At 46.0% G+C, this 144,179-nt stretch overlaps 1 protein-coding gene and 1 pseudogene across 1 annotated transcript; one reads left to right on the top strand and one right to left on the bottom strand.

Moving 5' to 3' along the window:
• Positions 1-29,897: 29,897 nt before the first annotated feature.
• VSX2 (visual system homeobox 2) lies at positions 29,898-131,450 on the bottom strand. Its single transcript, XM_078659875.1, has 5 exons — positions 131,066-131,450; positions 111,926-112,010; positions 80,969-81,092; positions 50,814-50,994; positions 29,898-32,713 (listed from the first exon to the last, which is right to left on the bottom strand). Exons 1-5 carry the CDS (start codon positions 131,427-131,429, stop codon positions 32,397-32,399), a joined length of 1,071 nt encoding a protein of 356 aa, XP_078516001.1. The 5' UTR covers positions 131,430-131,450; the 3' UTR covers positions 29,898-32,396.
• On the top strand, positions 77,395-78,722 carry LOC144782544 (serine/threonine-protein phosphatase 4 catalytic subunit B pseudogene; annotated as a pseudogene).
• Positions 131,451-144,179: the final 12,729 nt, after the last annotated feature.

Raw genomic sequence — 144,179 nt, 5'->3', positions numbered from 1 at the left:
GATATGATTACATTAACACTAAGTGTTATCATTGTGTTCTCTATTTTTCCTTTGTTCAGTACCTATTTATAACTTCTTCCTCAAGAAAAGAGGACTGTTCGTAGCAGAGATAGGTATTATAGGGGATACTGGACTATGATTGGTTATCATACCATACTACTATTTGCTTCCCATTGGCTTATTGTTGCATAGCCTCATGTAAACAAGTAGTTTTTAGGTTGAGCCTGCGTTGGCTGCTCACGGGATTTAATGTTTTTGAGTAGCTTACACTAGCGGGCTTTAAGCCCCGCCCCTCTTTCCCATTGGCCGGGCGTCACCATTTATGCTAAACGTGGCCAGCCATTGGGAGAAAGCACTTGGTGACCGAAAGTTTTCTCTCTTTGAGCCGTCCAGCTTGGACAGGCTCACTTGACTCACTACCGTCGCAAAAGGATTCTTATCTTTATGGGGCCATGTGCTTCAAACACATGGCCCCATAAAGATAACAAACCTTTTATGACGGAGGAAAGCGGACTGTGCGTGCTTGATTTTAGTAGTTTTTAGAGAACTTGGAAATAAAAGTCTCTTTCCATTTCGTGCCATGTTAAAGACCATCCCCTATCCAATTCACTCCCCACCCTCCCTCCTCCTCGCAAGCCGACCGTTTCCAAGCTGCAGCGGCATCACAGCTGAATGTAGACACAAGTGAGGGTCAGGGGGGTTGGCTGTGCGTGTTTGTTTTTACCAGAGAGCTGCGTGTCTGCGCATTCCGGACGCTTGTCAGCATTACACAGCAGAGGAAGTTAACTGGAAACGAGGGGAGGGAAGGGGTGCGGGGAAAAAAAACACTTTCTAAAAAGAAAAGTGGTCCGTACTCGAGGCTGCCACCATAACCACCTTGGACCAGCCAATCACAGAGAAGCGGCGCGAACATGTACCAAATTAGGAAAGTAAACATGGAGGGGATGTAACAGAGAAGCGGCGTGGAGCCCGAGCCTTGTGAAAACATTTTCCTGCCAAGCGAGCAGCGGCGGTTGGAAGGGAGGTGGGCACCAGCAGCTCCATGCCTGCTCCTTTCAGCCACACCCCGAGCCATGCCCTGCAAGCCAGATGCAATGTTTACTAGTAACACTGCAGCAGCCAAAGTCCATGAAGCTATACATACACAACACATGCGCCACGTGATTACATCGCTGCATTTCCACGCCGGTTTCCTGTGTGGTAAACAATGCCAGCCACCCAACCTGGGCTGTAAGTTGTGGGGTCCAAGTTACACAATGTGTCAGTGTTCGCCAGGCGTTTGGGAGTTTCTCCGTTGTAGCGCATTTCAAGGATGGGGTGGATATATACACAGGTAAGTCAGGACAGGCGTCCAGCGTAATGTTTATAGCTAGAGCTCCTAATATTCAAACTAAGGATCTGAAAGAAATCAATGGTAACAGGTACACTAGACCGAGGCTCAAGCGGCACCAAAATTATGCGGCAGTAGAGGGCTGACTGGAAAAGCCAGCAAAAAAAAAGACAAATAATGGGCATAATCCGGCACTTTCTGGGAAAGCATTATTTCGCGATTTTGTCTTGTTTTAATTGGTATAGTATTTAAATTTTACATAATAAAGCAACATTGACATTCTGGGGTAGGCACCCGCAAATAGCTCACTTTGCTCCACAGTATCACATCCTGTTAGCTGTCATGTGTGAGACGAGAACTCTGGGCCAGGTGTAAGGGAGTCAAATACCACTAAAGGATGGCACACTGCCATAAGTTGTGAGGGCTGTAAGCCCTGATGTCAAGGATTCCAGGAACGTCTAAGTGGGCCACACTGCTGAGTTGACGAGATGGGCACACAGCTTGTACGTGTGTGTGTTAATGGGGGCAGGGAGCCAGCGATGTCAGAAAACGAAAGAAGGGCAAACTGACTGAATGAATGCGAGTGTGTGTTAGTGTGTGGGTGGGTGGAGCATCAAGGTTTCTAGAAGGTGCGCACTGCTGAAACACTGGAGAATGTGGAGAGGCACAACTGGTGCTTGTGTGGTGGTGTGGGCAGGAGATCAGGGCGGTCAGGGTTGGGAAGGGGGCGGTGAGGATTACGCTGAACGGCAAAAAGAGTTCCATGGTGATGACATTGTCTAAATGTAGCGCGCGCCTTACCAATCTAAACCAGTGCAGTCAATCCTTGGTGCTTCTCACACGTGTGGGAGCTGGTTGCTGACCACATCGTAGGTAGTTTAGGCTGCCTTTAGAAACAGGTGTGGGTGGGGAGGTGGAGGGTGAAAGGAGGATGCAGCTGAAATGCGGAGCAGGTGGAGGAGGGGAGGGGTGCTGTACTCAGAGAGAGAGCGCAAGAGACTGGAGAGTGAAACAGGAGAGGACACGGAGCGAGACGCAGCAAAGGAAAACTCCCAGTGATGGATGCGCGGGAGAGGAAATGTTGACGCCGGGTGAGCAGTAACGTGTGGCCGAGTGAGCAGTAATGTGTGGCCTGCGACCACTCTACTCCCTACTACACACTCTACTCCCTACTACACACTCTACACTCTACTCCCTACTACACACTCTACTCCCTACTACACACTGTACACCCTAGTACTCCCTACTACACTCTATTCCCTACTACACACTCTACTCCCTACTAAAAACTCTACTCCCTACTACACACTGTACTCCCTACTACACACTCTACACTCTACTCCCTACTACACACTCTATTTCCTACTACACACTCTACACTCTACTCCCTACTACTCTCTATTCCCTACAACACACTCTACTCCCTACTACACACTCTACACTCTACAACACACTCTAATCCCTACTACACACTCTACTCCCTACTACACACTCTACACTCTACTCCCTACTACACACTCTACTCCCTACACTCTACTCCCTACTACACACTCCACTCCCTACACTCTACACTCCCTACACTCTACTCCCAACTACACACTCTAGTCCCTACTACACACTCTACTACTCCCTACTACACACTCTACACTCTACTCCCTACTACACACTCTACACTCTACTCCCTACTACACACGCTACACCCTACACTCTACTCCCTACTAAACACTCTACACCCTACAATCTACTCCCTACTATACACCCTACTCTACCTCACTACCTCTACCTCTACCTCTCTCTACGCGCACACATATGCACATATATATATATATATATATATATATGCATAAGCATTTATATATACATACATATACATATATATATATATATACATCTGCATATCTATATAAGTACAAATATAAATGCATGCATACATATATTTATAAATATATGCATACATATGCATGTTATGTATATGAAAGTTTGAAAAACACTAATGAAAGCAAAGCTAAAAAGCCACCTAATTACAAACAGAATTGCTTTAACTTAAATGAGGGAGAGACCTATTGCATTTTCAATGCTTTTTTTTATTGTTTATGGACTGGTGCTGTTTAATAAATGCAAAGTAAGAGAAGCTTAATGCTCGCCTCCGTGCCTTTAATAAAATTAAGACTTTCCTTAATAAATTACTAGCAAAAATCCACATTACTGACTTCACTGTGACACCACCAGTGGTTTGGGACAAGAAATCCCAGACATGCTATGGAATGTAATGTCAGGCCCAAATAACAGACACCACAAGAAAGAGAATTTTTGAATTCCCTCTTTTTGATCTAACCCTGCTAACCCGAGTGTGCCTCGAGCCCTGTCAACCTCAGAGTGTGATTCTTGCCCTGTTAACCAATGTGTGTCTCGAGCCCTGTTACCCCAACTGTGCCTTGAGCCCTATTAACCTCAGAGTGTGCCTCTGGCCCTGTTAACCTCAGAGTGTGCCTCTGGCCCTGTTAACCTCAGAGTGTGCCTCTGGCCCTGTTAACCTAAGAGTGTGCCTCTGGCCCTGTTAACCTCAGAGTGTGCCTCAGACCCTGTTAAGACCCTCTTGTCCCAAACCACTGGTGGTGTCACAGTGAAGTCAGTAATGTGGATTTTTGCTAGTAATTTATTAAGGAAAGTCTTAATTTTATTAAAGGCACGGAGGCGAGCATTAAGCTTCTCTTACTTTGCATTTATTAAACAGCAGCAGTCCATAACCTAAGAGTGTGCCTCGGGCCCTGTTAACCTAAGATTGTGCCACGGGCACTGTTAACCTCATTGTGTGCCTTGGGCCCTGCTAACCTAAGAGTGTGCTTCGGCCCTGTTAACCTAAGAGCGTGCCTCGGGCCCTGTTAACCTAAGAGTGTGCCTCGGGCCCTGTTAACCTAAGAGTGTGCCACGGGCACTGTTAACCTCATTGTGTGCCTCGGGCCCTGTTAACCTAAGATTTTACCATGGGCATTGTTAACCTCATTGTGTGCCTCGGGCCCTGTTAACCTAAGAGTGTGCCACGGGCACTGTTAACCTCATTGTGTGCCTCGGGCCCTGTTAACCTAAGATTGTGCCACGGGCACTGTTATCCTCATTGTGTGCCTCGGGCCCTGTTAACCTAAGACTGTGCCTCCGGCCCTGTTAACCTAAGAGCGTGCCTCGGGCCCTGTTAACCTAAGAGTGTGCTTCGGCCCTGTTAACCTAAGAGCGTGCCTCGGGCCCTGTTAACCTAAGAGTGTGTCTCCGGCCCTGTTAACCTAAGAGTGTGCCTCGGGCCCTGTTAACCTAAGAGTGTGCCACGGGCACTGCTAGTCTCAGAGTGTGCCACGGGCACTGCTAATCTCAGAGTGTGCCTCGGGCCCTGTTAATCTCAGAGTGTGCCTCGAGCCCTGTTAACCGAAGAGTGTGCCTCTGGCCCTGTTAACCTCAGAGTGTGGTTCGGCCCTGTTAACCTAAGACTGTGCCTCCGGCCCTGTTAACCTAACAGTGTGCCTCGGGCCCTGTTAACCTATGAGTGTGCCACGGGCACTGTTAACCTCATTGTGTGCCTCGGACCCTGTTAACCTAAGATTGTGCCACGGGCACTGTTAACCTCATTGTGTGCCTCAGGCCTTGTTAACCTAAGAGTGTGCTTCGGCCCTGTTAACCTAAGAGTGTGCCGAGAGCCCTGCTAACCTCAGTGTGCCTTCGGGCCCTGTTAACCTCAGAGTGTGCTTCGAGCTCTGTTAACCTCATTGTGTGCCTCGGGCCCTGTTATGCCACGGGCACTGTTAACCTCATTGTGTGCCTCGGGCCCTGCTAACCTAAGAGTGTGCTTCGGCCCTGTTAACCTAAGAGTGTGCCGAGAGCCCTGCTAACCTCAGTGTGCCTTGAGCCCTGTTAAACTCAGAGTGTGCCTTGAGCCCTGTTAACCTCAGAATGTGCCTCTAGCCTGCTTAATCTCAGAGTGTGCTTCTACCCTGTGTAACTTCAGAGAATGCCTTGAGCCCTGTTAACCTCAGAGTGTGCCTCGAGCCCTGCTAACTCGAGTGTGCCTCTGGCCCTATTGACCTGTGTGCCTCGAGCCCTGCTAACTCGAGTGTGCCTCTAGCCCTGTTAACCTCAGAGTGTGCCTTAAGAACAATAGTTACTTACCTGTAAACAGGTGGTTCTCCAGTATTGGTGTCTTTCATAGATTCACATGCCTGAATCATTCCCCGTCGTCGGAGTGGGAGTCCCACGGTATATATAAAAGCAATAAATGCCATAAAACTTATAGCAAATATCAGAGATACTAAACCAGGAAGTAAAGTAGCACCAGCTACAGTAGAAAAAACTTCCACATTAGTGACTATCCTAGTCGTTATGTATTAGTCCAAACTGCGGCCAATCAGGCGACAGCACCCACCAGAACGTCCTCCCCAGAGGCTCAGGCTCTCAGATTTTCTCGCACGGGAGTGAAACCCCAAAAATGCCTGAGTGAGTCTCTGGGGGGAGGCGGGCAGGTTGCATGTGAATCTATGAAAGACACCAATACTGGAGAACCACCTGTTTACAGGTAAGTAACTATTGTTCTTCTCCAGTATTAGGGGTGTCTTTCATAGATTCACATGCCTGAATCAGAATAGTAAGCAGTACTCCTAACATAAGGCTCGTAGACGTCAGAGTATCAAATGCATATATATACATATATATATAACAGAATACCAGTTATACAAGAAGCATCGAATCTGAAAGAACGTCTAAAGAGCATATAGAAGGAGGAGGAAACAGAGGCTCACCTTATTTGAAAAGATTACGCAGCACTGCTCTTCCAACCGAAGCATCTGCGTCGTCTGCTGAATCTAGACAGTAGTGTCTAGTAAAGGTGTGTCTGCTAGACCATGTAGCAGCTCTGCAGATCTGTCGAAGAGGCACACCAGCAAAAAGGGCAGTGGAAGAGCTAACCGCCCTTGTAGAATGTGCTCTTGGTAGGGCCTGTAAGGGTCTACCGGCCTGCTGATGACAAAGTCCAATCGTAGAGGAGACCCATCTAGCAATGGTCTGTTTTGAAACTGCACAGCCCCGGCGTTGCCGCCCATAAGCCACGAACAGTTGGTCTGTCTTGCGGATGGCAGAAGTTCTGGAGAGATAAAATTTAAGACATCTTCTAATGTCTAATGAATGTAGTGCTCTTTCAGCCGTAGACTGTGGGGCTGGAAAGAATGTCTTGAGGACAATCGGCTCATTCAAATGGAAATCCAGAGGCACTTTAGGCATGTACGTTGGATTAGTACGCAGTACCACTGAGTCCGAGGTGAATTGGATGAAAGGTGCTTTAGATGTAAATGCTTGAATATCGCTTACCCTTCTAGCAGATGTTAAGGCTAGTAACAACGACACTTTCCATGTCAGAAATTTCAGGTCCACCTTATGGATCGGCTCAAAAGGGTGACGCATGAGCTGAGTTAGTACTACGTTCAGATGCCATGCCGGAGGAGGTTTCCGGACAGGCGGAAACATATGAAATAATCCCTTGAAAAATTGTTGTATAATCCTTACGGAGAACAAAGAGTTTGATCCATCTTGACGAAATCTAGAAATGGCAGCTAGGAAGACTTTAAGGGTAGAATGCGCCAAACCCAATCTGGCCAAATGCAAAAAGAAAGGAAGGATTTTCTCCGGTTTCGCATGAATGGGATGTAGATCATTAGATTGGCACCATGCACAGAAACGTTTCCACTTAAGTTTGTAGGTTTTGATCGTGGATGGAGCTCTGGCTTTCGCCAGCACCTCCTGGCAATCTTGTGGAATGTTCAGGTGTGCAAATTCCATGTGCTGAGGAGCCAAGCTGACAATTTCAGCGAGTTCGGGTCCGGATGGTATACGCTGCCCTGCTGGCTGGAGAGAAGATTCGGAATGCGTGGAAGTTGGATAGGGTTGCATTCCGAGAGAAGGAGTAGCTCGGTGAACCAGTATTGCCTGGGCCATCGTGGAGCGATCAGTATCAATTGGCATGGCTGCTTCTTCATCTTCCTGATGACTTTCGGGATCAGAGGTATCGGTGGAAAAGCGTATGCGAATATTTGATTCCAATTCAGCGAAAGGGCATCCCCGCATGAGTCCTTGTGGGGAACCCAGCTTGCAAAGTACGGGCATTTCCGGTTCTGGTATGTCGCAAACAAGTCCAAATCCGGATGCCCCCATATCTGAAAGATGCGACGTAGAGATGGTAGAAGTAGTTCCCACTCGTGAGTGCAGCCCCCGGACCTGCTGAGAGAGTCCGCCAACACATTTGCGATTCCCGGAACATGGACCGCTGACAGATGGATATTGTGATTCAGGGCCCAACTCCAGATCTCTTGTGCTTGTTGCGACAACCGGGCTGATTTTGTGCCGCCCTGCTTGTTCAGATAATGCATGCAGGTGGTGTTGTCTGTCCGTATTAAAACTGTGGCACCTTGTAGAGTCGCTTGAAAGGACTTCAGTGCTAAAAATATGGCGTGCAACTCTAGCCTGTTTATGTGCCATCTCATTTGGATCTGGTTCCATTTCCCGCTGACCGCCATGCCTTGGAGGTGTGCACCCCAGCCTGTCATTGATGCGTCGGTCGTTACTATGAACCTGGGCACTTCCGTGAGGAAGGAGCATCCCACTTGTATGTTGGATCGGTGGGTCCACCATTTTATCGCTTGTCACATTCGCGGTGTAATTCGGATGATATCCTCGAAGGAGCCTGATACCTGGATCCACTGGCGACTGAGCTCTTCTTGCAAGGGCCTCATCCGAAGACGACAGTTGGGGGTGAGAAGAATGCAGGAAGAAAGCATCCCGATGAAGGACTTGAACATGCGCACTGAAACGCACTTTTTTAATAACAGTGCCGCAGCGAATCGTTGAATCTTGTCCTGTCTTTCCTTTGAGATGAATACTTGGGCGAGCTTGGTGTCCAGTGTCGCTCCCAAGAAAGTCTTTCTTGTTGCTGGCGTGAGGCGTGACTTTTTGAAGTTTACTGAGAAACCCAGGTTTTGCAACAGTGACAGAGTTTTTTGAACGTGATCTTGTGCCATGTCGAAAGAACTGGCCTTGATAAGGCAATCGTCCAGATAAGGATATATTTGTATCGATTGCAACCGAAGATGGGCAGCCAATGGGGCCAGTATCTTCGTAAACACTCTGGGAGCTGAACACAGTCCAAATGGAAGAACTTTGAACTGGAAGTCCCTGCCAGCCACTCTGAACCTCAGAAACGTCCGATGCCGTGGAAAAATCGGTACGTGGAAGTATGCATCCTGAAGGTCGAGTGTTGCCATAAACTCTCCCGCCGAAAGAAATTGGAGGATTTCTTGAAGTGTTAGCATCCTGAATGTTAGTTTCTTCAGGAACTTGTTTAGGGCACGCAGGTCGAGGATGGGACGCCATTCTCCCGACTTCTTGCGAATAAGGAAAAACCTTGAGTAGAAGCCTTTTCCTTTCTGATGATGAGGTACTCTTTCGATTGCACCCTTCCGGATCATGGTGTTGATCTGGATGAACAGCTCCTTGAGGTGCGCTGGAGGGGGTCCTTTTGGGGGGCAATTTGGGGGAGTTTTTACGAATTCCAAAATGTGACCTCTGGCTACCACATCCAGGACCCATTTGTCTGTGGTAATCTTGGACCAATTTAAGTAATTTTGGGATATTTTTCCTCCAATTTGGTTCGGGTTGGCAAAAAGTGGTGGCAGGATGCGTACCTCATTTCTTATTGTCTCTTCCTTGATAATTAGATTTTCCTCGAGGTTGAGAGAAATTTCCTCTCCTCTGCCCATATGTTTGCTGCCGATATGGCTGGAATCTTTGGTTTCCCTGGGCGGAAGAATAGGGGCGCTGTTGGTTGTAACCTCCTCTATTAGAGAAATTCCCTCTTCCTTTTGCTCCACGAAAGGAAGACTTCCGGTATTGCAGAGTACCCAGCGAACGTGCTGTTTCCGTATCTTTTTTGATGGCCTCCAGAGACTCATCAACATGTTTTCCAAATAAGAATTCTCCATCAAATGCCATGTCTATAATTCTGGTTTGGACCTCCTGCTGGAAGGATGTTGCCTTCAACCATCCTTGCCTCCTGAGAACAGCTGCACCCGCTAGTTGCCGAAATCCAGTAGCAGCAACGTCCACTGCAGCGTCAATCATTTCCGAGGAGACACACTCTCCTTCTTGAAGGATTTTCTTCGCTTCAGTTCGATCTGGCTTGGGCAGCTTGTCCATGTACGGCGAGATGTCCGACCACATCTGCCTATCGTATCTTCCTAAAATGGCTAGGGAGTTTGCTTCTCTGATGGTCGTAGCTGCAATAGTAGAAACCTTCTTCCCGATAGAATCTAGGCGCCTCCCATCCTTGTCTGGTGGAACAGAGACTTGAGACGTTGGATTAGAAGATCTCTTCTGCGCTGCCTGCGCTACCACAGAGTCTGCTTTAGCTTGTCCGATGAGGCATGCTGGAGAAGAATTTGGCGCCCTATACTTCTTATCTACTCTTGGGAGCACTGCTGGTAAAGAATTTGGCTTGGACATGATCTTTAGTCCTTCCTTCCAGATGAAATCTATAATCGGAATGGTCCAACTCTGTTTCTGTGGTGTAGTTTTGAAATCATACAAGAAGCAATCTTCTTGCTTTGACTCCATGGTTATCATAAACCTCCTCGTTGCTCTATCCATGATCTTGTGGAATGAGGCAATGTCCACAGGTGGTGACTCAGATGTAGTATGTTCTGCCGGAGAGGGCGTGTTTGCATTATAATCCTCATACTCCGACGATTCTGACACATTATCCAGTTCTCCTTTCTCTTGTTCTTCATGTTCTGAGAACTCTTCCTCCCTTGGTTGAGGAGCTGAAACTTCCGACGCAGCTAACGTTGGACGTCCTTCCTCCAACGTCCCAGTAGTCACTGGTTGTGTCCGTTTAGAAAGCGGAGTCGCTGTCGTAGGTCTTGGTGTAGATACTATAGATTCACCAGACTCTGAAGGTGGGAAACGTCTGTAATAGTCACTGAGCATGTACTGCAGATTGCGAAACAAATCGTCAGGCAACTGCATATCAGGAGCAGGCCTGTCAGCATGTGAAGTAGGCTCAGTGTCCTCCATCTCTTCCTCTACATCCTCTTGAACCTTAATCCGGAGGTCAGATGGACTTCTAGCTGCCCCAAAATTTTCATCCTCGTCGGAATCCAAGAGTTTGTCTGGCACTACAAGCGTTGAAGAAATCGTCTCCGTAGTAGCTCTCTTCTTTAGCAGCGTAGCCGTAGTTGCAGGAGATGGCAATGGAATCCCTGCTGTGTGCGCTGACCAAACTTGCAAAGTAGTGCAGCTTGATAGAGGCGGCGTCGATGGTACATCCGTTTGCTGTTGAAACTGTTGTCCCGTCGACGGTATCGTCGTCGACGGGGTCGTCGACGACGGTAGCTTTGCCGACGTGGTTTTCGTCGTCGACGAGGATCTCTTCGTCGACGAGGCCGTCGACGGTAGCATCGTCGACGGGGACGCCGTCGAGGTCGTCGACGGTGGCTTCGTCGACGTGGACTTCGCCGTCGACGAGGATTTTATCGTCGACGGAAAGGCCGTCGACGTCGAAGGCTTCGTCGACGGCACCAACTTCATCGTCGACGGGGATCCAACCGTCGACATCATAGACTTAGACGAGAGACTCGTCGACGGTACCTTGGCCGTCGTCGACGGGACAATTGTCGATGACGAGATAGGCCTGATTTGGACATGAACCAGTGTAGGCGATGAAGCTGCAGACATGACAAGAGTAGGCTTTGGTGAGGAGAAAGTTATAGTGCAGGTGGTAGACGTGGCCACATGAGAGGAAACACAGTCCTTTTTTGACGTTGAAATTGTCAATGGTGGCAACTGAGGAGGCGCAGATTTTGAAGATTTCTTGGAAACTGTATTTTTCCCAGACTTCTTAGAGGGCGTACTATCTCCTTTAGTAGGTGGGAGAGATTTACTCGAAGTACTAGGCCCAGGAGCATCCTGAGAGGATTTAGCCTTCTTAGCCACCTTCGCCCTTAGAGATGAAACTTCTGTTTCAGCCTTCCTCTTAGTAGAAAGAAATGAAGAACCAGAGGCAAAGCTTCCTACCTCAGACAAAGGGTCATCCTTGTCCTTGAGTCTGTTGAGCCACAATAGCAGTCGTCCTTCTCTATCCCTGATGGTCTTAAGGGGGAAGGTCCGGCAGATCTTGCACTCTTTTGCCTTATGGTCTGGATAAAGGCAATATAAACATTTCTTGTGGGGATCTTCCTTGAAAAGTCTTGGCTTCCCACAAGAATCACAGGCCCTGAACAGGGATTTTGAAGAAGACATCTGTGAAACTTGAAGAAACTAATAATGTAGAAGAAAAAACTGAGCAGAGCTCAGGGAGACTCCCTTCACACGACGTGCGGTAGAAAATCTGAGAGCCCGAGCCTCTGGGGAGGACATTCTGGTGGGTGCTGTCGCCTGATTGGCCGCAGTTTGGACTAATACATAACGACTAGGATAGTCACTAATGTGGAAGTTTTTTCTACTGTAGCTGGTGCTACTTTACTTCCTGGTTTAGTATCTCTGATATTTGCTATAAGTTTTATGGCATTTATTGCTTTTATATATACCGTGGGACTCCCACTCCGACGACGGGGAATGATTCAGGCATGTGAATCTATGAAAGACACCCCTAATACTGGAGAAGCCCTGTTAACCTCCGAGTGTGCCTCTAATCGTATTAACCTCACTACCCTCTAGGCCTGCTAACCCGTGTGTGCCTTAAACCCTGTTAACCTCAGAGTGTGCCTCTAATCGTATTAACCTCACTACCCTCAAGGCCTGCTAACCAGTGTGTGCCTTAAGCCCTGTTAACCTCAGAGTGTGCCTCAAGCCCTGTTAACCTCCGAGTGTGCCTCTAATCGTATTAACCTCACTACCCTCTAGGCCTGCTAACCCGTGTGTGCCTTAAACCCCGTTAACCTCAGAGTGTGCCTCTAATCGTATTAACCTCACTACCCTCAAGGCCTGCTAACCAGTGTGTGCCTTAAGCCCTGTTAACCTCAGAGTGTGCCTCAAGCCCTGTTAACCTCCGAGTGTGCCTCTAATCCTATTAACCTCACTACCCTCTAAGCCTGCTAACCAGTGTGTGCCTTAGGCCCTGTTAACCTAAGAGTGTGCCTCAAGCCCTGTTAACCTCAGAGTGTGCCTCAAGCCCTGTTAACCTAAGAGTGTATCCCTAGTCATGTTAACTTCAGTACTCTTTAGCCCTGATAACCCGAGTGTGCCTCTAGCCCTGTTAACCTCAATGTGCCTCGAGCCCTGTGAACCTCAGTGGGCCTCTATCCTGCTTAACCTCAGAGTATGCCTTGAGCCCTATTAACCTCAGAGTGTGTCTCGATGCCCAGCTAACCTCAGAGTGTGCCTCGAGCCTAGTTATCCTCCGAGTGTGTTTCAAGCTCTGTTAACCTCAGAGTGTGCCTCGAGTCCTGTTAATCTAAGTGTGCTTCTAACCCTGTTAACCTGAGTATACCTGTAGCTCTGTTAACCCCAGAGTGTGCCTCTAGCCCCATAACCTGAGCATACCTAAAGGCCTGCCAACCTCAGGGTGCGATTCTAGGCTTACTTATACCCAGAGTGTGTCTCTATACCCCCTGCAGAGTTTAGCCCTATGCGAATAAACCCAGAATGTGCATCCAGTCTTGTCCACTCCTGGATGTGCCTTGAACCCTACTGGTCCCAGAGTATCATTAAACATGATGACTTCAGAGTGTGCGCCCATCACGTCTAGCCTCATCCAATGTGCATCTAGTGTTGCTCAGTCATGAAGGACCTGATCACCAATCAAAAGCACATTATATTTTAGAAGCAAACTCCAGATTGGGCCCAAATTGGGTTATGCTGGGTGCGGAAATCGCAGTTCATTGCTACTACGAATTGCCGCAGGTAAAACCTTGTGTAAATTGCAGGAGCTAACCACTATTATGAGATGTTTGCATAAGCTGGAATGGGGAATGACAATGTGTGTGCTCTTCTTAATTTTCTGTGTAACTGGGTGCAAATTGCACACCAGCTAAGCAACCTTCGGTAGTTGGAAATTTGCAGAGGTCTCCAATTTGCACTGGGTTTTTGGCTGGTGGTCGTGAACGGGTCCAAAGTATTCTTTCAGACCTGTTGACCCCACAAAGTGGGCCTTGAGCCCCGCGAGCCCCAGAATGGCCCTCTTTGGCAGTGTCTTCCTCTTTCGGTGCACTCGCCCGGCCCTAGCTCATACTCAGGCCCGTGTTTTGCATGGGCGAGCTGGGCACAGGACGCACTTATACAAGGGGCGCATGGAGCTCTGTGCATTCAGGTTATGCCAACAACAGTGCCCGTCTCATCATGCGCCAGCCTTTGTCCTTGTCCCTGCCTGTTCGTTTCTGTCTGATTCACCAGGTTGTTTTTAGTCCTTCATTTTTATCTGTGGGCAATGTTTTTAACACCTATTTAGCCCACTTCCATGCCCTCCCTTCACCCTCTGACCCCTGCTGGCACACATCAACAAAACCATAATTTGCTTGAGGCAGCTGAAGTATCGGTGATTTAGGTGCGTTGGGGTAGGTCAGGGGATGTTTTTGTTCAGGTGCCAGTCCCTGCTCATCTAGGTACTGACGGTGAACCAAAAGAGTCCCCCTGCTGCCTTATTTAATCCCCTACCATCAGCAAGGGCGTCAGATTTCTCTCCACCCACGCTCAGGTGGCTATCTTAGCAAGGCCGGCTCTGCTTATACTGCCACTACTTCTGGAGCTTGGCTGGTGATATATATTATTGGTCTGTGCAGCCACAGTTTTCTGCTCGTACTGAGATATTTCACATCGTATAAAGACTTCAACATTTATTTTTACAGCATGATCCAAATGGGTATATTTATAGCTCTTGGCAGAAACACCATGAAAATAGACCGACCATCTTCAGAGAAGCTATGTAAATGCTGACCTCTGGTGGATATCCATGGTACTGCGGCAGATCACTATAAGCACTTTCTACATAGTGGCAGCCGAGGTCTGCACTTGAGTGGTAATGTTTCAATTGCTTACTGATAATTCAATTACTCTTAGACCTTTCTTCCTCGATCCAGTCATTACTACCTACTTAGACATGTACCCTCTCTAATCCCATTTCTATTCCTGAAAACAAACTCTTCCTCCACGTAGAAGACATCCTGACCACCCTAAGTCCCCCCAGTGAGCTCGGCTTAGCTAGCCAACCTTTCCTAATTACTGGAGTGTGGGAGGAAGGATTTGGAGTAATGGAATTACAAGTGAGAAATAAAACCACTTCCTTGCGCCAGCCATCAACACTATGATGGATACCAAAGCCAATGGCTAACACAAGATGACAAGCAGCATATTTTCTGCTGCAAATTAAAGCAACTTGATTACAAAATATTATACCACCCACGTGGAAAACTATAAATCAAACCATACTAGTATTGGGAGAGGATGTGGCCTGGGTTCGGGTCCCGGCAACGACGCTCAACATCCTGTGATTCTGGGCAAATCACTTAATCTCCCCGTGCTTAACAAATGAATGTGTCCATCTGTAGGAAACTAGTGCCCATGCAAAGCACTCTGATACCTGATATCTTCAGGTTGAGTTCGCGCTATATAAAACTCTATAAAGAAAAAAATAGTATCCTCCAGCAAACATATCACAGCCGAGAGTACACCAATGAAAAAAATCTCTGAGCCTTTCAGTTCAGAGAAGAGGTAAAAATGTATAAAAAGAGAGGGAGCTGCCCTTGAAGTAGACTAACACCTATAGAAGAATGCAGGCTCCACAACTATCACCCAGGCTGGCAGCAATTTTGGACGAGGCGTAGCGGAAACCAGTGCTTAGTTTTAGCCGGTGCTTTGCCGTGTTCAGCACCGGCACATAATGGGTTTCCGGTGCTTGGCACCAGTACCCATTTGTCAACACCATACTTAGAACAGCCTACCATATGGTGGCGCTGCTCATCTAATTTAGAGATGAGCAGACCATCGGTTGTTTAGGAATACAATATACATTTAAATTGCTAATACCTGCCTCCCCAGCCATTCCTTTAGCTTTGTGGACCTGGAATAATCTGAACTGTTGCATTTACTTGCAATAGAGATGGTTAGTAGTTGTTTTGGCAGCGATGACAAGGGAAATGGGTGTTGCAAGCTGCAGTGGCCCCCTGGTCAGAGCCCTGGCACTTAATACTTTACAAATTAAGCACTGGAGGAAGCCTGTGGCTGGAGAACGTCTATCCTGCAAGCTTCCTCTTTACTAGAAACAAAACAGAGGAGTCATATAATCTCCTTGATTTAAAAGAAAATATATAAACTTGGAGTTCATAATTTCCCACCAAGATATCTGAACACCTTCTGGATGGGACCCTAGATCTGGGAATGTGGATCAACCGGCCACGCTGATCTGCCATCACCTTATGTATATTACGAGGAGCTCTTAGAGAAACCAGATGTTGCTCGGCCCATGGGAAGGTCTTGGCTGCAAGCTCGAGCTAAAAGCTGATGGTTGGAGAGTCATTGCCATGACTTCAGATGGACTGCATGGCATGTTGGTTTTCGCTGGAAGAACTGGAAGGTGGAAGAAATCAACATTTTGGGAATTCTCTTTTCTGAGGTAAAGCTTCTGAAGTTCATATTTAGAGGATGGTAAAAATATTTTTTTATTTTTGAAGACGTTAGTTTTCAGTCACTTAAAAAATGTTCTCAGAAAACACATCATAGAAGTGAGCATTCCAGAGAAAAAAAATCCCTGAACCTGTCATTCCATTGAAGAGGCAAAATGGATCAAGAATGTGCTGCCCATGATGTAGACCTACCCCTATCTAAGTAAAAAGTAACTGACGCTAACCTATGCTCCTGAATAGGACCACCCTGCACCACTTTTAAATTAGGAGCTTGCTCAGCACAGAATAACTGCTGAAAATGGCAGAAGGAACCCCTCGGCCTTAAAACTGATTATTTTTTTAACAAAAAATAATAGTGCCCCCCCCCTGCAGAATGTGAAAATGCGCCCCAAGTCGCCAATATTTAGCAAATATTGATGTTTGATGTTTGATGTTTATTGGTTTTTGTATAGCGCACATACACTCCATGGAGCATCTTAGCGCTTCTGATTTCACTGCAAAGATGAAATATCTGGGGGTAGTAGCTGAGCTTTGGATGTCCTTAGACTAGAGTCTTACATTTTGCATCAGATAATCCGTAAATCCATGTTTTTAGGAGTTTTTTATAGATTTTTTCAGACGGTGATGCTCTAAGATTAGCTGGCAGTGCATTCCAGGCCTTGGCGCCTAGGACTGCTAGGGATTTGCCACCCTTGGTGGTCAGTCGAAATTTGGGTATGGTCATTAGGTTAGCAGTAGCTGATCTAAGTTCCCTATTTGGGAAATATCTGTGAAATTTGGTTGACAGATATTTGGGTCCGCACTTGTGAAAGCCTCTATATGTGATCAGAAGGACTTTGAATAGTATCCGTTTCTGGATGGGAAGCCAGTGCAACGCATTCAGAGCAGCTGATGCGGAAGATCTCCTAGGCCATCTTAACACAAGCCGGGCCGCCGCATTTTGAATCATTTGCAGTTTGTGCAGGGTAGATTTAGCAGCTCCTGCGTACAAACTGTTGCAGTAATCGATTCTCGATGTTATGAGAGCGATTGCAACTGTACGGCGGGCGGCCAGTGGGAGGTAAGGCTGTGGGTTGAATAGAGCCCCCTGAAGAGTTGGTGGCCCGCTGAGGGGCTGGGTCAGGGTTGGATTGGGATTGAAAATCGTCCCGGACACGCATAAAAAAAATCGGCCCACATTTGCATAATCACTCCTCAGTCAAATCACTGCTTTGGGTAATCTTATAAAAACAACTTTAGGGGGGGCGAGGGGGGTTAGAAAAATGCACGCGTTAGTTTACAATGGTGAAACAAGTGAGGCCACTCCTACTCGGCCCCCTGCCCCCTGCCCCCGCTCAGTATGTGCACACATTAAAGGGCCGGCCAGCGAGACAAAGGCTATTGCAAAACGGAGGTAACAAGCGCCCATCTGCCTCTAGAAAGGCCACTCAGACACCCATTGGGCAGCTGGCTGTGTGCGAACAATAGAGACAGCGCCCAAAATGCCCCCCAGACTGCTCAAAAAAGCAGCCCACAGCAGAACTTGGACACCGACCCCCCGGGCATTGCCCGAATGCCGGCGTTACCAATCCGACGCTGGGCTGGGTCACCTGCTCCCAAAAAGCTGCAGGGGCCTGTGTTACACCTCTGGAAAGGATTCAAGCCTTTCCCAGTAGGGCCAAAAATCCGTCTGCGGCTCCGCGTCTGTCGTGGGCGCCGGAATGACGTCGCCGGAGTACTTAGACGCCGCTCTCGCACGCTGACTTCAGTTCTTATACACAGCTTTTCCGCGCCAGAAACGCAGAGCCATGATAAAAACCAACACTGGTGCCATGAAACTAGGACCCTGAAAGGGGATGACCTTAACCCTAGATATCGGTTCGCAGAACGGGGAGGATGGGTAGGTCGGTAAGGAATCTAATACTAACTACTGTTTCTTACAGATATATCGTTACCGAAGGTAAGTAACTTGTGCATCTGAAAGAAACAGGTTAGTATTAGATTCCTTACCTTAGAATAGATACCCCAGCAATACCAACCCCGGTGGCGGGTCTGCGAACCAATAATCACACCAGAAAGTCCTGGAGGACGGAACGGCCAAAGAAGCCATCTCTCCGGACTTGGCTGTCCAGGCAGTAGTGTCTTGCAAACGTGTGCAGCGAGGCCCACGTAGCTGCCTGACATATGTCCTGCAAGGGGACTCCCCGGCCCAGGGCAGTAGTAGCCGCCGTGGCCCGAGTGGAATGGGCCCTCAGCCCAACAGGGGGCTCCTTTTTAGCCAAGGAGTAGCATACTTTGATGCACAAGACGACTCACCGAGAGATGGTCCACTTGTGCACCGCCCGACCTTTCTTAGCGCCCACGTAACCAACAAAGAGTTGGTCATCCACTCGGAACTGGCGAGTGCGATCTAGATAGAAGGAGAGCGCACGTTTTGGGTCCAGACGGTAGAGCCGCTCTTTCTCTTTCGTGGGATGCGGAGGCAGAAAGAAGGTGGGCAAAGTGATGGACTGCCCGATGTGGAAGGCTGTGACTACCTTGGGCAGGAAAGAGGGTCTTGTCCGCAACACAACTTTGTCCGGATGGACAGAAAGGAAAGGAGGTTTAGAGGAAAGAGTCTGGAGCTCACTCGCCCTCCTGGCAGAGGTGATGGCAACCAGGAAAGCAGTCTTCAGAGTAAGAAGGCGGAGAGGACAGTTATGAAGCGGCTCAAAAGGAGCGCACATCAAAAAAGTAAGTACAAGGTTCAAGTCCCACTGAGGCATCACGAATGGAACAGTAGGGAACATGTGTGTGATGCCCTTCAAAAACCTATTGACAATGGGGGACTTGAACAAAGATGGCTGTTCAGGTAGCCTCAAGAAGGCTGAAAGGGCAGAAAGGTAGCCCTTGAAAGTGCCCAGAGCAGAGCCCTGCTGGGCAAGAGAAAGGAAGAGGAGAACCTCAGAAAGGGGTGCAGAGAGAGGATCCACAGCCTTTGCTGTGCACCATGCCGCAAATTTGTTCCACCTGCAGGCGTATACCGACTTTGTGGAGGGACGCCTGGCTGCCAGAATCACAGTACAAACTTCAGGGGGCAAGTCAAATGGCCTCAACTGTCACCGCTCAATCTCCAAGCATGGAGGTGGAGACTGGACAGGTTCGGGTGGAGGACCGTCCCCTGCTGCTGCGACAGAAGGTCCTCCCGAAGAGGCAGACGAATCGGGCGATCGACAGACATACAGAGTAGCTCGGGATACCAGTATCTTCGTGCCCAGTCCGGAGCCACAAGGATAACTTGGGCCCGGTCGCGCCTGATCTTCTTCAGCACTCTGGGCAGAAGTGGTATAGGCGGAAAGGCGTACAACAGAACGCAGCTCCACTCCCGACGAAAAGCGTCTGCGAGTGAGTGCCGCCTTGGAAATTCCAACGCGCAGAACAGATCACATTGCGCGTTCTCTTCGGGGGCGAATAGATCTAACCAAGGCTCTCCCCACTGCTGAAAGAGGCCTTGCCCCACGTCTGAGCTCAGACGCCATTCATGATCCATCATGCACGGATGGCTGAGTTCGTCCGCCCTGGCGTTCAGAGAACCTGCCAGGTGTTGAACCACCAGGGTCACGCCCTGATGTTCCAGCCACTGCCAGAGGCACAGAGCCTCCTGGCATAGGGTCCACGACCCCACCCCGCCCTGTTTGTTGCAGTACCACATGGCGGTGGTGTTGTCCGTGAACACCTGCACTACACTCCCCCGGACAGAGGGGAGGAATGCCTGCAGTGCAAGCCGGATCACCCGCAGCTCCAGAAGGTTGATGTGGAGCTGGGACTCCGCTGGAGACCAGGGGCCTCTGATCTCCGCCTCTCCCATGTGGCCCCCCCAGCCCTGGAGGGACGTGTCCATCACAACTACATGCTCCGGTTGGGGTAGGGAGAGGGATCTGCCACTGACCCAATCGCGGTCCGTGAGCCACCACTGCAACTGTTTTGCAGTGCCCTCCGAGATCAAGACATGGTCGGACAAGTTGCCCTGATGCTGGGCCCACTGAAACTTCAGATCCCACTGCAGAGCCCGCATCCGCCACCTGGCGTGATGCACCAGAAGGATGCAGGAGGCCATCAGCCCCAGAAGCCACAGTGTCAACCTGACCGAGACTCGGGATAACGGCTGAAAGATCGGAATCATAGCCTGAATATCCCGAACCCGCTGTTCGGGAGGATAAACCCGAAACTGCGCTGAGTCTAGAACTGCTCCGATGAAGAGGAGCTTCTGAGAGGGACACAGGTGTGACTTTGGCACATTGATGGAGAACCCCAGCAGGTGCAGGAGGTCGGCCGTAGTCTGGAGGTGGCGGACGACTGTCTGGGGTGAGCCCGCCTTCAACAACCAGTCGTCGAGATAGGGGAAGACTGAAACCCCTAACCTGCGCAGATGAGCTGCGACCACCGCCATCACTTTCGTGAACACCCGTGGGGCGCTGGTAAGGCCGAAGGGGAGCACGGTAAACTGAAAGTGCTCGTGGCCTACCATGAACCGCAGGTAACACCGGTGAGCCGGCAGGACAGGGATATGAAAATAAGCATCCTGCAAGTCCACCGCTACCATCCAGTCTCCCGGGTCCAGGGCAGCTAGGACCTGAACTAGTGTCAGCGTCTTGAAATTCTCCTGCCCGAGGAAGCCGTTGACATTCCACAGGTCCAAGATAGGGCGTAGGCCCCCTTTGGCCTTCTTGGGTACCAGAAAGTAGTGGGAGTAACAACCACACCCTACTTCTGGCCCAGGATCGCGCTCGATGGCCCCCTTGGCCAAGAGGGCCATAACTTCCTCTCTGAGAAGTGTCAAGTGATCCCCCGACACACGCTGGCACTGCGGTGGCATGGCTGGAGGGGTCGCCTCGAAGGGGAGGGAGTAGCCCCTTCGGACAATTTGCAGCATCCACCTGTCCGATGTAACTGTGCACCAGTGGAGGTGGTGATGGTGAACCCTGCCTCCCACTGGCGTCACATGGGCCTGAAAACTCGGACTAGGAAGGTTTTGAGGCGGATGCTGCAGGGGCAGGTGTGGACTGGCCACGCCGTTGTCCCCGACCGCCGCCACGGCGGATTCCACGGCCGCCACCGCGCTGCATGTTAGACTGCGGTGCATGGCTGGCAGCACGTGTGGGGCGCCCCTTCCTTGGCCACGAAAGGAGCGAAAGGCATCCGCTTGCTGGCGTGGGCCGAGAGGCCCAAGGACTTGGCCGTAGCCCTGGAGTCCTTAAAGCACTCAAGCGCATGGTCTGCCTTGTCGCCAAAGAGACGACGGCCATCAAACGGCATGTCCATAAGAGTGTTCTGGACATCAGCCGAGAAGTTGGCGGACCTCAACCAGGCGTGGCGACGAATCACCACCGTCGTTGCCATCGCTCTGCCCAGTGAGTCCGTGGTATCCAGCCCACACCGGATGGAGTACCGTGCCGCATCTCGACCCTCCGCAAGGGCTTGGGTGAGTTTAGTCCGGACCTCCTCTGGACATTGTGACACCACGTCCGCAACCGTGTCCCACAGAGAGTGGGTGTAGCGGCCCAAGAGGCATGCGGTGTTGACTGACTGCAATCCCAAACTTAAGGATGAGAATACCTTCTTTCCGTACTGCTCATACCTCTTGGATTCCCGATCGGGGGGAACCGTCGGGAACGCGGTCTGGGAGTTAGAGGCCTGGATGACCAGGCTCTCGGGGTGGGGTGGGTGGACAGGAAAGCAGGTTCGCCCGGAGCCGGGCGGTGGCGTCTGGCCATGTTCCTATCTACAGGCTGACCTGTAGCGGGCCTGGACCAGGTGCCCAAAAGAACATCAGACAAGGCCTCATTAAACGGCAGCAGAGGCTCGGCCGAGCTTGCCTGCGGTTTAAGGACCTCAGTGAGGAGGTTAGTCCTCACGGCCGCGACGGGGAGCTCAAGATGTAAGGCCTTGGCCGCCCGCGTCAACACCACACTGTAAACAGCCCCCTCCTCCGTAGCCACGGTGGGAGGGGAGACAAAACCAGGGTCACGACCAGGCTTCCTCAGGATCAGGATGATGCATAAAAGGGGTCCACCTCCAGATTGCCCTACACTCTGACTGTATAACAACACAGAGCATAAAGGAAATCAGGCGAGGGAAAAGGTAAGGAAGGGACTGAAACGGGAAAGGGAGGCTGAAACGAGAAGAAAAAGAAAACTCACTGATGAGTACATAACATATCTAACTACTCTCAGTAATTTCTCGCTAAAACACCACCTACCAAGTCAACTAGCTGTAGGCTGTTCTTCTCCCTTCTTGGTAGGTATCAGATAAGTGCCTCTATACCCTATTAGTTATTCTGCAATACATAAACAAGAATAAACAATCATACAAGCGGTTCAGCACACCAAACACCATTGATCAGGTCACTCCATATTCCATGCATACCTTCCAGCCTTCCCAATCGGAAACAAAAAATAAACCCTCTCCGAAGTCACTAATATTAGGACAAAAATGAACAAAAAATAATGTAGAGGGATTCAAAAGATCAACCCAGTCTTGCACAAACTAAATCCAAGAAAACTGAGGACTGACAAGTCTCTATGATCCAAGGACTAAACAAAGTCACGACCTTTTAGTTCCACGAGCAGTAAATGCTAAATCCTTTATATCCATTCAAAGGGGGGGGGGGGGGGAAGAACCGACGCGCGTCTCAGCCGAGAACGCGACTACTCACAAATATCCAGAACACTCCTAATAGGCCGCAGCCTAGGAAAGGTAAAGGGATTCCGGAATAGAACTGCACTTTTAGCTTCCCATCCGAGAATGCCAACGTTCACTGATGAAGTGCAGGAAATGGTGTCTCATCCGAGAACACGAAGTCCATAAATCTCACTGACTCCTTTTCTCCCTGACAACAAAGCTGGTCCCAGGAAGGTGCTCGGCAGCCGCCACGCACGAAGACAAACAGCTGAGAGAAAAACAGCCTTGCTAGCGTTTCAGCCGTGACACTAGCAATCTCTGTTTAGCGGGCGCCTCTTCTTTCAGAAGCGAGATACTCCCAGAAACTGCGTTCGGCAGGCGCCGAACACGATAATCCACAAGCAGTACAAAACCGCTGAGCAAACAAACTCAGCCAGGATCGGGTTCGAAAGGTTCCAAAAACTCGGGTCCAGATTCGAGCAGCAAATCACATACGACCCACAATGCACTGTAGCAACCTATATAGTTTTACCCGCTCCTCCCAGTCGCTAGGCATTGTGGGACTTGTAGTTCTGTAGGCGCATTTGGCTGATCATGACAACCAGTGTCTAGCGAGGTATCCAGACCACTGGCTTCCCCTAGCTCTCCTGACCAGTCCTGGTAAGACTGACACTCCCATGCCAGAGGGTCTTCAGACCCCTCCCAATCCCCCTCACCACCCATCTCCTGATACTCAGGACCAAAGGATGGGGCCAGGTCATAGAAGTAGAAATCTCCCATCGGCGTCGGATACGGCGCCGGACCCGAATCGAGGGTGGGATCGGGGACGGTGCCGTCCGAAGGCGGCGCCAGGGGCTACACCCTAGGGGCCGGCGCCGGCGAGGTCGTGAGGTCAACCGGCAGCGACCCGGATCCGGAACCGAATCCTGCGGCGCCGGGACCGAAGTCACCGGCGGCGTCGGGACCGAAGCAGCCGCTGGCATCGGGGCCGAAGTACTTGACCCGCTGGGACTCCCAGTCGGGGCCGCAGAGCCCGAAGCCACCGCGGAACCCGACGGAGGAGTGAGCGACTTTATGGTCGAGAGGAAGGCCTCAATTTCCTCCAGCGTCACGTGCTGCCCAGGGACCGTCGGGTATGGAGCAGGCTGCGACGCCCGCGGAGCCGCGTGGGCGGTGTCGCTCGAACCCCCGGCCGAGTCGCGCGAGCGTCGGGCGGAGTCGGAAGAGCAATGACGTCTCTTCGACTTCTTGTACTTACCTGAGGAGCCTGAAGACCGTCGACGACTCCCGGAGCCATGGTGGCTCCCACCCCCTGACCGGTCCCTCAACCTCCTCACGGACCAGGACCTCGAGCGGCGCGGGGCCGACTGCCGGAGCTCGAGCCGCTTGCGGGACCGCTCCCGCCTAGCCTTAGACGTCAGGGCTTGACAGTCGGAACAGGCCTTGTCGTCATGGTCGAGACCTAGGCAATGAAGACACCGGAGATGGGGGTCGGTAACCGACATCAGTCGGTCGCAGTCGGCGCAGGGTTTGAACCTGGGCATTCCTACCGGCACCGTCGGAGTCGTATAGACTTCGAAGTAGATCAAAAATGATTGAAAAAGTTTAGTCAAAAATTGACTAAGGGTACCACTTTTTCCGGATCGGCGCTTGCAGGCGCGGAAAACAGAAGAACTGACATCAGCGCGCGAGGGCGGCATCTAAGTACTCCGGCGACGTCATTCCAGCGCCCACAACGCCGACGACGGACGCGGAGCCGCAGACGACGCCTAACGACGTGCAAGGGTACTGCTACGCAAAAAATTCCGGATCCAGTCTGACGCCTGGGGATATTCTAAGGTAAGGAATCTAATACTAACCTGTTTCTTTCAGAGGTTTGAACTTTTAGTAATGAAATAAAAGTTGGTTTTATAAAGCGCTTTATTGCCCATGGGTGTCTTGGTATTAGTCTGACAACATAGAGAATATAAGATGGAAGACAGGCCTAAAAAGGAACTTTACGTTAAAAAAACCAGGTTTTAAGGTTCCTTCTGAAAGAAGACAAGTTGGACTATTCTTTAAATAGAGAGGTAAAGCGCATTCCAATGTTTAGGTGTTCCATGAATAAAACTTCTTCCTCCCCAGCGGACTCGTTTAAATTTGGGAACCGTGAGATTGAAGTCTGATGTAAATATGCCCAGGATGTCTTTAGGTGAAGCACACTTGTATCCCTCTATGAGAGACTGCATGATGTGTTTGCTTTTAGAAGTACAAGCAGGGCCAGAGAGGGTGACTGTCAGGCGAAGAGGTTCTGCCACTTGGCATGTAATCAAGCACTGGAGCAGGGATGTAGACAAATAGGCAATTGCCCTTGTTATATAGCAGCAATTAGCTGGATAAGCATTGACAATGCAGTGGTTTAGATATTGTTTTAGTAGTCAAATTATTTTTGAACCGTACTTCACAGGCTTCGCAGGCACAGCAGACAAGCTACAAAGAACAGGTACAAGGCATGTGCCAGCAGTGCAAGGTTCCCTCACGCATATGCAACAGATACAGCATGTGCAGCAGGAAAGTAAGCAACATACATGGAACAGGCAACAGCAAAGCATGCTTCCTTCTGGTCTTTTTCTCTCACACAGAAAATAATGTAGCAGTGTAAACTATTACTACATACACAGAACAGTAGCAGCACAGGCAGAAGCAATGTATACTTCCTCTCTTTATATTTTTCTCTCTCTGTCTCTGAGACACACACACAGAGAACCGGGGCGGCCTTGCAGCAAACGTGCAAGCTACCTTCGCATACACACACCAGGTGCAGCATGGGGGCGCGTGACATAATAGACCACTAATATCACAGGCAAGAACACTGCATACTGATACAAACAGAACAGGGGCGGCATTTGCAGTAGCAGTGCAAGCTACCCTCAAATACCCACAACAGTAGAAACACAAGCAAATGTAATGTATGGTGTCACACACACACACACACAATACAGCCTGGGGCATCTCACATACGTAGACCACTAATGCTACAGGCAATAATAATGTAAGCTTATTCATACACACAGGCATACAAATACACACACTGAGGGGGGCTGCATTTGCAGCGGCAGTCCACTTTTAACCACAAGCAAAGCAGAAATAGTCCCCAGAGTAGAGAGAGTGATGCCAGGCCACTTTGTCTACAGAAGGCTTCTCTTGCACAGCAGTTTTGCAGCTTCCTCCTCTGATTCAGCGGGTGGTGGTACAGCTCCCAGGCCCAGCCAGCTTCAACCACTTTGTCTACAGAAGCTCATCTTGGCCCAGCAGCTTCCTCCTCCTCTGATTCAGCTGATGGCGGTACAGCTCCCAGGCCCAGCCAGCTTCAACCACTTTGTCTACAGAAGCTCATCTTGGCCCAGCAGCTTCCTCCTTCTCTGATTCAGTTGGTGAAGGTACAGCTCCCAGGCCCAGTCAGCTTCAACCAGCACCCTACCCTGAGATCAGATATATTACCTGTGTTCATTGACTGTCAAGAAGGTGACATTCAGGCACTACAAAGGACATTGGTCAGAGGACCAGAGGACGAAGGTGCAGGGCTGGTGGCTCATGGGAGGTGGAGCACGAAACAGAAGCTGCTCTACGGCCCAGTCGCAGTCTAGAAAGATGGAGCATCCCTACCGATGAGTTTACTGACCCATCTAGCACTCATACCATACACTGGAGCCACTATTGTCTCCAGTTGGCCTGCCAGCATAATAATGGCGGGACTATCTTGCGACAGGAGGATGGGTTTCACAGGCGACATGAAGTGGATGAGGAAGGATACAGTGATTCAGCTTGTTTCTGTTCCAAAAGCCCATCCTAACCTCGCTGCAACTTCTTGCACTATCTAGCAGCATAAAAACATGCTTTTCCTGTTTGTGAAAAAATATTGGCGCTCTCGTGGCCAAATGAAGTGAGCGCTCGCATCCTTCAGATTACAGGGGTTCTAACAATTCTGTCACTTCTAGTCAATAAAAAGTGAGGAGGAACTTGTGTATCAGGAGGGCCATAACTTTAGCACATGGAGTTCTTGACATCACCACAAATAAACCTTAATCTATAAATAGCTTTCAGACCGCATAACACTAAACACAAATCATTGGGCAATAGCTAACTATAATAATGTATTTTAAATGCCATGCTCAAGAAACCCTCAGCACATCTAAACCACACACTTGGAAAAACTCCACAGTACTTCCCCTTCTCTAGAAACCCTCAGCAGGTCTGAAGGTGCTAGCCAACTAATGGCCTACCTCCCTGCTACCCTATCTGGAAAAAGTCATGGACAAGATGATAAACAAGCACCTAGCCACCCACCCCAACAACAAGCACCTCCTCAACACCACTCAATCTGGATTTAGGCCCAACCACAGTACAGAGATTGCCCTTATCGTTGCCACAGACGACATCTGGATGATCATGGACTGAGGTGACGTTGTGCCCTCATCCCACTGGACCTTTCCACAGGCTTCAACCCCGTTTCTCACCTCATCCATATCCAACACCTGCCTGAAGACTGCATCAAAGTACCTACACTTTGCTGGATTTGTTCCTTCTTGACAAGCCTCACCCAGTTGGTCAGTCTGGCCCCCTTCACCTCGGATGCTGTCAACCTCACGTGCGTAGTACCGCAGTGCCCTCAACATAGCTGTCCACATTGCTCTCTGCACTATGTTTTGAGCACTCCTCTGGCTGTCACATCACACACATAAATCACCTCCCAAACCCACACTAACCAGTTACTAGTGTTCACAGCACTAAATCAGACTCCCTTCCACACATATATCACAGCATTACCTTCACAAGCACCTGCCGTGCTGTTTGGCAATATTCCCTATGCAGTTCAACTGGAACACCTCTGAAGTCACTAACAATATGCTCCTTCCGCATAGAAGGCCACACCAAGCAGCACCCTTCTCATTAACACATTCATGCTCTTTCTTGCCCCCGAGGAAGAGACAAGTGCTTTGGGGACACAATTGTGGCAGCAAGGTGCAATTAAGTGACAATGACGTTCCTTTACATCAACCTCAATGCTTCAGCTAAATCCTGTTGAGCTTTTTCAGGACCAGAAAAAGCTCCAGAATAGGAGCCAGGAACCCAAAGCCATCGATGGGTTGTAGTAGGTTATAAGCATCATTTCCAATGTTTCAGACCCAGAAGTACTCCTAAACTTGCAAAGAAGTAAACATGACCCCGAGTCCTTCACACCTTCTTTAGCCCCATTAGTGATCTCACAGACCAGATGACTGCTCTCTCTGGTATTTTGATCTCAGACTTGAAATACAGGAGGCAGGATGAGCACTCTCCATGCAACTAACAACATCCATTTCTGTAATGAATGTCATTTAGTCAGATAAAGGTGCTTCTTGGACTGCTTTGGGGCTACTAAGGTGCTGTCTCGCCTGGCTGTTAACGCTCGGAGAAGTCCCTTTGGGCACACCTTCAAACTAGCAATCTGCTCTTAACAGGCCTGTGGGACAGGTGTGGTTGCATCATCGTGTACAGAGATGATTTGCTTTCCCTGGTCTACGCAGGTCTAAGAAAGTTCATGCCCTCTGGTATCATTCGAACTCTAGTCATTGGAGCCTGGAACTATCTAAGACAGCTCCACAGACAGCAGAGAGTCAAGGAGGAGCCTGGGACGTTCAAGCCTCACCTTAACTGAGCATGGACAGGAAATTGCTTCCTATTGAAGCTTGGACTATATACATGCCTGCTTGTATCACCTATAGAGCCATTGCCACCTCCACCCCTCACTACCTAGCAAACAAACTCAAGATTTCAGGTGGGTCTAGATCTTCATGAAATGCTGAAAATGTACTGCTCGAGCCTCCATCTTTCAGAAGGGAAAGACTTATGGTGCAATCTTTCTCAGCTAATTCGACTAGAATTTGGAACTTGCCACCTCCAAACTTTTGCCCAACCACTTCTTTCCGGATCTTCAAAACGGACCTTAAAACTCTTCTCTTCCAAAGACATTTTACTCAATAACACTCCTTGCCAAGCTCTCCACCACGCATACACCTTCACATTTATTGGCGTGACCCTGACTGCTACATGCCTATCTTGAGAGTTATAACGAACTTTCCACATTAACTCTGTAAACATGTAATATGTATTTGTGTCAGCGGCATTCAATACCATCTCACACTCCAGCTTGATTTAACGACTCTATGAGATAGGTATCCAGGTAATAGCCCTAAACTGGTAACAAAGACATTCTGAACAACAGGACCCAAATGGTCTCGTTTGGCACCTTTCAGTCAAAGATCCCTCCTCTTGGCAGGGATCCCCCAAGGATCTTCTTTGAGCCCCACTCTTTTTAACATCTATGTGGCACCCCTTGCTCGATAGTCAAGTCCTGCTGTTTTCAAATACTTTCCTATGCAGACGATACCCAACTCTTCATCTCTATTAGGCATGACTTAGAAAATGTCAAATATAGATTATTTGTCTGCATGAGAAAAATTGCCACATGAATGACCTATAATGGTCTTCAGCTAAATGGAGACAAAACAGAGATCCTGCTGTTTGGTAAAGCTCAGACATATTGGTCAGATGATTGGTGGGCCTCTGAGCTAAAGTCCTGTGTCATCTCCCAGCATGAAGGCTAGAAATATAGGTGTCCTTCTTGATTAAAACCGGTCTATGAAGGATCAGGTTATGTCCACATGTGGTACCTGCTTTGGCACCATGCTCCTACTCAGGAAAGTATTTAAGTGTCTCACATTAAGATCTAGGAGAACTCTTACTCAAGCTTTAAAATGAGTTGCCTTGACTATGGAAATACCTTACTAATAGCGGCCAATGAGTCCTTTCCTTCTAAAATACAGGTTGTTCAAAATATTGCTAGAACATTAGATTTACTAGATTGTGTAGAGGCTTGTGAAGTGTAACCCAATCTGCAATGTGCTCATGGGCCTTTATAAACAGTAGTAAAAAGGTGCTACATTTTGTGCAGTATGCAAGTTCTGGCACAAATCTTTAGTAAATTCACCCCTTTGCCTTCACGAAGAACAGCACAATTAGGTGAGCTTACATTGAATTCTACAAAAAGTGCAGTCTGTAGTTTCTTCCTTTGCGTCTTCGCTCTGCTTTCCCTGTGGGTTCTATCCAGTTTCTTGGCAAATAAGTGCAGGAAGAGCTGGGAGCCGGATAGAGAGGTCGGGAAGAGAGGCAGGAAGAAAGCATGCAGGAGAGTGGAGGGTCCTAAAAAGAGTGTGCAGGAGAAGGAAAGGGGTGCACTATGGTAACACCACGTGTAGGGCAAACAGACACCTCTTCTTTGTCTTTATTTAGCATTGTTGAGATATTTGTACAGATAGTGCACAGAAAACACAGGTCACAACAAGTCATGACAGATACAGGCTTTACCAATGTCTTTCCTGACGTCATTTATTTACAATGTGTACAAAAATTACCCTTTTTAAACAGTCCACAAAGATAACAACACAAGAGACCTCCACAGCCTTACAAAAAGTACAGGGAGAGTGCATCCAGCGAAATGTTGCAAACGAAGAGCGGTGCAAACCATGGCTCTTCAGTAAAATAGCCCCAGCGTGGTCAGGCCGAGCTAGGAGATGGCTGGAGTAAGTGAGAACTGCAAATGTAGACAATGAGGAGACGGGTCCACAGACAGCATGAACAGGCATGGGTGGTCATCCCATTATTCAGACTGGGAAATACAAACTGAAGGAGCCATCTTTTTAAGGGGAGGGAATATCTGGGCATACAAACAGATATTTGTGTGTCACCGGAGCCGTATGAAGAGTTGTGTGTGTGTGGGAATGTTTAACACATTGTGGGGATCGGACCTGTCCTCAAAATGACAATAAACCCTGACACAATCAATCAATCAATCAGATGTCTTGTAAAGTGCGACAACTCACCTGAAATGGTCTCAAGTTTCACATCCCACAAACAATATTGCTGTGCGGATCATCATGCTTCATGGACTGTGTGTTTAGGTACTTTCAAGTGCATCAAACATCTAAAAGTGCAGTTATGTTATGTGTGTATGATGTGTGTGTGTGCGCGTGTGTGTGTGTGCACACATACGTGGCTTCAGTATTTGTTTGAATGAGGCATCTGTATTGTTGAGGAACCATCTTAGTATGGGAGGGAACAACTGTATGCTTGAACAGACATTTGTGTGTCGTGTGTGTATATGCATGTAGGTCACATGTAGGTCAATCTGTAAATCTGTGAGTAGGAGGAGTGAGTGTGTGTGTCCATTTGTTGGAGTGATACATTTATATTTTGGAGGATATATCTGGGTATGGAAGGGGACATATGAGTCGTGGGCAGCGGTATTTAGGATGAGGTGTTGACAATCTGTGGTAGTCCATCACTGTGTCTAATGGCCCATAAGCGTGTAGACGGAGCCGTCTGTGTTTGTGAAGGGCAGTGATTAGAAGATGTGTATGTATCTAAAAGGCCCAATAGTTGTTTTCTATGTTGTGATGTAATTAATGCCCCTAAAGCATAAAGTATGTTGTGTGGCTTTGGTTTTCCATAAGCACACTGGCTGTAAGGCTGACTATTTACAGGCTGGTGCAACAATATTCGTTCATGCCTTTTTGTACAAACTGTGAAGACACGTCATATTTACGTAGCCTGTAGAAAATGTAAAGCCATTGTTAATAAGTGCTATTTATGAGGATATATCAGTTAACGTTAGTGTGTGATTCTTCACAAACGGTTAAAAGTTCGCTTTGATAGTCGCAACCTTTCATATTGTAGAGATGCATAGTCTGTCGTCATGTGTTGACATGTGACTGTACGCTGATTACAGAGGCATGGATGGATAAAAGCATGGACTAAATGCCTAATAAAAGGTATTTAGAAACATCATGTCAATGCACAGTTGGCACTCAGTATATACAGATATCCATGAATGGCTACAGCTTTTCCAGATATGGCCATTGGAAATGGAAGCCATGAAAGGGAAGATATTGGCATGGACAAGCACTGTGGGCCTTGGAACTCTGCGTGTGGTGTACATAAGTGTAAAGAAGTGTTTCTCTTGCCCCAGGTCACAGCTGATGTACATGCCTACGATATTCCAAAGAGCTTACCACAGCCATACTGCCACAAAAACACCTGACCCTACTTTTCTGCAATTCCTGAACGGGCAAGGCTGGTGTTGCATCACCTGTTATTTAACAGAAATGAAATCTCTTCCAACCTTGTGGAGAGCCAGGCTTGGAAACATCATACAGATTATAAACGCTTGGAGTGCTTTGGGCTGTCTAATGTCAGCTACCGGATGTTGCCCTGGTGCTCACTGTCCTCATGAACACGACCTGATAAGGAAGTTTGGGAGTGTCTGAAATCTCAGCCATGGAAAGTGACTGACTGGAAGCTGCTATCTGCCCTGTAATGCGGATGAGGCCTGTCTGGCTGCCTTTTGGAGAAGTGCTTTGCCAAGTAGTGCTGCAGGCTGTCTCTGTTAATACTTGTCTCTGCCCTGAAGGTCTTTGTAGATGAAAAGTAAGAGAACCCTTTCAAAGGGGACAGGAGGGGAGAGGCACTCTCGACCTTGGAGAGCTGCACAGAAGTTCTGTCTCCCACTGTAGTCTCAGCCTGGGTGGGGCACACATGTGGAGAGTGGTCTCTCACTGTAGTGGTGTGGTAGATGCAGCGTACTCTCCTCTGAGAGGGGTTGGAGTCCCCTGAGTTACTCATGTCCTATCACCCTACAGGAGGTAGCGCCTCAGACAGTTTCAGGGAAGGCGCTTCCCCTCGACTATGACCATGAGTCTGGGTTCTTCCTTCTACATCATCGCTTCCTCCTCCATTGATGAGTGCGAGCTCTCAGGCAGCCTCTCTGCCTTCTCCTCTTCGTCCTTTTCCGCCATCCTGCTGGGTAGGTCACTGGGCACCGTCCCCAGCACTTTGGCGCTGTGCTCCTGGGCCTTGGCCCGCAGGGCGGCAATGCTGTGCTCCCTCATCTCCTCCTTGGAGATGGGAGCTGTGGTGTTGGGCGTCCTCTCCTCCTGCTCGTCTTTGTTGGGTTTGGTGAGGGAGGGGTGCTCTGTCTCGGGTTTTCTTCCAGTCTCCACCGCCGCCTCCAGAGACTTTTTGTGCATCCCTGAAAAGAATTGTTGGTATTCTGGTTTAGAAAAGCGCCTGGTCATTGGAAAGCCATCCTGAACTGAAAATAGCAAAGATAAAGAGAGGCCGGCATTAAGGGAGAGCAGAAACACTCACACAGCTGTCAGAGCGAGAGGAGAGCTGGATAGCAAGGATTCAGCGAAGGAGCAAAACAGAGAAAGGACACAGAGAAGAGGCAGTTCAAGCCTAGGCTAAACTTTGCACACAACATGGAGTCAGGGAAGGAGCAAAACAGAGAAAGGACACAGAGAAGAGGCAGTTCAAGCCTAGGCTGAACTTTACATACAACATGGAGTCAGGGAAGTAGCAAAACAGAGAAAGGACACAGAGAAGAGACAGTTCAAGCCTAGGCTGAACTTTACATACAACATGGAGTCAGGGAAGTAGCAAAACAGAGAAAGGACACAGAGAAGAAGCAGTTCAAGCCTAGGCTGAACTTTACACACAACATGGAGTCAGGGAAGGAGCAAAACAGAGAAAGGACACAGAGAAGAGGCAGTTCAAGCCTAGGCTGAACTTTACATACAACACGGAGTCAGAGAAGGAGCGAAACATAGATAGGACACTAAAAGAGAGGAGAAAGTTTAAAGCTAGGCTGAACTTTACGCACAGGATGAGTCAGAGAAGGCACGAAAGAGAGAAAGGACACTGAGAGATGAGGCAGTTCAAGACTGAGTTAAACTTTGCACACAGCATGGAGTTAGAGAAGGCGCGAAAGAGAGAAAGGACACTGAGAGAAAAAGCAGTTGAAACCTAGGCTAAACTTTACACACCCCTTGGAGTTCAAGAAGGTGCGAAACACAGAAAGGGCAATGAGAAAATAGGCTGTTTAAAGCTAGTATAAACTTTGTACACAACATGTTACCAGAGAAGGTACGAAAAAGAGAAAGGACACTGAGAGAAGAGACAATTCAAACCTATGCTAAACTTTACACCCAACATGGGGTCAGAAAAGGAGCAACATAGAGAAAGGACACACACATGCATTTCAAAATCAAACCTAGGCAAATCATCACATACAGCATGGAGTCAGAGAATGCACAAAACAGAGAAAGGACTTTGAGATAAGAGGCGCTTCAAACCTAGGCTAAACGTTACACAGCGTGGAGTGGAAAGGGATTAGAGTGCAGACATAATATACAGAACAGAGCAACATAAAGGGGAGAGAGAACTAAGGGGTGGGAACAAGAAGAGAAATATGGACAGAAGAGATGATATGGCAGATAAATAAGAGTTCAGATAAATATAAAAGGAGACAAATACAGAAAGGGGGTAAGGGGCAATGTAAATGCAGAGATAGGTGGCAAAACCGTGGGAAAGCGCACACATATAAAGGGAAGAGTCAAAATTGGGAAAAGGGGAGAGCAGGAAAATAGAGAAAAATCTAGGTGGGCATCTGGAAAAGTGGATCATTTGGAGAGGTAGTGAGGTTTATAGTGCCGGAGCATGTGGAGAGGTGGAACAGTCTGAAAAGATGGTGAGTTTTGGAGAGGTAACAATGTTTGGAAAGGCAGGGCATGGGAGAAATCGGTTATTTGAGATGTAGACATTTAGGGAGGGAGGCTATTTGGAGTGGTAGGTTAACTGGAGAGGTGAGATATTTGGAGCAGTAAGGTATTCAGTGAGAAATGACATTTGCAGAGGCAGAGCTTTGGAGAAGTGGGGTGTTTTGGAATGGTAGCTATGTTTAGAGGGCTGAGGCATTTGTTAGAGGTAGGCTATCTGTGAGAGGAGCATTTAGAGACGTGAGGCAATTGAAGATGTTGCCATTTAGGGAGGTGGGGCAGTTACAGAATTAGGGTATTTGTAAAGGTGCTATTGCTTAGGGAGGTGAGGCATTTGCATGAAGTAGGCTGTTTGTAAGGTGGACATCTGGTGACATGGGACATTTGGAGGCAAGGGCTATTTGGAGAGCTGGGGCAATTGGAACGGTGGGTTATGTAAAGGGGGATCAATTGGTGAGATAGGATATCTGGAGAAAAAGGATATTTTGAGATGTGGGCATTTAGAGAGAAGAAGTATTTGGAGAGGTTAGAGTATCTGGAATGTTGAGCTAATAGGAGGGCGAAATATTTGAATAGATGGGATATTTAAAGAAGTGTGCATGTGGAGAGGTGGGTATTTTTGAAGCGCGAAAAGGAGAGCAGTTTAGAGGAGAATGTGAAACATAAATCAGTGAAGAAATATACAGAAATTTGAGAATCTACAGACAATGGAAGGAAAAAGAAAAGAAAAACATCATAGATTGCAACATAGTGGGAGAAGTTTGGGGAAGGTCAAGAGAGAACTGAGAGCTGAAGAATGGTTCAGATTTAGTAGGTCTTCACGGGATGGGAAATGGTAGATAGGTGAAAACAAAGGCTAAGATAGGCAAATGGGTTGAGCAAACACCACATAGATCTTTTTGTAACCTGCAGGTCACGTGTTTGAATCCCCATAGCTTTGTTTCAGCCTGTTTTGCTTCTTTGACCAAAGAATAAGCACCATTACATTGGGTAATAGCGACACTCATTATTACAGAGTTAAGACAAGTCAGTGTGTGGAGTGTACAACTAAGCAAATGATGAATCTGTTTAACACTACAGATTGTACATGTATAAATACGGCATCTAGCAGAGTGCTGTACATCATCAAAGGCACGCATGAAGTCAACAAGTAAAAGGAGAGGAAGCTCGGTTCTGGATGGTTAATGCAATGTGATGCAGTGATTTATGAAGAGGTGAGCTTTCAATTCTTTCTTAAATTGAAGCAGCAGTTGGTGTTATCTTAACAGATACTGGGATGTTTTACCACATCCTAGGTGCATAGATGGAAAAGGTCTGCTCGTTTTTTCTTCTTTTTTACACTTCTTAATCTGCAGTTTGATGGTGTACTGGCTGTAGGTAAACTATTATCCACAGAGAGGGTAAGCTTGTCTGAATGTTAAGAACAAAACTTACTTACCTGTAAACTGTGGTTCTCCAGTATTGGTGTCTTTCATAGATTCACATGCTTGAATATTCCCCGTTGTCGAAGTGGGAGTCCCACGTTAAATAACATAGCAATGTAGCCATAGCGCAAGCATATATACATAGAGAAAGCAAAAAACCATAGAGTTTTCCTAGATAGACAACATATCACTTCTATGATATGTCTAAGTCATTATGTTTTGGTCCAAATTCCAGCCAATCAGGCGTCAGCACCCTCTTAGAATGTTCTCCTCAGAGGCTCAGGCCCTCATATTTATGTAGCACAGAGTAATATAGAGCTAGGAGATAAAGAGAGAGAACCTCTGAGCGGAGGAGGGGGGTGGGTCGCATGTGAATCTATGAAAGACACCAATACTGGAGAACCACAGTTTACAGGTAAGTAACTTTTGTTCTTCTCCAATATTGGGGTGTCTTTCATAGAGTCACATGCTTGAATAAGAGTAGTGAGCAGTAGAATTAGAATAATATAAGGTACTGATCAATCATCTTAATAATGATACTATAATGATAACCATAATCATGCACAGTACAAAAGATTGAAGTATATAACTAAGAAAAAGAAAGTACCTTGTATATAGGAGGAGGGAAGCAACAGAGGCTCACCTTATTTAAAAAGATTTCGAAGTACTGCTTGTCCCACAGCTGAATCAGCATTGTCTGCAGCATCTAGACAGTAGTGCTTCGTAAACGTGTGCCTGCTGGACCATGTTGCAGCTCTGCAAATGTGACGAAGAGGTACACCAGCAAACAGCACCGTAGACGTGGAAACTTTTCTAGTAGAATGCGCTCTGACAGATGCAGGAAGTGGCTTTCCTGCTTGTTGATGGCAAAAGGTAATAGCAGAAGATATCCAGCGTGCAATTGTCTGTTTGGTGACCGGATGTCCTTTCCGTATCATCCCATAGGCCACAAAAAGCTGGTCCGATATACGTATGGTCGCTGTCTTTTGAAGATAGAATTTTAGACACCTTTTAAAATCCAAGGAGTGGAGTGCTCTTTATGCTGATGTCTGAGGATTAGGAAAAAATGACTTTAAAACAACTGGTTGATTGAGGTGGAAGTCTGACGGCACCTTAGGGATGAAAACTGGATTGGTGCGTAACAAGACTGAGTCCTTAGTAATCTGAAGAAAAGGTGGTTTAGTAGTAAACACCTGAATGTCACTGACTCGACGTGAGGAAGTGAGAGCCAGAAGTAGAGAAGTTTTCCAGGTAATGTATTTAAGATCAGCTTTATGAATTGGCTCAAAAGGGTGTCTCGGTTGTGCCAAGACACTGTTTAAATGCCAAGGAGGAGGTGGTCTACGAATTGGAGGGAACATTCGAAAAAGACCTTTAAAAAATTGTTGAATGACTCTGGAAGGGTAAAGAGAGTTAGAGCCATCCTGACGGAATCGTGAGATTGCTGTTAGAAAAACCTTTAAGGTGGCAAACGAGAGGCCTGTCTTTGCCAATTGCAAAAAGAAAGGCAAAAGTTGCTCTGGAGTGGAACATATAGGGTGCACTTGGGCACCACTGCACCATATACAGAATCTTTTCCATTTAAGTTTGTATGTCTTCACATTTGAAGGTGCTCTTGCCTTTATTAGGACCTATCTACAATCCTTAGGAATGTCCAAATTCAGAAATTCATAGTGCTCAGGTTCCAAGCCGCCAAGCGTAGAGATGCTGGCTCGGGAAGGCAAACTTGGCCCTGATCCCTGGTCAGGAGATTCGGAAGAGGGCGAAGGATGATCGGGTCACACTGGGACAAAAGCAGGAGTTCCGTGAACCATACTTGTCTCGGCCATCTGGGAGAAATTAGAATAATGCGACAGGGTTCTTTCCTCATTTTTCGAAGAACTCTAGGAACCAGAGGTATTGGTGGAAAAGCGTAGGCATATAATGTCAACCAATTCATCAAAAAGACATTTCCGCATGACTCTGGTTGGGGAAACCAACTTGCGTAGGACAGGCATTTGCGGTTCAGATGTGTTGCAAATAGATCCAGATTCGGGTGACCCCGTACCCGAAAAATGTGATCCAGCGTGGGTTGATGTAACTTCCATTCGTGGTTGGTTGTAGAAGACCTGCTCAGAGAATCCGCAAGATCGTTTGAAGTTCCCGGAACATGCACTGCTGAAAGGATGACCTGATGCTGAATAGCCCACTCGTAAATCTGTTGAGCCTGACGGGATAGTAGGATGGATCTTGTGCCCCCCTGCTTGTTTATGTAGTGCATGCACGTTGTGTTGTCCGTTTGAACCAACAACCGATGCTCCCTGTATGAAGGGACGGAACACTTTTATTGCTTAATGAATTGCCAGTAACTCCAATAGATTGATGTGCCAGGTCTTTTGCTGAAAGTTCCACTTTCCTTTTACTCTTAATCCTTGAAGATGAGCACCCTAGCCCTCAAGAGATGCATCTGTTGTGAGAGTGTAGCTTGGAGCGTCCACCGGGAATGGACGGCCTGACGAGACGTGGCTTTCGAGAGTCCACCATTTGAGACTTTTTCTCATTCGAAACGTGATGCTGACTATATCGTTGAAGGTCCCCGAAACTTGAGCCCATTGTTTGTCCAACTCCTCCTGAATAGGTCTCATTTTTAGTCAGCAGTGAGGGACAAGAGGGATGCAAGAGGATAACATGCCTCGAAAAGATTTCAACTGTCGGACAGAAGCGGACTCTTTTAACAGGAGGGAGGATGCTAATTTGTGGTGACGCAGACATCTTTCTTGTGACACAAAAGCTTTTGCTAGCTCTGTGTCCAGATTGGCTCCCAAGAATATTCTGTTTTGAGCAGGGAGAAATTGAGATTTTTCCATGTTGGATGTGAGGTCCAGTGACTGAAAGAGGGACTTGCAGATTTGAGTGTGTTTGGAAGCCCCTCAAATGATCGTGCCTTTAGCAGACAGTCGTCTAGGTACGGAAACATTTTTACTCCTTGCAGGCGAAGGTAAGCTGCCACCGGTGCGAGAACCTTGGTGAACACACGGGGAGCAGAACGAAGCCCGAAAGGGAGAACTTTGAATTGAAGTCTTTCCCGGCTACCCTGAATCTGACAAATTTTCTGTGCCTTCGAATAATTGGAAGATGAAAATAAGCATCTTGGAGATCCAATGTTGTAATATATTCTCCTTGAGAGAGTAACGGGAGTACCTCCTGAAGGGACAAATGCGAAATGTTTGTTTTTTGATGTATTTGTTTAGGGCACGTAGATCCAGATTAGGACGCCATTCTCTCAATTGTTTCTCAATGAGGAAAAACCTCGAATAAAAACCCCTGCCTCTCTGGAGTTTTGGTACCATTTCGATTGCACCTTTTCTTAGTAGAACTGAGAGTTGGTTTGAAAGTTCTTTGAGATGAGCAGGAGGAGGACCTCTTGGTGGAGAATTGGGAGGATTTTTTAGGAATTCTAATGCATGTCCCCTGTGTACAAAATCCAAGACCCACTGGTCTGTAGTAATTTGTGACCATTTTGAGTAAAAGTGCGAGATTCTACCTCCTCTGGACACTCGGGTGGGGCTAGAAAAGGTTGAAGATGAAAGTCATGTTTTCTTGGAAGAATCCTTTCCTCTGTACTGCCTGCAGGATGAAAAGTGTTGTTGCCTGTACGATTGTTAAGTCTGGGAGGAGTATCGCTGTTGACCTTGTTTGGACTGATTGGAAGAGCCTCGAAAAGAGGACGAGGAATCAGGACCCCTTGCGCCTCGAAAAGTTTGCCTTTTAAATTGGAGAGTCCCAAGAGCACGGGCCGTGTCGGTGTCTTTCTTTATTGTTTGGAGGGCATCATCTATATGTTGGCCAAACAAAGATTCCCCGTCATAAGGCATATCTAATATTTTTGTTTGAACCTCCTGACGGAAAGATGTTGCTTTGAGCCAGCCCTGCCTTCTGAGAACCGCAGCACCAGCCTAAAGGCGGAAACCAGTGGAAGAGATATCGATGTAACAGTCAATCATCTCAGAAGAAATCTTTTCTCCCTCATGCATAATCTTTAATGCTTCTGCTTTTGAAGACTCCGGTATTAATTGCACTAGAGCAGAAATGTCCAACCACATTTGTTGGTCGTACCTGGCAAGTATGGCCATTGAGCTGGCTGCACGAACTGTTGTTGCTGCCATTGTTGAGAATTTCATGCCTATGGCATCGAGGCGCCTACCTTCACGGTCAGGTGGTGAGGATATTGGAGACGAAGGGTTTCCTGATCGTCGTTGTGCCGCCTGAGTAATTATGGAATCAGGTTTAGTCTAAAAAATCAAACATGCAGGTGTATTCTCAGGTGCCTTATACTTCTTGTCCAGTCTTGGTAGGACGGCTAGAATAGAATTATGATTTTGCATAATTTTTAATCCTTCTTGCCAAATAAAATCAATGATGGGAATAGAGCGGACTTGTTTTTGGGGATGCTCTTTAAAATCATATAAGAAGCACTCTTCTTCGGTTACTGTCATGGGAAGTTGGAATCTTTTAGCTGCTCTTTCCATGAGCGCATGAAAACTGCCTATGTCAACTGGCGGGGAATCTATAGGAGCTGGAGTAGGGGATGGCGTTTGAATTTGATAGTTGTCCCATTCTGAAAGTATGGATCTATCATCCAGCTCACCCTCCTCTCTCTTACCATTGTCATCATCATTGTCATCATCGTTGTGTTCAATTAAAACTTGAGGGGTCTGTTGTTGAGACCTCGTTGTAGAATCGGAAGGTGCCACCAATGGGTCTTTAGCGGCTTGACTAGGTGGTTCAGGTGCTGGAGAGGCCTGTACTGATCTCGGAAAACGGAGATTATAATCATCCAGCATATACTGTAGAGTAGAGATAAGAGTCAGGGAAATCTGTGTCATGAGAGGTTCAGGCTAAGGGTGTGTCCCACAAGTAGAGTAATCTTCATCCTCTTCCTCTTCTTCTTCCTGTAGGTCTTCTTCATCTGAATCCTGACATTTATCAGTAATTCCAAAGGACTTCGAGCTGCCCTGAATCGACCGTCATCATCAGAATCTTCATCATCTGAAGAAAATAATACTGCTGGAGGCTGAGAAGGTGTTTGAATCGCCATTAAATCTTCTAAAGACAAATGGCGCCGTTGAAGAAGAGAACTTGATGACTTCAGGGTAACTAAAGCCAACGTCGACGCAGCCACCGTCGACGAAGCCACCGCCGACGAAGCCACCGTCGACGAGGCCGCCGTTGACGAGGTCACCGCCGACGAGGCCGCCATCGACGAGGTCACCGACGACGAGGCCACCGCCGACGAGGTCGCCGTCGACAAAAAGGTAAGCGTCGACAGAGCCTTTTTCTTCTTCTGCTTGGATGGTAACGTTGACGATGTCAATGGTATAGTCGACGAGATAGGCCTCACCTTCACTGATACCACCGTCGACGGCGAAGATGTCGACGTCGTCAACGTAGACTCGACGACGGCAGCTCTTGTCGACGGGGGAAGCGATGATGGACTCGTCGACGAGGATAGCAGTTTCTGAGGTACAAACTGCGTAGATAAGTCTTAGACACCTGAGAGTCAGATCTCAAGTGTTTAACAGGAGTAGGAAGACTCTGAGGGGGAAGAACTCACCCCTCTTGAAGTAGAAGGCTGGTCCTTGTGATGTTTCTTCACCACTTTAGGTTTAGGAGATGTCTTCTGATGTTCACTGGTTCTCTTCAAAGATGAAGAAGTTTTGATAGAAGACACACTCTCCACATCAGAGACAGGGTTCTCTGAAGTCTTCAACTTCTGTAGCCACAGAAGGAGACGGCCTTCTCTATCTTTCAAGGTCTTCTGTGAGAAGGTTCTACATATCTTGCAATCCTTATCTTGATGTTCAGGATACAGACAATAAATACATTTTTATGAGGGTCTTCAGAATGAAGTCTCTGCTTTCCATGGGTACCACAAGGCCTGAAGAGGGACTTCTTGGTGGTAGACATTCCAAAAAACTAAGTTCCTGAGAGATTTGAGTAGAAAAACTGAGCAGAGCTCAGGGAGACTCCCTTCACACGACGTGCGGTATAAAATCTGAGGGCCTGAGCCTCTGAGGAGAACATTCTAAGAGGGTGCTGATGCCTGATTGGCTGGAATTTGGACTAAAACATAATGACTAAGACATATCATAGAAGTGATATGTCCTCTATCTAGGAAAACTCTATGTTTTTTTGCTTTCTCTATGTATATATGCTTGTGCTATGGCTACATTGCTATCTTATTTACCCTGGGACTCCCACTTCGACGACGGGGAATATTCAAGCATGTGAATCTATGAAAGACACCCCAATACTGGAGAAGTGGGAGTGCTGGTCATGACAGCTTTGTAAATGATGCAGTTGGTTTTGAAGATTGTGCCGGCCGACAAGGGGAATCCATGGAGTTCCATCAAGATTGGGGTGATGTGATCACATTTCTTCAGGCCCTGGATAAGACAAGCTGTCGTGTGTAAGATGCCCCTTAAGGGTGTCAGTGTGTGGCCTAGAGGCCATGGAATAGGGCATTACCACCCTCCAGATGTGAGAGTACAAGGGCTTGAACAGCCGTTCCGACGTCGCTTTCTGGAAGAAATCGTTTGACCTTCTTTAGAAGAGAAAGCTGGTACCAGGCAATCTTTGATTTTTTGGCTATGTGTTGCTTTATGGTGAGGTTGGTGTCTACGGTGAATCCAAGTGACTTGGAATTCAGTGAAAGGTAAAGTTTGAAGGCATCAAGATTCATGTCATTGGGTCAGGTTTGTACAGTATATTGTTTATTGTTCTTGGCAAATAATTGTAATTCTGTCTTGGTTGTCTTGAGCTTAAGGTTGGTGCTGGACATCCAAGTATGGATGATATGCAAGCAGTGTGTGAGTCACTGAGTGTCTCAATGAATCAATTGGTCCATTAATCAGTCCTTTATAGAGCGCAGAAAATCACCTGTGAGGTTCTCGAAGCGCTGGATCTGTTCACTGCTGCGAGGAAGTTGTTTATTCAAACAGCCAGGTCTTAAGATCTCTTCTGAATTGCTGGAGTGATGGTGCAGTCCTGAGGTGCAGGGGGAGATTGTTCCAAGCCTTGGCTGCCTAGTGCGAGGAGTGTCCTCCGGTGTTGGCTCAGAGGGTTCGTGGGGTGTTGCAATGGAGAGGGAGGCTGAACGGAGATGTCTGACGGTTAGTGGAAGGTTTGTTGATGTCAGCTGATTGTTTGTTTTGCAGGGCCTTGTAGGCATGGGTCAGCATCTTGAACTGGCATCTCTTCCGTATCATGAGCCAGTTTAGTGTATTGGGAGCCAGTGTTAGAAGCAGAGGAGACCTTAAAGTATAGTTGTGTATCATCAACATATTTGTGAGTCTTGACGCTGTTATCATTGAATAGAGCACCAAGCGGCTCCGTGTATAAGTTAAACATGACAGGAGACAGTTTGGACCCCTGGGGGACTCCATTAGTGATAGGGATCTTTTGTGATCTTAAGGTGCCCATGCGAACAAACTGGTGTTGGTTGAAAAGGTAGGAGAATCTGTGAAGGACACAGATTGGGGAACACAAAGAATAGGGTGATGAGAGAAATGAACAATTGTTACTTATTTATTTTATTTTAGGCTATTTGTTAAGCGCTCAATTACCCGTAGGTGTCTCGGCGCTGAGTGAAACGAACTAGCTCATGAGGAGATTATTGCTTAAACAGCCAGGTTTTTATCTGTCTGCGAAAGGAGAGCAGAGAAGTGGAGGTTTTGATGTAGGATGGTAGACTGTTCCAAAGTTTAGTGGTAGTTACTATGAAGGATCTGTCTCCCCAGGAAACTCTTTTTGTCCTCGGGACATGGAGTAGTCCAGCGGTTGATGATCGTAGGGATCTGGTAGGTTCGTAAGGACAAAAGGAGTCTTTCAGATACGTTGGTCCTTGATCATGAATTGCCTTGTAGGCAATACAGAGAGCCTTGAACTTGGCTCTTTTCTTCACTGGCAACCAGTGGAGCTCCCGGAGAGTTCCGGAGATAGAGGCGTACTTGGGAAGTCCAGTAATCAATCTGGCCGCCGCATTTTGCACAAGTTGCAGTTTTTTTAAGACACCTTCTTGGGCATTGACTAGCAGGCCATTGCAGTAGTCAATGCGGGCCATGATAAGTGCGCTGATCAGAGTTTTTCTTGTATCCATTGGAAGGTAAGGTAGAAGTTTTTTTATCATTCTTAGAGTGTAGAATGAGGAAGATACTACCGTGTTGACGTGAGACATGAAGGTGAGTTTAGTGTCCAGTATAACTCCAAGATTCCTGGCCTTGGTTACAGGGGAGGGGGGAGGTCCCAAGGCATCAGGCCACCATGTGGGAGACCAGGCAGGGGAAAGATTTCCGAACAACATCACCTCCGTTTTATCGGAATTCAGTTTCAAGCAGTTTTGTGTCATCCAATTACTTATAGCCAGCATTCCCAGATTGAAGTTGGAGGCCACTTCATCTCCGTTTTTATTTATGGCTAGGACAATCTGGGTATCGTCGGCATAGGATGTAACCGCCAGGTGATGGATTTTTATGGTCCTCGCCAAGTCCGACACATAGATGTTGAATAATGTCGGACTTAGCGAGGATCCCTGAGGTACACCACAAGGAAGAGTGAAAGAAGGTGAACTGAAATTACCGAAGGTGACAGATTGAACTCGATTGGTGAGAAATGAGGCGATGAGGTCCTTCGCTGAGCCCGTGATGCCGGCCGATTCGACACGGCCGATCAAGGTGGAGTGATCGACCGTGTCGAAGGCCGCAGACAGGTCCAGTAAAATAAGCACCGCCGAACCTCCACCATCCAAAGCCTTTCTAATTTCCTCCGTGGCCCTGATAAGTGCAGTTTCCGTCCCGTGTCCTTTTCGAAAGCCAAATTGTGTCTCGTCCAAACAGTTGTTATGCTCTATGAAGTCGGAGATTTGTCTATTCATGATTTTTTCTACAATCTTGGCGGGGAGCGGGAGGCAAGCGATTGGACGGTAGTTGGCAACTATCGTGGGGTCAAGTGAGCTTTTTTTTATAAGAGGCTTGACGATAGCTCTTTTCCAGATGGAGGGGAAGGTCGTGGACAGGAACATAGCATTAAATATCTCAGTGAGTATAGGACAAAGGATTTCAGGAAAGTTTTTAAGGATAGAGGGGGGGCATGGGTCTTCTGGGGACCCAGAGTTCGTGGTGTTTAAAAGATGGGACACAAGATCAGAGGAGATCTGGGAGAACTCCTGAAAGGAGTTAGAAGGGATTGATCGCGGGGGAATGGAAGAATTCGAGGCAGAAGGAAGATGGTCGTTAGAGACAGAGTGAGAATGTCCAGTGTCATTAGCATGAGCTTCGAATTGAGAGAAGATGTCAGTGACTTTTTTTTGGAAGTGATTAGCCAAAGAGTTACATAGTTCTTGGGTGTGCGTGACTGGGGTAGACGTAGTTTGTCCGGAGAGATGCGTCACCACCTGGAAGAGTTGTTTGGTCGAATCTAGAGCAAGATTAATTTGATTGGTGTAGAAATTACTTTTCTCAGTGATAATAGATTGTTTGTATTTCAGCAACAAGGATTTATAGAGGGCTTTTTGCTCAGGGTCATAATCACGTCTCCATTTGCGTTCTTGACGCCTGCACTGTTGTCTTTCTAGCCTTAGAGTATCATTGAACCAGGGTGAGGACTTAGTTGTTCTGTTGGAGGAATGTCTCTTAAGTGGCACTGTCTGATCGACAGTGTTTTGAATCCAAGTTGTATAATTATTGGCGCCTAATTCAGGGTCGTCCGTCGTGGGAGGTCGTGAAGACGCGAGTGATGACTGAGAAGCCGGAATGTCGATGCTTTTCCAGGCTCTGAATTTATTCACTGATGGTTTGGTAAGGGCTCTGGGTGGAATAGGGTGAAGTAAAAAGTTAAAAAGAATGGCAGAATGGTCCGTCCAGGTAAAGGGAAGGAGATCCTTTATCACTAGGGATTTCTCACTGGAGAATAGGCCGTCCAGGAGATGACCCGCAGTGTGAGAAGAACCGGTGACCAGTAAGGGAAGACCTATATTAGATAGTTCAGATAGCAGAGCAGAAGTATCGGGGTTGTCCAGAAGCTCGAGATGAAAGTTAAAATCGCCCAGAATGGTGTGGTGACTTTCACCTGCCAGTGGTTCTAAAAGCAGGGGTAAACTGGCGAGGAAAGGACTGCGAGGTCCTGGTGGGCGGTAAATGAGTGTACCTTTGAAAGGAGGTGCGTTTGGGACAGCAATCGAGAAGGACAGAGCTTCGCAGATAGAGATGGGAATGGTTTCTGTTCGTACTGTTAGGTTTGAACGGTAAATAATAGCTAGTCCGCCTCCCCTTTTGGGAGGAGGTCTATCCAGTCTAACAAAAGAGTATCCTTCAGGAGTGGCCGTGGCGAAATCAGGTCCGCAGGAGAGATCGCCCCATGTTTCAGTAATGAAAAGGAGGTCGACATTGTGGGTCTCGATGAAATTGGAAATTTCTAATTTATGTTTTGGGAGGGAACGCACATTTAGCAGAGCGGCTAAATAAGGTTTAGGTAATACTTTTTTGGTAGTAGATATCGTAGGTAACAGTTGATAATTATTAGTGACAAACGAGCATTTTGGACAAGTGTACGGAAGGTGGAGAGGTGGATTTGCTAGATTAATACGCTGGCACTGATGGGAGATGGAGTTTAACGCGCAAAGGCGTAGGGAATCGTATCTAATGGGGGTTCCAGGATTGTGGATGGTAGAACGGGCAGGGGAAAGGGCCCTAGGCCCGGTCCAGGCGCGGACGGGCGCAGACGGGCTTGCCTTAGGCGCGCCTTCGGCGCGCAAACGGTGCTCCCGCTGCGCTTCCGATGACAACACATGATGAAGCTGAAGTAAGGGGCGTGGCCTGCAATGTGGGCGTGGCCCAAGATCTCGCCGGAATGGCGTCTCACTAATCGTTGCAGCCGGCGCTAGGAGCGCTCTGGGCTGTTTAAGGTAGGCTACAGATTTCACACAGAATCAATAACTTTTAAACACAGAATCACAATAAATTTTAAAAAAAGTGCTTCTAAAAGCTCCCGGCGTGCGTGTGCCTGCGGAGTTAGTTCGAGTCTTAACTGTAAACAGGCGGTTCTCCAGTATTGGTGTCTTTCATAGATTCACATGCTTGAATATTCCCACTTCGACGACGGGGAATATTCAAGGATGTGAATCTATGAAAGACACCCCTAATACTGGAGAAATATAGATAGGGACCTTCGTGTGAGGTCAGTATGCAGAACCTATTGAAAAGGAATGCAACAACACTGCCAACTGGGATCTCATGATGGACCAAGGTCTAGACGGTACCAGGTCTAGGGATGGAAAGGAGGTTAAAAGTGACACTGGATAAAGCAAATGATGAGCAAACATCCAAAGTACTCTGGGCTTTGCAGATATGTCCTCTTACTGCCCTTGTTCTATGAGAAATAGTTATGCATCTAAGGGAATAGACAAAATCAACAGAAAGCGCCCAGATAAAGCTACCCTTGAGTAATCCCAATAAACACATGGCAACAAAACAAGAACCTGTAATAACAACAGGATATTGGGCAAATGAACCAGCCAACACCCAGAAATAAGAGGTACTAACACCAGCAAACACCTCTAGGGAAGATACAAAGCCTAAGTAAGTACTAATGAAAACACCAACACCATCATGTATCACTGGATAAGAAAACAAGAACAAGTAAGAACTGCCAGGATAGAGACTAAAACACAGTAAACACTGACACTGTAGCACTGCAAGCACCATGTAATGCCGCGAGAGAAAAATAAACTCCAGCAAGCACCTCCATTGAAGAATGGGAAGAAAATACAACATCACAGGAAATAACAGAGGCAGTACCAAACAACCACGAGGCACAGACACAAAGACCACTGAGGTCTCCCAGGAAACTGATACAAGTATTAGTAAGCATCTCTAAGTTAGAAAAATAACCATGAGCAGGTTCCCAGCAAGCACTCCTATGGAACATTATATGCTCTAATAGGCATCCCAAGTAAAGAATCCAAGCACCTGTGTGTCTTTAGCAAACATTGCCCGGTAAAAACTCAAGCTCCAACCACCACTGTAAGGGAAAAAACACAAGCTCCGGCAATGTAACTAGTTTGGAGACACAGTACCCAACCTGCATCACCAGGAAAGAACATTAGCTCTATCAACAGTTCAGGGATGACAAGCATGCTTCATCATGCTTCCACCGGCAAAAGGTGCAAGTTTCAGTATGCACCAAAAGCTCTAACAAATGTCCCCAGGCCAAAAAAGAAAGCTCCCAGACACAAGACACAGACCGGAAGTTCCAACACACAATGACAATGAAAACAAACACTGCAACAAATATTATCATAGCAAAATACGGGCTACACCAACACTAAAAGCAGTGAAGAGCTTCGTCCCTCACCCGCTAGCACCATATGGAAGAATACAAACGCCATAAAAACACAACCCAAGTGAAAAGACAACAAGCTTCAGAAAACATTACAGGTAAGAGACACAGGTCTCGGAAATGATCCAGTAATAGCCAACAACCACAGTGAAGAACACAAGCTGCAGCTAGCACTTATAAAGGGGAACAAAATGTAATAAACACCTGTTGGGAAAACAGAAGCTCAGCAAGTACCCCAGTGAAAAAAAGTACAACTTCGAGAAAACACAAGCGGAAATAGCCACTTCCCCCAAAATGCTGCAAGCAGACACAAAAAACAGAACTCAGTCTGCAGAAAATACCCTTGAGATAAACCTGTGTGCTCCAGCTCACAACTTTATTAAAAAAATCAAGCTCCATCATAAAAACACAGAGGAAACCACAAGCCGCATGACATACCCACAGAAGAGGACACAAGCCCCAGAAAAAATCCTAACTGGAAAAAAGGTTCAACAAGTGAAATCTCCACATAAGAGCACAATCTACTGATATTACTGACGGAGGATAAACGCACTCCAGCAAGCACCTCCACTGAAAAATACTATCTCTAGCGAGCACCCCAACAAAACATACCACCAATTCTGAAAATAACATTACCGGTGAAAGGCAAGTAACGCATTTGCCCTTGTGTGGCTGTGAATTAATTAGAAAACATAAAGGAGAAAGAAAGGCCCTAAGTGGTGTCTTTTCAGGAGCGAAAGGAAGACTGATAGTGCAGAGTGAGAGTGGTAAAAGGTAGTGGGAGGGGGAGTAAGCAAAAAGAAATACTGAAAGGAACGAAGGAAGATAAACTGAGGGGAGAAACAGAGGAAGGCAGATCTGAAGGTGGGGTGTGAAAGACATTATGTTGGATAAAGTTCCACAGAGAGGCAGACCAAAGAGACAGGAATGAGAGAAAATGTGGGCAATACGGAGACGGACTCAAAAGGATGTATGTGATGATGGGGTATGTAATTATGGGGAAATAATGCTGAATGTTCTTTTTATTGTTTGCGCAAAAATATAACTTTTATAATTCTGTTTTTATTACTATTTGCAGTTTACTATAAACCATTTGTGGTTTGTATCAAAGGGTACCAGTTAATTGAATATCTGAAAGCACCAGCAAACACTCCATGCAAGAGAACAAGCTCGAGCAAGCAACACTAGAGAAGAACAAAAGTGGCAGCAAACAACCTGGAGAAAACATGAGCTCAAGCATGCTCCCCCAGAGAAGAACACAAACAGCAGCAAACATACATGGGAAAAACATTAGCTCCAGCATACACCCCCAGAGAAGAACACAAACTGCAGCAAACATACTTGGGAGAAACATTAACTCCAACACACACCCCATGAGAAGAACACTAACTGCAGGAAACATACCTGGGAGGAACATTATCTCCAGCACACACCCCAGAGAAGAACACAAGCTGCAGCAAACAAACCTGGGAAAAACTCTATCATACAACGTGCCAGAGTTGCAGAATATTCAGTCAAAGCTCTAAACACAAAGTCCAGAATACATCCCAGGGAAAACACAAGCTCCAGCAAATATCCCTAGGAAAAAAACCATAAGTTCCAGCAATCAACGGGAAATATAGAACCATAACCACGAAAACACAATCTTCAGAAAACATCCCCAAAGAAAAAGCACATATTTAAGGAAACACCCCATGGAAACCCGCCAGCTCCAGGAAACCATAAATAAAAGCACCAGCTAGCATCCACTGGCATGAATAGAATACATATTAGTAACACCACAGGGTGAACACAAGCTCAAAAAATCACCGCTGGAGAAGAACACAAAGTGTTGCAAGCTCCCACTAGAATGAGAAAAATGTCCATCAAACACCCTGGGGAAATAACACAAGCTTTAGCAAACACCCCATAGAGAAACAGAGGATCAGGCAACCTCAACCAGGGAAGAATATATGCTTTTGCAGGAACCCATAGTCCTAGTAAGAATAGAAGCTCTAACATGTACGAAAGAATACAACCTCTAGCAAGATTTTCCTTGGAAGATATAGGCTACAAGAATCACCCCAGGAAAGTTAAACCTTCACAAACAGACACACCCAGAAAAGAGACGTATAAGCTTCCAGGGGAGAGGAAACACTGCTGACAGCACCAGTCAGAAAAAATGTAAAATCAAGTAAGAATACATGCTCCAGTTAACTCGCCGTAGTGGAAAAGTTCAAACAAACAACCTCAAGAGAGATCGGACATACCAACTCCAGAAAACGACAAACACCTTTCAGCAACAAAAAAAAAGCAAGGAAGAATGAAAAATTCCAGCAATCGCTGTGATGAATCCCAGAAATATGGGCTAGAAGGACAACTATCTGGCTTTTAGGGAAATTAACTGAGAAAAGAAATTGAGTCCTACAGTGTACGTTAGACTCGATGTATAAGAAGTACATAGTACAACGCAACTCTTAATTTGACCGCTAGGTGGCACTCGTGCTCCGCCATTAGAACTTAGAAGACAAGTTGTTCGAGTGACCATCTAGGCCCTAGATTCTAGGGTGAGAAGAGGGATGCGAGCCCTAGCTTCACCTGCCCGGGGCTGACGCTCAAATCGGATTTCTCACTGGTGGTTGGCTCGGTTTTATGGCTTGGTCAGGATTGCAACTGTAAGAACCGCATATCGTGAAGTGTCTGCGGAGTCCGGTCTTCGAGGTCCTTTTAGGCCTGTCACCGCAGCAAACATGAAAACGCCAAATCCTGAAAAGAAACGGTCAGTGAAGACTCTTACCGAGTAGCCAGGGGGCGCAGGACTCCATGATGCCGTCCTTGGCGGACTTAAGGATGGAGTCCGGCAGCGGGATGGAGTGGCGCACCATCGCCCCGTACAGGCCGTACTCTGCCATGACGCTACTCCGGCCCCAGCACTTTTCCCGCTTCCTCCACTTGGCACGGCGGTTCTGGAACCAGACCTGTAGGAACAGCAAAAGAGGAGCGGGTTACACCAGGGAGGAAGAGGAGGGCTGCCCGAACGCGTGGCAGGGAGATCCGAATGGATGAAAAGGAGACACGGTGAGGATAGGAGTCAGAAAGAGGCAGGAGCTGTGAGGTCCCTTACAGAGATATGAAGAAGAGACGACATGGCGCAGAGGTAGAGAGAGAAGGGGCCCAGATTGGAGGTACCCTGGACAGAAGAGTAAGCGTTTGGAGAGAGAAAGGAGAGATGAGGGATTTTGGGAAGAATGATGACATGCATGCAGCATCAGAATGGATGGGTACATGAGTACTCGAATGTCGTAGTGCTTGTGTGATCCCGAGTAACACGGGGAGCCACAATGTCTAGTGCTTACTAAGGTCCTGTACCGGGACAGCACCTCTCCTCTTCCAAGAACCTGCAAGGGTGAGACCCCACCTCTCGGGTAGAGCACCCTTCTCAAACTTGAAGGTTTTTTCGGGTGCAGGCAGGGTGACTGCCTCCTAAGGTTACCCCCATTTACTCCCTTGTAGGGAAAGACTTGCTTTTCATGACCTCTAGGCATCCGTAATCCGTCCTCGAAGAGCAGCTGGTGTCGGTGTTACACCACACTGAACACTGGACCCGGACAACCCATAATATTTAATGTCAAAACGTGGGGTAGACTCAGGACACTGAACAGGAAGGAGCTGAGGGAGGAGATTCTAAAGGAACTGATGTCACCCCAGGCACCGTAGCCACGTTTCTATCATATGTAACAAGAGGCCAATTAGATATGAAGGAACTAGGCCCTTCCAACTACAGCAACGACGTCACCACTAGTTCATGTTCGTTTATGAGTAGGAGCACCGCAACAGGACTCTGACAGGCCTTGACACATGAGACTGTCAGACATTACTGTGCATCACATCTAGAACGCCAACTGACAGCCCAAGACTCCATAATTGAGCTTTTTCACCCGCACTTAGTGTGCACCGGCCATGTACATGAAGCTCTTCCCCATCCATGTGGCTTCTTTACGGCCAACACAAGTAGGACCACTCGAACACTTGATCCCATCTCAAGAATCTTCACTGGATCCCTATTCTGGCGCACAGCAGTCTCAAATACGTTTTATCAATTACAAGACGAGCCCTCCCTGCAAAACTCACTTCCTAGCTGAATAAGGTCTCGCTCTCTGGCCTACCACTGGGCTGCACCACATGCAGCACAAACTTACTGAACATGGAGTTACTGAGAACAAAGTAAGAATAAAATGAGAAAATACGCTTCCACCTACTTTATCCCTGAAATATGAAACCACCTGTCTCTGTACCTGAAAATGGTCTCCATGCTTCTGTCCATCAGGGAAGATATAGAACCTCCCGCTTCTCTCAGTACCTCTACTAACCTGCAGTGCTTACTCCAAGTTCCAGCCATCCTTTTCCTTCTTCTCCTGGCTCTAGTAGCCTGTGTGAAGATGTGAGCACCTTCTACCTGTATACTTGTCCTTGGGGTTATTTATTTAGCATTTCATTTGGAGGAAAAGGTACCCCCCCCCCCCCACCAGTGCACTGTCATTTACAGACTGCATATTTTCAGGTGAAATGGACAAAAATGTTCCCACTAACATGCAGTTTTACTTATAAAACTACATAGAGTAAAAACAATAATCTGTGGAAATTGGGTTTCAGCAAACATATTTTCATTTGCTCATCACCAAGTAAAGTGTTCTGATTTGTTTTCATCCTATTAAAAATTATTTTTTTCATCACAAAACAAGGGCTTTCATAACTACTGAACTGTATTTTGAAATGTTTGTACAGTTTACGTTTTAGCTATTTAAATGTGTTAGAATAAAACATGAAAGCCTTTCATTTCACACTTTTTGTACAGCACATTTGTCAGACAGCTCAATTTACAAAAACCTCGAACTTTGCAGGCAGAGAAAGAAAAGTAACTGTAGATGTAAAATGACTTTTGACCTCTGTCTCTGAACACAGAATACATGTGACAAGATAAAAACAAGATTTAAACGTATCTTTAATGCTCTTTCACTTTGAGAGTTGATAGAACACCAGTTGGTTGTCAGCTAGCTGGAAGAGGTGAGTAGGTCCTAAATATAGCTCGCCCTGAAAAAAATCTGACTCACCATAGTGAGTGGTAAATTTGTCCAGGCCTGCACATAGGTCACTTTGAAAATTCCTCTGACTTTGCAGTCAGAGAATGAAGAGTAAACATCAACCCTCATGTTATGAAAAAATGCTGCTATTCGTCAGAAGACACAGCCTGTCATTTGCCCATTGTCTTTAAAGCACAGCAAATGTGACAAGATATATGCAAAATGTGAAGGCACCTTTATTTATTGCTCTTTCTTGACCCTCCACAAATCGGCTGGAGGCCCACCAGTGGATCGTGACCCACAGTTTGGACGGGAAGAAATATTCATTTTTTTAATAAATTATGCATCAGGTTATGGAACATGTTGCAAATGCGTCAAATCCATAATTACGCGGCAAATGCGATGGCAGCCAAAAAGCATAATTCTATTGGCCCAGTCATAACATAACATATTGCATTTTGCAGTAGACATAGCATATTATCGAATCACACAGCCAATAACTGCACCTTATGAGTAGGCGGAGCCACTGTCCTGGCGATAAGAAGGTGCAGCTCTCCTAAGGAAGCCAGAATCTCATCCCTCTAGGAGTGTAATAGTCTGCATGATTTGGCTTTTGGGGCTAAGTAACTACATTGAAATTTCTTGCATACATTTTTGGGGAAACCTTATGAACAGTTTGCCCAAAATGTATTTATTTTATTTTGAAAGTTTTATATAGCGCGAACAAGATCTTTGCAGATATCAGAGCGCTTTACAAATACAGGAGGTAGGAAACAAGAAACATGGGAGAGGTTAACAGACTTTTGAGCATAGAATACTTGTAGGTAAAAAATGAAAAGCAAAATAGGGTGGGTACATGGGGTAGCATAATAATTGACTAAAACCAATGATACAAATCGACAATCGAACAAACAATAGTGCAGATAGGCGTATATCTTTAAATAGATCAAGAGTAAAAGTTCAGGTGAATTTAGTCATGAGGATAGCTTTTACTTCTTTTTTAAAGAATGCAGAGGAGGAGATAAGTCTGGTTTCAGGAGGGAGTGAGTGCCAGATCCTGGGTGCCATTCCTGGAAAAGAGCGTTTATATGTTTTTTCCTTCCGGAATCTACGAGGTTTCAGGAGAAGATTCTTTGTGCTTCTAGTGGTTCTTGAGCCACCAGATATTGTCAGTTTCTGAGTGAGGTAGCCAGGTGAGTTGTGGTGTACAGCTCTGTGCGTCATGCAGGCAATTTTCAGATGTATTCTGGCTTCAAAAGGCAGCTAGTTCAGGGATTTTAAGTCAGGGGAAATATGCGAGTGTTTTTTTGATCCAGTGATGAGTCTTGCTGCAGCGTTCAAAGAGGCTCTCATGGGTGCAGTTGTAGAAAGAGGGAGTCCGCAAAGGACGACGCTACCGTAGTCTAAGCGAGGAATTACTAGGGCTTGTACAGCAGTTTGGAAGTCTTTGGCTGGGAGGAAGGGTTTAAGTTTCCTCAGGGTATTAATTTGGAAATTAGCTCCCTTAGTTGCTTTGCTGATATGCTGCTGCATGTTGAGATTGGTGTCAAGTGTAATGCCTAAGTATTTCGCTGAGTACACGATGGTAGGTTGGACATTGAGTGCAGATAGGTGTTTAAGCCAGGTTTGGGTGGTGGAGATTTTCGCGGGAGGTGAGATCAGAAGGAACTCAGTTTTCAGTGCATTGAGTTTGAGGTGATTATCGGCAAGCCATGATTGGGTGTTTCTGAGCGTTGAGTTAAGAAGTTTGATGTCTTTGGAGGATTGTAATTTGAGATAAAGTTGGGTGTCGTCGGCGTACATGTGAAAGTGCAAATTAGATGCTTGTAACAAGGTGGTGAGAGGTTCCATGACCAGATTGAACAATGTAGGGGATAAAGAAGATCCTTGTGGGATGCCTAAAGTTACAGGCACTGGTGGGGACATCAAGTTGTTGCTCTTGAATTTCTGAGTCCTGTTATGCAGAAAGGAGGTGAACCATTTGAGAACAGTCCCAGATAGGCCCATTCTGGTGTTTAACAGCTCGAGTAAGTTCTCGTGTTTGACAGTGTCAAATGCTGAGGAGAGATCAAGAAGGATGAGATGGCAGGTATCGTTTTGATCTAGGATTTGGAGTGCGTCATCAATTATGTGTGTCATAGCAGTTTCAGTACTGTGTCCTGCTCGGAAACCTGATTGATGAGGGTTGAGGAGGTCAAACTGATCAATGTGATTTGTTCATTGGAGTTGTACGCATTTTTCCAAAAGTTTTGAAAGTGTGGGAACATTGGTAATAGGACGGTAATTGTTTAGGTCAGTAGGGTCCGCTGTTGGTTTCTTGAGTATAGGTGTAACTTGTCCAATTTTGAGTGAATCGGGGATGAGTCCTTGTTGAAGTGAACTGTTAATAATTTTGGTCCAGAGTGGGAGGAGTAGTGGGATGAAGTCTTTTACAGCGTTGGCAGGAAGAGGGTCTGTGAGATGATTAGAGGGTTTCAATGTGCTGAGCAGTTTTAGAATTGTTTCTTCTGAGTAGGTGTCAAAGGATGACCAAGCAGCATTGTTTTTTGGTTCATTGGGTGTTATGTTGCGGGGGTTGGAGTAAAGGATTACGTCATTGCGAAGATCGCTCCTTATGTTATCAGTCTTTAGTTTGAAGAAAGCAGAGAAGTCTTCACATGATGGTATATCGCCTATTGTGCTAAGTGTAAGTTGGGGATTTTCCTTGGATTGTGTTTTGATTAGTTCAAATAATTTTCTTGGCCGGTTTTTTGCTTGATCGAGCTGAAGGCTGAAGAAATCTGATTTGGTGCGCTTCATTTTCCTGAAGTAGGCGTTTCTCTTTTTCTTCAGAGTTTTAAGGTGCAATGCCGAAGGGGCTGCTCTCCAGGTGCGCTCTGCCATTCGCATGGCTCGTCTGTCTTCATTGAGTCTACCATCGTACCATGGGTTGGAGTTCTTAGTGGAGACTTTTTTCAATTGCAAGGGAGCGGCCTCATTAATTATTGAGGTCATAGAATTGAGGTAGTGGTCGGTCAAAGATTGAACGTCAAGAGCGCCGGTAGGGGGGAGGAGGAGATTGCAGCTGTGGGAAGGTAAAGAATTTGGGTTGAGTTTCTTCAGGTCCCTTTTCCAGACCTTGGATTTAGTGGCTTGAACCGGGTTAAGTTTAACTTTTTCATTGATGAAGAATGTGATGATGTGGTGGTCTGACCAGTCACAGGGTTGGATTGACTCAAGCTGGGTAGAGTTCTCTTTGGAGATGATAAGGTCAAGGATAGAGCCTTTATCGTGGGTCGGGCTGTTGCAGATTTGGGTGAGGTCAAGAGCATTGAGGTAGTTTTTGAGACTATTTACCACTGCGTCATTGTGATCGTTCCAATGGAGATTGAAGTCACCAAGGAAAATTTGAGTGTTTTGCCGTCCGGAAAAGTTTGATATTGTGTCCATGAGTTGTTGGGTGAAGATGAGGTTGTCTCCAGGTGGGTGGTAGATGACGTGTAGTGAGCATACAGGTTTGTTCTCGCTGATGACATCGAGGCAAAAGTATTCGCAGGAGGTAAGTGGGGGGGAGGTGATTCTGGTAATTGTGAGGTTGCTCCTGTAAATACATGCGATTCCACCGCCAGTCTTGCTGGATCTGTCAAGTCTAATGATGAGGTAGTTGGGTGGAATTAGAATATCCATGATAGGTGTAGAAGATTCGGTTAACCAAGTTTCAGTTAAAGTGGTTAGATCAAGGTCCAGTGTCTTGATGACATCGGCGATGTCGGAGGAGTGTCTAGGGGCCGATCTGCAGTTGAGAAGTATGCATTTGAGTCTGGGGGTGTAGAGGGTTCTAGAGTGAGGGGGACTTTTTTAAGGTTATTAGGGACGGAGCCTCTGTTGTTGTTTTGTGTGGAGTGCCTAAGGGGATTAGAGTGAATCGTGGGGATGGAAAGGTGAGTGGGGGCTAAGTGTTTTTGGGGAACTGGGTCATGTGAGCGGAGGAGGGTGCGTATGTCGTGGTCCGAGAGTGGGTTGATGGTGCGTCGGGCGCCAAATGAAATGTATTCTCTGTTGCTTACTGTAGCTCTACCGAAAGTAGGTAAAAGTGCTACAGGAAAACGTATACAAATCGATAAATAACTGCTGTATAGGCGCTTGTATCCATAGGGAAAAGAGTGAGGCAGACTCCACGCTTTTCAGTTACTTTCAAATTGACTCCGTTTAAGAATTAATTGGAAATCTGATAATTCCTGCATCTTTTGTCATAGTAGCCTACATGTGTTGTGCCGAAGACAAAAACCAGGTGACATTCTTACAAAAGAAATAAGCAACAGTACGGTAAGCAGCAGTGACTCACAAATTCCTTTCTGTCTGTTAAAGGGACTTGTTCAGAGATCAGTTACTCTACCTCTGACATTCATACATACTGTGCAGAGTAGGGTAGCCACATATATAGTCTGGGGTCAAAGGGCACAGTTGAGGGCACACACCAAACGAGAGAGCACGAAGTACAGCACCTGAGAAACTAGATGGTTCAGGTCGGGCTTAAGGACTGTAGTACATAGTTCTGTAGTAGCAGAGACAGAGCAGTCATGCAGGCTGGACAGTCTACAGTACAGGGGAGAGGAGGTCTGCAGTAAAGAAGGAACGAGATAGATAGTACAGATGAGAGGTCTAGAGCACAAGAGGCAGAGACCAAAAAGTAGAGCAGAGAAAGGGTGCATAGTACAGGCCAGATAGTGCCTAAAGATCTATAGCAGAGGAGGAAGCAGGTTGTACAATATTAGGTAGAGAGTATCTCTAAGCAGAGGCAACAGACGTTCTATAGTACCGGAGAAAGTGGGTATAGGAATTAAGAAACCTTATGTACAGTTCCCCTGGAATCTACTAAGTTGGCTATTGCAAAGGACAGAGAGGAGACTATGTTACAGGGTAGAGAAGATCTATGGTACAGGAGGGAGACGTCAACAACCCAAGGGAGGTTGTACCAATAAGTATAGGAGAGAAGAGGGTGTGAATGTACTGTAAATGAGCGGTGTGAGCTATGGCACGTGAGATAGAGGACTAGAGTTCGAGAAGGAGAGGGTTCACAGTACAGGCCAGAGGGGCAGACACTGCAGAAATGATTACAGTGCCTAGCAGAGAGGGAATTGATTCTATTACAGAGGTGAGATGGGTGGGTATGAGGTACAAGAGAGTAGAGGTTACGTAGCGCAGGAGAGAAACAGCCTTCAGTACAGGATGGTGGAGGGGATAGCTTAGTACAAGTGAGAAAAGTCTGAGGTACATGATAAATATGGTCTACTGTACAGGAGAAGGGGACCGTTATTACAGGAGAGGCGCTTTAGTACAGACTAATGGGCACAGTACAAGAGAAAGTGGGTCTATAGTATATCTGAGTAGATCTGCAGCACAGGCAAGACTGGTTTAGAGCCCGTGGGGGGTGTAGAGCCCAAGAGAGTACTGCCAAAACTACTGGACAGAGGACTGTGTAGCACTGAAACTAGTGGGTGTTTAGTAAGAAATTAGTGGGATCTGTAGTTCAGAAGAGAGAGGGGATTGTGTGCGAGTCTGTAGTACATGAGAGGGGCCGTCTATGTAACAAGAGAGAGTGGGGTTATCACTGGTGCAAGGGGATGTAGAGTAAGGGAGAGAGGAGTGTATACTGTGGACGAGATGGAATAGAATACATGAGGAAGAGTTTTAGTAGCGGCACTGTACAGTATAGGACACGGATCTTCCTTAGTACACGAGAGAGTAGTCTGTAGCACAGAAAAATGGGCAATATACAGAGGGAGCAATGCGGCATATAGAATAGAGGGAATATATGGGACAGGGGACAAGCAAAGAAAAGGGATGTTTATTGTATGTACAAAGGAGACAGAGTATACTACATGGGAGGACGTTATAGTAGAGGGCAGGGGATAAGATACACACGAAAGGTTGTAATGGTAAAGGAAATGTGATTGCTTAATGTACAGTAGGCAGATGTATATAGTATAAAAGGGGTTCTATAGCACATATAAAGATGTGTATAATGGAGAAATATAGTGTAGGAAAGAGGGTGTTTTACAGGAGAAAGGTTAGAGTACAGTAGAGATGGGGTCTATAGTTCAAGAATGATGCATTATATTGCAGGACATAATTCCTTTACAGTACAAAAGGTTGCTCTTTAATATGGAAGGAAAGTGTGTGTTACAGTTGCGTGAGGATTATAGTTAAGGCTCCCAGTTTTCCATTTTTACAGATAAATACAGACAGAAAAAAATATATGTTTTCTACCTGTTTTTATTTTTAAAAGTGGAAAAACACAGAAAATTGGGCTTCTTGTGAGTGACTCTCCATGCTGCCCTTCATGAATTTTAGGCCAACAGCTGAGCAGGTAGAAAATATGGAGAGTTAAAAAACAGGATAAGATTTCCTTAAATACCGGCATTAGTTAGCAACTATTTTAATATCCTGCTATATATACATGTGGATGTAGTGTTGTGTTATATTAGACAGCTTAATTTGATAAAACTTGACAGGTATCAAAGTATGACTGCATGTTTATCAGTTAAAAAATGTGGAAATATACAATTGTACAACTCTGTTTAGTCTCAAAACACAAAATATGGATAAATACCATTAAGATGGCCAGAAAATAAATCTGGATAAACACAGATGGAAATGTTAAAAAAATAAACACCATAAAACCGTGAACCGTAATTATAGTACATAGGTATGGGTACGGTACAAAGGAGTGGGTGGTAGTACCAGAGAGCTGGTTGACGGTGTAGGCAGAAAAAAGAGGTTATAGCCCAAAACAAAAAGTCTACACTAGAGAATGGGTCGAAGGTATATTAGAGTTAGCAAATAACAGAGAGAGTGGGCATGGTAGGAAAGAGGGGAGGTATAAAAGAGAAGGGTACTATTCAGGAGACTTGGTGTTGGTACAGAAGTGAGGCTCTTACTACAGGAGAGAGGAGACTTAGAACAACAGAGAAAGTGTTAGTGTAGGAGAGAGGGGGTTAGCACAAGAGAGAGGGTGTACTGTATTACAAGACTGAATGTGTTCATAGTATAGGGAAAAGGTATAGCACACCAAAAAGAAGGCACATTAGAACACTTGGGAGGTATAAAAGTGGGGGATGGGTATAAGTACAGGGAAAGCAGAGAGGATGAACAGTACAGAAGAGAGATGTTTAACACAGGAGATAGAGTGTTTGTTTACAAGATATGGTGTTAGTACAGGAGAGAGAAGGGACACTGCAGGACATATGTGGTATCAGTAAAAGAGAAAAGGTGTTGTATGGACATATGATATTAGTACTGGAAATTGTGTTAGCGGGAGAGAGTAGGTACACTACAGGAGAGATGGGGGTATTAATACAGGAGAGAGGGTACTGTTATCAAATATATGGTGTTAATACAAGAGTGAGTGTTAGCAAGCGTAAGAGGAGGGAGGTACATTAGAGATGGAGGGTACTGATACAGAAGAGAGGGTGTAAGTGTAGAAGAGAGGGTGTTAGTACAGGAGAGGGAGTTGGTACAGGAGAGGGTGTTCGCACGGAGAGAGGAGGTAGGTGCAGTACAGTAGTGTAATGCTCATGGTTCCCTGATTATTTTCTCATCCGTCCCAGTGATTACCCTTCACCCTTTGAGAGATCCTGGCATCTCCCTAGCAAGTGGCAATCTGATGACCCGAACCCCCACTCACCTTAGCAGCTCTCGTGCCCCCTGTCGGTGCGGGGTAGATTGCAAAAGCAATCACTGACAGCCTCTCTCCTCAAAGGAATGCACTTCTGTTACACCGAAATCACTCTGGCACTTTCTTCCTATTGCCCTCCCCCTGTTGTTTTTCCCATATAGATCGCCCCCGACTCCCCGCAACTGTTGTCCTCGTTCACTCTTCTCCGGCGTGCTCTTCATCTCCTTATGTTGCTGTCCCTTGTTGCTCTCCTTTTGTTGCTCTAGCCTTGTTGCCAGCCTCCTGCAGCTTTTTCCTGATTGTTCTAACTTTGTTCTCCTCCATGGAGCTCTCCCCCATGAATGATCTCCCCTTTCTCTCCTATCAGTACTTAATTTGTAAAGAAATAAGTGACGGGCCCCAAGGTTTGCCTAGAAGTCTGTGGCCGGCACATCTTTCTCATCCTCCTTTCTTCCCCCCCTGTGTGTTATTCTCTTTTGCTTCGGATCAAAATCTGAATAGGAAAAATAAGTGCTGGTCTCCAGAAATGCAAATGAGTGTGGGTGGGCCCCACCTGCAACCACTGGCTTAAATTAAGCACTGTCCTCGGTACCCTCTTCCTCTTGCTTTTAATATGTTGCTTTCCTCTGTTGCTCTCCTTGTGTTGCTCTCGTCTTGATGCTTTCCTCTAAGGTTCTCCATGTGTTACTTTCCTTCTGTTGCTTTCCTCCTCTTGCTCTTCTCTTATTCATTTCCTCTGTCGTGCCCCCTTGTTATGCTTCCCTTTTCCTTCCCCCTTTGATGCTCTCCTCCTGTTGCAACCATCTATTGCTCGACCTCCTTTACTGCTTCTGTCGCATCTCCATTCTCTTCCCTATTGTTCTAAACTTATCATGCTTCCCGCTGTTCTCTTATTCTCCAATTGTTTGCTACACTGGGGCTCTCTCCTTGGCTTGTAGTTCTCTTCCTTTCTTGATGTCCCTCATGGATGTTCCCTTGTTGCTCCTCTTGATTCTCTCCCCTTGGGTCTCTAACTCTCTTTCTGCTCTTCTACCCTCCCACAGCCTCTTACTCCCAGTTGACTCCTGGCTCCTCTCTCGGGAAAGCCCGTTCTCTTGTTCTTCCCACTGTTGAAATCTCCTAGTTACTCCTCATTTCTCTCCCCTTGTTTCTCCACCCTGTGTGTCTCTCTCTGCTCTCATATCCTCCCACTCGCCACTGACTCCTCACTTGGTTCCCAAGTCCCATCTGGGAGATGCCCGTTCTCGAGCTCCTCTTGCTTCTCTCCCCTTGTTGCTCCTGCGGTTTCTCTCCCCTTTTGTGCGTGTTGTTTCTCTCCTGCACCCAATGGTTTTAAGTAAAATCATGGCGCATGTGTTGAGGGGCCTCTGAGGTAAGTCACAGATATATCCAGTCCTGAGGCTGACAGGGACCCCTGAGGGCCCTCCCTCCCCTGCACTGCAGGGGCCTACGTTACGCTTCTGCCGAACACCCCCACCCTACTCCCCAGTTGACGTCGCGCCCCCCTCCCGCGGAGAAGCCTTTGCTTTGATGAGAGATTGCCTGGCCTCCTCGCTGCAGCCGCCAAAGGAAGCGCGTCCCCCGGGGGCCTCCGGAGCCTGATTGAAAAATAAGTTAATTTTCGGCTGAATCGATGAGGTTGAGGCACTTGAAATATCTCGGGAAATTAAAGCAGCCACTCCCGGGGGGCGCCACCATTGACCTGCGCTAATTAATACCGCGCCGCTGTCCACGGGCTCGCGACACCTCCTCCCCGGGGACCCTGAAAACGCTTCACATTTAACTAATTATGGGCAGTGCTGGAAGGGAGGGGCGCGTGCACCCGCAGGTGGCGTGCTTTCACGCCCCTCCGCCGCGTGCCGCGTGGGCGGGGGTGCGGGCTCCGTGCCTGACAGATGCATCCCGGGGTCACTGTGCAATCTTCTCAGGCGCCATCGCCTGATTAGGTCGTTAGCACATTAAAAAAAAATAAAAAATTGCTTTTGGTCTGGCGCGGGTATGATGAGTGCGACGAGGCCCCGGTGTCGGCCATCCATCTTTTTCACTCGGCAGAGGGTCGTATTTCAATCTGAGCAGCGCGGTTGAGGCGCCCTCGACACCTGCTGCCGGCGTCGCGGCGCTGCAGGTTAACCCCTGGGCTGCGGGCACGGAATATACACATTTACAATGTATCTGCGTCCATCACTCCTCGATTATTTGTTTTTAGCACCATTCCACACCATGCACTAAAGGACCTACCTACCCACAGAGCCATCATTCCGCGCTTCTTTATTTTTATCACTATTTTTCATCACTCGCTCAGAGGACCGACCCGTGGCTAAATGCAAAACAAAAAGGGGGAAAGAAAAACGAAAACAGGAAAAATGCCAACAGAGAGGAATAATAAAAAATATGGTCAAAAAACGTCCATTTTATCAGAGGACTGCAAAATGTCAATATGAGTTTTAATCATTTGATCGCAAAGTAATTATTCACACACATATATATAATTACTAAGTGATCCAATTACGATTTTTTTATATATAGTGCTAAATATCCTATAAGATCTATAAAGCTTTTGTCAGACATTTTTATCTTCGGAACAAGAATACAATGCATAGATAGCATTGTAATAAAAACGTTCACATTTTCCCCCCATTTCCGGGTTCATTCAGTTCTCGCAACATACTCTCGACCAATCCTTTTGTAAAATAAAAAAGAATGATTTTTGTCAAAAACGAACTAAAGGAAACAAAAAAATAACCGACATGTCACGAAAACAAATCGAAATGTCACAAATAAATCCATTTCTGCCAAAACGAACTAGAGTGATGAAAACTGACAAACTAACCAAAAAGACAGAATGAATTAACCACTTTGCGATAAAAATATACCGACACTATAGAAAAACGAACCGCTCTATGCCCAAATCAAACCTATCAGCTGTAAACGAACCAATTCGTGGGAAACACTAACCTGCATATTGTTAAAATAAGTCGATATTTTGTTTTTAAAAAACGACCGATATTTGCCAACTTTGAATACGTGGTCAAATGACTAATTCGTGCAGAAAATGAAGAAACGACATGGACTAGGATAGTCTCATCGACATGTAACATAAACAAGGGGCCTTTGTGTTATACAATGAATCGATAAGTGGTAAAACGAATCTTTAGTTCAAGAGTAAAACCGTGATGAAATGTGAGTGAAATAACTCGGGTTGTTTAATAGACTGTCTCTAAAAACACACCCTGGTGCGAGTACGTCAGGGCTTCTGCGGAACGCAGCTCGGATTCGCAGGGTTCCCTGCCAATCAACTCATAACTCTGCCCTGGGTTGTGGCCAAGCAAGCCGATGATCACACAACGCATCAGTGTGACTTGTGTGACGAGGCGCCTTTGTCCGCACCCTCAGACACGGGATTCGCTCGTTTGTTTTCTGAACGGGGAAGTCAGAGGCAGTGATTTTGTAAAATGAACTTCGTGACAGTCTTGGTGGTGTGAAAGGAAAGGCTGCTGAATGCCATTATTTAACACACAGCAACATGTAAATACCTGTAAATGAACTAACTGTGCATATATATTAAAATATATATCAGCAATTAGGAAAACACAAAGGAAGTGCTTTTCGATATTCTTGAAGTGTGATAGAAACAAAAATGTAATAAGATCAAATCAAATATTTGCCGAAACAGGATTTCCACAAACTTGTTTTTGCGAAATATAGTTTTATCCTTAAAACGGTATGCCTTTCTAAATTTAGTGGCATTTCAATGGACAGACAACATGTTGTCTGTAAATGACAGTGCCATGCTTTAGTAACAGGGAAGGGGATGTGGCATTACGGCCAGAGCCTGCCGATTTAGGGACTGGAGAATCAGGGTTAAATCTCGACGTTAACTCAACATCCTGTTATTTTGGGGGTAATCACTTAATCTCCCGTGTTTACTAAAGCAAAAAAAAATATGAATACGACCTTTTGCAATGTATCTAGTGCTCAAATAAAGCACTCCAATACCTTTGGGTCAAGTTTGCGCTATATAACAATGCAAAAAATACAATAAAAAATAAAATATATTTGCGACTGTGTGCTCCACAATGCACCACCAGTTATATACTACACCCATACTACTATTTTGCAGAATGTGTGTGGATTATTTGCTACACTTGTTCTTTTTGCAGGAGTGGCTCCTCTGTAATGGCAGAGGAGCGCCATCCCACTGGTCACTCAGACAGCAAAAAATAAAATTATATTAGACTATATTATAGTTTTATTTTCCACGGACTGACTGAGCCAGGGAGTCTTGGGCAGGGCCGATCGATGGCAGGGAGGAGGAGCGTTGGGCACTGCAAAGTGCGCATGTTGGTTTGGCCGGCAGTATTAGGGCGGCCAAACAGACAAGCGCACTTAGGTTTCTCCAACCCAGCTGTGTTGACAGCCAGGTTGGACAAAAGCAGCAGGCTCCCTGTGCCTGAGTGAGCATTAGACCAGCCCGCTCAGGCCAATCCCCAGGCTGCTCTCATGCTTGGTATAACTTGAGAGCTGTGTCTGGATTGGGTGGGGAGCCTGTGCTTTGAGCCCTAGAGTCTGCCAGGAGAAGAGAAGCACAGAGGCGGCTGTCAGCCTCAGCAGCAAGACAGGTACTTTTTTTAATTTTCATTATTATTCACCTAATCCATCATCCCCCTCTCCACTTCATTTTTGTGGAAGCCACCACTGTCTTTGTGTGACCTGGATTGTTCACAATCCCTATAAATTCAGTAATGTAACACTGATGTCCGCAACCCCACTCTGAAAATTGTTCCAGCACTGTTATGGGAAGATGGAGAGCAACAGAACGTGGGAGTCTCTTCATAAGCAGAAAGGCATCAGTGAGCTTTGACGCCTCCTACGGGCTTGGGATGGAAACGCAGCATTACGACCTGCTGCCTTACAGGAGACACACAAAATTCCCCCAGAAGGAGGTGCTGTGGAGAATAAAGCAACTGCACTGTGGGAGGCCGAGATCACTTCTGTTGCGTTCCATCTCTTTGCCATCTGGGGCGCCTGTACAATTCCTGTACTGTGCACTCCCTTATCTCTCCAGAAAGGGGTGCTGTAGGAACTGGCAAAGCAGCACTGTCAAAGAAGAGCACTCCCCTGCCACAGCCGTCAACCGTCGAGAACTCCAGCTGAAGATCAAGTGAACTGCCAGATCTGTCCAGCAGGAGGTGCTACAGAGAACGGAGCTATTTTCATATCATGTGCAGAGGTGCTGCTCGCATGAGCATTACATGAACAAAACCTTCATCCGCTTTTGCTTCATGAAATTGAGGCGCCACCCAGAGGGCTTCAACAGCAAACCCTTCACAGACACATGGCATGGGTGATATCCCACAGGGAAATGTCTCGTATTAATGCCTGGTATCTGCCTGACAATAACTGATAAAGGCCTTTGGATACATACATCAGATTGTATGTGCTTGTGTGGTGTATTTTTTAGAAAAGCATTTCATAAGCCCTGGCATCCGTCCAGCCAAATACCAACTTTTAAAAGAGCAGTCATGACATCACAACTGTGTGCTGATCACAAGCAATGCCTCGATTCACAAAGAACAAAGTCATTGTAAGGGACTGGAAATACATCTGCTCCAATCATAGACTTGCAACCTTTTGGGGATTTACAAAAGAAAACAAGCATTGGCAAAGTCAACAGGTTAGGTTTAGTGTGCTAATGCTTGAAGCGTTAGAACATTAGAGCACCTGACAGAAGGCAGTCAGCAGCAGCAGGCAGAGAGAACTATTGCTACAATGTAGTCATTCATATATTTTAATGCAAGCACTCAAGTGGATCCAGAGGGATACGCCCGGACTGCTAATAGTAGTAGGTGAGAGAGGAATACTCTATTGGACTGAGCCAAGACACCACAGACGAAGTCTCAAACCAATAGGTGAAAGAGGCTGCTCAAAGAAAGTCAGCCCTAGATCTGGACAGTCCTGAAAAAGAGCATTTTAGTGATTTGCACCAGATAGGAAGATTTCCAACACCTAACACCTGGCGGTTTGTCCTGGGGTACACATCCCACACAGTTTAGGGTCTTTGCAAAAGTGTGTTTTGCAAATATTTCCCATTTGGTTTAGTCATAAGTTAAATATGTTCCCTTCGGTAAGCCCCTTCCCTATATCCTGAAAAAGTCTGAGTGTTCCCTTATCTCTTCCCATTTTGTAAACACATTTGCATTAGTATTTTCATTAGTACATACAGGTGTTTGCCCAGTGCACTACGTACAAAAGTTTAATGAAATCTCACCAGGTTCTAACTGGGCTACAAAGTGACAATCTGTCACAAGCCAGCACTTTATAAACGAATAACATAAATAAATATTTTTTTTGCGGTTGTTTGAAGGCTCATAAAAGAGTGCTTAATTTGTAATAAATATAAACATTCATAAAATAAATTAAGTGTTGTGGCCCAAAGTTTTTCTTAGGAGAAAAGTGTCAGCGCTGCCAAAATCTGGAGTTGACAAATACCAAGGCTTCCTAATGGTAACCCTACCTCATGTTATGTTATGTGTATTTGTGTAGTGCACTATCACCCAGAAGAAAACAAGTTACTTACCTGTAACTTTAGTTCTCCAGTATTGGAATCTTTCATAGATTCACATCCCTGAATCATTCCCCGTCGCCGAGACGGGAGTCTCCGGTATATAAAAGAGCAGTGCTTAGTAGTATAGCAAACTGAAAAGAGGCCTAGGCCCATTTCCCTTTTGCAACCCATAGCCTTTGTTATGTAAAAAAGGCCCAAACTTTTCCCTGAACCAATCAGAGCTCCTCACCCTCTAGAACACTCCTGAGAGAACCCTCTGCCCCTCAGATTTTTCGCGCACTTGTGCATATAACACACTTCTTGTGGTAAATCCGAGGTGAGCCTCTCAGGGGAGGAGTGTGGGTGCATGTGAATCTATGAAAGATTCCAATACTGGAGAACTAAAGTTACAGGTAAGTAACTTGTTTTCTTACTCCAGTATTGGAACTTTCATAGATTCACATGCCTGAATCAGAATAGCGTTCAGTGAAAAAACAAAGCACATTTTCCTGATACATTACATAATCATGCAATACCATTAGAAAATGAAGCATAATCTCATAAACATATATACATACTTATATAAAATGTGACTTTGTAAACAAAAGAAATTATGGATGGAGGGATGCAAGAAAGGCTCACCGTTACTGGATGATATTCCGCTCTACCGCCTCTCCCACCGCCGCATCCGATTCTGCGGCTGCCTCCAAGCAGTAGTGCCTGGTGAAGGTGTGCGTAGATGCCCAGGTTGCTGCTCTGCAGATATCCTGGATTGGCACTCCTCCAAACAATGCAGTGGATGTGGCCAATGCCCTCGTGGAATGGGCATGGACTCGTGCATTCAAAGGCTTTCCAGCAGCTTGATGACAGTAGACAATTGCACTGGAAATCCATCTGGCAATTCCCCTCTTTGACAGCGGGAAACCTTTCCTGGGTGCGCTGAAGGCGACGAATAACTGGGAAGACTTACGAAACGCCTTAGTTTCTTTCAAGTAAAATTTTATACATCTCTGAACGTCCAGCGAGTGTAATACTCTTTCTGCCACTGTTGATGGATGAGGAAAGAAACGCTTCAGCACCAATGGTTCGTCAAATGAAAATCAGTTGGCACCTTCGGAATGAACTTCGGGTTTGTCCTGAGAATCATCTTATACTCTTGAAATTGCAAGAAAGGCTCCTGAATCGTGAGCGCTTGTAGTTCACCTACTCTTCTCGCCGAAGTCAATGCGATGAGAAGAGCCACTTTCCAGGACAAGAACTTCAGGTCTGCCCTGTGTATCGGTTCAAATGGTGGCTTCATCAATTGAGAGAGTACAATATTCAGATTCCATAAAGGTGGTGGAGGCTTTACTGGTGGAAAGACTCTGAATATTCCTTTCATGAATTGCTTGATAATCCTTGAGGACCATAAAGGTGGGCCTGACGATGATCTCCTGTAGCGGGATAACGCAGCCAAATGCACCTTGATGGAGGCGTGTGCTAATCCTGACTTTGCCAACAGCAGAATGTAAGGTATAATTTGATGAGGTGCAGCAGTAAGAGGGTGAACATCATGCCTCTTACCCCACAGACAAAACCTTTTCCATTTCATTCTGTAGGTTTTGTTGGTACTCTCCGCTCTGGCCTTGGACAGGATCTCCCTACATTCATGTGAGATATTCAGATGGCTAAACTCACAGTGTTCAGGAGAAAGGCTGCTAATCGCAAGGATTTTGGGTCCGGATGGCGCACCTGCCCCTTGGACATTGTCAGAAGCGATGGAATCAGGCGCAACCGAATTGGACGGTCCTCCGACAGTAGCAGCAGTTCCGTGAACCAGTGTTGCCTGGGCCACCACGGGGCTACTAGGATCAGCCTGCACGGCTCTTTCTTGATCTTCACCAGTACGTGGGGGAGAAGAGGAATTGGAGGAAAACCGTAGGCAAAGATGCCGGACCATGCCATGGAAAACGCATTCCCCCAATATCCCCTCTGGGGAGGCCAGATTGCGAAGTACCGGCATTTTCTGTTTTCCTTTGTAGCTAAGAGGTCCACCATCGGTGTACCCCATCTCCGAAAGACGCTGTCCAGGATCTCCTGGTCCAGCTCCCATTCGTGGCAGGACGATTTTAGCCTGCTGAGAGTATCTGCTTTGACGTTTTGATCCCCCGGGAGGTGTTCTGCTGTCAATGATATTTCCTGCTGAATAGCCCATTCCCATATCTCCTGGGCTTCCTGAGACAGGGAGAGAGATCTTGTTCCCCCTTGCTTGTTTACATAATGCATTGCCGTAGTGTAGTCTGTTCTTATCAACACCGGCGCACCTTTTATCCTTGGCAGAAAAGCCAGTAATGTCAAGCGGATCGCCCTGAGTTCCAGCAGATTTATATGTAATTGTTGCTCCTCTGCCTTCCAACGGCCGCTGACCTGAAGGTCCTGAAGGAAAGCTCCCCATCCTTCTTACGACGCATCCGTCGTTACCACTAGTGGAGCTGCTCTTGCTAGAAACGTCAGTCCTTGAGACACATTTGCCTTTTGTGTCCACCACTTTGCTGCCTGCAGCATGACTGGTGTCACATTTATTGTATCGTCGAAGGAACCCTCCGCCTGACGCCATTGGAGATCGATCTGTTCTTGCCATGGTCTCATCCTTAGCCTGCAGCAAGGTACCAGTGGAATACAAGAGGACATTGTGCCCAGCAAGGATTTGTACCTGCGGACTGAAAGAGACTTTCTTTTTCCCAAGTCTTGGAAGAGGGACACAATCCTCAGCTGTCTTTCCTCGGAGGGAAACGCTTTGTTGCAGTCCAATATTGCCCCCAGAAATGTGATCACTCTTGCTGGGTGGAGGTTTGCCTTTCCCTCGTTGAGAGTCAATCCTAAATTGGCGAATAAGTCCATGCAAGCTTGCTTCGACGCTCTGGCCTGTGTCTTTGATGGTGCCTTGACTAACCAGTCGTCGAGGTACGGAAATATTTGATGTCTTTGCTTCCTCAACACAGCCGCCACTGGAGCCAGGCATTTTGTGAACACTCTTGGCGTTGACTTCAAGCCGAATGGCAGCACCCTGAATTGGTAATGTCTTCCGGCTACCCAGAACCGAAGGTACTGCCTGTGTGCAGGATGTATTAGCACGTGGAAATACGCGTCCTGTAGGTCCAATGTGGTCATATGATCTCCTGGGTTTAATAACGGAAGGATGTCCTGTAGGGATACCATCCTGAAAGATTGTTTCTTGAGATAGGTGTTTAAGGATCTGAGATCCAGAATGGGGCGCCACTGGAGCTTGTTTTTCTTGATAAGAAAAAACCGGGAGTAAAACCCCTTGTTTTCCTGGGATTTCGGTACCGGTTCTATTGCTCCCTTTCGGAGCATTGCCCGAATCTCCTGCCGGAGTTGATGCAGATGATTGGCTCTTTGGTGCATCGGTGGCGTACAAGGGGGCGTCTGAAGAAATTCTAGGGTGTGACCGAATTGAACTATATTGAGGACCCATTGGTCCGTTGTAATTGTCCGCCAATTGTGAAGATAGTAAGCAATCTTTCCACCCAGGGGAGCATCTGACAGACCCGGAAGATGAAGGTCGTCATTGGCGACGGGTGTTGTCCTTTCCTCGGCCACCACGTCCTCTTGGAGTCGATTTTGTGTATCCTCCTGACTGACCCTTGTTGGTATCCTCCTCTATACGAGGATTGCCCTCTACCCCTGGAGCCACGAAAAGGGGTTTTCCTGTACTGCAGTGTTCCCAGAGCCTTTGCAGTATCAGTATCCTTCTTGATACTTTCCAGCATATCATCTATATGTTTTCCAAATAATTCTTCTCCATTGAAGGGGAGGTCCAGGATTTTGTTTTGCACCTCCGGCCTAAATGCTGTTGCTCGCAGCCAACCTTGCCTGCGGAGGACCGCAGCTCCTCCCAGGGATCTAAATGCCGTGGTCGCTATATCCATAGCACAGTCTATGACTTCAGCCGAAGTCCTCTCTCCTTCCATAAGAATTTTCTTCGCCTCCTGCTTCTCTGGATCTGGCACCAGGTTAACGTATGGAGACAGGTCGCACCACATCTGCCTGTCATACCTCCCCAATATCGCAAGGGCATTCGCGGCTCTTACCAGTAGAGCAGACATTAATGAAAAACGCTTCCCTGCGTTATCCAACCTTCTGCCCTCTTTGTCTGGAGGTGTTGCAATCAGAGCAGATGGGTTCCTGGATTTCTGTTGTGCCGCCTGCGTGATAACAGAATCCGGTTTGGGATGACCCAAAAGGCAAGATGGAGCATCGACCGGTGCTTCATACTTTTTATCCAGTCTGGCCAGAACCGGTGTTACCGTCGCTGGCGTCTCCATGACCTTCAATTCTTCTTTCCAGATATGAGACACTATAGGTAGAGATCGTACAGATCTCCAATATGAGTCTTTAAAGTCATATAGAAAACATTCCGTTTTCTCCTCTGTCATGGTCAGTGCAAACCTCTTAGTGGCTCTCTCCATCAGATTATGAAATCCACCAATGTCCTCCGGTGGCGAGTCCACTGGCCTCTGCGGAGGAGTTGCAGGTGATGGGGCGATATAATCATGCCATTCTGCACTTGTGTCCGCAATCTCACCATCCTCCTGATCCTCATCCGAAGTGTGTTGTCGGTGGTGGGGACCTACCAGTAGGTTCCGGCACAATCTCCCTCCTCCGAATCGGAGTTCCTGGAACCGATCGTGGACGTGGAGTAGCCTCTAAGGCCTGTTGAGCGACTGGAGTCGCTGGGTATCTCTTCCTATAATCCTCCAACATTCCTTGGAGATCCTTCAACAAAGAGGATGGTACACTGGTCATCTCCTCTCGTTGCTGTTGTCGATATCGATGTTATTCCTGGGGTTGTTCTTGATAACCCCCATATTCTTCCTCAGAATCGTATTCTTGGCACTTGACCTGTAATTGTGAAGGGCTACTGGCAATACCATACTCATCATCCTCCTCCGAATCTTCCTCCTCCAGTAAGTGAGACGGTAGCAATGGAGAGACCTTGCTTGGAGATGTAACCTCAGGTGTTAGAGGTTTTTTCCAAGGCACCAACCTTTTTTCTGGTGTTTTTTCCCTCGTCGACGAGGCCGTCGACGAGATTCCCATCGCCGTCGTCGACCAAGTCATTGTCGTCGACGCTACCGTCGACGTTGTAGTGACCGTCGACGCTGTCCTCGTCAACGTCGTCGTCCTCGTCGATGCTGCCGTCGACACTGCCGTCGTCGACACAGTCCTCGTCGACGCTGCCGTCATCAACGCTGCCGTGAAACTGTCGACGATAAAGTCGTCGACGGTGAAATCGTCGACGCTGTCTTCTCACCAGCCTTCTCCTTCTTCGTCGACGACGGAAGTGTTTTCGTCATCGTCGATGGCCCCTTTTTAGTCGACGGTCCCGTCGACGGAGTTGATTTCTCCTCAGAAGGCGCAGAAGAAGATCGTTTGATGGTAATCTTGATCTTCTGAGGTGACTGTGGTGGATCTTAGGTGGATTTTGCTCCTTTCACCTCACCATCAGATCCCTTCTTCCCCTTAGATGAGACTGAAGGGGATTTTGAGGGACTGCGCCCTGAAGACCCTGGAGTGGTCTTTTTTGGGGCCTTCTCAGGTCTTTCCCCTGAGGAATGTGTCTGAGGAGATCTACTTCTCTTCTGAGATCTCTTAGACGCCACAGATTCCTCCTCACTCTCACTTGAGACAATTTCCTTCCTGGCTTTGACTTTCTGAAGCCAGATCAGTAGCCTTCCCTCACGATCTCTCAAGGTCTTATTTGAAAAGGTACGACATACCTTACAATCTGCTGCCTTATGGTCTGGGTAGAGACAGTAGATGCAGTCCTTGTGAGGGTCATCTGTATAAAGCCTCTTCTTGGAGCAGGTTGAACAAGCTCTAAATAATCCTTTTTTCTCTTTCTCAGACATGGTTGATGTAAAAACCTAAACTCCAAGTCAAAATACTGTAGAAGTAAAGAGTTTGAGCAGAGCTCAAAGGAGACTCCCTAGCACAACGTGCGGTAGAAAAATCTGAGGGGCAGAAGGTTCTCTCAGGAGTGTTCTAGAGGGTGAGGAGCTCTGATTGGTTCAGGGAAAAGTTTGGGCCTTTTTTACATAACAAAGGCTATTGGTTGCAAAAGGGAAATCGGCCTAGGCCTCTTTTCAGTTTGCTATACTACTAAGCACTGCTTTTTTATATACCGGAGACTCCCGTCTCGACGACGGGGAATGATTCAGGCATGTGAATCTATGAAAGTTCCAATACTGGAGTAAGGTTATCTGGGAACTGCCGTAGGTGCAAGTCTATCCGCTTTTTTTCTACAACCTTACACTTATCGTCTCTTTAGATCACTCTTGCAGGCGCTTTTTCACCCCTGCCTGCTCCTTTTGTCACAGTTTTCCCATCTGTCTCTTCCATCTTCTTTTTTCTTCCTTTCTCTTTTGCTTTGAGACAAACCCCGATGATGAAAAATAAGTATCAGTCCCCAAGAGGCAGTACCGGTGCCAAACACCTACAACCACCAGTACAAATTGTGTATTACCTCACATACAATTACCCACACTCAAGCCCTTTTTGAGACTGGGCGAAATCATTTAATTTTTTCCTCCTAAATTTAGCTAAATTCCTGGAACAAAATAGTGAAATTAAGCTTTTAGCTTAAAATATAATTACATGTTCCTCATAACTTTTTTCACACAAGTGCAAGCCTTGGGTAAAAAAGTATCACAAGATAGGAGCAGGAGACTGGTTCAGGTTAAAAAATGTCTCTTAGCAAGATACTTTTCTGTGCTAGCAAGTCTCTTGAATGAAAAAATAAATGATGCAAAATTGCTCTAGGGGAAACACCAAGTAACTTTAGGAATTTTACTTAGTAGAAAATTTGACAGTCACGCAAATTTCTCCAGCATAATGAAAACATTTCCCAAATGTTTTTTCAAAAGATAGGTCAAGAGATAGGGCTCCGCACTAGTTAAGATACTACTCGTAAATCCCTTTGTGAATAGTAAATAATTGTAAACTTACACATAGATGTAAATTTACCTTTGTGGATCAGGTCCCCAGAGATGAGATGGGACACTAAATGGCCTTTCTGCTGATTTTTCAGATTAATTTCTTTCCGGAAGGTTTGAACATTTTGCTTATTTCCTCTAGATTTAAAATTTTCTGGACATTTCCAGCATATTTTCCTATCTCCGCCTGCATGCAGATAGTGTGCAAAACTATCAGAAAGAAATAACATGAGCAAATGAACAGGGCAGTACTAGCCGACAGCAACACAGGCTTCCAACAAGATTGGCACTGACTGAGGTCAGGATTCATTTTAGTGGCAGGTCAACTGAGTTGCAGGTGGGGCTGAGTGATTGATACCTGCATAGTGAGTTCAGTTTGATACACTCAGAGGCCTAGTGGAGGCTTTCATCTACCCACTATAACTGAATCGGACACTGCTTGTGTGCTCTTAGAGGCACTAATACACAGCATGGGGGGCTGAGACGCACTGTGTATGCAACACAGAACATGCCATCAGCTCACCGAGAGGTTAATAAGATTTGCTTGAGAGTGATAGACATAGGGCCGGAACCACAAATTGCATTTTGTAGTACGTAAACTAGTATTACAGTAGTGCTGCAAAATAGAATTCACAAACCTGCAGCCAGCGAGCTCCACCTTGGCCTCTCCGATCTTTTCTGTTTGGAAAGCTCTACCACAGTGGCGAAGCTCTCCTCACAGGTATGTAATGGTATATGTATTGGTAGTAAATGTTGGAGGAAGAAGAGCGAATGGTCTGGAAAATGGGGATTACTTAGCTCTAAATGGGAAGGGCTTAGGGACATTTTAGGAGGGGTTTGGGAGGGACCCGCTAATACATAACACACACAACCAAACGAGTAAGACAATTCATTAGTACTAAATGGGAGGGACTCAGGGAAATTAAAGGATGGTTTTGGATGGATATGCCAATACAAAACACACATCCACGAAAGAGTAAGACCATTGCAATTCGCAAAATACACTTCTAAGTTTACCACTGCCCTAAAGGAATCCAAACCGAAGTAAATATACTCCAGCCCAAGAGTAGAGGACTTCAAGCAACACAAATGGCCAACCACCGGTACTGCAACATGCTCCCACAAAAATCACTGAGGCAGGGAATTAAAATAACACCCCACAGTAACTAATAGTACATTATTTAAGTTAGTTCCACATTTAAATGAATGTAAAATGTAATTCATTAAAAATAATAAAATATCCTTTTTATATTTTTTATTTACTAATAAGCTTAATTTACAAAATACATTAAACGTTAATAAAACACTATATATATATAATTAATTTTGCGTTTGTGACATGGGTCAATTCGATAGTAAGCACTATGAAAGTGTTTGTGATGTTGTCATAAATTTTGTACATATCACCTATCTGAAAGACTTATGTTAAGGGTGGACGGACATGTTTTGAGAAAAACAGAACGAAGAAACACGCTTGTAATACAAGTTTATTTGTAAATATGTAAATATGTCCCACTCTAAGATGGCGCTGGTTATCACCAGTCGGCCTGTAGTCCTTCCTCTACCTCATTAATTGTTAAAAACAGGATGTTGTAAGAGGGTCATTGACATTGAGAAAGGCTAATTGCCGAAACGCGAGGGCGTCTGTCATTGTCTAAATAAAGCAACCGTTGGAAAATTTACCCCGGAGTGCGGAGAATTCTTTGTCTTCAGACGGAGGAGTTGGAGCAGTAATATATATATATATATATATATATATATATATATATTTATAACATATATATATATAACATTTAGCCAAGTTACAGACTCTTAAATAAAAATGTTAGTGAGGGTGAGTATTTTTTAATACAAATTTATTTTGATGAGTTAATGTGTTGTAACATTATAGTTTATTAGTTCCAGGTTAGGAATAAATATTCCAAATGAATTTACATTTATATTATACAAATGGAGATCTCCACTTAGGTGGAGGAGGTCTCCATCTCCATGGTGGTGATCTACACCATGGATCTGTGGCGGACATGTCTGCCCACTAAACGGAATGTAAGGTATAGTTGTAAAGTTATTTACAGTAACTTTACCTTAATACATAGATTTGTATGAGGTTCCATCTCCTAACTAAATGTGGTGGAGTCATGCAATTCTACACTGAGCAGTAAACCTCAACTAAGAAATGGAAAATAGCAAAAAAGTGAACTTTGCAACAATTCAGCTAAAGAGTACAAAACTTGTTAAGTCACAGGATATGAAGGGAGTCCTTGATGGTTACCTATTGGGTTTTGCAGGATTTTATTGTTGATCATATATGGTGCTTACATTTAGCTGGTGTTTGCCATGACTCAGTACTGGAACTCATTTTGGAGCTTTGGCACTTAACAGAGGTGCTTCCATTCATGACTCCACTGATTATGCAAGGTCAGAATAACTGCTGCTGAGCAGCATTTTTATATCAAGAGGCATTGACACATTTGTATTTTATTTTTCAGATTTTCATTGCTACCATGGCAAATGGGAAGTAGTTCCAGTAGCACACACGGCCTCTCCCAGGCATTTTCACGCCCCAAACAGAAAGAGACACTGATTTGCTCATCTTTGGTTGATTCAAGTAAGTCTGGACTAAGCCAGAGCTCCCAGCGAGCATCTCAAAGAATCATTCTGTCTCATGGGACCGGCTAGCTGGTCTGGCAACGGTGTGACGGATACAGTAGCCCCGGATTAGAAACCAAAAGCAGCCCTAGCAAAAATGTTCAATTCTGCCCTACTCTCTTCCTCACCTCTTTCTCTCTCCACCCAAACATTTTCTGTCTCTCTCGTTTTCATCTCTCTTTCTCATCTTATGACCCCCGCTGTGCCTGCTGCAATAAACAAGAAACTGCAGAGGCTTTTTAAGGCCCCTAAAAAAATCTGCCCTAATGTCTCCAACCCCCTGGGGGAGAGTCTGTTGAGTTACATGGCCAGTCCAGCCCAGGGGTTCAGATTTAGAACCAACAAAAACAAATAGGAGCTCTAGAGTTGACCTATGGCGGGCATGTAACTCATCCGGTCTTCAGCCGGTGAGCAGTGTGGTGCTGTCTGAGATTCAGGAAAGACGAGGGAGAATGGTTGATATGAGTGATTTGGATAGGCAGGTAGAGCCTCTGGGTTGTTGTGACCTCATCAAGGAAAAGTAAGTAAAGGGTTTGTGGTCCAAGGCAAGGGGGATTTTGGTGGAGGAGAACAACTTACAGTGAGTGTATTCTCCATTGCAGAAATAGCCATGGACAATTCTAATTGAAAAAGTTATTCAGAATTGTCAGAGATGTTCCAGAAGCAAACTATCCTTTCCTGGGTGACTCTGGATCCTGGATTTTATAGCTTGGAGACCTTCCTTCTGCTGCTTGCACCCCATGGTGTGATATTACTTTGCATGACCTTCCTTAGGAGGCATTTGTGGCAGCTGCCTGAAAGCAGCAGTTACAAGGGGCGGGGTGGTGGGAGAGGGGATCACAATAAAAAATTAAAAAAACACTTAACCCCTGGCCGGCCGTCTGGCTGACTGTCCCCGCACTCTCCTGCGTTCTCTTCCTGCCGTCTTTTAAGAAACAGGTAGCACCAGGGCTCCTGCGGTCCCTGCAGCAAACCACAACACTGCAATGCAGCACTGTGATTGGTCTGAGCGCCATGACACAGTGCTCAGGCAGGGGCTGTAAGGGTGGGCATGTTCTCCATGCAGGCTGTAATGCAGCCTGCGTGGAGAAGGGGGAAAGTGCACATGACTGTTTTGGGCGGCCCGAGAGGGTCGACCAAACAAGTTATTGCGCACTTAGGAGTGTTGTACCCTCCTCCCTGCTCTTCAACCCCGCCCCCTCTCGCAACCTGCCGCAGCAGGAGGACAAACTAAAATGATAATAACATTAGTTATTATCACTTTATTTTTTCCCTTCTTTCGCTGCTCTGAGGCAGTGGGGAGATGCTCCTTTGCCTTAGTGGAGGAGCCACCACTGTTCGGAGGAACCATAGAAGACAACTGATTGCATAGTTCCACGGCTTTAATGATGAATGCTGCACAAGTATGGCTCAGTCGCAGTGTGGAGGCTCTGCACCAAGATCTTTGAAAACTTACCCTGTGTGCCATCATCGACGGAAAGAGTGCATGATGGACTCTTCCCATCCATCCAGACTCAAGCTGGCTACCATTTTGGCAGTGACATAGTGGCACAGTTCAGTGCTGTCAACGACCTAGACATGAACTGCTAGGCACACCAGTTGGTCATCGAAGGATATAAGTGGCATTTCAATGAGACTGTGCTGACTGTGCGCGGTACACTGCTACAGATGGGGTAAGGTGGCAGCCATTCTAGATGCGGAGGAACACCTCCAGAACAAGTGCAACATCCAAACCAGAGGTATTCCCTCCCAGAAGCCAGCGGCGGATTACTTCCTGTGACCTCTGTAGGGTGTCTTCTGCTCTTACCCTTTCCTTTCCCTTATCATCAAGAAGAGTGTCTAAAATATCCCACACTCCTTCCGCGCCGAGCTTGCATCCCTGCCCACTGATTCACCACACACTTGGCTGCCCAGGACTGACTTTAAAAGAAAAAAAAAGTTTTGCCCCCAACTGGAGTGAGTGTATGCACTTCAAACATTAGCCATTCACAACAGGATTGCCTGTAATTCGGGTCCCCAACTGCCTCGAACTGTTGTAACTGTAGACTTTTCAACCCCAAACATAGTTGGGGAACGTGAGGTGGAGAAAGCAACCACTGCCGATGCCCGCCCTGCCCCCTTCACCCTTAGAAGAACCCTCATATTATCCAGGCATAATATGGACTGCAAGAATGAACAACCGATTCCGTGGGGTCTGTGCAGCAATAGATTTGAGATGGAACCTATGCTTAAGAAAGGAACAGAACTATAGGGGCGGCACCAGCGGTTGCAGGTAGTGCCAGCAGTGGGCAGAAGCTGGTACAGAAAATGTTTGGGCCCTGGTACTTTTTTCGCAAACCAAGCAATGATTATGCCATTGTTGCAACAGATTAAAATGCTAAGTTTTCCACAGTTGTGGACCAGGAGAGTGGTGTTACCCTTGGGGAGAAAATCGCTGTTCTAAAGGTCTGAAGGTGTGGGAAATGTTAAAAGAGTCTGTTCTGAGGTGGTGGGTTCACCATTGCACACGTTCCCACAGCCAGGCGTGTTGGATGCAGTGGCTGGCTGATAATGCTGTAGTGCATTTAATGTTGCGAATCGCTGTCAGTAAGAATATACAGTCATACTATGTGCTTTGAGATGGTGGACAAGTCAACAATAACTCCATTCTCCATTCCAACAAACATTATAATTATTACATTTTGTAATAAGTTGAGAACTTAAACCACAAATAACTTTGAATTTGTTCCTGTGCTATTGAGGGAGGGGATGCGCACAGCATCCTGGCCTACACTCATCTTCTTTCTCCTTATAGCCCCAAGAGCATTTTTCTGGCCAGTACAGCCATCATACCAGCCCATCTCAGGATTCTACAGTCTGCACTGTGAAGGTGGTCGTAGTGATTGCCTTCTATAGTGGTGAGTGGCGTGGTGGAGGAGAAAGTAATGACCATGATGGCTTTTAGTGGTGGTGCAACTATGACCATGCCAGCCATGGTTTTTGTGGTGGTGACTGGGATGGTGAGAATGGTGAGTCTCACAGTTGTTGTAGTAAAAATGATAGTGAGTACTAGGGCCACAGTGGTTGTTTTGAAGACTATGATGGTGAAGACTCAAGTTTGTTGTGGTGGTTGAGACTGTGAAAGCATGCCTGTTGTTTTGGTGGCTCTGAAGATGGTATGGTTGTTGTGGCGACTGAAATAGTGAGGATGGTGGCTGCCATGGCTGGTGTGTTGATGTCTGTGAAGGGGAGGACGGTTACAACATAGCTGTTGTGTTGGTATCTATGATAATTATGTAACCCATGATTGCAGTGGTTGCTGTGACAGTGAGAAGGGTGACAGCATGACTTTTCTGTAGATGACTTTGAAGGCGAGGACGGTGAGATCCAGGGCAGTGGTGGTCATTGTGAAGATGGTTACCCTAATGGTTGTTTAATGAGGGACTATGATGTTGAGTACCACAAGAGTAATGGTTAATGTGGTAACCGTGATGGTGAGGATGGTGGCTGCCATGCATAATGTGTTGGTGGAAGTGAAGGTGAGGACGGTGCCAGCATGGGTATTGCGGTGGGGATTCTGATGGTGAGGGCAGTCAGAACCACTGTTGTTGTGTTATGTGTGATGGTGAGGATGGTGACAGCAATAGTTATTATAGTAGTGGCAGTTATGGTTGCTGTGTAGGTGCTAACGATGATGAGGCCAGGGTGACCGAAGGTTGATGTGCTGGGACAGTGAGGACAGTGACCACAATTGTTGCCGTATTGGTGGCTGTCATGGAGAGTATGGTGAGGCCCGTGGTGATTGTGGTGACCATGAGGGTGAGGTCGTTGAGACCCAGGGCGGGTGCAAAGACCATGAGGATAGTAACAGTGACAGTCGTTGTAGAGGTGACATTGAGGACGCTAACAATCCTCATCGTTGCTGTATGGGTAAACACGTTGCACATGAATTGAACAAAAACAGTTGTGGTGATGATAAGAGATGATGAGAAAGGTGACAGAAATAACCGCGAGGTGGTAAAGGTGGGATCATGAATGGCCTCCTACCTGTATCCTGTCCTCTGGAAGCTCAGTTTTCATGGCGAGCATCTCCCTAGCGTACACATCAGGGTAATGCGCATCGTTGAAGGCCTTCTCCAGCTCCTCCAGTTGGTACGAGGTGAAGATGGTTCTGAGGACACCAAAATTAATTAAAATTAATTACTGTAAACATAAGCCTTTTGGAAACATAAACAGATCTTCTAACAATCAATACACACAAGACTTCACAAACCCCCGGAGGAAGCAAATGCAGCCTGTAGGACCCACTTTGAATCACAGAGAAGAGCGAGACGAGAGACTGGGAAAGGAAATCCCTCAACCCCAGCGGTTAATGAGCAAAATAGGCTGAATAGTTAGTTACTGGAAACGTAACCTGCAGTGGGTCACTCTCTCCCCGCTCTACTATTGTCGATTTCGCTGGATTCCAGCACTTCCTCTCTCTTTTCTACCCTTTTTCTCTCTCTTGCTTTGTCTCTCTTTGTCTTGTCCCTCTTTTTCTCTTCCACTGTCTTCCTCACACTCGTTCTCTCTGTCTCTTTGCCTGCCACTTCACTTCCTTTCTCTCTCACTTCCTATGTCTCTCTCTTTTTTTGCCTCACACTTTACTATTCTTCCTCTCTTACTTCCTATTTCTCTCTATCCGTCGATTCTGTCTCAAATACCTCTCTTCTAATCTTTCCTTTTCTATCTTCCTGCTGGACGCTGACACACACGGGTACAGTAGGGCCCAAAAAAAGTACCATAGGGCCATCTTCTGACGATGCCAACATGCTAGGTATAATTGTGCACACAAGACTGAGAACTAGTTAGCTGTCACATCAGGATACATTACACGAGAATGTAAGGGAAAGGGGTACAATAGGTCATGCAGCTACAAGATGCCAAAGTAAAGATAACAAGCATTGTCAAAGCAAATCGTTTTCGCTTTGTGACCTTTTGGATTGACCAATGTTTTTTAGCCACACTGCACAGCATCTCTGAGGCTGTACAACTTGTCTATAGTTTTTTTTAAAGCCTTTGACCTGGGTGCTTTTTAAAAAAACGTTGTAATTATTCATCCGAATTGGATTAGTAACAAAAATAAAATAAAATTTGCAATATCCTTTTTTTTTAAGCGAGGTATGGGGTGGGTAGGGTCGGGGGGGAGGAAGAACCCGGGTGACGAGGGAAGACAGAAGCAACATGGGAGAACACGCAATATGGTAAGAGGGAGGTGGAAGCAATAAGGGGGGCAGGTGGATGGTGAAAGAAACATGGAAGACATGGGTGGGGGAAGAAACAGCTAGTAGAGAAAAGGGTAGCACAGGTGATGGAAGGAACATGGGGGACATTGGGAGGAACAATCGAGGGAGCACAAAAGGGAGGAGAATGGGGAGAATCACTCAGGCCACAGAGTGCTGGGGGAGAGAAGTGCATGAGGGAAACAGCTTGTATACACATGTATTCTCATGGAGTGCTTAACACAAAAGAACAAAGTAGTGCTTGAAAACCAAGCAGTGGAAGCAGAGGTGCCTGTCAAAGCGATGATAAGGAGGCAATGCTCCATGGGAGGGACACATAAGATTTGACGAGCTGGGACACGTATAAGAAGCAGGCAAATGAGAGTGACAGGAAACTAAGCTAAAAGCAATGGGCAGGTTCTGAGCTCCTCTATATTCTTGGTAAGCCACCATAAGCCTCCACTGTCTAGTAGGCTCATCCTAAAAACAGGACACACTAATGGACTGTGTCAAAAAGTAGATAACAATAAGGCATGCTGATGAAATATATTCACGTGCTAACTTCATTAGGTTACTTTGAATGGGTCGATGACACATGGAACAAAAGTGAACAGTGACAGCGTGTGTAATGAGCAGATAACAATAGGGTACACTGGTGGAATAAGCCAATGAGCTACTACAGATGGACCCACAGAGGGCTATATAAAACTTTATAAATAAATAAATAAACATGGCAATGAATAGAATCTAATGGGGTCTGTGCCATGGCAGGCCAAAGAAAAGAATGAAATAGGGCACACAAAAGAAGAATGCCAGTGTCTGTGTTTGAGAAGGGTGCGATAGGGCACAGTGACAACGTATGTCAATACCAGGGCTCACTGATGGAGTTTGCCTTCGAGTAAACTACAGATCACAGTGGTGGAGTAGGCCAGTAAATAGATCTCTGCCAGATTATGCCATGAGTAGAGCACACAGGTACACTAACAAAGTACGCCAATGACTGCCTATGTCAGGTGTAATAGGACAGACAATATTTTGGTCTTTTATGAACTTTAAACAGCAAGTTAGAGTGGAAGAACGGGGTCAAAATGAAACTTTCTCTTTGACGTTTATACATCTTTGGTTACTTTTTAGGTTTCGCCTCGCCGAAAGGCTGAGCAGCAGACTTTCCGCGCAAGGCGAAAGCTTATGTCTAGAGATGTGTACTCATGTCCCGCCCCTCTGTTCCATTGGCTAGCTCCATAAATGGAGGCTAGCCATTGGAACACAGATCTGTCCGTCATGGCCGGAGCAGATTCGTGGGCGTTCCGGCCATTTTTACTCATCCCGCCCCCTTGCGATCGTCATGCGGCGGTGGGCGGTGTTTATTATTATTTTTTTTTACAGCTTTGTTTTCCCCCATTTCGGAAGTGTCCTTTGTAGGGGTGGGTTGCGCGATGTCCCGCTGTCCGTTCCCGCCCCCCTCCCGCTGTCCGTTCCTGCCCCCCCTCCCGCTGTTCGTGTGCCCGTTCTGCCCCCTCTCCCGCTGTCCATGTGCCCGTTCTGCCCCCCCTCCCGCTGTTCGTGTTCCCGCCCCCCCTCCCGCTGTCCTTGTGCCCGTAATAGTCTTGCTCCTGCAGCCGATGGAACCTTGACCCGCGAAAACCCATTCGGAGCCTATCTGACACATCCAGTCAGCTGAACATCCCAGACACGCTCCTGGCGGGGTTTCAGTAGAGGCGTCTGGCTGCGAGAGGGCACTTTCTGGGCGAGGGAGCACTACACGAGCTGTTGCTATTCGGAGTGAGGCTGTGCGGGCGTTCTCCCCCACCGGTCTCGCTTTCCAAAGCCAGCCGTCCGTTTCCTGCAGGGATCATCGAGATGTTGGTAGTTTGAGGATGAACGAGCGACTTCTATACCTTCGCACACAATGCTTTTTTCCCTGATAGATGCATTGAGAGGTTTTACCGCACCTTTGTGCGTGGCCTGTACTCCCAAACAACAAAACAGAGAAACGCTGTATTTTTACTGCTTGTTTCATGATTTCCCTTCTAAGCGCCGAATAGAAGCGTGCTGTTGTTGCTGTGTGCAGTGCCTCCTGTACGGGGCCTGGGGCAGAGGGCGTGGATGGGGCTTGCTGAAAGGGATGGTGTGGGCAGTGCTTTGAATGGAAAACTCTGGAGAGGGGCGCCCGCTGAACGGAGCGGTGGGGGGGTTCCGAGAGGTGCCGGAAGAGGCGCAGTCCCAGGTAAGGGGCTCTGATCGCGCGTCACGCGGGCGTTTTGTTATTAATTTCTATGCGCATTGCTCTTTATGCAGGTAGAACATGTGATCTAGAGTGGCTAGGTCGCAGACATGGTCTGGAATGCTGTCTTCATCTGTTGATCCCATTGTGTTACCTTCATCAAATCCCTTTCGCGCCCTTTACCTTAAAATTACTCTATGCTAAAACAGGTAGTGCTTAGAAACAAGTCCGTCTGCTTTCACATGCTGTAGGACAGCATGCATTAATTAATCTGTACAGAATGCTGCTGCACTAGTGCATTCTAAACGCTACCAATGACAGGACATCAGCATAGCGCCGAGAGGCCTGCACTACGCACACTGTCTGGTAAACTGATACATGTTCTGTACACATAGCGCTTATGTGCGTATGTGTGTCTATTAGTCGTATGTTAGCTTGTTTCTAAACTTCTGCCAGATTATAACACTGAGGAATTTGGAGGGGGGGTTGTTCAGAGTCACACAAAATGTTCTTGGGGCAGCCTGGATTAGAACTGAGCGAGCAGAGTGACCCAGGCGCTGGCTTGTCACCAGCGAGTGTCAGATGCACAGTGATGGCTCGCCACAGACAAGTGCACCCTTCCTGCTTACGTAACTCTCCCTGAAACAGCTGTCTGGGCTTGTGAGGCTTAAAGGAGGTAATCCGCATCTGGGAGGTGCGGTGGCTGTCTGAAGATGACAGGGCAGGTGTTTACCTGGACACCTCGGCTGTGAGACGCATCTGTCAACCATTCTCTTCAGGTTTCTTCGAAAAGCCTGTACACATTTAAAGTGCTCTGCACTCCTGTCACAGTCCCGTCCCTTCTATAAAGCAGTGTGTGCACCTTTCTTGAGGACTGTTCCTTCATGAAAAGAAGGGCTAACATATCAGTGAGTTCTTCAAACTTCAGAAAGAGTTCAGTAAACTTTTTCAAACTATCTGCACGTTTATTGAAGGGATGTTTTTGCTCTTATTCAAAGAGTTCTGTCGGCATAAACTGTTTAGGTTGTTTTTTCTAACAATGATTTCCTCGTTTCTGAGACTCGTTTTCACTTTTCAAAGACTTCTTTACACGTTTCCAAAGAGTTCTGCACACTTTTTCAAAACTTTTGGTGTCATTTTCAAATAATTCAGCATACTTAAACAGAGTTGTGAATTATTTTTCAAACATTTCAAGGCATTTTTCTGAAAGAGTTGTGTGCACCTTTTACATTTCTTCCCACCTTTTCAGAAGGTTTTACCCAACTTTTCGTTATATATACACTTTTGGGAAAATGTCTGCACCATTTTTTCAGAGGAAGCACTTCATTTTTTAAAGTTTACTATTGCACCCCCCACCCCCACCCCCCCACACACACCTCGAGTGTCAATTAGACTTCTTAACAGAGACCACAAGATTGTTCTATCAACATTTTGCTGAACTTTATCAAAATGTTTTCTTGGACTTTTTTCAACCTGTTCTGCACACTTACAAAGAATTCTATGAATATTTGAAATTAGCATCATGTTTAAAACAGTTTACTGTATCTTTTCAAAGTTATGATTTTTTGTGCTTACAATATGTGAACGAGCTAGGTTGAATATATATGTACAAAATAAGCATGCATTCTTTACAGTGTGCAGCTGCCTGCAAATGTGTACTCATTACAGAGCTCTGTGTGTGTTGGGGCTCTGTCTGTGTGGCTAGCTTTTTTTTGTAGGTGGCTCTATGTGTGGGTGGCTCTGTGTGTGTGTGGGTGGCTCTCTGTGTGTGTGCGTGTGGGTGCAAATGCAATAGGTCTCGCATTTGCGAGAGATGAAGCTATTGGCATTGTAAATGACAATGCCATTTATTTGCAAATCAAAATGGAGAGAGAGGACTAGATAGGCTAGTCCGGATCCCCTGGTTTATATATAGTAATATCAAGAAAGGACTAGCTTAGTTGTGTTGGCGAGACTCAGAGGGTACGTCTGTGGGCAAATCATTTGGTTTGATCATGAAGCCCTCACCCACCAACCTAGTTGGTGGCATGCTTCATCATCGGGCCCACCACAGTTACACTGAATGTGTCCCGGGTGTGCTGCGACTCCAGATTACTGAGGAGCTGGTATACTTACTGAGTGTGCTGTGATAAGGGGGTGTGAACGTGATGTTTAAAAGCTATGCAGGTGGTCCCAGTTCCCGAGGGTGTATGGATAATTTTAATGTCTGGGCCCCTGCTAGCAGATAAAAAGGCAAGTGGACGTTATGGAGTGAATTATGAGCTCCTACGTCCTGTGTGGTCTACATGTTTCAGCCAGGCCTTTTGTTTACATCTGGCTTTCCTCAGGACCAATGAGTATGTGTGGGTGATAAAATAAATAAACTATATTAAGTGGTTGGTGTGTGTTAAGAAAGTGTCGCACTCGCTAAGGTGCTATACGTGTTAGAGGGGGATTCCCTCTGCTTTACTGTACATATAACATAAAGACACAAACAGACATACAGGATAGAGTCAATGAGAATGGTATTCTTTTAACACAACATGTTGCCGGCTTCTAAGGTGCGTGAACGACCTAGAGCGGCAGGTAGAACGTGGCCATGAAGATTTGCATGGCAGATGTGATTTATAGCGTTTTTTAAACGAAGTGGCGGTGGTGGGCTAAACAGCGAAGCGAGCGTAGCGTGAGGTGCAGGTAAGTACAGGCAACACGAACAGGATGGTGTCTTTTGAACAAGCGGATTGAGATAGAAGTCACAGAAGTGTGATAGTGGTTCTAGAAGGGACTGGATGCCCGACACGATGGGTCTGCCTGGGGGCGGAGTGACCCCTTTGTGCACCTTGGGCACTGTATAAAAGTAGGGTACTCTGGCATTTTGTGTACAGAGGTAATCCGCCTCCTGTTTGGATATGTAGTCTGCATCGCTGGCCTCTTTGATAAGCTCGTTGATTTTCTTCTGTAGTTCTTCAGTATGATCTTTTTTTAGACATTTGTAATTACGTGTGTCGCTTAAGAGTCTGCGACATTCAGTGACATGGTCGCTCTTGTTCATGACCACAATCCCTCCCCCTTTATCCGCTGATTTGATAATGCGGGTGGGATCATTTTGTAGACGCTTGACGATCTCCCACTCATTGTGCAAGCGCTGGCCAGTACAGAGTCTCCACTCCGCGCATGCGCGCAACTAGCACTGATCGCGCACACATGCGCAGTACGGCAGATGACTTGACGCTTTCTGCGCGACCACACCCACTCTTTTCACTCCTGCCGCAGGTGCTGTGAATGAAACGGGCTATTTAAACCCGACCTAGGAGCTCTAACCTTCACTCGGGACACCGGAGCAGGACAATAGGTCGCAGGAGCACGCAGATCGGCAATTCCGTGAGTAACCATGCTGATTCACCTCTACGATCTAGGTAAGCAGCAGTATCTTTCTCCCCACAGGCTCAGCCCTAACCTTTGCCTTTTTACAATGCCTAGGGTCTTCTCTCCCTGCCAGGTGACCCAGGAGGCTTTAACAGCAAATAGCAAGTGTGAGGAAAATGTACTATACTTACCTGCACCTCACGCTACGCTCGCTTCGCTGTTTAGCCCACCACCGCCACTTCGTTTAAAAAACGCTATAAATCACATCTGCCATGCAAATCCTCATGGCCACGTTCTACCTGCCGCTCTAGGTCGTTCACGCACCTTAGAAGCCGGCAACATGTTGTGTTAAAAGAATACCATTCTCATTGACTCTATCCTATATGTCTGTTTGTGTCTTTATGTTATATGTACAGTAAAGCAGAGGGAATCCCCCTCTAACACGTATAGCACCTTAGCGAGTGCGACACTTTCTTAACACACACCAACCACTTAATATAGTTTATTTATTTTATCACCCACACATACTCATTGGTCCTGAGGAAAGCCAGATGTAAACAAAAGGCCTGGCTGAAACATGTAGACCACACAGGACGTAGGAGCTCATAATTCACTCCATAACGTCCACTTGCCTTTTTATCTGCTAGCAGGGGCCCAGACATTAAAATTATCCTTACACCCTCGGGAACTGGGACCACCTGCATAGCTTTTAAACATCACGTTCACACCCACTTATCACAGCACACTCAGTAAGTATACCAGCTCCTCAGTAATCTGGAGTCGCAGCACACCCGGGACACATTCGGTGTCACTGTGGTGGGCCCGATGATGAAGCATGCCACTAACTAGGTTGGTGGGTGAGGGCTTCATGATCAAACCAAATGGTTTGCCCACAGACGTAACCTCTGAGTCTCGCCAACACAACTAAGCTAGTCCTTTCTTGATATTACTACAATGCCATTTATTTATCTGTTTTCAAAACCAACACATAAATAAAAAAATTGTCATTTACAATGCCAATAGCTCTAACTTTTACAAAGGCGAAACCGTTGCATTGTAAATGCTTGTTCTGGATGAGCTGAGGAGCAGGTTCATATAAAGAAGAAAAAGTGCACAGCAAATTGTTGCATTTCTTGTAGATTAACAATGGATGAGGTAGTTTTTTTTTTGAGGGTTCTAGTTTAAAGGAAGTCATTAAAGATGAATATATAGTGGACCCATATGTGTCAGTGTCTGTTAAATAATATCCTGCAACCACAGGATCTTTGGTTTTCTATTTATTGGAATGCAAAACAGTGAGGGATTAGTCTATACACACACGTCATGGGAAGGAATACATAAGTTTCAACTATGGACAGTGGAAATGAGTTACTACACCTGGATATGTACTGAGCCAGATATTGTAAAATAGTGTGACCTGGCTTTGAGTGTAAAATTGATACCAAATGAAACCAGAAGCAAGCAGGGGACATGTGGAATACTGCGTGATACTTCCCCATGTAGTTTATGTGAAAATGCACACTTTTTGCAACTTAACCGTGGACTTAACCGTGGCGTGGCATCGCTGCCTCACCTTTGCACCACAGCGCAATGCTTACGAACAGTTTTTTTAGCATGAGCATGGCGTTTGACATCATCAGCCTATGACTCCTATTAAATGTGATGGTGCATAATTTTTTAATGCAGTGCTGTGTTGCGTCAATTTCGATAATTTTGGTCCTAGAGTGTACAACACTTAGGGGCTCATTAGAAGTTGTGACTTCCGCCACCACCGAGCCGGCGGTGGCGACCGTCATGATATCGTAACGAGTGAAACCCCCTGCCATATTACAATGGCGGGGGGGTTTCAGGGCGGACCCATAGTGCGTCCGCCGCTAGGCAATCGTTCCGATTGCCAGCCGGGCAGAATGGATTACTAATATGGTGGCGGTGCATACCAGGCACCGCCATCCATATTAGCATGGGAGAATGCAAAGGCCTTTCCATGGCGGCGATGCTGCCATGGTAAGGCTGGCGGGAATTGCTTTGGGGCCATTGCGGGCCCCCGGGGGGAGGGTGAGACTGCACTTAGGGGGTACCTGTGGTATCTCCACACATTGCCATGCTCAAGGTGGCAGACACCGCACAGTGCCTGCCACGTTGTGCATGGCAATGCACGACGTGCCTCTTTGACATTGCGACGGGTGCTGCTTCCAGCAGCACCCGCCAAAATGTCAAAGATACGGACTGCAACCACCACGGTGGCGGTTGCATCCTAATTTGCAATGTGGGACCGCCGCACCGCTGGCGGCCGGTCCCAACACCGCTAGGGGCCCTTAGTATCTATGGACACTGCTGTGTGTTGGTGCCAAATTAGAAGTTGTGACTTCCGCCACCACCGAGCCGGCGGTGGCGACCGTCATGATATCGTAACGAGTGAAACCCCCTGCCATATTACAATGGCGGGGGGGTTTCAGGGCGGACCCATAGTGCGTCCGCCGCTAGGCAATCGTTCCGATTGCCAGCCGGGCAGAATGGATTACTAATATGGTGGCGGTGCATACCAGGCACCGCCATCCATATTAGCATGGGAGAATGCAAAGGCCTTTCCATGGCGGCGATGCTGCCATGGTAAGGCTGGCGGGAATTGCTTTGGGGCCATTGCGGGCCCCCGGGGGGAGGGTGAGACTGCACTTAGGGGGTACCTGTGGTATCTCCACACATTGCCATGCTCAAGGTGGCAGACACCGCACAGTGCCTGCCACGTTGTGCATGGCAATGCACGACGTGCCTCTTTGACATTGCGACGGGTGCTGCTTCCAGCAGCACCCGCCAAAATGTCAAAGATACGGACTGCAACCACCACGGTGGCGGTTGCATCCTAATTTGCAATGTGGGACCGCCGCACCGCTGGCGGCCGGTCCCAACACCGCTAGGGGCCCTTAGTATCTATGGACACTGCTGTGTGTTGGTGCCAAATGCTTCGCTCCTAGTAGCTGTAGAGTGCTAGGGTTACCAGCCATTTAATAACAGATGTGCATAGCTTCCTTCCTTCTCGCTGTGGCTGCCACACAATAATCTTGTTGTTCATTGATAGAGCATGCCAAGCTCTAGGGTACAAAGGGGGGGGTGCAAAGGAGCAGTTAATAGTGCAGCAGAAGGAGTATGGCACGAAATCAGATACAATAGGGCACGCAATGCCAAACTATATTAGGGCATACTGAGTATGCAGGAACAATACAGACTTAATTCTTGGAATGACTGTCACATACCCCTATACTTCAGTGAGGTCACAATATAGGCCAGCATCACTACGCTAAAAGGTGTTTGAGCACCACTGGAAGAAACTGTCTGCTCGTCTAGAGCAGGGGTATGTGAAGAGGCAGCTTGGTCATCCATAGTAGGGGTATGTGAAGAGGCTCGGCTTATTGTCCATAATAGGGCTATGTGAACAGGCTGGATTGCCCACATATCCGGAGTTAGTAAAGCGGCGGGCTGAATAGCCATAGTGGTAATAGTTGAAGAGGCTGGTTAGGCGTCCAGAGTAAGGCTATGTGAAGAAGCTGGATGGCCATCATAGCAGGTGTGTGAAGAGGCTGAGTTGTGGTCCACAGTGGAGTGTGTGAAAAGACAGGGTGGTGGCATGTAGCAGGGTTGTGGGAAAAGGCTGGCTGGCCGTCTGTAGCAGTGGTGTGTGTGAAGAAGTAGGTTGGTCGTTCATAGAAGGGGTGTGTGACAACGCTGGCTGGTCGTCCATAGCAGGGGTATGTGAAGATGCTAGCAGGCCATCCATAGCAGGTGTGTGTGAAGATGCTGGCTGGTCATCTATAGTAGAGTTGGGTGACGAAGCAGGCTGGTCATCCATAGCAGGGGTATGTGAAGAGGCTGGCTGGTCGTCTATAACAGGGGTAGGTTAAGAGGGAGACTGGTAAACCCTAGCACAGGTATGTGAAGAGACTGGCTGGTCATCTGAAGCATGGGTGGTGAAGACGCTGGCTAGTCATACATAGCAGGGTTGTGTAAAGAGGCTGGCTGGTCAGCAATAGCTGGGGTATGTGAAGAGGCTAGCTGGTCGTCCATTGAAGGGGTTGTGAATACGCTGACTGGTAGGGCTAAGCTGGGGTACGTGAAGAGGCTGGCTGGTCATCCGTATCAGGGTGTGTGAAGAGGCTAGCTTGTTGTACATTGCTGGTCATCCGTAGCAGGGGTGCAAGAAGACGATGGTTGGTCCGCCATAACTGGAGTGTGCAAAGAGGCTTGTTGGTCATCCATAGAAGGGGTATGTGAAGACGATGGCTGGTCCACCATAGCAGGGGTGTTTGAAGAGGCTGGCTAGTTGACTGTAGCTCGGGTATATGAAGAACCTGGCTGAACTTCTATAGCAGTGGTATGTGAAGAGGTTGTCTGGTCGCCCACAGCATGGGTCAAATGTGTGGTCGTCCATGGTGGTGGAGTGTGAAACTCCTACCTGGTCTCTAATATACAACATCAGAAAATCAACGTTAGGGAATCTCTTTCTTGTTTCTAGATATTGGAGACTCGTGGACCGAACATGGACCAACCATGGAGACAATGCAAGTACAGCAGGGAGACTATGGCTAAAACATGTTAATCAAGTTGATGAAAATTGGAGGCTAGTGGGTAGAATGATAGACCTTGTGTGATCTGAGGGTACGGCAGGAACCTTGAAGTTAAGGGGGAGCTTGTTGGTAGGAAAAGGGAGTTTCTGGATAGAGCAAGTCCTTTCTGGCAAGAGATGGTAGATAACAGAGTCTGTCTATTGTGTGTAGCACCACAATATCCATCAATCTAACTATGAATGTTTGAGTTTCAAAGAGCGATATGGCTGTTCTAGAGCATAGCACACTTATATTCCTGCTGAGAAGGAACAGTGTATGGATCAGCATTCCCATTTTGTGATGAATTCTCTTTTGTTAAGGCGATTTAAGACGATAATCCTTCAAACCAATACTGATAACAGTAAGTATGTAAGAAAAAGATAATATTCATTTACAGCAGAGAGGAAAAAGCAGCGCTGCATTCTGTAAGGTTTTGAAGTTCACAACTCCACGTTTGTTAGTTTAAGTCTGTGTGATCGCTCCAGTATACTAACAGTGTTCCAAAGTACGGCTGCAGCTTTAATGAGCCTAGAGAAAACATCTCCAGACCTGCCAACACACAAGGTCCCAAGTGCCACATGATATTGGTTCTGCTCAACCAGTCCCCCGGCAAGAAGCAGATGTCACAGAGTGGTAGATACAATGAGCTGGAAAATAGGTGTGGGCGGAATGTTTCATTTTGCCCACGGAATTGGGAGAATTTTGGTCATTCCTCATTACTCTTTAACGCGGAGTACCAGACAAATTACTCCATTCGCCGTGTGGTGGAATTTTTCTTCTGTGAGGCTGCACAAAATGCGAGCGAGATTTGATGTCCCCAAGCGTGATTTTCTAACACGAGTGGTCACGGTCGGAGGGCTGCCACTTGAGTAGATTTACGAACGCTCAAGTAGACTTTCTGTCGGAGTGGCAGCAAAATCAACTAAAATAGCTGCACAATCTTGCGCAACTCATGGTGCCGTTTGCACTGATTTTTCAGCGCTGCTCATGCTACCGGTGCTTTATTTTAGCGGGAGCTGCCTATTATCCCCCCATTGGCAGAACTCCACAGATTCTCGCAAAGTTTTTATTTATCTCCGTTTCTGTGGAGTGAAACTCACTAAGTTGTGCCCACCCCTACCAGTAACCCCTATGCAGTGTGCATTTCCAGGTCATGGTTTAAGGTGGGCACTTCTGATGCTCATGAGGGGTTTGCAAACTCCCCAGGACATTATCAGAAGCCTCTGAAGCTATTGTTTTGGGGAGGGATGAGAGTAAGTTCCCAGCACCAAGACCCGCCCCACGTCTCGTAAATTCTATGGGAATACGACCACGCCCTCCCCATATGCCCCACCTCTTTAAGCTCCCCCACCTTCTCACACATGGTGAAAGTTATCTGAAAGCTGAAAAGCCTACATTGGTTTATTTTTGCATTTTATACAGCGTGGACAATACCCAAAGGTGGTAGAGCACTTTACAATAGAAATAGATCTTTACATAAGGTACAAATTAACATAATCCGAAGATATTGATACATTACGTTATATAATCAGATCATTACATAAGGCACAGATTACATTATCTGAAGATGTAGATACTTTTAAAAAGCCACAAACATTGCAGTATTGACAGGGTCACTGGACATACGTGGCAGGTGAGAGCCAAATTATGCAGATGGGTTGAGTAAATTATCCGGCAAGAAAAGCCAAATGGTGCAGCGTAATGCAGCACATTTTTTGATTGCATTACTTCATTATTTTGTCATTGTTACACAAGTTAACACTGTATGGGCATTGGTTGCATCTCATTAGTACCAGTTTAACACCCAAAAATAGCAACTGGCAAAAGAAAGGTGACCTGTAAATCTTTGTAAAGGGACTTTGAACACACAGCAAAATATGTGCTGCATTGTTGGTAACTTTTTAACCGTTTGAGGTACAAACTATTTTTTAGGTTAAAATCTTCAGATTATGCAGCAGATGATGGATCATGTGACAAATGCAGCAAATCCCTACTCATGGTAAAAACGCAGCAGACAGACAATTACATATTTCCAATGGCCCTGAGAATAGTGTATGTTGCATCAGTCATAAAATGTGCCTAACAGAATGCTGACTTGTGCCACGTTCAAGATTGAATCTAATAAAATGGAGGTAGGGCAGTAAATCCCAAGGCACCAATCAGTGTTGAGACTAAACCAGAGAGGTCAAACTGGGGAGGAGTGGTCAGCTAAAATGTCTTTGACGGAGAAGAACTTTCACCTCTGAATTAAAGATAACCGAAGTGGTGTGCACAGGTTCGGAGATAAGGAGTTCCATAGTATGGTCACACCTCTTGAGCAGGATTGAGCCATAAGTCATTCCCCTTTAAAGGACATGTATTCTAGCAGCAGTGTTTCAGCATTTTGCAATGGTTTAGTGCCCCCAGCGCAAGCTTGTCAGTCAGGTAGCATGGATCAGATGCGTGTGGAGCATTATTAGTGATACAAGCCATTGTGTACAAGACCTTGATTTCTATGGCCAGCCAGTAGAGTATAACCAACATCAATGAAATTTGGTCTTTCCTTTCGGCCCCACAGACAAAACATTCTGCTGACTGTAGGGCTGATTTAAGAGAAGTAAGAGGAGTTTTAAGGGGACCATCACAGAGAGTTAAGTAGTAGATTCTAGAAAGCAGCAGTGAGTGAACAAGAGTTTTCAGATCTTGCTCTTGAATGTAGCAGTGAATTTCAAAAGAGAAGAGACAATGTATATCGCGCAATTCTGGCAATGGTGTTGATTTGCGATTAGTTATAAGTTGAGCCTTTTATCTAGGATGACTCCTGATTTGGCACTGTTAATAAGGGTGGGTTTGCTGTTAGGGATTCCGAGTGTGTCCATACAGGATCGTACAGGAATTGGTGATTTCTATGTTATGTTATGTTAATTGGATTTGTTGAGCGCAGCGGTTACCCTGGGGTGTCCTGGCGCTATGTACTGCCTGTTCGTCAACGGAGTGAAGGTCAATGAGTAAACAGACAGGTCTTCAGTCCCTTTCTAAAAGAGAGGAGATCTGTAGCTTTCCTCAAGTGGAATGGCAGATCATTCCAAGCCTTGGATGTCCATGTAATAAAACTCCTGTCTCCCCAACTGGTCTTTTTAAAAGTGGGGATTTGAGGATAGGATATGCGGAGAAATTCAGTTACGGGTGGGTTCCGTACATGATGTGAAGTCATCAAGTCTTGAACTGTGTTTAGGTTGTGGGCAAGATGTCATCTGGAAAGTGCAATTGGGTGTCATCCACATATTGATAAAACAAGATCCGTGATTTTTTTTAGTAAGACTCCAAGAGGTTCAGTATAAAGGTTGAATAAGGTCAGAGTGAGGATAGAATCCTGAGGGACCCCTTGATCTAAGGCCATCAGGCTTGACAAACATTCATCAGTTCCTTTCCTTTGCAACCTGCACATGAAGAATGATTCAAACCATCTGAGAACTACACCATCAATATGCATTGGATTTTTCAGTGTGTCAAGGAGTGTACAGTGGTTTGCAGTTTCAAAAGCTATTGAAAGGTCAAGTGTGTGGAAAGGTCTTTGGCAATGTTAAACGATTTTACTTTGGATTCAAACAGCTGTGCAAATTCTTCCGCTTTCATGGATGGTAATGGATGGTAATCAGACATGGAAGGGCTGTTAACAGTTTTGATCAGATCGAAGAGTTGTTAAGTCGGTTTTTGAATGAGTCAAGAAGGGTTCTAAAGTGATTTGATTTCTCATAGAAAAAAATATCATTTGTATAGTGATCGTGCATTTTGGAGACATGTGAGGGTAGTGGTGGGGAGGGATTATCTCTCTTTCTTCTCCAGAATTATTAGGGCTCTTTTCTCATTTAGAGCTTTAGTGAATAGGGAGCTGATGGTTTAGGACTTTTCTTTTTGGTCTGGAGTGGAGCTCTGTCATCCAGCAGATCTGAAGACAGTCAAAACAGTTGGCAGTTGAGTCATTGATATCTGTGACGCCCCTGATGGGCGGTAGCACCATCTGTTGTTAAGTATGTTGATGATAATGTTCATGGTGTCAGGAAACCAGGCTACTGCTCTTATAGGTTGGCTCAGGGTCACGGAATGTGAAACCCACAGAGAGAAAGGAATAAGAAAATGATTGGATCAGTCTTCCGGTATTGGTTCATCCACTGAGAGCAGGTCTTCTTTGGAGGGCATTAAGTCAAGCATGAATGGCCTTGTGTGTATTGGTCTAAGGTTATGTTGGATCAGATCATTTCCAGAAAGAAAAGCAGCAGAATGGTTAACTGCTGAGTCTTCTGTGATGCTCCAATGAATATTAAAGTCTCCCAGAAAGATCACTTAGCATTGATTGGTTATTTGCGCAATCCATGTATTCTCCGATAAAAGCTGTATTACTACCCAGTTGGTGACAAATGGCATTTGAATGGGTAACTGTGCTGTACGTGTAGATGCAGAGTTAGGCACTGAAATGTCAAAAATAGGCAATTGGGTATCTCTCTGCATTATAAGGAGATTGAAGATAGCTGAGTTGCCTCTTCCGACTCTCCCTACACAGTCTTTTCTGATGATGAAGTAGTGTGGAAGAATTAGAAGGTCCATTACGGTATGGGATATGGCATTAAACCAAATTTCTGTAAGGACTAATAGGCCACGGTTATATTGTATGACATTGTCTGCAATGTCCATACGGCCGTTTGGGGGCAGCATAGGTCAAGATGATGGCGCCCAACTCTTGGCAAATGTGTGAGTTAAGAGGAGACCCCCCTTTCTGATCGCTGAAGCCCTTAGTTTATAAAACCTGGCTTAATGTCATAATAGATGTCCCATTGGTTTGAGAACAAAGGGCCTGATTACGATCTTGGCGGACAGTCCGCCGATTACAATTCCATAATATCCTATGGAACTTGTAATACAGCGGACAGGATATCCATCACATTTGTGATGGAGTATCCAATCCGCCACGATCGTAATCAGGCCCAATGTCTCAATTTATCTGCATGTAATGCATCGTTAATATAGCTCAGGAGTCTTTTACCCTGACAAAGACCTTTTGATCAATTTGCTGCACTAAGTGTAGGTCAAAACATGTTGGTATTATTTAGTGGTCAAGTGAACCATTACATTCTACTTTTAGACCACAACTTCGATTTTAACCTATATCAGGGGTACCCTAAAATAAAGGAACATTATTTTGGTATACACCTAGTTATTTTTAATCTAGACCAACAAATGTGTCCTGTAAACTAATATCTAAGAACTCCCAAATGTATTTGGTTAAGTAAGCTGGAGTGGCATCGTCCTACTCCAGTGCGAGAGGCTGCCTAGGATGAAGCATGCCATGATAGATTATGGGTGAGACAACCTCTCAAATATCTCTTTCTGACCTAGTAGGCTATTACTTTCACATTCAGGACAAGAGTGGCTTGTTTCATATTATACTCAAGTACCTTAGGTGTAATAATTGGAGTGAGGGGTGTCAAGAGGTTTAGTCACGCTAGGAATAATGTTCCTGTTGTTCCGTATCTGCTTTGAGTGGAACAGATATTTTTACCTAATCAAATAGTCTGTATTCAGTATTGATTTGGGTTGTCTGGAGTAGTGTGAGTAGAGGAGCCTGAGGATATCAAGATATTTTCAACTTGTAAATAAGTTGACAATGTCAGCCTGGGAGAGACGGGGGTAGAAACCTCTTGGAACGATGTAGATAACTGCTTCCTGGATGTCACAACTAGGAAGCTGGGACTTCAGATCGGGAAGTGGAGAACCTTAAACAGCAGAGCTACTCCATGGGCATGCCAAAACAAGTTAAAGAAGTCTGTGTGTAATCCTGGGAATGGTGGTCTGTCCCGCTCCTCCTACGAGCTGCCTGCTTCCTTAAAGGAATCTCAGGTAAGTCATTCGGTGGCACTACCTAAAGTGGTGTTCTAAGTGACCATCTGCCCCATGGTTAAAATTGACCATTTCCATAATCCGCCACTCCGTTCTAATCAAGTCATATCTAGAAACAAGTACAAACATAGAGACAGGTGCCTGCTTGCCCACATCTCTACAACAAATTACTCCAAAACATCTGAAGACCCATGCCCTCTGGAGCTCTAAGGCAAGAATACAACCCACGTGTTCTAGCTCTATCTCTGATAGGGACGTGGGATACATCTAGCGAATTACCTCCAACCTCTACCCAACTTTAAAGCTCTGAGGCCATCTTCAGGAGTCAGGCAGAGCAGTATCTTGGGAGTGGATCTTGAGGAGAGGGAAGGGACAATATCCTTCCCGACTCAGAGATGTACTGGGTATGAAATGCAACTGTTAAAACACAGTGTTTTTACCATTTTCCACCTACTTACTGATAATGGTCTGATGTGTGCTGTAAAGAGCCCGGAGTCAGGCAAATGTATTCAAGAAAAGGCCTAGTAATTACAGGGGCTGCTTGCTTTCCTTAATTCTGGACCCAGACACTAATAACAGCAAGTAACTGAGTGGCATGATCAGGTACATTGGTAATTGGATGTCCTCCCACCCATGCTGCCATGCAATGGAAAGATTAAAGAGGCCGGAAGTGTAGGCCAGTGGAAGAAAGAAATCAAATCTAGACCTCTTTGGTATTCAGAAACACTTTGGCCATCTGCACTTCATTTTTTCAACAATTTAAGCAGTGAGCTAAGTTCTGCACTGCGCGCTACACAAATGAAATAAAGATACAGTGACAGTAATTAATTTTGTCTGTTTGACTAATAATAATTAAAGTTTCTGTCAACCAAAGGAGTGAAAGGGAAAATGTACACCTAAAGAGAAGAGGACCTATAGCTATTTCTCGCCCCTCACAATTGTGCACAATTCACTGATGTCACAAAATGGGTTACTGCTCCATATTAAAGGCATTAGGAGGGGCCAGTATGCATAAGGACCTAATGTTACCAAACGGCCCATTCACCAGGTACCATACATTCCAATCTGGGGCTTTCTTTTAACAACCTAATGCACTATGGAAGTGATAGTCTCTGCTTGTGTATAGGCCAGGAAGTTTATGGGTAAAATAAGGAGTTTGTAGGTAGAGTCAGGGTGGTGGTGGGTGGAGCTGGGAAATTTGTGGGTAAAGCAATGAGTTTTAGGTAGACCTGGGTAAAGCAGAGAGTGTCAGTTGAGTGGGGATACTGGTTGGTGGAGCAGGGAGATACTAGGTCGAGTGGGGGTGCTTGGGAGCACACCAAGGAGTTTGGGGGTACAGTGGGGGAGCTGCTGTGTAGAACAAGGAGTGTTAAGATACAGTGGGTGCCTCTGGGTACAGCTTGGAGGTTGCAAGTAGAGTTAGGGGCTGCGGGGTTACTGTGGGAAGACCAGGAAGCAAATGGCGGTGTTGGAATGATTTGTGGGGAAATCCCAGAAGATTTGCAGGCAGAGCAGGGAAACCATCCTGGGAAGGGCACAAGTCGAGGGTACACGCGGGTAGACAGCATCCACCCACTATTTTCAAATAGTCTGTCCAGCCTGGTATGTTGGGACCCACTAAAATATGCTGAATGTGTCCAGGTGTAGGTTTCAGATGTCGGGACACTTTCAGCAGCGCCTGCACCTTGTCTGCTTATGTTCCGAGCAGCAGTAGGGAGCTTTCTTCTTTTAAATTCCAACTGGCCCAAAACAAAGGTTGAAGTTAAGAGGCCATCAGGCCTCCTTTTCTTTGAGTATACTGACTGGGAGCCTCACACCTAAATGAAATGAATGTGAAACAAAGGTGCATAGTTTATCACTTCACTGGTATCTAAGAGAGGCATCCTTTTGACTTTGTCCAGTCCCTATATGTAAGACGTATGCAAATGTCAGATGTGTTGGTCTGTCCCAGTATTTACTCAAATATTTTAAATACCACTATTTTGTTTTATTTATTTTATAGGGCTACTCGTCCCAATGTAGGGTGTCTGAGCACTTTACATCACACATAAACATTCTTCACTGAGTAAACATTATACACTGACAATAAATCATACTGTGCAAATCAATGTACAGGACATGTTACATAGACAGTGAGGGTTACAAGAAGTAGGAGTCATGTCCTTCATAGCTCACTGTTCTATATTAGAAGGACTGCAATTTATGAACTGTAAGTAACAAAAAGATCTTTGTGTTTAAAGCAGTAACTCCCCCATCTACATAAAATAAAAATCTATCATCTGCATGTTACATGATGTTCTTTGCAGGAGACACAATAACCCACTGTACTACTTTAATTAAAAACTGGAGCTAGGTAAAACACAGATCTCTCCAGTAAATGCGTTAACCTACAGAGATATATTTCCATTATTATTATTCTCTGAGATTTACTGGGCACACAAAGATCTCGCAGCAGGTCCCTTTACCCAATAAGCTATTTAAAATGTACCCTTAACCAATCAAGCAGAACCGATTTACTTCCACATTTCTCTTTGCTGCCAAAGTCTCTTTGGTAGAGTTTAAACTTTTTTTTATAAATTGAGGATTAGATTTTGTGTTGGGGTTGCGTCACTTTTTTTTGGCACAACCCAAACGCAAAATCTCACTTGTTAAACCTTGTAATGCGCTCAAATGTACTCATGATGGAACTGCTAAACATATGACTGAGATTTTAAGAGCTGATGTCACTTCCTGTGAGGTTATGGGATGGAATGCCACTTCCTGTGATAACGCCCCATTATGTCACTTGTATACTGCCTACCTTGCTAGTCCCCCCACTTTCTTTTTCAGACTTGTGCTGGCCCTGGGTCTGACTTTTAGGGTCACACACAACCTCTGCCCCGGTTTCTAGCCTACAGATTACGCACTGATTTGATTCTGGAGAGAGTCTAATTCCTGCCTTTGAAATAGCACAAAAAAGGATTTGGATAAAGGCATTACAGAAAAATCTCTGTAGACAAATACTCTGCAAAGAAGCTACAGAAAAATGGAATTGTAAATCCTTGGGGGATTTAAAATGCACGTAAATGCAGTTAGTAGTGGAACCGCCGCAGATATTAATCCCTGCGTCTTTCACGCATTGAACGTGCAAGACTACCGGGCACGGGAGAGAGGCTCGGCCACCCGGGGTTCACAGGGAGAGGCTCACAGTGCTCCGGGGCTCATTGTTGAGGCTCTCAGCTACTACAGGCCTCAGGATAAAGGCTCACCATTGCCCTCCTGAGCACCAGGGAAGGCTCTCTGCCTCTACAGGGCTCGGACAGAGCTGCTACCCGCCATCAGGGCTCAGAGGGAGAGGCTCATGTCCCTCCTACACTAATGGGGAAAGGCTCACACCCTTTCAGGGCTCAATGGGAAGAGAATCCTTGCCCCCCAATGTGGCTCAGTGGGAGAGGCTCACAACCCGCCTACACTAATGGGGAAAGCCCCACACCCTTTCAGGGCCCAATGGGACAAGACTCCTTGCCCCTCAATGATGCTCAGTGGGAGAGGCTCACAACCCGCCTACACTAATGGGGAAAGGCTCACACCTTTTCAGGACTCAATGGGATGAGACTCCTTGACCCCAATGATGCTCAGTGGGAGAGGCTCACATCCCGCCTACACTAATGAAGAAAGCCCCACACCCTTTCAGGGCTCAATGGGACGAGACTCCTTGCCCCCAATGTGGCAACCAAGAGTGCTTCAACTCTGAGTCACTACAATCTCTACTTTTCTGTGACACAACTTCCAGCAACATAATCATGTAAATCTATCATCTATCTCTTACTTCTTTCAACACTCTAGTGGAAAAGGAATTCTGTGGCCCTTTCAAAGCAAGCAAACCCTTAGTTTCCAGCCCTACCAAAAATCTTCAAAAACATTCCTTCTGAAAACGTGTGCTGGATCGGGAGCCAGCAACAACCTGAACAACTCCCTGGATCAACAATGCTTCCCATTAGAGCTGAAGACCTCAAGCATCAGATCACCACCCTAAAAACTATAGAGCAATTTTAAATGGCATATTCCTGGATCAGCTGAATGTGAGAGGGCTCTCTGTCAAACTGACTGACTTCATTGAGGAAAATAACCTCATCTCAGGTCAACAAATGGGGTTCTCACCTGACAGAGGCAAAGAATTTGCCTGATTTCTCTCTGGGACGAACTATGACTTACTGTGCACTAAACAGCATAGACGTTCACCTGCTTCTGGGCTTACTGGAAGCCTTCAACACAGACCACCATCAATCAATACTACTCAGACTGGAAAGTCTTGGCGTTTTTGGAAATGTCCTAAAATGATTTCTCTCCTATCTCAAAGACTGGCAAAACAGGGTGCCATAAGCTGTTCACATATTTCCCCCACAGCCACACTACACTGTAGGATCCTGCAGGGATCAATCATCTTCTCTTCTATACAATGTTCACCTGATGCTTTTACTGACCCAATCACATCCTTCCATCTTATAAGCAACAGTTATACTGAGCTGCACAAATCATTCTAAAAATTAACAATTACAAGGATCTCCCCTTCCTGAGATTTGGTAACTGCCTCCATGCCACTGTCTTCTTTATGGGTGAGAACTAACCAACTTCAATTCTACCAAGCCCACAAGCAACATCAGGGGAAGAGAGAAACCTTAACATGACAATAACTCCTAATTGATCCCACATGCCACTGGAATCACAAAGAGCACCTTCTACACAATGAGACCGCTGAGGCCTATCCTCCCCTACCTCGAAAACCATCACACGTTACAAGTCATTCTCGCCCTTGTTATTTTTTTTAGATCAACCAAGCCAATAATCCATATCTTGGAGTCCCATGCTTTCCAATAAGAAAACTACAATGGATTCAGAACACTGCTACAAGACTGCTAATTCACCTTCATCCAAGGGAAAATATGAAAACAGCCTTGCAAGCTCTCCACTGGCTACCCATAGCTAGATGATCAATGTTCTGAATCATTCGCTTCACAGAGCTGCCCCTGTAAAAACACACGTTTACTACAATCACAGTTTAGCACCAACGTAAATACATTAATGTACATGCACTCAACATCTCATTTTACAAGAATGTATCATAACTCAGCATAATACCGAGCTGGTTAAGCATGAGTTGTGGATTTGCACGCTTCACTCAAAGACTGCTAATACAACATGCGTAGCACAACTGAAGCTCGCCTTATACACAAAGCTCAAGAGAACCGTGCTTAGCAGGATCAACAGAGCAGGCTTTCCTCACAAGCGATGCACAGGTGCAGTTTGGCACGGTGTACGTTTCTATCATGGATAAATTAGGCACACTACAGACAGAAAGGGGACAAGCCCTCATCACACACACAGCAAAACTAGGTTAAGGCAATGCAGGATGCTGACATGAAGTCTAAAATTCCAAGGTAGGATTTAACAAAACAGCTTTGATTGCCAGATCTGTAAATCTATGTGGGGTTAACTCAGCACAGTGTATAACAGTCCACAAAGTTCAAGTTCACACACACACTTGTATTCAGTGCCATCAAAGAATGGAAGGCTGGAGTTTTTTAGCTGACAAGAAGATGTGTAAATGGTTACTGCTCTTAAAATAAAAACTACCAATAGGATCAGGCTTACATGTGTTTACAGGCTTAAACATTGTAAAGGTGTATGTTGCTGTCTAGACGTTGCTATTGCCTGTATAGAGGGCCAGTATACTGAATTAAAGCACAATAGGCTGGGCCTGTGTGTTGAGATAAGTGAAACACCATTCCCGCACTTCATACATCTGCCCCAATGAAGAAACCCTCCCCATCAGAATACTACAGCATATATCTACCCTATAAAGCATCTTGGATTCGAGGTCATTGAACAGGAACACCACAGACATCAACAGTGCAAGCTTTCCTCACGAACAGCCACAGGAAATACTGCATCAGTGAAAAATGTCTTCGCACAGTGAACCGGCACAACACGAATGTCAGCAATGCACATTTCACAATGAAACATAGAATTAGTACTACATGAGCAGACATGCAGAAACGGGTAATGCCTCTCTCACTCACACACACACTTACTCTCACACACAAAGCTAAAGCACTGAACGCTTAGTTTGACCTTTTTTTGGTTCAGCCTTTCCCTTGCCGCTGTTCATCTTCTTTTCCTGCATAGCTTTGGTTAATGCCACTTGGCCTTGTGCACTAGGTGAGCCCCTCTGTCCTACTGGTCCCGCCTACCTCCTAACATCTACAACTCCACTTAATCGCTCCTTTAAGGCCATCCAGGTAACAGGTGGAGAGGTTAATGGTTTCTTCCTGTGGCATCATTCATGTTTGCGGGTGCAGTGGTATAGGAAGAGCCTTAGTCTAAACCCCCTGCCTTACTCCATACTCCCACCATGCCTCACCTTCACCACTTTAAATCTAAGCACCATATCCTTCCGCAGCACTACTTCCACACACTTCTGGTTCCATTACTGTGGTGCATTTGGCACTCATTTGGAATACGCCTCAGCCACCTCTGGGTGGACCAACAGTCCCTCTTCTGTGGTATCTCCAATGTGCCCTGGGTTGCACCATTACAGCTCCTGAATAGCCCCACAGATCTACTACTGTGGTGTCTCTAGTTATCCTTGGGATGTTTGGCCTGGATACCCACTTCTGTGGTGTCTGTTGTCATGTTTGGATTGCACTGCTGCCCATCCTGGGCCAAAACCTCTGCCTTCCTCTTCCCCTCCCCTCCTCACTAGCTTCTCAGAGCCTCCAATGGGGCGGGGAGGCCACATGTTTAGCCCCTTTTTGAAGCGTATCTGTGTCTCACATGTCAGCACCTCTGAAATTCCTGGCCGGACTGTATTTAGTAATCCTGTGGTGGCTTAACAGAGTCTCTCCACTGGTTAGGATTTTTGATGCAACTGAGTTGTCTCCATGTACTCAGGGGCACCAACAATATAAGCCAGTGACAAGTTCCCTACTTAGGGACTGTTCATACTAAATTTGGTAAGCCCCTGCATGCCTGGTGGTATTTATGTTCACACTTTCTGCTACACCCCAGGAATATGCACAGCAAAATTAGGCTCCTCTAGATCCCACCACATTGTTCAAAATTGACACATAACCTAACACGTTCTATACAGGTCAAAGTATAAACAACACCCCTCCAACCACTCCAAAGGGCCTCCTTGAACGTGATCCAAATCAGGGCACTTCATGACCTTGCCCAGGGTATGAATTGGTATATAAATAGTGTACCCAGAAAGTGCTTCAGGCCTTGCAAGGAGTATGGAAAGTGCTATTTAAATATGAATACAATACACGCAGGAAGTGAATCTGGATTAATTCACAAACAGAAGAGGTACAGCAGTGTCAAAGGAAGTTTACTTGACACCCATGTACACTCACAGTACAGGAAGGAGCAATTAAGTTTTCCTTCACACACAGCTACCGCCACATTAGCAGTGCGAGATTCCCTTTCACCCATAGCATAGTTGTTCCATAGGCAATACCAGCTCATGGTTCTGTCATTCACGCACATAATGGAATAGCTTTGCAAGATTCCCTCTTCCACATAGGGAAATCCCAGATCAGCAGGTTAGGCTACAGAACTTCACATCAAAACTTGCACTGGGTCAATTGTGGGAGCCCCAAGGGTTCTGCATGATTATATACCACCCTGCAGGAAAATCAATAATGCCGACTACTAATATATTGTCAAGGTAAGTTTACTTAGCTAAGTATAGATTTACTGTTCCTATTGTCATCTCTAGACACTGCACATGTATCAGCAGTCCAACCTTGGGTGCAGAAGAAATCAATAAGCTAAACAGACTCTAATGTCTTTTACACCCACACTGGGCACGAGGGACTGGAGGGTGCATCATTTGGTAGCCCTCCAACGCATGCACAATATGTATGCATGTGCCACGTAAGAGCAAGGGTGACATTTTTCCTGTTTACGGGGAAGCACATTAATGAGTCAATCCAGTGGACCCCCCAGCTTCCTTCCCTTGACTGAGGCTCACATGATGCCTTTCAGCCTCTACATTGAGAATCTTGGAATGGCAGTCAGGACTTTCTCTTATTATTCCTTCCTCCTCTCCTCTTAGCATTCATCTGCTGCCTTGTCTTCATGTCCAAGACCCAGCCCTGGCCAGGTCACATGTGCTAATCTAGGCCTCCGGTGTGCTGAAGGAGAGTTGCATCTGGCAGCTTTCCTCCTCCAGGATCTCGTAATGCAGTGTAGTGCTGCGCCATACACCCTAGCCCCACTTACCTGCCTCCTATCCTGGCATGTAAGAACAAGAAAGGGTTTAGCCTCTAATCAGTAAGGCCGGACCAATGTATCATTAACCAACAACAAACTGCCAATACGTATATCCATTCAAACTTCACAATTATACCAACAGCCAGACGACCTAAACAGTCTGGTAGGAAAAAGTTGAATTTTATTTTTCTTTATCACATATTTTTTTCTTTCTTATTTGTTATATTTGTGTTGAAAAACAATAGTTTTTTCAAAAATACAAATGAAATGCAATTATGGACATACACTGAAGTCACAACAACACTTAACACAAAAGAACACACAAATGAAATACAAATGAAATATAAATCTCAATGCAATACACCAATAATATGTACAGCTCTTGTTCTATACAAATTTTGACCTTCACGTTCTTAGATAGACAGTACCTCTGATTCTTTTTGATTATATACATAACATTTTTGTTTTATAATTCAGAGGCCAGATCTAAATGGTGGACCTACTAAGCTCACTTAATATTTTCAAATATATATACAGCTAGTCAATAGTGAGCACTATGTGGTCTACCCATCTTAGTGGGCACCTATTTGGTAGAAATGCAAACAGTTGACGCGTTTCGAACCCTTAGGACATGAATGTCGGGTTCTCCTCAGGACGTGGAACATCAAGCTCATTCTTGTCTTAAACGAACGCCAATCTCCTTATTCACCAGCCGGTGACACAAGTCGTCAAAAGAAACTTGTGTGACTTGAAAGTAGTGTGCCTTCTTACATTCACTTATATATCTCGGGTGCTAATTTTCGAAAATATTTGCTTATTCTATTCTTTCTTTGAGTCCTCGGCGTACCGAATGAAGCAGTGCCTTAGCCCGTGGAATCACTTCCGGTGCATTGGCATGGCTGACATATGGGGAGAAAAGGGCACATTGTGCATGACACGAGGATGCCAGGGTCACAGTGTGGCATGGTGATGAGATGTCACTGATGAAGTTATTTGTGATTTAATCTGCCAGGTCATGAGGAGGGCTTCTAGTTGGGGAGCTATCGATGCGTAGCTCACTCTATCTGAGAAATTTCAAAAGGTTTTCGGCAGCAATTAAAATGTTCCATTAACGGAGGAATTTCAGAGTAATTTTGGTGTTGAGTTTTACAATGTTAGTAATCTTTCTACATACCCATTAGTTCCTTAGGAGAACGTTTTTAGTGAACTTAATGTTTTTTTTAAATGATATACGTAGTCATGTAACCGGAATTTACCTGTATCCAACTGAGCACGGCTTCTAGCCATATCCAGCCAACACCGAGACCAATGCCTGGTCTTTGGGTGACACCCTTTACCCAGTACCCTTACGCAATATCCACTGGCCCCAGTCAGCACAGGGCATAGCCTTCAGTCATACTCTGAGATCACCAACCCTACAATTAATTCCATGGGTGCTGCGTTACAAACATGCCTTGGCCAAAGGAAATGGGCGCTCCCAACAATCTTGAGTTCACCCATCAATGTTTGGAGTATGCCCTCCATTTCCTCTTGTAATGGTGGAATCCGAGCAACTACCTTGGGAGATGGAGAAGTCACACAATGGCAGTTGTAGAAAAATGATTAGTTACAAACAGAAAATCTGATCAAAAGTTCAGATAAAACATTTGAAATCTTGGGGACTTTTCAAGCCCATAGAACTACACATTAAAATCACACAGAACTCGTTGGACTCTGCATGCATGCCAAATATATTGGCATTAGATTATTTTTCATCTATAATCACAATTACAACTTCTCTAAGAGAAATAATATAACAAATGTATGTTTTGCGACCCAAATAAGTACTTCCAACAATTGTAAAGGGTAGAACTAAATTTGATAACTTTTTATTTGAAGAGCGTTGTGCAGGTTTCCCACAAAGGGACTATAGCTAGCAAAAAAAAATGTTTTCCTAAACGAAATCCGAGATAACCATAATCACAAATGCGATATTGTGAGCTCTGGTATATTATAGAGTTGGCAATATCACTTTTGTGGTTATGGCTGTGAATATCAGTCGATTAGAAAATGAACTTTTCAAGCACCAGTAATTTTGGCCCAGGTTTGAAGGATCCGTACGAAATTTGGCAGGTGAGTACATGAATGTAACTTTTATCTCGTACGGTTGTGTGCAGCTTAATAAAGGGGACACAATATAATGGGATACTCAAAGCTTGTGTTTGCCATTCAAACTCACATACAACAGATGTGGCAATTGAAACTCACAAAATACTTGACGACTTGCCACTAACGTCATCATGCAGAGGGCACTGTTTTTTGGATGGTTTGTGATTTTGCTTCAATCTGTCAAGCAGCTTTTAAAATATGCTCAATAGAATATTACAACCTGGTGGTTTTCTTAGTTGGATTTATGAATGGGTTAAAAAATCAAAAATGTTAATCTAAACTCAAAACTGTTTTAGTAAGATAGTTTTTGCCCGTGGGCCAAGATTTCCCTAAAACGCTCTATAATACCTAGTTATGGTTGGCTATCTAATCCCAACATCACCCGAATGTACTTCTCACGATCACTCACATGACAACAAATGGCATCATCAAGCATGCAATTCGAGTACCAACACGTCTCACATTACATGGTGCTAAAGGCTCCTGCAGCTTCACTCACAGGTAATACTCCGATATATGTTAAAGGCAGCAGTAACGTTGCAGTGCCACTGTCAACGTTTAGATGTTCTGGCTGATGATCTCTATAACATAACTGAGTGGGGCTGCAGTTACACCAAGCAATGGATATCTTTAATCATAAATGCACTTTTAAGGCTTTGTATATATTGGAGAGTTTATCAGTGCTCTACATATACTTTTACAACCTAACTCCCCAGAGGAGGTGACGTTTTTGATGGCCTGTAGTGTTAACACCTCTAACCACTGAATCAGCCTGCACTAAACATTCCCAAAAACTTGTTTTAGCCACTTTTTCTAGTAAAGTTTTATGAATAAGGTGAAGATGATCTTTGATGTGGCTAAGAATCTTTAAAACAGGTGAACAAAAGTTCACCAGATTTGGAAGGTACAACACATATGTCTCCATTCGGTGCCTTTAAAATACTTTGCAATGTGAGGTTTACCAATTAAAAAACATTTGACATACATAACACTATAGAGCATCTATACAAAACAGCAAATATCTCGATGCGTTTTTAAGAGTGAATAAAACAAGACCACACATTTCAACTAAGGAAATTTGATGTAGATCATTACGAAAATCTACTTGAAAACGTTCACTGATGGGCATTAGAGCAGCACAAGGCACACGATTTACCAGCTAAGCAACCATAGACCCTCCTCCCCATATTTGGCTTTCCCACACCCTTCTGACGGCAGCAGAAAACCTCCTTTCATCTGCACTCTATGCTCTTCATGTTCCATGGGCAAGTTTGAGATAAACTCAGCTTGTGTTGTGCAGAGACCTTGAGAAGGGCAAATGCAATGAGTAGGACTGTATGATTTCTGGAAAGACTGTTTAGTTCATTATGATCTAAAAAAGCGTGGCATATATTTTTTGACCTCAAGAAAATAGCGGAAGATTTAGAAAAAATTATGAAATTGTAGGACTAACTGGAAATCATTTAGCTATTCGCGAGCTTTGGATGAAAGCAGAGAGCTTGGGGTAGAATGTATAAATCTGGGGCAAATCAGGAAAGTGAAGGATAAACTGTAAATTTCGGGTAGGACAGGTGTGTCTGGGATGGCATAAGCTACTCTGGAATAAGATGAGTTAGGACAGGTGAAGTATGAAATGACCAGTGAGTGTAGAATATGTAAGGTTAGGTTGGAATAAGATGGATGGATTTTTAGCAGGATGGGTGATTTTCCGACTCACTGGCCGAGTAGAGGTGTGAGAGACACTGAAAGATCGAGCCTGGCTCTGGTTCAGCTCGAGGTCCTGCTGGAACCCCGAGCCCATAATGAGCCAAGCTTTCATGTCTGCGTAACTCACCCTACCCATGATGTGGCGTTACAGTCAGAGCTGTTGACTGTGGAACCAGGTTCGATTATTGGTATCAGCTCAACATACTTTGATTCTGGGCAAATCACGTAATCACCTCATGCTTATGAACAATGCCTGTGACCTTGTATAATGTACCTGGTGCTCATGTGAAGTGCTAGAATACCTTCAGTTCAGTGTGTGATATCTTTTGAAAAATGCACTAAGAGGTATAAACAAAAGCTTTGAATAAGGAAAGTCAAATAGTTACCCATTTACTGGCTCACATTAAGCACTGCCCATTTAGTGACTGAGTTGTACAAAGTTAAACCAGAGCCAGAGAGCCTGGGTAAATTGCACCTTCCTCACTTAAATTGTGTGATATTAGGCAAACATTTTATTTCACCAAAACTCTTTTTTTCTTCATTATCGTACATGAAAGCACTTTCAGTTATGTGAGTTCAGAATATCAGATGTACAAAACTATCACTTTAAGTAAGTACTTCTCAGTGCAGTGCTATTGGGTGACCTATTAATGTCAAAGCATCAACATGTTAAAAAAATACACTTTTGTGAACTTTGAAGAGACTTTATCATATTTTACGTGATGTTTGTTTTATGATTTACATAGCAAATATGTTCAGGGCATGGCTCTATAGGCTCTAAGATCCGATTCAGACCCTTGGCTCGACTCTGGCTTGACTCTCCCTGTTAATTTGTTGGCTTACCCACCTCTATGGCTGAGTTTGGGTTAGTATGGGTAGGTTTAGCATAATCAGTGCATGGAATTGGATGGGTGGGTTTGTGGTAAGAAGGGTTAGTTTGAAATACAGGTGGGTTGTTTAAATTTCAGGGAGTGTGGGATAAAAATGGCTCAAGTCTGGATTGGGTGTGCGTGAGCTTCGAAATGGTTAAGGGAGTTTGGACTAAAATGGCTGTGTTCAAACAACTTGGACGAATCTGAGGCAGGATGGGAGAGTTAGGAATTGGTTGGGCGTGTTTTGGAAAATTAAGGTGGGGATGAATGGATACATTTACTACTTGGTGTAGGTGCATAGTAAAAGTTGGAGGATTTTGGAATAAAATTATTTTGTTTCAGATATCATTTTGATTTAGGTTAGGAAGGGCAAGTGGTTTGGTATAGTGTGGCTGTATTTGGGATTGGGAAAGTAATTTTGGGATTAGAAAGGTGAGTTGGGGCACGGTGAATGAGTGTGATGGAGGATGTGTTTGCTTAGGATTAGACAGGTGGATTTGGGATAGAATGTGTTAGTTTGATAGAGGATGGGCAAGTCTGGGATAGAATGGGAGGTATGGGAATAAACAGGTGAGTAGGATAGGTGATTTCGAGAGACAATGAGAATAGGATTTGAGGGATGAGTAATGTGGGTTGGAGACGTTACTTTAGGAAAGGATGAGTCCTTTGATTAGTGGCTGATCGAGCTGTGGTTGGGTTTCAAGGGATGGGGATCTTACCTGTGACGCCTCTTTTTCCGTTTCTTGCTTTGATTTAAGGAGGATTTTGACATTTTTCTGTCGCTGGAAGAAACATCCTCTGAATCTGGAGGGATTAGAAGAGGCAGATATTGTTTGTGAAATTGAAGATCTATTACATGAGACATTAAGCATTACTCACTCCTTTACCATACTCTCCCAGAGAATGACTCCTGGCAACCTAACACCACCAACATGCCTTTCGCCAATGTAGAGGGCAATGTGGCACTAAATAAAGAAGCCACAACAAACTCAGTGTCCAAGACAACACAAAGCACAAGTGCATCTAAGGTCCTTCTTTATTACCCCCTGACGCCGCGTCCAGTGTCAGGATGCGTGGATGCATGTGCTACATGTGTCATATGACACAACACACCACATAACTAAAAATGCGCTTTTGCAGCTTCTAATTTTTCCAGACTTTTTATGGATTGTAATTTGAGTTGTTTTCAAAGCCGCCATTGTGGTTTACAATGTGGGGTAACATACAGATGTATTCATGAACACTTCCAATAAATTACAGCGGTGCAATAAATAAAGTGCCAATAATCACTCCAGACTAGTCAATGACTCTTCAGAAGGGGCAGTTGCTGCTCTTCCTCTTGTTTGAGTGGCATGTGTTGATTAATGAGCTGCTTGGCTCTCACAGAGACACTGTGACGTCACAACTCAGCTGTAATAACTGATTACACATCAGCAATGATGTCACATCATGCAGGTGACTAGTGGTACCAGATCTAGACTAATAATGAGATATGAGACATCGTTTTATAGAAGGGCTTCAGGCTGTTTGTTCTCCAATAACGCTATACACGTGTGTGAGGTGGGCGTCTTACGCCCGAGTAACTGGTTATGTCAAAAGGGGAAACAGCCTTTACAATGAGGTTTTTACCTCGTTGTGCCTTTACCACACATTTTTTAGCACGCATATTTTTACCACGTGCATGTCTTTACAACGCATGCCTTTACCACATTTTTAAGGTAAGTTGGGTGGAGTGGGGTGTCTCCCCACACAAATACATTGATTTAATATATAAGAAAAATGAGTGGTAATGGCATGCGTTGCAAAAGCATGTTCGTGGTAAAAACATGCGTGGTAAAAAATGCATGGTAAAGGCATACAATATCTTTACCTGCATTATACCGTCGTGCAACCTGTCAAAAGTATTTGTCAATGCCATCTATTGTTGCCTGAATGAATGTCTAGTGTTGCTGTCAACCTTTCTTATCAGTGGATGCCTGTTGTTGTCATACATCTTTATTGAGTTTCCCATTACTATAACAGTGGTGGATTAAACAATACATATTCAAATTGCCACACAGGGCGAGGAACCCACAAGATAGAATGCAAACCCATAATCCATCTGTAGACTATGTCTCAATGGAGGACCCGCATAAAATGAGCAGAAATATCAAGAACAGCTGAATATAAATCTCCAAGAACATACACAGGAAATGGGCAAGTAGGCAATAAATACTACTTAACAGCTTAAACGAGGGGACAACACAATCATCAAGAAGGGGGAAAAGGAAACACGATGGTAACACGAGGGAAACACACTCCCTCAATGAGGGGAAAGAAGGAAGGGGAACACCTACACAGGAGGAAATAAAATAAGATGGCCTTCTTTCCCAATGATCTGTCCCTACAGGAGGAAAATCAAGGAACAGGGATCGAAGTCTGGGGAACCTCAGAAAGAAGGTCCCTGGGAATAAAACATAGGAGTTTGCATGGAACATGAAGCACGACAAGGTATACAGGATGGAATTGCTAATTCCCGTCTCAAATCGGGGAATGATTTGCGTGAGTTGTAAGAGACAAGGTCTTCAATGTGGTGAATACCATAAGTAATCCAAGTGGACCAGTGAACTTCCTCCCCACTGACCGCAATGGCAGCACTGCGCTGAAGTGGGGCTTTAGAAAGAATACAACTTATGACTTGCACCAGCCTATGAGCCTTATGCAACGCAAATTGGGAAGTATGAATAATCGGGTACAGGAGAGGAGTAATCAAAGGCCTTGAAGTGTGGTAAATGGCGCTGTCCCCAGAAATCTGCAATATGTTACGCTCCAGCGACACCCATAAGGATATAGACCTGGAAGTAGGCAGTCAGTGCACATAGTAGGCCTGTTGTTGTGCCAACAAATATCCTTCCAGGTGTGAGAGATGTAAGCCACCCTTCTCTGATGAGGAGTGGAGCGTATCCCCCTTGATTCTCAGCCTATCTGAACCCTTAATGATTCAGGAGATGGATCACTGGATGCTCTGCAGGCGGTAGACCAATATAATGAGGACCAGCATTCCAAAGATGTAGCTGCATTTGTGAAGGTCATTCATCTTGATGATCTGAACCCTACTCCACAGGAACAGGTTGAGGGCAGACCACCTGTTAAAACAGTGCTCCATCCAATCCACAATGGGTTGCACATTGTCTAGAACCTTGCTTCCGGACCCCGACTAATATGCACCTTTGGGACTGAAGCCACTTGAATGGTAGAGGTTCTCATGGTGAAAGGCATGGCCTCACATTTCGACCAGTTCATCTTATAGACAGAAAACTGGGAAAAATAGTCCAGTTGAGAAATCAGAGCTGCAGCTGAGGCCGAGGGGTTTAATAATGTCAAGAGAATGTTATCTGTGTAGTAAAAGGCCTTAACCTCACCCGCTATTGTGTAAATACCTTTAAAGTTTTCAGTAGATCAAATTGCACTCACCAGAGGCTACAGAGCCAACAGGAACAACGGAGACAAGAGACCCGACCATGCCCGTTGGAGCTACCTGATACCTATAGAGGAGATGGGTTTTGGACTTCCCCCTCGACCGTCACCTACCCAGCCGGACTTTGGGCAGACTTTCCTTCGTCTCTCTGCCGTATCTCCCTCCTACCCCCTTTACCCTTACCCCGTTCCCCTCTACACTTCACTTATCTCGTCTTCTATGCTCTTGTAATGTTTTTCTAGCAACTGGTGTAAATTGTAACTGATGTAATTTTGTGGAACCTCATGTAAAGCGCTCCGATACCTCCGGGTCTAGTCAGCGCTATATAAAACTCATAAAATAAATAAATAAATAAACACTACTGTCTGTTGCTGCGGTGGATGTCAAATATGGGGAGGAGAAACCCCCACATGTGACAACTGCAGTGGGATCACAGTACATGCCCCTGGTTAGTGTGAGAAAGTCATGACCTATGCCCATCCTCTCCATAGTCCCAAAGAGGTAACCCCAATCGACATGGTCGTAAGCCTTTTCAGCATCTAAGGAGAAGAGGACCTTCTCTTCCACCTCGTTTATCACCTGCCAAATAATATGAGAGTACGCAAATGATAGGTCAAGGTGCGTCTGGGGACAAAGCCTACCAGACAGAAGTGAATAAAAGTCATGATAACGTTATTCCAATGTACTGCCAAAATCTTCACCAAAATCTTTACATCTGCATTTATCAAAGAAATTGGGCGACACCTTGAGCGTTCAAGGGGTCCTTCCTCGGTTTCGGAAGCACCAATATTCGTGCCCTGAGGAACTCAGCAGAGAGGTGCCCGTGGTCTAGGGCCCCCTGATGAACCGAGACAAAGATGGGGATGGTCTGGGCTTTGGTAGCTTTAAAAAATTCAGTTGGAAGGTCTTCCTCACCAGGAGCCTTCCCAAAGGGCAAGACATCAATTGCCGAGGCCATTTCTTCCAGCATCACTGCTTTCTCCAGATGAGCAGGTTGGATGTGTATCAGCTACGGTAGCTGTAGAGTGTTAAAAAAAAAAGTGGATTTTATATCTGGGGCCTTGGGCGTTCCAGCCGTATATAGGCATAAAACAAATTATGATTGCATTGAGTGATTGTTACTAATAAGAATAGGAGCACTAGAGGGACTGCATTTAGACAACGCAGTCTACGCCTAAGTCCCTTTTCGGCCGTGCTATCTCTGTCCATGCAGTATCAGTCTTAGGCTCCGTCTTCCTACAGCATTTCTGTTCCTGCATGTAACACAAGCTGCAGTGAGGTCTGGGCAGAGACGTGGCATCAGCACAGAACCGCACAGCGCACAGAAGTACTCGGGTGAGGCAAAGACCTCAAGTGGCCATTCACCTCTTTATCTATATCCTCCAGCCGCGCTCGGCAAGAAGAGAGGGGGGGGGGGGTTGGTTAGGGTATGGTGTCCGGGTGGCTCAATTCATCCCTCACCCATTTTACTCTTAGTTTCAGTATGGAACCTGCACACAAAGTCATTAAGTCTCTGGCTAGGTTGAGTATTTGAGTGTAGATTGTAATGCTGGCTCTTGGAACAATTAGCCGGTTCATCTAAGCTCGCTTCGCTTTGGGGGCCTGTTGTTAACCTCTTGGATGCTATGGGAATTCCCCTGCTGTGCTGGGATTTCGTGATCCTCATTGGTTTATGACGAGCTGGGCTCGTCATGAGCGTGCGAGGAGGCTACTGAATGACGAGCCCAGCTCGTCATGAGCGTGGAAGGGGTTAAACTCTCACACCTGTCTTGTTCCAGAGATTTGCCGTCCCCCAACTGCTGGTTGTGGGGCCTATCCTTTATGGTTATGTTGCCTTCCTCTTGGTCCTCTCCTGCATTCTCCTTATTTCTCTCTGGGGAATCTACCTTCTTAAACTACGATATGTTCTGAATCACTGTCTCCACCCCCCAGCAGGTGGTTACATCGTGCCCGCCCCAGTTATAGCCCATGCTCCGGGTTTGTAAGGTGTCAGAGGTGCTTTAGGAGCGCATGACTTCTAGGTCCCAGACAGCGGTGGGACACTCTCCTCTTAAAGCTTGCCCTTGTGTCGTTGTGCACTTGCTTGTTTTGGGCACCGTCTGAATCATCCGGAGACCACACAGGGTTTACAGGTATCATGTTCCACCTGTACCCTTTTAGTTTGAGTTAACAGAGAGGACAGCAGGTTATGTAATGAGGGGTGCCTCAGTATTCCGGCATGAACCAGTGTAGGTATGTTCATATTGGGCACTTGACATCGCCATTGGCCTGCGGCCACTGCTCCTTCGAAGTTGTATGCCCAGGTGTTGGAGGAAAGCCTAGAATTCGAGCCCATGAAATGGTTGGCCATTATCTGTCCTGATGTCTTCCAGGAGGCAGAACATGGCCAAGACCTGATCCAGTGCTGGGGAGAATGTTGTAGAATGTAGTTGATTCAATGAGTACCACTATGGGATCATTAGAATGACTATCGACTTGTAGCATGGTGGTTTTCCCATCTGTGGAGCTGCCAAAATCAAGCCTGACTTTCTTCCACAGGGTGTTGCATGGAGCTTATCGAGCTGGGGTCTCCGGGCTGCCGGTGACTTACCATGCTTCACACTATCGCACAAGGTCATTAACTAAGGCTTCCAACACAGGGAACCATACCTTCCCTTGTTGCCGGTTCTTCATCTTGGTGGTCCCCTGGTGACATCCATGAGCAAGCTCTGCCACCCGCCTTGTCAGACTTGCGAGAATGACTATGCGGTGCCCTCTTAGCACAAGACTGTCTGGGGCAGAACTCAGCTCATGCCTGACTTTCCAAAGTTGCGTCAGATGTTCTTTGTCAGAGTCAGTCCTTCAGGAACATATTCCAGGACCCCTATTGTAATATCACTATGACCTTCATAAGCACAGTATCCTCAGCAGTCACCTGGCCGACCTCTGTAAGGCTCAAAGTCCTCGGGCATGCTCCCCAGCTCACTAAGCATATGTATTCCTTCATCCAGCTTGCATAGTGCTCTGGTCTGCTGTCTGCCTGGAGGGATGTCGGGATAAAAAGATGGCTGGGTTCCCGGAGCCTTGTCGGTATATCACCTCGAACTGGAGCGCTCAATCCTGGGATGAGGAAGGGGTGCTGTGCCCTTGAAGAGTGGGACTAGTGGCTGATGGTCAGTGAGTACACAGAAGGGCCGTCCACAGAAATGAAGGTGGAAATGTCCACAGGCCCACTTGATGGCAAGAGCGTCTACCTTAATTTGGATGTATCTGGCTTCTGTCAGGAAGAGAGCTCTGCTTGCAAAGACCAGAGGTTCTCATCGTCCTGGATTGACCTATTATGACAGCACTGCCCAAAGCCCCACCGGGCTGGTATCCACAATAATCTCTGTCCTTTTCTTGGAGTCAAAATAGGACATTGTTGCTTTGCGGAGGAGCGCCAACTTGGCAAACTGGAACGTGTCCACTTCCTGGGTGGCCGAGGTTCACCTGGCATCGGCCTTTGTCAGTGCCCTGAGAGGTTCTGTGATTGTCACCAGGTTGGGGATAAACCAGCCGCAATAGGCGGCCATCCCCAAAAAGCAGTGAACTTCTGTGGCATTACACGTCGCTGGGGCCTGTTGGATTGCTTGTGACTTCTTTGAGTCAACCTAAATGCCGTGCTAGGTGACAATGTATCTGAATAACTTGATGCTTATTTGAAAGAAGGAGCCCTTCTCAAGGTGAAGAGTGTCGCTTCAATGTGGCTCTGAGCTGTTGATATCGTTTTTCAGCTGTAGTGGAGTATTTCAGAATATCATCATTGACGTTCATTACCCCTTGCAACAGGAGAACACCTCCCTGATGGCATTTTGGAACACCTTAGCTGGTGATGATATCCCAAAGCTCAGGCGCTTGTACCTCCGCAGGCCTAGGTGTGTGAAGAATGTTGTGATGTACCTGCTGCTTTCATCTAGCTGTAGGTACCAAGCATGGAGGCTGAGCTTTGAAAACCACCGGGCCTCGCTGAGGTCCGCGACGATATCGTCTATCTTGTGTGTGATGTGTCTCTCCCATCTAATGGCTTTGTTCAGAAGGAGCATATCAATGCACAGGCATATTTTGCCTGGCCTCTTGGTTTTTTCTGCAATGAACAACAGAACAGCCATGGCGTGGGCCTGGAGACCTTCTAAATTACACCCAAGGTCTACAACTTGACTCATTCCTGCTCGACCAGTGTCCGTAGGTGAAAGGGAACACGCTGGTATCGTAGTGCCACTTGTTTGACTGTTTTGTCTACGTAGAGCTTGATCAGATCGAAGGGGCTTGGAGGCATCCTAGCCCCTGGAAGAGGCTGGTAAACTGGCTTAACAGGTCATCAATCTGGAAGGCCTCAAGATTCCTAGCAAAGGATACAAGGCCGAGCTCCTCCGTTGTATGTCACCCAATGAGAGTTTCAACTTATTTTTGAAGAAGTGGAACATAGCTGGAGTCTCCTGGGTATTGGACTCTACCGGTATGCTCATTTTCCCTTTTCAACAGTCAGGGCAACTGCCCTCCATAGGTATAGATCTTGGTCGTTGATGGTGAAAGAACTGGCAGAGGGCGAAGGCGTTGGTATTTGTGGAAGCTCATCATGTTAACAGACGGCCCTGTGTTAATGAGTGCCTTGATGGTTGTGCCAGCCACCTCGACCACAAACATGAATGGGGGTCTCCTGTGTCGTTTGAGGTGTTCAGTGAATGAAATGAAGAATACATCTTCGTCTTCGGAGGGTGTATTGAGTGTCACACTGCGACGTGCTGTGTGAGGCCGTGCTCTGGTTTTCTGAGTCTGCCAGCGAGAATAGATGAATGGCCTCTACTGCCGGCATTCTAGCACATGCCCTACAACCCTCCTGCCAAGGTGAAGGGGAGTTGTTTGACAACTTTTAATCCAGCTTCCCCGAATTGGCTACCACCTGTACTGCTGATGACCAGCCAAAGGAGATTCGTGCAAAGATCATCTGAGGATGCGGTCAAAGACCCTCTGGGGTCTGATCTTGAGATAACCTAACATCAGTGTCGATGACATCCTTATCCTGGCATGGTCGCACGACTGATCAGCGGTGTGGGCAGCAGAGATGGACAAAGGCCTGACACATGGTGCTAGCAACTGCAAGTTGCCTTTTTAAAGTGGAAATAATAGATGCAGTATCCACCAAGATGCAGCATCCGCCCCAAGTTTCCCGCACCCATGCTGGCCGTTGCACACTGCAGGAACTGCGGGCAAGAGGAACATCCCCATGAAAACTGCCCAGACAAAGGAAAGATGTGCTCCAACTGTGGCAAGCCCACTTTGACAAGGTATACTGTGCCCTGCACTGACCAGCACCATCGCTGGTCACTGACCTCAGAGCCTTGACTGTGGAGGAATCCCTGTTTGAAGGGCAGAAACTGTTGCATGCTGGATATTGCCACAGCACTTTCTCATCGACGACCAGTTTTACCAGCCTCAATCTCAGTACCGTTCAATGTCCACAGATCACTGTTTGTGACCCTCAACCACTATCACCAGCAACCACCAAACATTCTCGACACCATTCGACGTCCTGGGTTCTGACCACCAACCTTTCTCAACACCATTCTATGTCCCCGGCTCGGAACACCACCCATTCTCAACACCATTGTATGTCCCCGGTTTAGAACACCAACCATTCTCAGCCAAATACTATGTCCCCCATATCAGATCGCCAACCATTCTACGTCCCCAGCTCACCACCAACCATTTCAAACACCATTCTATGTCCTCAGCTCAGACAACCAACCATTCTCAGGACCACTCTATTTCTCCAGCTCAGACAACCAACCATTCTCAACACCTTTCTATATCCCATTCACTGCCTCTGACCAGGTCATCCTTATCATCTTAATATTGCCCCGTTCACCAGCTCGTACATAATTAATTTGAAATGAATTCAACATCTCCAAATCATCACCTCTGCCCATCATTTTCACCATGATACAGCCACATATCCCACCTCTAACCATCGATATTTTGACCATGACTCTATTACCATACCACATACTCTGACCATGAATTATTTTCACCACAATTCTATGTCCGAATGCTAAATGTCTGACCATCTGTCATTTTCACCACCACCGTATGTCTCCATGTCCGCTCTCTGAAGATAAATCATCCACACAGCACGCTATATGGCTGTCTGATGAAAAGTAAACCACCAAAATATCATAGTACAAAAATAATGTGATAAAAACATCGACAACAAAAATATCAACTTAACATACTAATATTATGAAGTACAAAAATATGTTGGTAAAAAATACTGCACTCCATAATAACAAAAATATGGTGATAAGTATGTATTTCATTGCATTTAACATTATTTTAATTTAAAATTAAAGTTAAATCATGGTTCTTAAATTAATACAAGGGTATATAATAAAAAAAGACAAAAATATTACTTTATTAACTTTTTCAAATAGTTATAAGTGCACACGACATTCATGATTAAACAATAAATATTAATATTAACCTATAAATTACAGTAAATGTATTATACACTTAAAAAAATATTAAATTAAAATACTTATCTGTACCTTATACTAAATAATAAAACATCACATACATTTATAATTATGAATCAATTGTCATACAATATTAACATATATTTTAAACGCATTCAACCATTAGAAATAATATTTCAACAAAAATAATAAACTGAAGATTTAGAAAATGATTTTTTTTAAATAAAGCAATTTAAATAAATAAGCTTAAATATCTCAAACAAAAAAGCCAGGACAACGTAACATGAACCAAACTAATTATAATCAAAAATCATTTTAAAAAAATCCAAATGCACAAAAGTAGCTAAAAACCTGTAAAAATAGAAGGAAATGCACTAGGGGTTGAAATCTACAATTATAACTTCAATCGAACAAACACTGGGTAAAGTGCATACAGAGGGGATGTTGTTCAGGGCCGGACTGGGAATCAAAACCGTCCCCGGCAAAGTGCTCGGCCGCCCCTAAAGGGGGGTTGGAGGTGCCGCCGAGCTCTTTGCCGGTTTTCGGCCGTTTTTGTTGCAGGGCCGATTTTGCAGCTATGCTGCAAAAAAAGCCCTGTAACAAAATTGGCCCCCAGGGGTCCAAAACCGGCCCCCACCCGTGCTGCGCACCGGGGGATTGCCCGGTGCCCGCTACGGCCAGTCCAGCCCTGATGTTGTTGGGCAGATTTACAATTCTAACACCAGTCTAACAAACGCTGGGACAAGTGCATAAATTGACTGATCAGGTCCAAACTCCAATCCAACCAACATGGAAAGTTCATACAGTGGGAGGGTCAGATGTATTATTCTAACTCCATTCTAACAAACACTGGGGAAGGTGCATATATTTGGGATTCAGGTTCACTATTCTACCTCCCTTCTAACAAACACTGTAGAAAGTACATACACAGGAGTGTTGATTTACTTTTCTAACTTCACTCTACCAAACTAATATATCAGAATTCCGTATTATTTTCTGTCATATATAAATAATAATTAAAATAACATCCCTCAACCAACCACTCCCAACTTGACATAGAAACCTAACAAGAAAAGTAACAAAATGATAGAAAAAACATTATAGCTTTTTTATTTATATTTTAAGTATTTTTTTAACAAAAAAATCTTTTTTCTCCTTTCCCCATATACGCCACATATAAAAACAATAAAAATATTTTAAAAATTAAACATTAAAATGTGGAAATATTAAAAATATAACCATAATGTAATTACCTTTAAAAATAACAATAGCTATCCCACCATAGATAAAAATGCCTAAAATTATAGTTTACAAAAACATATGCAATTTTATTTTTATAAATTAGACAGTTAAACATATAGATAAAAAAAATGCATTACTAATACATTCAACTATTTTATCAATTGAAACATATTTTAATTAAGCACTACCCACCCAATGCCCTAATAAAACCCACACATAGAAATCTTTATTGATTAATTAATATAAAACATTATTAAACATGTAAGCAAATAAAAGATTAAAATAATAATTAATTAACATTAATATTTTGCTTTAAATAACACTAGTCAACCAAATTCCAAAAACCCACATTCCGACATTAAAATTGAATAATTAAAAAATCTATTAAACATGTAAACAAATGAATAGCAAATAAGAAAATATCAAATCTATCAATTTAAATGTATATATATAAATTTTTTAACTACCCATCTATAACTACCCATCTATATTAGTTAAAATAATTACAAATACATTTAATTAAGAAGTAATCAAATAAAAGCATAACAGTACAATAAAACAACATAGTAAAAAACAATATTATGTTAAATTATATTTTAAACGTCAATATTTTGTTTTTAATTGGTAAATAATATAAACGTATCTTCACTATTTCTGTCCACGATATTTTTGTAGCCAATATAGTTGGTCTCAGTGCTTAATTTGAGAAGGTGGTTTCCAGGTCTCTGCACTGGCCCTTCATTATCAACAGGGGCTATGTATGGGGCGCTGTTTGTCTTATTGTTCTGAAGAGCACAACATCTGTTGTTTAATAATTAAATCTACATTAAGATTACTAATACCTGCCACCCAAAGCTACAAGAAAAGCTTGGGTGCTAGGCATTATTAGTCATGTCTAAATTGTCACCCTTGTGAGAGTGTAGTGGCTCGTAGTGACTGTACTGTCATTGGCAGTGCTAATGGGAGCAATGGGTGGTGCAAGCTGCAGTGGCCTTCAGACAAGTGCCCGGGCACTTCTTTCTTTTCAAATTAAGCACTGGTTGGTCTACAATATTGTGGTCAAACAATATTTTTGAATCGATAAATGGGGGAAACCCCTTTACATCCTCCTACCCCAACTCCGAGCAGCAATAATTTTATTCAAATATATATGTGCCCATAACCCTATCTTATCATCAATAGCTGTCACTGCCATTTATTGACCCCATTTCCCTGCCTATGACCAAAGTTTTCACCACCACTCTGTGTCCCCCAAACACCACCTCTGACCATGAATATTTCCACAATCATTCTATGTCACCATATAACTGCTTCTGACCATCAGTTATTCTCCTCATCTTTATGTCCCCATACCCTGCCTCTGACCATCAAGTACATCACTAATCTATGTCCTATACCCCACCTCTGACCATCAATATTTCTACCACCAATCTGTCTCCTTAAAACTTCCTGCTCTGTCTATCAAATTCACTACCATTATGTCACACTACCTATCAATCATCCTCACCAGTATTATGCTTCCCCATAGCCCTCCTCCAACCATCAATCATTCTTGCCACGATTCTGTGGCCCATATCACACCTCTGATGCTCAATTATTCTCACCACCATTCTATGTCCCCATGTTATCTCCTCGCCGATCATTCTCATTGCTTTCTTTGTCCTCACACTCCACCTCTGACCTCATTTATTCACGCCACCATTCTATGTCCTCATATTACCTCTTTTGACCATAAATCATTCTCATCGCTTTCTTCATCCTCCTTTTCCACCTCTGACCAGTGTCTATATATATTCTCATTCCACATCTCTGAGAATCAATTTTCACCACCATTCTATGTCCTCATTTCACTGCTTCTGGACATCGGTTTCACCACTGTTATATGTCCCCATACCCCTCATCTGACCATTTCTATTTCTTCATACCTCACTGTTGACCCTCAATCATGTTCGCCGCCATTCTGTGCCCTATTCCAATGCCTCATTCCACTGTTCTCACCAGTCATCATATGTCCACAAATCAGGCTCCTCTATCAATCACTTTATCTGCCTTCATTGCCCACCTTGAACCATCTACCATTTTAATCACTCTCTATATCTCCATACCCCCACCTCTCAACAGCTATCATTCTCACCACCAGATCGTTTTCATCAACTTTCTACGTCCCAGTGGTGCACCTCTGACCATCAATCATTCCCACACCATTCTTTTTCCCTCATTCCATCGCCTCTGATCAGCAATTTCCACCAAAACTCTGTGACCTCAAACTCCTACATTGACCCATAAAGTTTGAAATAATCCCTTAAATAGAAGTGAGGCAGTGTCTGTTAACAAACTTCTAAGTATTAATATGTTTTATGCTTATCTTCCCCTCCCCGAAATGAGTTGCTGGACTGGCGTGCATCATTGGGCCACAAACCTTGTCCCATAACCAAAGACTGACCACAGACCTGAGGAACTATCACCCATGGAAGAGGAGAAAAGTAAATAAGGCCTGTGGTAACAGGTGCATAGATTCAGTTCTTAGAAAAGACGAGGAGAACAAGCAGGACGTAGAGAGGCTAAGAGAGAACGAAACAGAGATATAGAGGAACTTCAATAATCAACAAAGCTAACGTAAGGGGGAAGAGGAAATGACTAAACAGAAAAAAGCAAAGAAGACAGACAAACGAAAAGGAGGAAGTAAAAAAGAATATTAAAAATGGGAAGTCAAAAACAGAATATAGAGAAAAAAGAAAAGAGAAAGCGAACAGTGTAAAGTTGTCAATATGAAGGAAAGAAAAAGATAAATAAAGGGAGAGAGTAAGGGAGGGAGGGAAGGAAACACAGAAGATATGCCGAAAATAACTGAAAAATAAACCAAAAATAAAGCTGAGTAATTGCACAATAGTTGAGTAAAAAAGTAAAAGCAGACAAAAAGTGAGAAATATCCAAATCGAAAAAGGAGAAAGGAAATAATTATGAAAGAGAGTGGGCAAGATAGCAATTAAAAAACAAGCGGAACAAAGACCGAATGAAAAAAATGGACTACAGCTGAGTAAATACAAAAAAGTAGAAAGAAAGAAAGAACCACGGAACGAAATTGAGAAACATCTGGAAAAATACATGGGTAAAAAAGATTTAAGTATAGAGCAGAAGAGGAAAGGAAAAAAAAGAACATCTCTAAGATACTAATTGAAAAAACAGAAATTGGGCGATAAAATAAGAAAGAAAAAAAAATCTATAAACAAACTAACAAAGAACAAAATGGAGGAAGAAATTAAGGAAAAAGAAAGAATAAAAGGAATATTCGAAAGAAAACGAAATGAATAAAAACACAATTGAAAGAAGCGGGTTAATATACAAAAGAATATCAATGAGAGAAATAAAAAGAAAAATTCAAGAGAAAAATAAATGAGCAAAGGCGGAGAAGACAGACAAAATATGTTGCGACAAATGGAAAAAATGTGAACGGCAGAGTGTTACGTACAGTAAATTGAAGGAACGAGTGAATAAAAAAAATGTCATATGGGGAAAATCACAATGGGAGGAGGCTAAAACATGACACACCGATGGTGTTTTTGGGGAATAATCTTATCTGGGATGAAGTCGTGCAAAAATGACGTGTGTTATTTTATCTCCCTACAACATAGAAATCCTCATTCTCTCCAAAAGGCAGCCAGTTACGGAAAGGAAAAGCTGTCTGTGGTTACCGGTGTCACTTTGAGGCCGTGATCAAGAACTCGGACAGGTGCCTAAGAGAGGTCGGATCCTGTCAAACTATACAGTCCGGGTCCTGTGCGCACAGAGAAGGGCTGCGGGTGTCCGAGTGCCTCATGCTTCTTGTGAGCAAGAAACACAGGGCTCTGTAAAGAGACAGGCATTGCCCTGTGAGAAACAAGGAAGGGGCGGAGCTCGCTGGACTGAAAGGCGGGTTTAGAGATAGGAAACACACACCTTGTTTCTGTTTCTCCGGTGTGTACGTGTTGAACTCTTCCTCCCCCCCGGAGGAGCGGCGGCCGCGGGCCGGGGCTGAGCACGAGCAGGGTGGGAAGCGAAGGAATCATCATGGGGATAAAGGGGGAGGGGGTCAGCTACGGGAAGTTCAGGAGAGGAGGTAAACGCTGAAGGCCAAGAGGGTTGAATGCCATGGGTATAGAATTGGAGGTGACGAGGGTAAGAGGGTTGAAGGCTGCCCATGGATATAGAATTGGAGGTGAGGAAGGTGGAGGCTGGCTCTAGAGATAGAGAGGAGAATGGTTGAAGAGAAAAATAGTAGATAATGTCTAGAGAGGGGAGAGCTGAAGCTGAAAAGGGGTAGAGGCTGCTAGGGAAATGAAGGGGAAGTGGGATAGAGAGGGGTTAAAGAGGGGGTGGATCCTGCTGAGGGAGAGGTGAGGGTGAAGAGGGGTAGAGGCTGCTAGAGACAGAAAGAGAGGAGAGTTGGAAGGGGGATCCTGCTGAGAGAGAGGTGTGAGGGTGGAAGACTGCCCATAATGCAATATATATTTCGAGGGAGAGGGGAAGACCGTGAGAGAGGCAGAAAAACAGAGGGTAAGAGGGTAGTTACCACCACCTTTACAAGAGAAAAATACCGGCCATTTTTTGTAGTATTGGAGAGTCTGGAAAGGCCCGGACATGATACAATAGGACTTTGAACAAAATCGTATCTATTTATTTTCAACGTGACGGTCCTGCCTTTCTTTACTCTACTTATTAGTCAGGGGTGATTGACACACACAGCTCTAGAACAGTGTAAAAGTGCTTGTTATTTACATTTGCTGTTTGAAGTATGTACAGATAAGGGCTACAAAAACCGGCTTGAGGTCATTCGCCCAGGTGGCAACCTTAGTCAGAGGGGATACATACAGGCAGGCGGCAGTGGAGAGGAAGAGAAGGGCTGGTGCCTGGAGATAAATGCGTGGATGGACGATGTCTGGAGATACAGTGAGGGGTGGAGAGACGGGAAGCGAGACAGAGAGAGGAGACTGAAAGGAGCGAGAGAGAGCTGAGGCTGGAAAGGGGAGAGGGGCAATACATGTAGAGAGCGAGTTAGAGAGGAAGATACAGTATGGAGAGTAAATAAGCATATAAGACAGAGGGAGAGATACATGGTGGCCTGTGGAGAGGGGGTGGAAAGTACAGAGGAGGGCGGGCGATGGGAGAGTTGGGAATGAGGTAGAAGGACTGAAGTTAGGATGACAGCCTGAAAACGAAACAGGGTGACGAGATAGATAGATAGTATCCTCCTTGAAGCCTTCGAGTCCCTGCCCCGAGCTCCCATCTCTGGGGCCTGCGGATCCGACCTTGACAGCCCGCCTTGTAAACGAGCATTCATTCGTTGAAAGCAGTCACTGGCGTTTTATATTCCACATTCATCGTAGGGATACTTCGAATGTTCCCCGTTAGTCGAAAAATCCCTCCTTTACGCATAACCCAACGAATGAGTGTCCGCAAATAATTATTCGATTTACCTGGAATGGCAAATAATTTGTTTTTTCTCCACAGTTAACGCAATGTAGGAAAGATGCTTCCTTTCCTTTCCCCTCCCCTCCCCTCCAACTGCCAACTCCCTCTCCCCACAAGTTCGGCTCTCTTTGACAAGGAAAAGGCAAAATCCAATAAAAACGGGGAATTCGCTGGCGAAAGACTTTCTTTTGGATTCGAAAGATTTGAAAAAGGAAGCGACAGGCAAGCATTCCCGGGCTTCTAAAAGCGCACGAGAGAGCAGGTGCAGCCGGGTCTCTCCCGGGCCGCTTCGCGCGCGAGCTCCTCTCACTGACAGGAGCCGGGGCGACGGATACACGCGACGGATGTCTCGCGCGCGAGCTCCTCTCACTGACAGGAGCCGGGGCGACGGATGCACCTCACAGCATGCGAAGCAGGTGCGAATCCGAGCTTTGGACGAAAACATTGCTAAAATACGAGCCGTCCTTTCCCTCAGCATCTGGGTCCTGCCTGTGGTGGGAAGGGCCCCCGGGCAGGGCCAGCCTGTGAGGACCAGCCAAACTATATATCCGTCTTCCAAGGTGCATCGATATACGATTATTATCATCGTCGTCACTAATAATAATAACCGCTATTATAAATATAATTGTATGACTATTTTTCATTATGCCGCCTCAGTCGGCTTCGCACATCTTTACATATTAATATTTGTAATACAAGCGTCGTCATATTATTTGTATTATACAAATACTATCATATTTATAATTACGATATTTTTTTCACGCTCAACCCTCTGCCATCTTTTTACTTCATACAACGTCTCGCCAGACTCTCGGCCCTCCTCTGCCTTTCACAATAGGATAGAGTCCCTCAGTCAGAATAATAATAGTGAGCTGCCTTTCACAATATGACAAGCTGCTTCAGTGATAATAATAGTGAGCTGCCTTTCACAATATGACAAGGTGCTCGAATGATAATAATAGTGAGCTGCCTTTCACAATATGACAAGGTGCTTCAGTGATAATAATAGTGAGCTGCCTTTCACAATATGACAAGGTGCTCGAATGATAATAATAGTGAGCTGCCTTTCACAATATGACAAGGTGCTCGAATGATAATAATAGTGAGCTGCCTTTCACAATATGACAAGCTGCTTCAGTGATAATAATAGTGAGCTGCCTTTCACAATATGACAAGGTGCTCGAATGATAATAATAGTGAGCTGCCTTTCACAATATGACAAGGTGCTTCAGTGATAATAATAGTGAGCTGCCTTTCACAATATGATATGGTGGTCCAATGATAATAGTGAGATGCCTTTCACAATATGACAAGGTGCTTCAGTGATTATAATAGTGAGCTGCCTTTCACAATATGACAAGGTGCTCCAATGATAATAGTGAGATGCCTTTCACAATATGACAAGGTGCTTCAGTGATGATAATAGTGAGCTGCCTTTCACAATATGACAAGCTGCTTCAGTGATAATCATAGTGAGCTGTCTTTCACAATATGACATGCTGCTTCAGTGATAATAGTGAGCCACCCTTCACAATAGGGCAGGCTCTCCCATTGCCTTTCACAAAGTGACAGGCTCCCACAATAAATAGTGATCTGCCTTTCACAATATGACAGGGTCCCTCAGTAATAATAATAGTGAACTATCTTTCACGATGACAGGCACTCTCAGCAACAATTGTGATCTGCCTTCTACATCATGACAGGCTCCCTCAATAACAATAATAGTGTTCTGCCATTCACAATGTGAGAGATTCCCTCAATATTACTCCTTCAATATTAATAGTACTTTATCTTTCACAACATTACAGACCATACCAATATTGCTCTACCTTCACGGTGTAACAGGCCACTGAATCATAAAATAATTCTGGCTTTCGCAGTGTGCCTGAACCCTCAATAACGAGTGTTTTGCATTTAACAATACGATAGACTCCCTCAAAAACAGTGAGTATAATGGGGATCCCCACTATTACTAATTAGGGCGGTTGTGTTGTAAAAGCCGAGCACTATTGCTGTGTGTGTGGCCAGTGCGCTGTAAATTCTGGGGTCCTTGTTGCGGGTGTAGTTGGGGCCTGCGTGCATTTGCAGAGTGCAGCAGAGGTGCACTATGGATTTTGGGTAGTTGATATATTTGTGAGGGGCTTGTACTACATATTCTGAGCGTGTGGCCACGTGTTGTTTGCTCTGATGTTGTTCTATAGATTCAGGGGAGGGAGTTACTGTATGTGCGGGTGCAAGAGACATGACCTGTGAATTCTTGGACTGTGGCCTCGTGTCGTTTGCACGAAGCATGTTCTTTAAATGCGAGAGGGAGGGGGTTACTGGATGTGTGGGGTGCACTGTAAATTCTGCTGGGAGTGTGGCCGCATATATTATTTGCACGGAGAGTGCGCTACAAACGGGAGAGGGGTGTATTAGGTGCTTGAAATGGAAATACGAAAGTGTAGTTACTTATTTTTCCCAGAGTACCTGTTTGCTACGGAAAAAAACTTTCCTCCCCCATTAAAAGTATTGCATCCGTGGTAAGAAGTAGAGGCGTTCTTCCTTTCGATTTAAAGAAGTGTAGGTACTGGGTACCTGCCCATTTAAAGCACTGAGTACATCCTGTAAGTGTGTTGTTTACAGGAAGGGTGTTCTACAAATTCGGGGGGAGAAGTTACTGTATAAAACTGGTGCGAGGTGGTGTACTGTAAATTCCGGGCGTGTGGTCTCGTGTGATTTGCACGGAGGGTATGCTATAAATTGGGGGGGGGAGTTAATGTTAAATAAATATATTCGGAGTGCTCCTGGCGCACTCTACATTCTGGGCGTGCGGTCTCATGTGGTTTGCACGGGGGTGTGCTATATATTCGTAGGTAGAAGTGACTACATGCGGGTGCAAGGGGGTGTACTGTAAATTATATGAGTGTGGCCTCGTGTAGTCTGCACGGAGGGGGTGTTATAAATTTGGGGGGAGAGGAGTATATGCGGAGTGCAAGGGGGCGCACTGTAATTCAGGGAGTGCGGCCGCACGTGTCGTTTGCACGGGAGGGTGTTCTATAAATTCGAGGGGGTGGTGACTTTAATGAAGGGTATGCACTGTAAATTCTTCGCGGGTCCGTGTGGTTTGCGCGCAGGGGTTCTGTACATTTCGGCGGCAAGGAGTTCCGGTATATGCGGGTGTTCTATAGATTTCTGGGGCCACCACAGGATTGGTCCCCACCACTCCTTCAGTCTGACGTTACCTGAGCTGCCAGTCTCCCTGCTGTCTCTCTGTCCAGGGCCTCTCCCCAGGGTGGGCAGGTGAATACTCTGGGGGTCCTGCAGCACCTCCAAGAAGCCGGGCTGGCTGTAGAATGCAGGGATGCCTCCGGGCCCCAGCAGTCCCATGCCCATCCCGGCCGGGCTCAGCACGCTGCGGGCCGCCAGCAGGTGCGCCCCGTGGCTCAGGGTGTCCAGGCCGGGCCTGGGCGGCGCCGGGGGGTCCTTGTTCAAGCCCAGGATTTCCTGGATGCCGAAGCTGGTGCAGCGGGGAGGGTGGGGCACGGCTGGGGCCGTCCGGGCCTTGGTCAAGGGCTCCGGCAGCAGCTGCCCCTCTTTGCCCGTCATTCTACAGTTGGGTGCGTCCTGTGCCACCTGCGCCTCTCGCTCCACCCGGGTCTTGGCCTCCTCTCTCTCCTGTGCCGCCTGTCCCTCCTGAAGTATGTCCCAGGTGTCCCCTCACCATCAATGCTCAAGAGCCCCCAACAAACCCCCCTTTTATCCAGAGAAGCCACCCGAACGGGGTCAGAGCTGGCAGCCAATCAGCAGCCCCCGAGCGATTAGGGATGCCAAAAAGCATGAATCCATCAGTGCAGTCATCGGAGGGATGGCATCGAGGCGGGGAGGAGCGGAGGGCGGAAGCACGGACGGCGAGAAGGGACATCATAGGGAGGAGAAAGGGAGGAGTGGAAGCGCGGGGAGTGAGAGAGGGAGGTCGGGGGGCAGGGAGAGAGAGGCACCGGACTAGGAAGGCGGGGCCTGCATCAGCCACACACCAGAGCTCGCCAACAGCTCCCCGCTGGCCTTCCACAGGTGGACACTGGCAGGGAAACAAGGCAGCTGATGCAGCACCAACGCCGGGATCTGCACCCCGGAGGTGGCTGCATATAGCGCCTGGGTACCAGGGTGCAACTACAGCACTGCGAACTTCCACCGCTCTCCTCCTCGGGCTCCCTCACACTGGGATACCTACGGGGCCCTGTGCTGACACTAAGCAGATGTTACTGACCAGGTGACGCACTCAGGCAATAGGAGAGGCGCCCAGAAGCACCAAAGCTCCCTGCCAATGTCACAGGTGTACGAGCAGGATCGGAGGCAATCAGGCGGTGCCCGGTGGGCTGGTCTCACAGAGCAGTGCGTGGGCGGTTTTTAGAGGCTTTTGGGCCTGTTCTATGGTCAGGTGGGCTGTTTTTTTTAATTACCACAAACACTGCCTGCAGCAAACCAAAGTCAACGCAGTCTTCCGTACCATGCAAAATATCCACAAGTTCTAAACTGCCGTGATTTGAAAAAGTGGGCCACTTTCTTTGCTATCTGGTGCGCTAATGGGGACCACTTTTATTTTGATGCCCTGGCCTATTTTTTTTTCCAGCCTGACCCTACAAGTGCACGAGAATTCCTACGTGGCGATCACTTGCGAACTGCACCGTCACTAGGCGCTTCCCGACAGGGACAGTGCTGGTACCAATACTACAAGAATGTGTCTTTTCATTTTTCGAAAAGTCTGGCTATTTGCCTGGGCGCATGGGGAGGCGGTTTAATTGTAATATTACTGCCGGACGTCAGCGTCCCCTCCTTCACGTACCACGTTCAGGGGTCGCGTGGTTGATGCACTGACACAGGGCGATATAGCCTGACGTTAATCCCGATCTCTGCATTTCATTTTCAGTTAATCAAATAGAAGTACAACCCCCAGCGTTTGAATCGGGCTTTCATAAATTCTGGCACTTGGTGCAAACCCTGGTTGGCACACCAGTCTAAATTATGAGTTACGCGTGAAAAACTACCCACTCCCTCCCCCTACCCTGTACATTTCAGCAGCTCAAACGTATCGAGATTTACCAGACGAAAAAGCCATGTCACTCAGGAACATGCAGATTTTAATGACGTAAACACCAAAATCGGCATGGTGTTTCCCATGTTCACAGGGAAGTTTACAGTTGGTGTTATTCATAGCGGTCGCCGGAGTGGCATCACCTATAGGGTTCGACAAGTAACGTACCAACACCAGGGCGCTCGTGATCAAGGCCCAAGTACTTCTTTAATATTCTCACAGAGTTCTTTTTAAAAATATTATTGGGAGTTTTATGTAGCGCGAACTCGACCCGTATGTATCAGAGCACTTACATGAGCACCTGTTGCCTCGCAGACTGATACATTCAATTCAATATAACTTTTTTCCGTCCAAATAAAAAATGGACCATTTTTTCCGTCCAAATAAAAAATGGACCATAAAAGTACATATACTTATTGCACGTAGTCACAATCACACACGAAGATTTAAAAATAATCTTACATTAAAAACCGTATCAAATCAAATCAAATCAAGCTTTATTCGGGTGTAAGAAGAACATCCATAAAAGCACAGTGTTATTCATATACAAAGTTCCCAATAAAAATCTTTAAAAAAAAAAAAAAAAAAGAAAGTGGCTAAAACAGATAAAAACATGATAAAAAAGTGAAAAATTCACAGTTTACATCAATTCTTTGCCCTGTGTTCAATTTCGCCCGGAACCAAATTGTCAGATAAAAAAGTACAGTACTGGGCAGATTACAAAATTGTCAGTCAGAAAAGAGCGCTAATTAGAGGGGATACAGCCCTAGTTCAGTCCAGGTCCTGCCTATGTTTAACGACTAATTTCAGGAATATTGCTACCAATCTATTAAAAGGTTCGGCATCTAGGAATTGCAGAGCAAGGTAAGCTGGCCGGCACCTTCGTAGGCCCATAACCTTGAGAATAGGCAAGAGCCAATGATATCTCAGTTCCTGATAGAATTTGCAGAACAATATGATGTGAATTGTCGATTGGGGGGAGTTGTCGTCACAAGGACGAGTTTGAAGGTTTTTTTTCCAGATGTTGGTTTTAGGAAAAGTAACCAGATGGTGGAAAATATTCAGTCTAAACCTGGTTAACAGGAATCTTTCATAGCCCGTGAGACTATAAGTTAAATAGGGCTGGACAGAAAATGACGTTTGAATTTGTAGTGAGTGCTGGACCGTAACTTTTGAAACCTCACTGACAAGTCGAAGAGATTCTAAGTGGGCCAGGCAGATCTTTTTAAACTTCTTCGTCGAGATTACAGCTATTAAAGTGGGGGAGTAGTAATACTGAATCATGCCAAGGTCGCTGAAGAATTTTCTTATGTAAGCGATCCAGCCAATCTTTAGTGTCATGTCTAGGGAAAGACAGTCCTCTATGATTGCCGCAGCTCTGGTGGTGGCTGTGCAATCGAGCAGAACTTTCTTTTAATCTGAGGAGTACTTCCCTGCAACGGTGCTTTTTAGTGCTAAACGAGGACTTTTTTGGGCGAAGACGAGCAACACAGCGCTCTGATTGAGAGCAGCGCTTTTTGGACTTTCACCGGGACTGCAAGTCCCAACACTCCCTCTGGCCCCGTACACCTGGCCAGGACCATCGTCACGCCCACAGCCCCAGGCGCCTTCAAAACACCTCGCCCGCAGCGCTGGTGGTGGCTGTGCAATCGAGCAGAACTTTCTTTTAATCTGAGGAGTACTTCCCTGCAAGGGTGCTTTTTAGTGCTAAACAAGGACTTTTTTGGACGAAGACGAGCAACACAGCGCTCTGATCGAGAGCAGCGCTTTCTGGACTTTCACCGCTTTCCTTTGGGGGACTGCAAGTCCCAACACTCCCTCTGGCCCCGTACACCTGGCCAGGACCATCGTCACGCCCACAGCCCCAGGCTCCTTCAAAACACCTCGCCGCACCCGCAGCGCTGGTGGTGGCTGTGCAATCGAGCAGAACTTTCTTTTAATCTGGGGAGTACTTCCCTGCAACGGTGCTTTTTAGTGCTAAACGAGGACTTTTTTGGGCGAAGACGAGCAACACAGCGCTCTGATTGAGAGCAGCGCTTTTTGGACTTTCACCGGGACTGCAAGTCCCAACACTCCCTCTGGCCCCGTACACCTGGCCAGGACCATCGTCACGCCCACAGCCCCAGGCGCCTTCAAAACACCTCGCCCGCAGCGCTGGTGGTGGCTGTGCAATCGAGCAGAACTTTCTTTTAATCTGAGGAGTACTTCCCTGCAAGGGTGCTTTTTAGTGCTAAACAAGGACTTTTTTGGACGAAGACGAGCAACACAGCGCTCTGATCGAGAGCAGCGCTTTCTGGACTTTCACCGCTTTCCTTTGGGGGACTGCAAGTCCCAACACTCCCTCTGGCCCCGTACACCTGGCCAGGACCATCGTCACGCCCACAGCCCCAGGCTCCTTCAAAACACCTCGCCGCACCCGCAGCGCTGGTGGTGGCTGTGCAATCGAGCAGAACTTTCTTTTAATCTGAGGAGTACTTTCCTGCAACGGTGCTTTTTAGTGCTAAACGAGGACTTTTTTGGACGAAGACGAGCAACACAGCGCTCTGATTGAGAACAGCGCTTTCTGGACTTTCACCGCTTTCCTTTGGGGGACTGCAAGTCCCAACACTCCCTCTGGCCCCGTACACCTGGCCAGGGCCATCGTCACGCCCACAGCCCCAGGCGTGAATTAATAGCCCTCACTTCCCAGCGGCGCGGGAGCGTCTCAGGAGAAGCCCGGGACAAGGGCTGGACCGTTTGTGACCGTCAGGGGCCGGAGGAGGCCGGGTCGGGCCACCCCTCTTGGACCTGTGGAACGAGGTCAGACCATCATCTGAAATAGTAAGATCTATCTCCGATTACTGCAGACTGGTTAACATTGCTGACAGATACCATAGCGTAAATTAAAGCGCAACTGCTCCAATTTTGGAGATTTTCCTTTGGTAATTTTCCACTATAGTATTTACGATTCTTAGCCGGAGGTCTTAGGTTTTTGTGATGCCTCCTGCAGCGACAAAGAAGCAAGTGGCCTCAAAACCCCCGTTACCCAGCTTGACGGCGATCGATCGTATGCTCCAGAAAACCATCGGGGTGGTGGCTAATGCCATAGAGCGACGTTTTTCACTTCCTGCTGGGTCTCTCCTGTTTCCGCCATCCACGACCACTATTAACTCTCAAGACTCACTTTTGGCCCCATCCTTTGTTTCCCTCCCAGGTCTACATTATGTTGCAAACACTCACATTACTCCCCCTGCTAGAGGCAATACATCCCTAGAGGTTCCTCCCCCGCTGACCAGATTATCCTTGACCCCCACCATCTTTCTAAATGAGTCATTAATCGATCCCTTGCCCCAGGTTGAGGACCCCATAGTTACAGGGCCTTGTGATTCATCTGCAAGCCTAATTACGATTCCTGCCTCTCCTTTAACTACGAGGAATGTTACCCCGAGAGTTACAACTAGAGGGCAGAAAGCTAATCTTAAGATAATGCCCTGTAACTTAGAACATCCAATTACAAATGCTAAGGGCAATGCATGTGGTCAGAAGCAGAAACCCAAAAAGAAATGCGTTACTTACCTGTAACAGCAGTTATCCAGTATTGGTGTCTTCCATAGATTCACATGCCTGAATCATTCCCCGTCGTCGAGACGGGAGTCCCCGGTACATAGAAAAGTAATGTCCTATAGACATACATAGAGAAAGTAGGCCTAAAGGCCTTGCCTTAGTAGCCTATCTATGTCCTTTTGTAAAAAGGACCAAATTCCAGAAGGTAGCCAATCAGCTACCACCTCCCTCTAGAACCTTCCTATTAGGAGCCTCAGTCTCTCAGATTTTCGTACGCATTAAGCTAGGTAGGCGTAATACATGTTAGAGAGAGAGAGGTGAGACCTTCCAGAGGAGGCGGGAGGGTTGCATGTGAATCCATGAAAGACACCAATACTGGATAACTGCTGTTACAGGTAAGTAACGCATTTCTTATCCAGTATTATGGGTGTCTTTCATAGATTCACATGCCTGAATCAGAGTAGCAAGCAATACATTATGCACATTTCTGATGGAACATCATAAGCAGTCTAAGATAATACATATCATGCGACTAAGAACCATCAATAAATAACAAGAAGTAAGTAAATAAATGTGCATACCAGTGAAGGATGGTGGGAAGGAGGAAGGCTCACCTCACTGGAATAGGTGGTGAAGCACAGCCTGGCCCACGGCTGCATCCTGCATCAGTTCCGTATCCAGGCAGTAATGCCTGGTGAAGGTATGCGGCGATTTCCAGGTCGCCGCCCTGCAAATGTCCAGTATCGGCACTCCAGCGAATAGCGCCGTTGATGTGGACACAGCTCTTGTAGAGTGAGCTCTAACCTTGGAATGTAATGGCCGTCCGGCCTTGTCGTGGCAAAAGGCAATTGCCGAAGATATCCATCGTGAGATACTTTGTTTGGAAAGTGGCATGCCTTTTCTAGGCCTGCTGAAGGCGATGAAAAGCTGATTAGTTTTTCTGAAGTTCTTTGTTTTGTCTAGGTAAAACTTGAGACACCTTTTCAGATCCAGAGAGTGCAGGGATTTTTCCGCTGCAGTGCTGGGATTTGGGAAAAATGAACGGAGGACCAGAGGTTCATTAAGGTGGAAGTCCGACGGGACCTTAGGAATAAATCGAGGATTAGTTCTTAAAATCACTCTATTTTCCTTGAATTGTATGAAAGGATTTTGTATGGAAAGAGCCTGTAGTTCGCTGACCCTCCTGGCTGAGGTCAGAGCAAGTAGGAGGGCTGTTTTCCAGGAGATGTATTTGATATCAGCCCTATGGATTGGCTCAAAGGGGTGCTTCATCAGCTGGTTGAGCACCACGTTGAGATGCCATGATGGTGGAACTTTCCTTGGACGAGGAAAGGATCTGTAGAGCCCTTTAAGGAATTGCTTTATTAACCTGTGGGACCAGAGTGAGGGTCCTTTTGAAGTTCTGGTAAACCGGGAGATTGCTGCCAAGTGCACTCTGATAGAAGCATGCGCCAGACCCGATTGTGCCAGTTGTAAGAGGTATGGGAGCAACTGCTCTGGGGTAACTTGAAATGGATGGAGACCTTTGTCCCTACACCAGATGCAAAAGCGTTTCCATTTCAAGGAATAGGTCTTATTTGTGCTATCAGCTCTTGCTTTTGTGAGGACATCATTGCACTCCTGCGGAATGTCTAGTTGGTAGAACTCTCTGTACTCAGGAGCCATGCCGATAATTTGAGTGAGTTCAGGCACGGATGAAGTACTTGGCCTTTGGACATCGTGAGAAGAGACGGATGTTGGCTGAGACGGATTGGAGGTTTGACTGAAAGGCGATGGAGGTCCGTGAACCAGTGCTGTGTCGGCCAGAACGGTGCAATCAGAATTAGGGTGCAGTGTCCCGTCTTCATTTTCCGAAGGACCCTTGGGATCAGGGGAAATGGCGGAAATGCGTACGCAAACACGTTGCGCCAGGCGATGAAAAATGCATTTCCGAGGGACCGCGATTGGGGATGCCAACTTGCGAAGTTGCGGCATTTGGCGTTCTCCCTGGTGGCAAAGAGGTCTATCTGCGGTCTTCCCCATTCTGAAAAGATGTGGTCCAGCACTGTTTGTTCGAGTTCCCACTCGTGGGACAGCGATCTCCGTCTGCTCAGAGCGTCTGCTATGAGGTTGTCCTTGCCTGGGACATACTCCGCTGTTAGGGTGATATTCTGGAGCACAAGCCAGTTCCAAATTTTTTGCGATTCGCGAGATAGTGTTAGCGAACGCGTACCTCCCTGCTTGTTCAGGTAATGCATTGTTGTGGTGTTGTCTGTTCTGACAAGCACTGTGGAGTTCCTGATGCGCGGGAGGAAGGCTTGTAGGGATAGAAAGACTGCTCTTAGTTCGAGTAGGTTGATGTGGAGCTGACGTTCCTGGTCCGTCCACTTGCCGCTGATCTGCAATTCTTGAAGGACCGCTCCCCATCCCTCGAGGGAGGCATCTGTAGTTATGACGTGCGGAGTTGCAGGCAGCAGGAATGGTAGACCTTGCGAGAGGTTCCTGGGCGACATCCACCATAGCAAGGCTTTTGTGATCTGCTGAGTGATGACCATGTGATCGTCGAAAGAGCCCGTGCTCTGGGTCCACTGTCTGGCCAATGCCTCCTGCAGAGAGCGCATTTTGAGCCGGCAGTGTGGGACAAGCAGGATACACGAGGACATCATCCCTAGGAGGGACTTGAAGGTGCGGACCCGTAGGGATGCCTTCGAGGTCACTGCGGCAGCCAGCGAGATAAGTTTGCGTGTCCTTTCTTGTGATGGGAATGCCTTTGAGCATTTCGTATTCAAGGTTGCCCCGAGAAAGGTGAGAACTCGGGAAGGTTGCAAGGCAGATTTTTGGTAATTGAGTGTCAAACCCAGGTGCTGGAAAAGATTGAGACAGGCGTTGGAGGACTCGCCTGCGTCTGTCAAAGATGGTGCTTTCACCAGCCAGTCGTCCAGGTAAGGGAAGACCTGGTGTCCATGTTGACGTAGGAAAGCTGCCACAGGGGAGAGGCACTTGGTGAAAATTCGAGGTGCCGATTTGAGGCCAAATGGGAGGACGCAGAATTGGTAGTGCTGACCTGCGACTGCGAATCTGAGGAATTTCCTGTGGCGTTTGTGGATAGGGATGTGGTAATATGCGTCTTGCAGGTCTAAAGACGTCATGAAGTCTCCCTCCTCCAGCGACCCCAAGATCTCTTGGATAGTCACCATGCGGAATGATTGACTCTTCAAGAATGTATTGAGTGCCCTGAGGTCTAGAATGGGCCTCCATTTCTTCACCTTCTTCCGTATGAGAAAGAAGCGGGAATAGAATCCCTTCCCTTTTTCAGCTGAAGGAACTCGTTCTATCGCTCCTTTCTTCAACATGGAAGATACCTCTTGAAGGAGTAATCGTACATGCCTGTGTTGTAGTTGGCGAGGAGGAGTTGTTGGGGGAATTGAGTTGAATTCCAGTGAGTGTCCAAATTGGATCAATTGGAGTACCCACCGATCTGTAGTTATTGATTTCCAATTGTGGAGGAAGTGTGTTAGTTTTCCTCCAAGTTTGAAAGAACAAGATGGTAGAGGGACTGGCTGGAGGAAACGGTCATTGGCGTCCGTCAGTGGCCTTTCTCTGAGATTTTCCCCTGTAGTTAGACCTTCCGTACGAGGTCTGGCAGCCCTGTGGCTGTTGTCGCTGTTGGTACTGCGATCGGCCTTGGTTATAAGAGGAAGAGGTTTTGGTTTGGTACGATCCTCTGTAAGAGGGCTGACCTCTGCCACTGCTCCCTCGAAAGGACTGGCTTTTAAATTGTAATGTGCCCAGTGCTCGTGCCGTATCTGTGTCCTTCTTGATGGTTTGTAAGGCCTCGTCGATCTTCTCGCCAAAGAGGTGTTGGCCATCATATGGCATATCGAGGACCTTTGTTTGGACTTCTTGACGGAAGGATGTGGCTTTTAGCCAGCCTTGTCTTCTCAAGACCGCGGCTCCCGCCAGCTGTCTGAAGCCGGTCATTGCCACGTCTACAGCACAGTTAATGAGTTCTGATGCCGATGTTTGGCCTTCTTTAAGGAGTGATTGGACTTCCTCCTTGAGATCATCAGGCAGTTCTGTGAGGTATGGTGCAATATCCTCCCACAGTTGTCTGTTGTAACGGCCTAGCAGCGCAATGGCATTAGCTATCTTAACGGTCATGGCCGATGTAGTAGAGAATTGCTTGCCAATTCCGTCTAATTTCCTTCCCTCCTTGTCCGGTGGAGCTGACAAAGGGGATGATGGATTCCTAGAGTTCTTTTGGGCCGCTTGGGTAACCACGGAATCTGGCTTAGGATGTCCAGTAAGGCATGCTGGAGCTGTCGACGGTGCCTTATACTTTTTGTCTAGCCTTGGAACCACAGCGGAGACCGAGGCCGGTGTCTGCATGAGCTGTTTTCCTTGTTCCCAAATGTGATCAATGATGGAATTGATCTGGAGGTTTTCTTGACAGGGTCTTTAAAGTCGTACAAGAAACAATCAGTTTCATGAGATTCCATAGTCATGTGGAATCGTGTGGCCGCCCTCTCCACCAAATTGTGGAAACCGCCAATATCCGCTGGCGGCGAATCTGATGTAGTGGGCTCAGGTGTGGCTAGGGAAGGAGCGATGTAGTCCTCATCGTCCCTGTGGTCTGACTGGTCGTCCCGTACCTCCCCTTCTTCCGGTCCTTCGTCCTCGTCCTCAGAAGACGGGACATGGTGAACTTGTTCCCTTTCCGGACGGACCACCAAAGGTGACTATCTAGGTTTTGAGGATGTGGTCTGACCTGGAGTAGGTGGATTCTTCTCCGTTGATGGGGCTGATGACGATTCAGGGAAGCGCTGTTTATAGTCTTGTATCAGGAATTGTAGGTCTGAGACTATTGACACCGGAAGGCATACCATCGGTGTGACATGCGTTTGAACCTGTGTATCCACAGACTCCTCTGTACAAATCACGTCGTCGCCTTCTTCATCAGTGCTTTGGCACTTGACTATGAGATCTGACGGACTGGTGGCCTGATCGTATTGATCGTCGTCAGAGTCCTCCCCCTGTAGCAAACAAGCTGGTGGTGATTTGTGCACCCTGCTTGGAGAGGTTAAATCTGGTGTAATGGGTATTTTACTCCTCTTTGCTGATGCAAGCGTCGACGTCTGTGTGGAAATCAAGCCGGATTGTTTCCAGAGCGTTTGTGGTGGCGTCGTCGACGGTGTCGTCGTCGACTGGGTGTCGATTGGCAATGGTGATTTCGTCGACGGTATCTTCGTCGACGGTACTCTCGTCGACGGTGTGCTTGTCGACGGTGCGCTCGTCGACGGTGTTTTCGTCGACGGTGTTAGTCGCCATAGTCGTCGATGGCACGCTCGTCGACGGCGTCTTCGTCGTCGATGGTGCGCTCGTCGACGGTGTCTACGTCGACGAGGATGTTTTTATCGTCGTCGATGTTTTCGTCGACGGCGCGGAGGTCGACGATGGCGTCTTCGTCGACGGTGCAGGTGTCGACGGTTTTGGTTTCGACGTCGACGATGGGATTTTGATCAACGTCGAGGGCTTCTTAATGAGGACAATCGACGACACTGGCCTACCTGCCGTCGACGATGGAGTAGTCGTCGTCGTCGATGAAAATGCTGACGACGCCATCGTCGTCGATACCGTCGTCGTCGATGTGGAGACATAGACGGTAGAGACGGTTTTCTTCATCGCTGATGGTAGCGTCGACGAGCCCGTCGACGACGACTGTGCAGGCTTCCTGAAGGCAGGAACCTCCTTGTCAGACGTTGTAGATGTTTCCTCTGAAGACTTTTTCGTAGTCTTTTTAGGAGGAACGTCCGTAGGGTTAGGGGAAGCAACCCTTGGCCTCTTCAAGGATATTTTAGAGGAAACTGAAGCCATTTCACCGTCCTCTGAAGACTCCAAGTTGTCTCTGGATTTAACCTGTTCAACCAGAGCAGCAGTCGACCTTCTCTGTCTTTCAGTGTTTTTGTAGAAAAGGTTCTACAAATTCTACACTCTTTGGGAGAATGGTCAGGATAAAGACAGTACAGACAGGTCTCATGCTTGTCATCGACGTGGAGCCTCTTCTTACCACAAGAAGAGCATGCCCTGAAGAGGCCCTTCTTCTGCTGGTCAGCCATAGTTGGTTTTTGATAGAAATATCCAAATTCTGTGAGGAAAAGAGATAAAACTAGTAAAACCTGAGGAGAACTCGGGTGGAGACTCCCTAGCACAACGTGCGGTAGAAAATCTGAGAGACTGAGGCTCCTGACAGGAAGGTTCTAGAGGGAGGTGGTAGCTGATTGGCTACCTTCTGGAATTTGGTCCTTTTTACAAAAGGACACAGATAGGCTACTAAGGCAAGGCCCTTAGACCTACTTTCTCTATGTATGTCTATAGGACATTACTTTTCTATATACCGGGGACTCCCGTCTCGACGACGGGGAATGATTCAGGCATGTGAATCTATGAAAGACACCCATAATACTGGATAAGGCTGCTAATACATCAAATATAACAAGGGGCGCAAACACTAACAAGAGCGCGCCGATTGAAACACTCGCTCCAAGAAATGATAGCGGTCCTCAGGATAGAACCAATGGCATTCCAGCTAGTGCCTCCTTTTCCCCTTTACACAATGAGGACCTACTGAGCAAAATCGAGCACCTAATGAAATCCCTAATGTCCCCCCTCTTGGAAAGGGTAAGGCGCATAGGTGACAAATTAGACAATCTGGAGAAAGTACTGGCTGGCGGCCAGATTGTCCCAGGGCAATCACTTAGTATAACAAATTTAAAGTCTACTACTAAACAATTTTGTCCTACCACCCAGATCCTTCCCACGAATAATAGGACTCAACCTCAACCTGGACGCAGACCTTTAGTTAAACATACAACAGCTAATGTGGACGCCGCGGGTAGACCCCCACAGAAAAGTCCAACTACAACTGAACCTAAGGAGCTAGAAAGAGTGGAGGGCCACACAGGACAGGGCACGAACCACGAGGGACTTACAAGCGCGAACCCTAGTGTAGTAAAGGACCTTTCCCCGATTAGAAATCTAAATCGGTCTTTTAGACGCATTGACCTGCCCCCGCAATCACTACCATATACGGTAGTGCTAGTAGGCGTTCCGGAATTACCTCAAGGAAGACTAGAATCCTTCCCTGAGCTACTAAATAATGTGGCTTATTGGCTTAATAAGAACAGGCCCCTCCCTAATGACACGTCGGGTAAAATATTATTTGCAAGAAGGTTGAGCTGGTTGGGACACAGAAGAAAGGACCACGCGGGGGATTGCGTTGTTATAAATTTTGGGGACACGCGGGTGGTAGAATATATTCTTAACCAGCCCCCCCAGTTTAGTGAGAGTAACATCCTTACCAGGGATCTGAGTTTCTTCTACCCCCAACTTCCCTCAGTACAAACAATCAAGCACCATAGGAGTTTTGTATATAGGGCTCACTTAGAGGGTGGAGGGGTGAGATACAACATACCAACCTTCAATTATTTCGATAAGCTTTCGGATTTGGAGCAGGTGGATTGACTTGCTCCCAGGGTCCCGACTCAACCTATAGTGGCCAATACACCTGCTAGTTCTTCACCCCTAGGTTATTTAGAACATAGTGGAGATACAAACAAAGAAGTTCTATCTAACTTTGCACAGGTCAGCCACCGGGTGGAACACCTGGAAGTAGCTCTTAACCCTGTAACTACTCAGGTTGCCCTTCTCTGGGCATCCTGTTCTGGAACATCGCGGGTATATGC

This window comes from Lissotriton helveticus, chromosome 9 (assembly GCF_964261635.1).
Source record: "Lissotriton helveticus chromosome 9, aLisHel1.1, whole genome shotgun sequence".
NCBI classification, from domain to species: Eukaryota; Metazoa; Chordata; class Amphibia; order Caudata; family Salamandridae; genus Lissotriton; species Lissotriton helveticus.
Note: the sequence above shows the minus strand (reverse complement) of the source record. Positions and strands in the feature narration are given on the sequence as shown.

What these genes read in the sequence shown, in the direction of transcription:
- VSX2 (XM_078659875.1), bottom strand. Translation starts at nt 131,429, where the DNA reads ATGACGGGCAAAGAGGGGCAGCTGCTGCCGGAGCCCTTGACCAAGGCC. An exon ending in CAGGGAGACTGGCAGCTCAG is followed by an intron (nt 112,011 to 131,065) that starts GTAACGTCAGAC and finishes TAATCCCTCCAG; the next exon opens with ATTCAGAGGATGTTTCTTCC. An exon ending in TTCCAGAGGACAGGATACAG is followed by an intron (nt 50,995 to 80,968) that starts GTAGGAGGCCAT and finishes CTGTTCCTACAG; the next exon opens with GTCTGGTTCCAGAACCGCCG.